The sequence below is a fragment of the Quercus robur genome, chromosome 3 (assembly GCF_932294415.1).
Source record: "Quercus robur chromosome 3, dhQueRobu3.1, whole genome shotgun sequence".
Lineage (NCBI taxonomy): Eukaryota > Viridiplantae > Streptophyta > Magnoliopsida > Fagales > Fagaceae > Quercus > Quercus robur.
Window position 1 is genome coordinate 61704908 of NC_065536.1, and position 135540 is coordinate 61840447.

Here is a 135540-nt window from a genome sequence, read left to right on the forward strand (position 1 = left end):
AAATGTTAAACAGAAACTAAGACCTGCCTGGCTCCTTAGACCACAGGCTTGGGGAAAATTAACCTCGAAGCAGTCTTGTCTAATTATCGACTATCATTTCTTACACATTCATTCATGCTTGCCCACAATTGTGTAAATCTCTAACAACACTGGGTTCTCAACAGTTAGTGGCAGAATAGATATTCATTCATGATGAAAGCAGAAAAAGAAGCAGTGCAACAAAATTTAAAAGAAAATGACATCATTCATTAAAATCCAAAGGCGTTCTTTTACAAACATGAACAGAACAGGATGTAAAGGGTAAAGAAAGTAGATACAAAAAAAAAAAAAAAAAAGTCCTACACTACTTCCCTAAATCTGATCCCTGAGCAGGCCCGAGTTGGTCATCTGCTGGCTGGGACCCCGAAGCAGTCTCCTTAGCCTGTGCAACAACCTCCCTGATTGAAAGGCTATCCTCGGGCAACTTGTCTTTTACGGCCAGCTACGCATCCTCAGCTTCAGGCATAGCAGAGTCTGAGGCTAAAACCTTCTGGGGGAAAGGCTCTTCAGGCGTAGCCACCTCAGGGATCTCACGAATCTCCTCACGAAAAAAGATATTATCAGCTTTCCTAAGGTCGGAATCCGCTGGGACTGCCGCCCGGTCCAAGGCTACACCCCAAGACAGGGTAACGTATTCCCTGCACACAGTAGCTACCTCCTCGGCCAGCCTGACCTTAGTGTCCTTGACCTCGCGATCATAAGAGGCTGCCACTGCTTTCTCAGCCGCCTCCCTAGCCAGACAGGCCTCCCCCTTAACCTTTGCAAGTTCGGCCTTGAGATCTGAAACCGCCTGCTTCTCTATCACGAGATTTTCCTCGGACTGGCGGAGCTGTAAACGCAAATCCTCAGCCTGCTTAGTAGCGTTTTTAAGGCCGGCCTCCGCACTCACCTGGCCCTTCTTTGCCTCCTTTACTTCATGGCTCAGGCTATCGTTTTCCTTCTTGAGGTCGCCAGCAGTCCTCTCGGCAGCGCAGTGGGACTGAGCCTCATTATGAAGGTCCTCACGTGCCTTTTTGGCCCATTCCTCAGCAACGAAGATTTGCTGAGTGACCTGCGCCAGAAAAGTAAAGGCTTAATTAAAGAGAATGATGAATAAGTGGATGCGTAACAAGAGAATGAGATAGTAAAGGTTTTCACTTACCATTGCCATGTCCCTCTTCAGCGATATGAAGAGTTCTGGCTGCCGAGTATCCTAGAGCCCATTCATGTCGCGAGGCAAAAGAAGAGGATGTTGCAGGGCCTCAGCCAAGAATGACGCCTCCCGTCGTTGGGATTCCCACAGGGTTGCATCCCAAGAAATTGGAGCACCATCCAGTTCGAGCCACAGCGACCATATTCGTTGTTCCCTCCGAATAGCCGTCTCGTCTCGGCTATCGATGGACTTGGTCCTCTTCTCTTTGGGCTCCTTGGTCTCTTTGCCTTTCTTCTGAGGCTTGGCTTTTTCTTGGCCAACCTCACCCTCCTCCAACTCCCCCACAGGCCTCTTTCGCCTTAAATTGGGTATAGGCTGCAGCGCCGCATTCGATGTAGGAGGAAGAGGAGGAGGAGGAGGAGGAGGAGCCTTGGTGGTCGGCTGCTCCTTCGGGACATCCTTGGAGGACTGCCCTTTGTTCCTATTGAAGAGGAGGCTCCTGAGACCAGACCTTTGTTTCAGGTCCATTCCTTTTTCTTCAAGCTCTTGGCTGGTATCAATTTGCGCGATTACTGCGCTAAGGTCAGGAGCTGCCGAGGCGCGGTCTAAATCTGAGTCAGAGTCCGAGAGCTCTACTTACCTGGCCGACACCTCTCCCTCCTCGGCGAAATGGAATTGGTCTATCTGCTCTTCCAAAGATGAGTGCGAGGAGTTGGCTTCTTCCGCTGGGGCAACTACAGCAGGAAAGGCACGCTGAGCAGGCAGTTGGACGGGAGGTAAATCTCTCGAAGCAAGAAAACCTGGTACAGAGACGTCGATCCGTGCCAATCGCGGACTACCAGCCCTGATTGCTTGGCCGGGCTCCACTAGAGCACGAGTAAGGGACACGTAGTCTAAAATCAGAGGTGCGGCCCGCAATTGCCCGTCTGCACTCACGTAAATCTCAGACCTTAGAAGGAAATTGAGTGCCTGGACGTTGACCAAACTTAGCCAAGGAGTCGTATGCGCCTTGTCTGCAAAGCCCGAAGAGAGGGTTATGTTAATCCGAGGAGACAAACAAGCAAAGTCAGAATCGAAACAATAAAAAAAAGGGGGGGGAAAGATCGAAACTAAGATCCTTTCCAAGGGATCTAACTCTATGGTGCCCCACCTGGTTTTCCTACCTTGACTGGGCAGTGAATACCGTCGTGCCACTATCCGGAGACGATCAAAAGGTCATCCTTCAAGCCTTTGTTGGACTTGGGAAGGCAGGATATCAACCTTACCTCATCGGACCTAGACTTCAAGTAATATGAGTCGCCGAGGCTATCCAGTTCATATAGATGAACCACGTCATGCCATGTAAGGCCGAGGTTCATCTGATTATTCAGGACCTCTACACACCCCAGGATCCGGAACATATTCGCGACGCATTGGTGAGGGGCCAACCTATGACCACGTAAATAATCCCTAGTTATCCTCCCCATAGGGATGGTCATTCCTCCTTCCACGAAGGCTATCACTGGAATGGCAACCTGCCCCGTTCTTCTCTTGATTAAGACCTCCTCCAGAGAACAATACTCTAGACCTACCTCCGGCGGAATACGGTATTTGGCCCTGAAGCCTTCCATACCGGCCGGGGAATCTACCAATTTGTCAAGCTTACCCATCCCCCTAATCCTAGGTGACGCGAAGACGATTCACTTAAGGAATAACGCCGGAAAAAGGCAATGGAAAAGGAATGCGCACTTACGAGTAAGGAACTTGCAGGAAATCTTCAAGGGGACGACTGCGAAGGCTCGAACGCTTTGAAAAGGAAAGTGCGGGAGTGCTCTGAGTGCTTGGATGCTTGTCCGAAAATGAGAAGGAAATGCCTTTGAAAATCTTATGTATCCGGGAGAAGCTGGACAGACATACTCCCGCCTAGGGAAACGGAAATAGTCCCAACCGTTGATCTAATGTCCAGCCGTCGGATTAAAAGATATATAAAACCGCTAAAAGCAATAATTAGCGCCTCATGGTCATTAAACACCTCTGTCATTAATGAGTCACGTGAGAAGCATACTGCCGCACGGGTGAAGAAGGAATCCACAGTAAATAGTCCTATGAATAATCTCGCCTTTCCTCCTCGGACAAAAAAGAAGGAGCCGGAATTTTGAGGGGCTATTGTAGGGGTAAAATTTACAAGTCAACAGTGGGCTTTGGGCCCCGCGCGGAGTCTAGCCATGACAAAAAGGGAAAACGGAGCCAGAAGATTTCCAGCCCAATCCTGTTGGGCCGGACTTATTTAAAGGGGCGTCCGAGGAGGAGTGCCTCCTCGGACACACCAAATGAGAGTCCAACGTACACCCTGCACACAGTGAGGAACCATCCCAAGCAAGAGGAAAGTGTTAGACGTCCAGGAGGTAACCACAGCTGCCGCATTAAATGCAAGGAAGCTATTTTTCCAGCCACATTAATGTGGAGAAGACAGGTGAATAGTGTTATCTTGGCCAGTGCAACTCACAGAAAGATAAGGTGGATGTCCGATGGGACAGGCACTCAAGTGAAAGTCCAGATGGTTAACAAGTGTAAGGCCCTTATCAATTTAAGGGTGCTATATAAGAGAAGGAAATCCCCATGAAGAGGGGATCGGGGAGTTGAGAAAAAAGAGAGAGAGAGAGAGAGAGAGAAAGAGAGAGGTGAAAGAATTCTGTAGTCTGTAAACAAAGCAAAAGGTGCATTTATACGTCTCCTCGGACCGATATCATATTGAACGTAAATGGAATAGTCTCACGTTCAATATGTTGCATGGCATACATCCAACTGACTTTCACTTCGTCTAGCCCTAGTTCTGTAACCCGCTCTCTACAAATTCATTGTCTGGGGACTTTTGGGCCAGAACCACCTACTTGTTGGGCCTAGGCCCCAAAAACCGCCCCTACAGTATGTATTGGGATCTTACTTGTTTTTTGAGTTTTGACTGGTGGGTAATTAGTGTATTAACTATTAAGTATATATAAGAGTGTTGTTTGGGTGAGACCCTTTTGGTGTAAGAGTCCATTAATGTAAGATTGGTTGGTTAAATTGAAGACATAATTTTGTAAGGGGGAAAAATTAATGAATTTGGATTTTGGATTTTCACTGATTTTTCCTATCTTGTTATGTTGGTGCTTAATTTTTAGTTTTTAGGTTTTTTCTTTGACCTTGCATTGATTGGGATTTTGATTGTGCACTCTTGTTTTGAGCTTGATTGATGAGTAATTAGTGTATTAAGTGTAAGGGGTTTGTTTTGGTGAGACTTTTTCATGTGGGAGTCCATTGCACTTAGGATCTTTTGGGATTCGCTTATTTTGCTGGAACTGAAACTTTTTGCTGAAAATATTGTAGATAAAGGTAAAAGTTAGCTGAAATAGTACAATAAAACTCATGAATGGTATCAAAAAGTGCAGTATGACCCATAAATAGTAGCAAAAATAAACTGAATAGTAAAAAAAACAGACTTTTTAAGTTGGAGCCAAACACACACTTATTAGATAATATCAAATAGGCTTCAATTTGAGGAAGAAGAAAATAGTTCCCACAACTTATAACTTTTTCTTAATTTCTTCCAATATTGTCATCTAAGTTTTTTAATACTCACATTTTGTATGTCATCTTTATAATACATATGTTTTTTTTTTTTTGAGAATTCTAGTAAAATAGTGCCAAACTACTTTACTATTTTTTTAGATAAAGTTAGTCTATATTAAACAATTTTTTATCAAATAAAGTTTGGTCAATTTTAAAAAATTATTCTAATCAAAGTGCACCCTCTAAGTTTGCTTGAAATTCATTTTAATCCTCTAACTTTACTTTCGTTCAATTGAGTCTTCTAAGTTTTAAATTTATTTAATTTAGGCTTTTCAACCAATTTAATTAAAAAAAATTGCTTTAAGTTATGAAATTAACTAATGAAAAAGATTCTTCTCCAAAAAAAAAAAAAAAAAAAAACCTAATGAAAAAGATTTAAAAAAAAATTCTTACATAAATTAATCTATAAAATATTTTTATTAATTTTATAGAAAATTATTTTCTTAATGACAATTTTTTTACAAAATTGAACAGAAAACCTGAATTAAATAAACTTGAAACTTAAAGGACTCAATTGAAGGAAAACCAAATTAGATAACTAAAATGAATTTCAATCAAATTTAGAGATTGCAATTTACATTTTAGCCATAAAAAATTAAAAAATAAATAAATAAATAAAATCAAATTGTATCTAAATTGTGCACACGGATCTCGTCAAACCCCAATAAATTATTTATTTAATAAGGTATTAAATGAATAAATGGTTAGTTATTAATCATATATCTTTATGATCCAATTTAAACTCATCCAGCCCATCAACTTGCCACCCATTGGTCAACCATGTATGACTTTTGGATTTGCCTTAAAGAGCTGCATCATTGGGCTTTAATTTTCAGGTAAATGGGCTTCATTGGAGCTTTCCTTGTTGCTTTTGGACATGAATGCTCGAAAATGTGTGAAAACACAAGAGCTATTTAGACCCCCAAATTAAAGTTACGACTCAATTGATATTACTCTAACTTAATACTAAGTGCGGAATAGAGTAGATGCGAGCGGATAAACAAACAAGCTACTCTAACCCATAAACATTATAACACAGCAGTAAAATGAAAGGTAAAAGAGTAGGGAAGAAGAATGCAAACACAAGATAACACACCGATGTGTTATCGAAGAGGAAACCAAAGAACTCGGCGAAAAACCTCTCCGCCGTCCTCCAAGCGGTAATCAATCCACTAAACAATTAGTTGGGATACATGGGTTAGCAAGAGACCCTCCAAGCCTAATCTACCCAATGTACCTAAGCCCTATAAGCTCCTACTCCAACAAGGCTTCTCAGAACCGTGTCTTGTCTAGCTGCCCGGATCCCGCAACAAGCTCCATGTTGCATCTGCTATCCTTGGCTTCTTCCAATGCTTCCCAGTAGTACCAAAACCTCACTGAACACTCTGAAAGGGTGTGGTAAGTGTTTGGGCTATCAACCTTTCAATGGTATGGAAATGGAGAGGTAGGAGTTTAGAAAAATCCACAAGCAATTGTGTAGAGAAATGTGGGTATAACAATCTCTAACTCTCAAGGTTTGTGGTTAGGGTTTTCTCTCTGAAGCACTCTTCAACTTTTGTGGGTAATATGGGTATATATAGTGCGGGTAAAGAAAGTGTGTATCAGATAGCATAGTCTGACAACACAGAATATTTCGCGAGTGTCTCGCGGGAAGGCTTACCCGCGAGCTACTCGCGAAACACAATTGTCTCCATCTATCCTGACTCTTCGCATTCCAGTTATGTGCAAGGCATATGCATCATTTCGCAAGATGCTTAGTCGCGAGCTACCCGCGAAAACTCTTCTGTCTTCAATTGCTTGAGTCTTCACACACTCTCTCTCTATCACACAACCCTTACAATTAAATCCCACAATAAATACAGGGTACAAAAGATTGAATAAAATTGCAATCAAATTTGGCACGAAATTAAAGCTAACAAAACACATAGTTGTAAATTACAACTTTATAGAACAAATATACCCCCTACAAAACTAGACGTTTTGGCTTCTCTTTTTTTTTTTGGGGTGTGTGGGTCTTTTTTGGATGTTTCTAGTTTTCTTCTTCTTCTTCTTGTTTTTACTCTTTTTTGTGGGTGCTTATATATGTTTCTTTTCTCATCAGTTGTGGTAGGGTTTTTTTTTTTTTTTTTTTTTTTTTTTTATAGAAAACAATTTTGGATTAATTACTTATGCTTTTTTTATTTTATATATTTTTTTCATTTCTTATGTTTTTCTATCCTTCCACTTTTCCATCATTTCCCCATTTTCTATCATCCCAGTTTTCCATTCTCCCAATCAAATGGACCCTTAAAGTGAAGAAGGAAAGGTTCTTACCTTGTAATTAGTTGGTGATGTATATTGGATAAAATACAAAAACAAAACTTATTACCTCAATATTATACCCTATATTTCTCCATAACATTACACCTATATAATCATAAACTTTAAGATAAACTTCAATTAACATCTTAAATTCAAAATTTTCTCTTTGTATTTCTGCATCCCAATTTTGAATCTCCAATTTACCCTAAAAAAAGAAGTTAACTTTTTTGTATATAGAGTAGATTAATATGTTCGGATACTTGCCAATAAGCTCTAATACAAATGACACTTCCTTCTTTTTCTGTAAGAATTAGATAAATAGATGGAAGGTGAGGTCGCGAGTTTAAAATCCCTTAGTACATATATAATTTATTTGTCAAATAGATTATACCTTTGGGTGCCTATGCATTATGAAATCAAATTGTATAACAACTGCTAACGGCAAAGAAATATAAAAGACTAAAGTAAAAGAGTTACGAAGTATCTAATGTTTTGTTTATGAGATAACCAATAGCTATTCACTTCAGTTGGGGAAACGAGAATCAGGTGAGTTTGATGGAACAACTGGTCACTTTCCATTAGGTTGTGCTTGGTTTTAAGTTGATGAAATAAAAATTTTATTGGTTTTGGATTTTGAATTAACACTGATTTTACCCATTTTGTTATATGGATGTTTATTATTTACTTATAAATTGTAATTATTATTATTTGGTTTCTTCTTTTGGGTTTTGGCATGGTATATATTGGGTTCTTACTTGTTTTTTGAGTTTTGACTAGTGGGTATGGTGTATTAAGTGTAAGAGTGATGTTTGGGCGAGACGCACTTGTTGTAAGACTCCATTAATTGACTTGTAAGATTGGTTGGTTAAATTGAAGACTTAATTTTGTAAGGAGAAAAATTAATGAGTCTGGATTTTGGATTTTCACTGATTTTTCTTATCTTGTTAGGTTGGTGCTTGATTTTTAGCTTTTTGTTTTGTTTTGGTTTGGTTTGGTTTTTTTTTTTTTTTTTTTTTTTTTGGCCTTGCATTGATTGGGATTTTGCTTGTACACTCTTGTTTTGAGCTTGATTGATGAGTAATTAGTGTATAAGTGTAAGGGGCTTGTTTTGGTGAGATTTTTTGGTGTGGAGTCCACTGCACTTGTTAGATGATACTCAAATAGACTTCAATTTGAGGAAGAAGAAAGTAGTTCCCACCCCAACTTTTAACTTTTTCTTAACTTCTTTCAATATTGTCATATAAGTTTTTTAATACTCACATTTTGTATGTCATCGTTATAATATTAATATTAATATATATATATATAAATATATATATATATATATATATATATATATTTGTGAGGATTCTAGTAAAATAGTGCCAAACTACTTTACTGTTTCTTTTAGATAAAGTAAGTCTATATTAAACAATTTTTTATCAAACAAAGTTTGGTCAATTTTAAAAAATTATTCTAATCAAACCAGACAAGTTTTTTCTACCAAATCTCTACTGTGACCTTTTATGTTAGAGTTATGTCAGTAACAGTACAAGTTTTACTATACAAACTCATACATCAACTTTTAAACACTGCAAGAAAAAAGATATATTGAAAATTCCTAACTTTATTACAAAAGATTTAGAAACTATTAAGCATTGTTTAATTAAAATCCAACAGTTTGACCCATTCGGTTTGTAATTTTGAATAAAATTACTTTTATAGATTCATTGTAGTACTATTTTATGAATTTGGAGCATAATGAAACAAGAAATTTGATGATGAGGTTGATGTTGATGTTTGACTTTGCAATAAATATAGAGCTTGAAGTTTTGGCTCTTAGTGATATACTAGATTAAAGCAATGGGTGAGATATGTAATATGCATTATGCATCGAATGTAACTTTGGAGTTTGAGATATATATAATTTTAATCCTAGAATTTTAAGAAATATAATGAAATAAAAAAAAATTAACTGACTTGTTTTTAAATTTAATTATACTTAGTAATGTAAGTTAGGAATCTTTTGTTTTAATTTTTATATTTATTTTTTGACTTTTCAAACTTATTTTTTTATATATTTTTAATATTTTTAATTTTTATTTAACCATATGGTTCGACTAGTAACCTAATGACCCAATTTATCCGGGTTTAATAATTATGACCTAAATATAACATATTGTTATTGACTAACCGTCATTTTCACATAGACTCATAACTTTTTCTTCACCACTCATAATCTGTCAAATGAAAAGTCGTAGTATTTTCTATGGTCTTAAATTTTGTGAAATATATAATAATAAAACTAGTTAAAGGCCTGTGCACGGTTTACTTAAAAAGATATATGTAAATATATCAAAAGTTTCAAAACTACATTGATAATTAGTTATTCATATTACAAAACACATTAATATTATGGCATATAATACATGCATACATATATTGAGTCACTTTTTATGAGCAAAAATACAATCAAAGTAAATATTAAATTTATTTTAAATTACTTGAAATTTTTGCTAATAGAATTTTAGAGGAAGTTGAATTTTAAATTTCTTAGAGTTTAGAAAATAGATTGCTATTCATAGTAAATTATTGGTAAAAGAGTTTGATCTACATTAACTATCTACTGTAACTATCTTGATAATTAATGAGAGTGTAAACTATTTTTATGCATTTAGTAGTATGACCTGTCACCAAAACACTTTAATTTTGAAAGGAAAAAATTAAAAAGAAATGGGCATTTTGAGGAGATAAAACATGGCATTTGAGGCTTATGAGCAATATTTTGACTTTCTTGATGCATAACGTAAAAAAAAAATAATAATAATAACTATTAACCTTATCTATAGAGTAAAGTTGCTTGAGATGATTATATATGAGATCTTCAGCTGCGCTATCAGTTTTTGTAACTGAATCCACCCACATTCCACAACAAACTTTATAAAATTATTAACATTTTCATGCGGAATGGGTTCCAACAATATTTTTGACTCCACAACTTGTAATGATCAAATAAGTAAAACCTACAAAAAAAAAAAAAATGCAAAAAAAACAAACGTAATATGACATAAAAAATATAATAAAAAAAAATATAGAAATCAAAACTCAAAAGCCTGCCTAGCCTTTATGCTCCACATGTTTGGTTTCATAGAAGCCTCTTAAAAATAATTTTTCAAATTTAAATATTTATGAACCTCAATAAAACAATAGATGAACTAATGGCCTTTTTGGATGGAGGGGGAGTGGAGGGGAATAGAGTAGAGTTGGCTAAAAATAAGCTAATTTTGTACTAAATCTACTCTACTCCACTTTACTCCCCCTCCCTCCCTCTCAATCCAAACAGACCATAAATGAATGAAAATTACAAAAAATAGGACTTGGAATTAACAAACCTCAGTACAGGCTCAGAAGTCTCACAGCTTTTAATATAAACGTACTCATGGTTTTAGTTGAAAACTTGAAATAGAATTTAATTATTATTTATTAAAAAAAAAAAACCTTAGCTAATTGAGTTTAATTTCAAGCAAACTATCTTCATAAGAGTGTTATTAAAAAGTAAAATAAATGCTAAACTCAAACTCTTAATTCACAGGAAAAAACTTGAAATTCTTAAAACTTGAACTTTTTCAAGTGTGTGGATCAAAAATTTTAAAAGTAGATAAATTAACACTTAAATTAAAATTGATGACAAAAAACGTGTATTGACAAAAAAAAAAGTAGATAATTTTTTTTTGAGAGAGTTTCAACATCTGTTCCTGATAATAAAGAGTTACCATCAGACCAAGACATCAATTAATTTTTGGTGTAAGCGGGTATTGAATCCCAAATCTCTTATTCAACTATCAGAGGCTTTATCAGGTAAACTATAATTCATATAATGATAATGAAGATGAAAAAAAAAAATGGTTGATATCAACAATTTTTTTTTGAGAAACAAACACACACACACACACACACAAGGGAGAGGAAAATGGGTTCTAACATAAAGGCATATCACAACTTCACTCAAAAGCCATGGTAACTTTTAAGGAAGGGTGGGACAAGTTATACTACACACAACACACTCTCTTAAGAAATGTGGAACAATTACCCATTCTTTTTTCAATTAAGCTTTCATGTCTATCCAAAAATTACTACAATAAGTTGTAAACTTACTCCTAGATTTAGTGGACCATGTAAAGGGGTTTATTAGAAATTAGACTTTAGCTTGATATAAAATAAAATAAACAATAAACAAAAATATAGGATATGGGAAGAGATTTAAATTTATAAAATTTTTATAATAGACTTTTAATTGTCGTAGAATTTAAATTTCTAAAATTTAGATGATAAAGTTTTATCTAAATTAAATTATTATTTTATAAATATTATCCTTTAATTTTAAGAAATATATCCTAACAAATAATAAAAAATTAATTTACTAAGCCAAACTTTTATTTTTATTATTTATTTATTTATCAAAAACTCACATTTCATGTCGTATGTTAAATATATTCCTCTATTTTATGGTAAAAATAAAATAAAAATAAAGTGACCGTGAAAAGGGGTTTATTAGAATCGCCTCCTTGTTTGTTTAGCCAATCAGAATCGCCTTGTGAAGTCACTAAGCCAATGAGAAACCACCACGTGTAAATTATATGTAGCTTCGCGCTCCCACTTCTTTCTCTCCTATATTTCAACTCCTTCTTCAGTCTCCATATTATAACAATTTAATGTTTCTAAAAAAAAAAAAAAAAAAATTAAGTAGTTGGGCCAAGAAGGTACCTTGAAAGATACCTGGAAGAGGAGCGCAATTTGCATACCAACTCTAATAATATATGAATTGTTGACTCGTGAATGCCGGAACCCATGTTGTTCCTAAGTATATTCCTCCACCGCGTCTGTATTGTAAATATGCGGATACAAATAATCCAGCCAAAGTAGAAGTCTGTAAATTTCCAATTGCTTCCATGGCCACTCAAACAGCCTCCTCCTCTTCTTCCTCTTCTTGGAAATACGACGTCTTCCTTAGTTTTTGCGGTGTTGACACCCGTAAGAATTTTACAGGCCATCTCTACACTGTTTTGGAACAAAAAGGTATTCTCACCTTCAAGGATGATGAGAAACTTGACCGAGGAAAGTATATTTCTTCAGAACTCTTGAAAGCAATAGAAGAGTCCAAGTATGCAATCATTGTTCTCTCAAAAAATTATGCTTTTTCACGGTGGTGCTTGATTGAACTAGTGAAGATTGTTGAATGCATGAAAGTTTCAAAGTTGACAGTTTTGCCGGTCTTTTACCATGTTGATCCCTCTAATGTACGAAATCAAATGGGTACTTTTGCTCAAGCCTTTGAGAAACATGAAAAAGATTCCAAGGTTAACAAAGATGATATACAAGCATGGAAAGCTGCTTTAAAAGAAGTGGGCAATATCTCTGGATGGCATTTACATGATAGGTAACATTTTTCTTTTGTTCTTTCAATAAGAACATAGATATGTTGGAAACTTGTTCAAATTATTAGCAAGATTGTAATTTTCTAAACTAAACTTTGTCAATTTCCCTGAGGATTAATATGACAAGTTTTACAATAATTTTTCTAGTCCCAGAAAATTTCAGTTTGTTCCCTATATATATATATATATATATATATATATATATATTACGAACTTAGGAAATTACTAGCTCAAATTGGACTTAGGTTGAAGAACCTTTGCAAGGTTTGAGGCATGGTAGCCTATTACTGAATTACGAAGGGTAGAGTGTTAGAACTGATACTTTATAATAAATCAAGAATCATGTAAAATTAAGCTGTGGTCAAATTTCATCAGAGATATAACCAATTGGAAACGATTTTTGAAAGCTGTAACTTTCAGATTTAAAAGGATGTTGCTACGATTTGCAACCTTCCATGACCATGACCACAACACTAATCACTACGACTGATGATGACTACTCTTTCTAGCCTCAATCATTGTTGCACTAATTTGCTTTGATGAGCAGGTTAAAACGTCCTGAATGCGTGGTTAGGCTAGAATCAAAATTATACAGTAAATAGTTCAATTGATTTTGTTTTGCTATATCTTATTTCTTAATTTGAATATGAAGATAAAGAAAAAGGAGTATGAAAATAGAAATCCAAGAAACGTTCAAGGAAGGAATTAATAAATTAGGCACACTCTCAATTAATTGAACTGCTATAGTCATAACAGTGCTGTAGTATACACTTTTCGAATCCCCCCTTTGCTCTTGAATTAAGCTAAGATTGTGCTTATGCTGAATGTTTTTGTCTTCTGCATGTTGCTATCTTTGTCTCATCAAATTTATTGTTCTGCTATCTTCTTTGCAGGGATGAATCAAAAATTATCCAACAAATTTTTGAAAGAATATTTAATGATTTGAATAGTAAATTCTCAAGTACTGTTTCCAAGGACCTTGTTGGAATAGACTCCCGTGTGAATGAAATGTTGGATTTATATTTGGATGAAGGGTTGGGTGGTGTTCGATTTGTAGGAATTTGTGGGATGGGTGGAATGGGTAAAACAACTCTTGCACAAGAAGTTTACCAACGAATTTCTAGTAGCTTTGAAACTAGTAGCTTTATTGCTAATGTAAGGGAAGAAACTAGAAATCAACATCTAGTCTGTTTACAGAAACAACTTCTTTCTAAGATCCTTATAGAAAGCAAAATAAAAATATGGGATTTTCATGAGGGGGTCAATGTTCTAGGGAATAGACTACGTAATAAAAAGGTTCTTATTATTCTTGATGATGTGGACGAAGAGGAGCAACTAGAAGCATTAGCAGGAAACCAAGATTGGTTTGGTTTAGGGAGTAGAATCATAGTAACAAGTAGAGATAGCCATTTGTTGAGAAGACGTGGTGTGAATGATATATATACAATCAAGGGGTTGAATGATGATGATGCCTTACAACTTTTTAGTTGGAGAGCTTTCAAGAAACCCTATCCTGAAGAAAATTATGTGGATTTGTCTAAGGACTTAGTGAATTATGCCAAAGGCCTTCCTTTGGCTCTTAAAGTTTTAGGTTCTTTGTTGTTTGAAAAAACAACAGATGAATGGAAAAGTGCCATATATAAACTAAAAGCAGAACCCAATAAAAAAATTTTGGATATACTTCAAATAAGTTTTGATGGACTGATGGATACCCAAAAAGAATTGTTTTGGATATTGCATGTTTTTTCAAAGGAGAGAATAAATATTGCATAAGAGATGTACTAATAAGTTTTGGTTACTATCCAGACTACAATCTTGGTGTTCTTACGGACAGATCTCTCATAACTATTTATGAAAGTGGAACTTTGTGGATGCATGATTTGCTACAAGAAATGGGTCAAGAAATTGTTCGTCGCGAATCCCCTAAAGTGCCTAGGGGACGTAGTAGATTGTGGCTTTACGAGGATGTCCTTCATATATTGAAGAATAATACTATAAGTTGACTATTCTAGACCTAAACCTAGAGAATTATATATATTCTTAGAAATTATTCCAAGTATTTTCCAATTATTCTGATTTCATTGTTCTTGGTTATTAGGGAATGGAGGTAGTTGAAGGAATAGTGCTTAACACACCTAATCAAAAAGAGGAACACTTGAATTCTAAAGCCTTCTCAAAAATGAAAAAATTGAGATTGCTTAAAGTTAATAATGTGGAACCTCCTAAAGGCCTCCTTAGAGGTAATGTGCAACTTCCACAAGGCCTCAGTCATCTTCCTGATGAGTTACGTGTTATAGAATGGCATGGTTATCCTCTAAATTCCCTACCAACCAATTTCCAACCAAATAAACTTGTTGAACTCAGAATGCATTGTAGCCACATCAAACAACTATGGAAAGGAATTATGGTAAAGATTTTTCACTCTTGCAAATGTGTACTTTCTTCATTTTTATTAAAGCTTGAGTTTATCTAATTATTTATTGGTTTATAACAGAATTTGGATGAGTTAAAGTTCATTGACCTAAGTGACTCTCAAACCTTGATTGAAATCCCGGACCTTAGTGGAGCTCCAAATCTTAAGAAATTGATTCTTCGACGTTGTACAAGACTATATAAGATTCATGCATCTCTTGGAAATCTCAAACGGCTTATTCAATTGGATCTGAATGGTTGCAAATGTCTTGAAAGCCTTCCTCACAAGATCAACTTGGAAGCTCTTGAAATTCTGGATCTTGGTGGTTGTTCAAGACTGAATAAGTTTCCAAAGATTATGGGAAATATGCCACATTTGTTGAAACTTAATTTGAGTGAGACTGCCATTAAAGATCTATCATTTTTAGTGGAACATTCAATTGGCCATATAAAATTGGATCTAAGACACGGCAAGAATCTTTCTAGCCTTCCGGATACTACTTGTAGTTTGTCATCTCTAAAAACTCTCACATTATCTGGCTGCTCAAAACTTTCTGAATTGCCAGAGAACTTGGGAAATATTAAAGGCCTAGAGAAGCTAGATGTGAATAGAACTGCAATAAGAAGGCTACCTTCCTCCATTGTTCTCTTAAAAAATCTTAGAAAACTCTCTCTATCAGGTTGTGAAGGGCTATCATCTAAATCATTGAATAAGCTCCTTAGTTTTCCTTTAATGCAACCAAGAAGAAGTCCAGATTCAATGGGCTTGTTAGTGCATACTTTATCAGGCATACGATCTTTGACTAAACTTGATCTAAGTTATTGCAAGATTAGGGCAATCCCTTATGATATTAGCTGTTTGTCCACTTTAAGAACATTAAATCTGAGGGGAAATAATTTTGATTGCCTTCCTGAAAGTATCATTCAACTATCTAATTTGATCTATCTTTTTATGGGTGGTTGCACGAATCTTAGATTGTTGCCAGAGCTTCCATCAAATATTGAGTATATTGATGCTGAAGGTTGCATCTCTTTGGAAACATTGCCAGCAAGACCAGAAGATAATTTTCTATGTCTCCGTCTTTTCAATTGCGTCAAAATGATTGACAATGAAGGCTACGATAATCTTTTCTTAACAATGCTAAGACATGATTTATTTAAGGTCTCTCTCTTTCTCTCTCTCTCTCTCTCTGTTTGTGTGTGTTCTAATCATCTTGATTTTTTATGTTTTAGAGACCAGATTATGATAGGATTTGTGTCCTTGTTCCTGAAAATAATATTCCAAAATGGTTTAGCCATCAAAGTGAGGGGGCTTCACTGAATCTGCAAGGGCCTTCAGATTTTCTCGGAATCGCTGTGTGCCTTGTTTATGTTCTTCACCAACATCCTTCGGAATTTTTAAAACTTCATAGATGGATTACTTGCCACTTCTATTTCAAAGAATATGAACATTCTCCTGTCAGCTTCATTGGTTTTACTGAAGAATTTGGTAAGATTGATTCATATCATCTTTGGCTGGGATATTTTCCCATAAAGGACTTTGGATTGAAACGGGAAAAGAAATTGATTCAAAGTGATGCTGATGTCAGTCAGATTGAGTTTAGATTTGAATCCGAAGGTCCAGGCTTGGAGGTCGTGAAATGTGGGGTTCATTTGACATACAATGAAGATCTAAACCATACTATGGCTGTGAGTGTGTGCAGCAACTGCAACGTCACTCCATATGAGGCTGATTTTGAAGATTCAGTAAAAGTTACTAAAATGAAGCGAAGCAGTGATAACTATCATCGGGACGAGGCTGGACTTAGTGGAGAAGGTATCCCAAGGTGACTCTGATTGCAAGGAAGAGGAATCTAGTGATATTGGTAGCTCTCATGAATGAATTTTTTGTAAGTCACCATCTTTCAAAACTCGTTTTGGAGCTGAAAATCTATATATATATATATATATATATATTTACAATTCCATGGCATATGCTTGCATTTCTTTAGTATTCATCATTATAAGTTTCTTAGGTTCCAAATTTAACTAGGCATTTTTAACAGGCATTGAGAATTAGTAAATATGATGTTCCCAATCAGTACTGAATGTACCCAGGTTGAAATGAATATGTGTTTTGCCAGCCCAAAGGGTAAATAACTTATTGTTTTGTCATGCATGTGGCCTCCATATCTAATTTTGTTACAAATTTCATTGCAATTCTGAGCTTGTTTTTTTAGATACCACAACAGAAGGTTTAAGCAGAAAACAGGGGAACCAAACTAAGGCTCCATCAAGTGCATACAAAATAACGAAGCTTTCTTAGCCCAATTTTTGACAGTACCCAGGATAATCCTTCAGCCCGCCATGCCATGCCTTCAATTATCACTGATAAGGTGATGTCCGGCACAATGTGCAGACTATTTTACAATTTCATTTGAAATCATTTTTATATATATTAAGATCTACATATAATATTTATTTTGTTATATAATATTTATGTTTGCCCACAATATTGTTGAATATATTGAAACTTGATTTTCTTAATTTATATTTTATTAAAAAAAAATTGTATAATACTATAAGACTATAACATATTATAATATTTACTGTTACAAGTAGATTTTATTTTTTAAATTGATTAAATGATTTTGAAATCTATAAATAAGAATTTAAAGCATAAAATACTTTTATATCCTAAAATTACATAAATTTAAGCAATTTCTCAAACTCTTCCTCAACTACTCTATTCTCATAACTAAATATGGAGACCTCGATCACAAATACACAATTCATTATCTCAATGAAATTAAGAAACATTTAATTTCATCGAGATAATGAATTGTGTATTTGTGATTGAGGTCTCCATATTTAGTTGTGAGAATAGGTCTCCATATTTCTTTTTCTCAATGAAATTAAAGAAATCATTTGTAAGTATCAACATAAGAACATAAATATACAAAGAGAAATTGGCTAAAAACACAACAATTTATCAATATTTAATTGTCTTTAGTTGGGCTTCCGTATATTTTTTTTTTTTTTAAGCAAAAAATACCTTGAAATCATCATCGATTTTTATTTTTATCACTATGGCTCATACAATAGCAGTAAAAAAAACCTACAAAGAAACCTACAAATTATGAGTTCTAACACAAAATAATTTTTAAAAAGTAGCTAACTTCATAAATAATCAATTCACATCTCATGTTTCTTGGTTTCTCACAATTCATTTGCAAGCTTTTCTTTTTTATTTTGTAGGCATATCTAGAAGTGGACAATGTTGCTTATGAAGGCACTCCTTGCCATTATTTGGGAATAAAGAAAAATCAAATGTGATATAATTTGCTAAGAACCTCTTTTACTGTTTTTTTAAGTTGAGGATTCTTTTCATGTTTGCTGCTTTGCTTGATAACATTATTAGGGCATGTTTGATTGGAGTGAACAGTTGGTGGATGGAAAATAAATGAGAGAAAAGTGGGGAGAAAATAGTGGAGTAGCTGTATGATTGGGAGGGGAGGGGAGAAAGAAAACTAGTGAGGCCTGGGTGTTTTCTCCTTGGGCCCACCAAAACTTAGTCTTCCCAATTTGGGGAGATTATAGAGAGAAAACAAGGGCCTTTCCTTGTTGCTTTTGTACAATTATACCCCCAACAAAACTAGTCGTTTGGACCTTTTGGCTTTTTTTTCTTTTTATTTTTTTGGTGTGTGTGGGTCATTTTCTGGATGTTTCCAGTTTTCTTCTTCTTCTTTTTACTCTTTTTTGTGGGTGCTATATATGTTTCTTTTCTCATCAGTTGTGGTATGTTTTTTTTTATTTTTTTATTTTTATAGGAAACAGTTTTGGATTAATTTCTTATGCTTTTTATTTTATTATGTTTTTCTATCCTTTCACTTTTTCATCCTCTCCCCATTTTATATCCTACCACTTTTCCATCCTCCCAATAAGGAAACGTTCTTACTTTGTAATTAGTTGGTGATGTATATTGGATAAAATACAAAAACAAAACTTATTACCTCAATATTATACCCTATATTTCTCCATAACATTTCACCTATATGATCATAAACATTAAGATAAACTTCAATTAACATCTTAAATTCAAGTTTTTCTCTTTGTATTTCTGCATGCCAATTTTGAATCTCCAATTTACCCTAAAAAAAAGAAGTTTACTTTTTTGTATATAAAGCAGATTAATATGTTCGGATGCTTGCCAATAAGCTCCAACTCAAACGACACTTTTTTTGTAAGAATAAGATAAATAGATAGAAGGTGAGGTCCCAAGTCTAAAATACCTTAGTGCATATGTAATTCATTTGTCAAACAGATTATAGCTTTGGGTGCCCATGCATTATGAAGTCTAATTGTTTAACTAATAACAGCAAAGAAATACAAAAGACTAAAGTAGAAGAGTTATGAAGTGTCTTATATTTTGTTTATGACATAACCAATAGCTATTCACTTCAGTTGGCGAAACGAGAAACAGGAATCAGGTGAGATTGATGTAACAACCGGTCACTTTCTATTAGGTTGGGATTGGTTTTAAGTTGATGAAATAAAAATTTTATTGGATTTGGATTTTGAATTAACACTGATTTTGCCCTTTTATTATATGGATGTTTATTATTTACTTATGAATTGTTATTATTATTAATTTTATTAATTTTTTGGTTTCTTCTTTTGGCATGGTATTTATTGGGATCTTACTTGTTTTTTGAGTTTTGACTGGTGGGTATTGTGTATTGAGTGTAAGACCCACTCGGTGTTGCACTTGTAAGATTGGTTGGTTAAATTGAAGACTTAATTTTGTAAGGGGGAAAATTAATGAGTTTGGATTTTGGATTTTCACTGATTTTTCCTATCTTGTTATGTTGATGCTTGATTTTTAGTTTTTTGGTTTTTTTTTTTTTTGGCCTTGCATTGATTGGGATTTTGCTTGTGCACTCTTGTTTTGAGCTTGATTGATGAGTAATTAGTGTATTAAGTGTAAGGGGCTTGTTTTGGTGGGACTTTTTGGTGTGGGAGTCCATTGCACTTGTTAGATGATACTCAAAATAGGGCCATAGGCTTCAATTTGAGGAAGAAGAAAATAGTTCCCACCCCAACTTTTAACTTTTTCTTAACTTCTTCCAATATTGTCATATAAGTTTTTTAATACTCACATTTTGTATGTCATCGTTATTATATATATATATATATATATATATATATATATATTTATATATATTTATATTGTGAGGATTCTAGTAAAATAGTGCCAAACTACTTTACTGTTTTTTATTTATTTAGATAAAGTAAGTCTATATTAAACAATTTTTGATCAAATAAAATTTGGTCAATTTTAAAAAATTATTCTAATCAAACCAGACAAGTTTTTTATACTAAATCTCTACTTTGACCAGGGGCATAGCCAGGAATTCCACATGGGACCCGGATTATACATTCATATGTTAGCCGTTATTTTATAAATATATTATATATATAATTATCAAATTAAAAAATATATATATATAATATTTCTAAACTTAAATGAATATATAAAAATTATTTATTTTGCTATAAAGATGTACAAAATATTTTAATGAAGAATTTAGCATCTCCCATCAAAGTTATGCTTGAAAATGATCTTTCATCGAATAAAATCATCCATTATCATGCATCTCCTTAATCTTTAATAAAATGGTTAAAAAATTAATCTAGAAAAAAAATTATCTTTAGTCTTAATATATGGCTTTCACTTCCTATATTTAACTATTCCTTTAAGCACAATAAAAAAATAAAAAAAAAAAAAAATAAAAAAAAAAGAAAAGAAATTTAGTCTTAATCAACCGTAACAAACAATTGAAAATTTAAGTAGATAAAATATATATTTTTAATACTATGTATAGCATATGTATTTATTAAAATCATTATACGTAACTTGAGAAGATTCTACTGTAAAAGGGAAATTTTAGAAAAATATATATCTTCTCTCTGTAACAAACTCAAATTATCTTCTATGAACAAATCACTATTGGAACAACTTATTTGGCACCAAAATTCAATCCAAAAGAAAACAAATCAATTTAAAAAAAAAAATGATGATGATGAGAGAAAATTATATCCAATTTAAAAGAAAAAAAAATTATGATGATGATGAAGAGAGGTAAAGGGTGAAGTTTAAAGATTAAAAAAAAAAAAAAAAAAAAAAAACTCACTAAAGCCCAGTACATGTTTTCAATGAGTTTCTTTTCTTTGCCCCTCATGATCATGGGTTTTCAATGGGCTATTAAGAAGAAAAACAAAAAAAAGTTTGGTGTTGCATAGTGCACGTTTTCACACTTGCACAAAGTTAGAAAAAAGTTAAAAAGTAAGAAACGGCAAGTGACATTTATGTTGGATTTAAACTATTTAAATATAAAGTTCATACTTTGGAGGGCCACCCAATATATTTTGAAGGGGCCAACTATTAAGTTTTAAGACCCCAACTAATGTTTTAGACCATATTATAGAAATATTTTGAACTTTTTGGGGGGGGGGTCATGGCCTCTCCACCCAACAACGTGCCTCCGCCCCTAACTTTGACCTTTTATGTTAGAGTTATGTCAGTATCGGTACAGGTTTTACTATACAAACTCATGCATCAACTTTTAAACACTAAAATATTGAAAATTCCTAATTTTATTACCAAATATTTAGAAACTATTAAGCATTGTTTAATTAAAATCCAACCGTTTGACCCATTTGGTTTGTAATTTTGAATAAAATTATCTTTATAGATTCATTGTAGTACTATTTTTTGAATTTGGAACGTAATAAAACAAGAAATTTGATAATGAGGTTGATACTTGACTTTTCAATAAAGATAGAGCTTGAAGTTTTGGCTCATATAGTAATATAATAGATTAAAGCAATGGGTGAGATATGTAATATGCATTATGCATAAAATGTAACTTTGGAGTTTGAGATATATATGATGAGTCCACAAAAAAAACATTTAGGTCGTCCATTAATATGGACGACCTTGCATCATTAACAAACCAAAAGATGTAACCACTCAAGCACATTCAACACATTAATGGCGACCATTACTCAACGGTCTTAAACGCTCATCAATACAATAACTGTTACACATGGGCAATAATCACCTCCAATTATGTACAACAGCTATCCAAATCACCTATAAAAGGGTCAATCCATCTCACTTGTGAAGGTACGTCAAAAGCTACTACTAAACACTATCTAAATATGAAAAATATGGGTTCATACTAACTTAAGCATCGGAGGCTCCCCCACCGGGCACAACCCGGTGGTCTATTCGATCTATCTTCCCTTTATCTTGCAGGTCCTATGAGATCGTCTAATGCTTCGGATTGCGCGAGTGACCCAAACTGACGATTTTGGCATCATCAGTTTGGCGCCGTCTGTGGGAAGGCGATTAGTCATCTAGCTCTTCCTATAACAAAGGGTTCACTCGGTTCAATCTAGAGTACCTCATGGGTTGAGACCCAATGATTATCTCTTCACTACATATATATTTCTTGTCCATGAATAAAATCTTTCTAGATTTTTCTTTGAATTCATTGGTTATATATGTATTAATAAATTGTTTATGATGGCAAATGGAATCGGGGCTATGGAATAACAATTTCAGGGAGATTCAATTTTGTAGACTTCGAGTTCGATGGCGAAAATCTCAACAAACCCTCAAATGAAAGGCAATCAAAGAGGCAAGAAATTATGAGTTTGCGGTAAAGTATCTCTTATTTTATTCGATATATTAATACCATATATGAATAAAATTTAATAAGCAAACACCTAAAACTTTTGCTATGGCCTAAATATGTGTATATATAATAATAATAATATAATTGAGGTCATGTGTCAGAATGTTATGCATGACATATAATTTCTTTTGATACATATTTGTATGTATCACAATGAATTTTTTGAGTTGTTATAAAGCCGTATGGATGATCTATTGTTAGTCAAAAAGGTTGCATGAATGATATATACCATGCTATATTGCTATATTATATAAGATGTTGCTTAAAGAGTTTATGTTGGACATAAGGTTTAAGAGTAAATTAGAATCTTTATTTAATTATAATATTTTAAATGGTCAATGGTCACTCAAATGGGAAATTTTGAAATTAATTTAATTTTCATTTGTGGCATAAACCGTTTCACTTTTTAAATTGATTGCAACGTGTTCATTGAGCCTTTATTTGTCAAACATTTTTGAATGTGTATATGCTGGAGTAATTAGTGTTGAATGCCATAATAAATTCTTTAATTGCATGCAAACATTATTTTTACTCTACACCATATGTTAGATGGTCCGGTGATAATTGAAATGTGAATTTTTAATGATAAGGCTCCATCTAACACCTATATATAAAAATATATATGATATACTCAACATTATTAGAGAAAGAATGACTTAAGTCATTCCCATTAAAAAAAAAAAAAGGGTTAAGTCATTTCTCTAAAAACAGTCTTTTCTATGTACTCCTTAGTGAGTATTTATAAACACTATTGTACTTTTAAAATTAAAATTAAAAAAAAAAAAGTGTTTATGTGAAAATTTTAAATCTCATGAATATTTATGAACCCCACCAACTATGGTGTTTCTATATTGAAGAACCTTATATTGAGAAAAGTTCATGTGCCTTTAAATAATTGAGAATTTTATGTGGCACGTTTTTCATTTTAAATTTTCTCAAATAGGGGGTATTGAAATTGAGGAATATGAAGAAAAATAAATGATACCCTAATAATATCTTGGTTGATATTCATGGGTAATAAAGCCACAACATAAGGCCATCTCCCAAATTTATATGTGTATTTATTGGTGGCGAAAGTATAGTAGAAAATGCATAACATGGTTAGAATGCTCTATAGTCAGTTATGAATGAGTTATTAGTCCGTCAGTTGGTTAATGAAACTATGTTTTTCAAGGAACAATTCCGAAAAGATTTAAAAGAAACCTTTAGGAATAAAATGCATGAATGGCATATTCGGCCTTGCACACAGAATAATTTTCAAAGTGAATGCAAGGTGGGACTGAGGTTGAAAGAGCCAAAGAATTATAAAATTTAGTCCTTACAAAATTACCGCAATAGTTAAGCATAAATCATTTTCAAAATATTATGAAATTTTGAATCTTAAAATGTTCCACAATAGAACGAACAAAATTTACTATTCAAACTTTTCCATGTATAAATATAAGTTGCTTTGGCGTTGAGAATGGAGAATTTAAATGGTTCCATCTATACCTAATCATGCCTTCGAGCATTCAAAGGGAAAAATGTGGGACTCTCCCAGTGTCACAATCCACATGTATGATTCAATAAAAGCGGCTATATAGGTACAATGTTTTTATTTTATGCTCGCACTAGTGACATCACCAAAGTAAGTACTTACTCACATATATGATATACGAGCAGAGCTTACTGTCTCTAAATACTAAATAGTATCAAGTTATTTCCACGTGATTCTATTAAACGGAAGGACATGTACTCTATATTAAGCTCATCATTTGAGAACAATTGAGATTATTAATTTGTTAGTATTTTTTGGAGCAAAATGAGTCTAGTAAAGCTTGACAAAATGGATCAACAAAAGGCTCGACATAAAAAAAAATCATCCAGCTGAAAAAAGTTCATGGCATAGGCACAACTGTTGAGAATGTCGTAGAGGTTTTCTTGCCAGGTCAGGTCCCTACTCCTCTCATTTATATTATAGCATTACTTGCTTAGAATAGAGCAAATTATGATTAATATATATATATATATATATATATATATATATAGAGCAAAATCTAAAATTATTTCAAACCACACTATGGGGAAAGATATTATATATTTCACCCTCCTTTTAGCGCCATATTTACGGGTTAGTTATGTGACACTAATTATTGCCCAACCATAGTTGCTATTGTTTAAATAATTTCTATGTTAAGGGCCAAGAGTTAGACAACCATATGCTACATGGTTAAACATTTGTTGATAGATTGCATAGTCAACCAATGAAGGAAACATTTTTCATAAAAAGAAAGCAAAAGAGATGGTAGGCTATTTCTACTATTTCGCTACAAAACGGACTTGGCAACCAATGTGCACGTGTGTGTCATGTCGGCTGCAATATATACAAGAATTTATTCCCTTATTTGTTTGCAATGATTTCCTTTCGTGAATTATATACAGCCATATCACGACCTTCTCTTATCATTTCATAAGGTTGCCATCCCTGTAAATATATAATCGACGAAGGTAAAATGAGACACAAGTTTCTCATAAATGGCCTATATGTCGTTCACTAGTAGCCACCTTGACTTGGGGTGCCAATATAGTTGATTATGGAATTTCATATCTTGAAAATATCATACTTAAGATGATGGTATTTTCCATATTTATCCCCCCAAAATTGAATTGCTATCACCTTGCACTATGAAATAATTTATCCAGTTAATTATCTCTTCATTCTACTCATTTATTTTAAAGAGTAACGGTGTCTTTTTGGGATCACTCTATAATTTTATACATAATTTTCTATCATGAACATATTACCTCATCTCTATCCATACATATTCATAGGCATTGGTGTATAAGTTTCTAAATTTTGTTCTAATACATTAGACATGAAATTTTATGAAGATTTTCCTTTGGGACTAAGATTAAGTCCAAAGGAAGAAAAATACAAGTAAAAACCATGACAGGCCCTTCTTTTGGTCATCATCCAATAGCGAATGTACCTTTCATGTTTGAACGGGGGCAAACCTTCTGGATATATCTACATCTTCAAATAGCTGGAACAAAATATAGCAACGATGGTGCCCAGTTCTTGGGCCTTAAGGTCAGATTTAAAATTTTCTTTTCCTTTTAGCTCTCTAAGTATTTGCAACAACGTTTAAAGTCAAGTTTTAGACATAATGACAAATATCATTATTGCCAAATAAAAACCTAGCTATAAGTTTAAAATAAGATCATAACTGTTTACTATGATAAATATGATGACTGTTTATCATAATGGCAAATGTCATTAAACACACCAAATTCCAACACTCTTTAAAAAGTTTAAATACTTTGCCAAGTGTTATTTAGTTGCAGGAGAATAGGGTAATAGTTATGAAAACGATTGTTGGAAAGGCAAATTGCTTAATTACAAGATTAGTACAAACATGCACAATTGATACAGGCTAGATAATTTCTTGCTAAAGTTAAAAGACTTGACTAGTAATATCTGCTCTAACTAGTGTGACCTATTTTAGACTTTTGATCTCTAGCCGATCAAATGATCTTAAGTCCATCCATTTCTTTTATTATTCTACTATCGCCAAAACCAAGAAAAAAGTAGAAATGATTGAATTGCCTATAGAGCATGTGCTTCATACATAAAACAAGACAATTTTATTTGATCGCATGGCATTAAGTGTGACTTTAATCCTCACTAAGTTTTTATACTCTTACATGAAATGATATTGGTTGGACATAAGTTATATCAATTCACCCAAAATTTTGTATAATATATAAACCTATAAGAGGTTTGCTAGATTACTAGCTTCAGATATGCAAAAAATAGATATTCCAAATTTTCTAAGGGAATGTCATAATTTGACGAAGAAAAACCCTTAAAAAGAAAATAGAGATATAGCCAAAAGTTCTGAAAATTCCATCTACATCACAAATGCCGAGTTTAACTCCTATAAATTATGGAGTTGTACAAATCCAATGAAGAAGAGCTCTATAAGTTCAATGACGAAGATTTCGTCAAGAAGACTACAACAATGAAAAGATCGAGGTACGTACACAATAGTATTGAGATTTAAGATCTTCCATTGAGGTAACTCATTTCCTTCTTTCTTTTTATCCATGAGATCATTTTACTGAAACTAAATAAATATCAAGCTTGCATGATTATTACAAATGTGTATGTAGAACATGTTGAAAATATTGCTATAAAATTGTTACAATTATCACAATTAATATGACTATATTATTAGTAGTATATGTTTCATTATCATGAATTTGAGAAGTTTTATTAAGTTTCCTAAACTTAAATTCTAGATGATCGTGTTCCCAATATGTTCATGAATTTAAGTCTCAATAAATTTCCGCTATCTCCATCAACTCACCAAAATCTTCTTAAATTGCTCTAAAAATCATATACTGTGCAAGCACCTAACAAAGACCAGTTTAAAGAAGCATATAGTCAAATAGCTTCAATTTTTATACTTCTTTATGATTCATATAGAATACACTTTGTCTTGTATAGCATACAATTGCACATTTGTACATCGTCATGCAGCTAGCACTATTGAAGTGACTTAAGCACACAATTAAAGAAGAAGGAACAGGAAATTGCTATTACAAACGGCAATGACCATAGACGTCAAAGCACACCAAAAAAAAAAAAAAGGGTTCCAATCGCGATAGAGCATTCCTCTAGTCGCCAACAAATGAGAATTACACTCTTCATGTTTGAACGGGGGCAACAACATGGCCTAGTTTTTATGCCTTCGAAAAACCGAAGGCAAAAGAGATCTAGGCCTTACACATGAAGTATCATGTTAAGCTTAAGAAAAATCTTGAAAAGAGAGGAGCTTGTCATCTTGAAAAGAGAAGAGTTTGTCAAGAAGATTCCAACAATAAAAAGATCAAGGTATGTGACAAAATAATGTCGTCATTTAAGGTAACACATTTATTTCTGTCTCTTTTATATTCGTCTATAAAAATTTACACCTAGTAAGGTTTCATGCAAACATGTATGCATTACTAGACAGATCACAAAAGAGATAAAACTCTAAGATTACAAGGAAATAAGAAAAATGTCCACCTAGGCTATTGGTAACTTATTATTTATATATGAATTGTTCTAAAATTCTTGTTTAACCAAGCCTTGGCAAGTGCATGTGCTACTTAATGCAGATATCAACATGGCCTCAAGAAGGTCCAAAATGACATAGCGTCAAGGAATCTTTCCAGCAATAAGTGACAAGATTCCTTAAATGGATGTAAGTCACCAAAAAATGGCTAAGTGATAAAATTCCGCCAAGACGGATGTAAATCACTGACAAAGCCTAAGTGACAAGATTCCTTAAGTGGATGTAAATCACCAAAAAATGGCTAAGTGATAAGAGTCTGCCAAGACGGATGTAAATCACTGACGAAGCCTAAGTGGCAAGATTCCTTAGATGGATGTAAGTCACCAAAAAATGGTTAAGTGATAAGATTCCGCCAAGACGGATGTAAATCACTGACGAAGCCTAAGTGACAAGATTCCTTAAGTGGATGTAAGTCACCAAAAAATGGCTAAGTGATAAGAGTCCCCCAAGACAGATGTAAATCACTGACAAAGCCTAAATGACAAGATTCCTTAAATGGATGTAAGTCACCAAAAAATGGCTAAGTGATAAGATTCCGCCAAAAAGGATGTAAATCACTGACAAAGCCTAAGTGACAAAATTCCTTAAATGGATGTAAGTCACCAAAAAGAAAAATGGACAAGATTCCGCTAGATCGATGTAAATCGCTGACAAAGTCTAAATGACAGCTCCGAAACTGGATGTAAGTCACCCAAAAGTGGCTAAGTGACTAAATACCCTTAGACTAGTGTAAGCAAACAAGGATTCTCACACAAACGCAAGAAATCAAGAATGTCAAACACGACAACCAGAAAATGAATAAAAGAAGAAGCATCGATGTGATAAAAAATGGTCGTCCAAAGAAATCACCTTATTCTTCAGCAGTGATAAAAAATGGTCATCCAAAGAAATTAGCTTGCTCTTTAGTAGTGATAAAAAATGATCGTCCAAAGAAATTAGCTCACTTTCAAGATCAAGCTATGATCCCTCGAACGTCCAAAAAGACCTTCAAAAGGTAGATACTAAAAGGTCGTCATAGAAATACTAGCATTCCTGAAGAAGAAAGTAGTTGAAGATAAAGAAGCCTGAATCTAAAAAGGTCAAAAACATTCCCTAAGCCTGACTAGCATAAAGCAAAATCAGACTTGGGAATGGGGGGGAACTGATGAGTCCAAAAAAAAAACATTAAGGTCGTCCATTAATATGGACGACCTTGCATCATTAACAAACCAAAAGATGTAACCACTCAAGCACATTCAACACATTAATGGCGACCATTACTCAACGGTCTTAAACGCTCATCAATACAATAATTGTTACACATGGGCAATAATCACCTCCAATTATGTACGACAGCTATCCAAATCACCTATAAAAGGGTCAATCCATCTCACTTGTGAAGGTACGTCAAAAGCTACTACTAAACACTATCTAAATATGAAAAATATGGGTTCATACTAACTTAAGCATCGGAGGCTCCCCCACCGAGCACAACCCGGTGGTCTATTCGATCTATCTTCCCTTTATCTTGCAGGTCCTATGAGATCGTCTAATGCTTCGGATTGCGCAAGTGACCCAAACTGACGATTTTGGCATCATCAATATATATATAATTTTAAGAAATATAATGATGTACGGCACCGAGCTTCCAAAGCCCATACTGGCCTTGGGCCCAGACCCATCTAGGCCCCGGGCCCAAGCCCATACCGGCCTTGGGCGCAGGCCCAGCAGAAAGTTCCAATTACCTTATGCCCTTCTTGAAACTGCCTTAGAGTAAAAACAAGTTTTGGGTATTGAGTTCCCAGAGTTGACCAGTTAATCTTTCCCGGTAGAGCGTATGAGTCATATCCGGGAAGGTCATGATATGCACGGAAACGTGAGTTGCCGAACATAATCGGTGAAAATGGAACCAAGTTCCAAGATCATAAATGCTGCACCGCCCTTTCACCTAAACAACCACTTTAACCAGATAATACTGGACCTTCAGTAGCACTAACGGTGACTGTAATCATGATCTCCCCACTAACCTTGGCTATAAATAGAAGAAAGTTGGGAGAAGAAGGGGGTTCAGAAAAATTGAGAGAAAACAGTGAAGGAGAGGGTACCAACTGGGTGTTACTTTGAGTCTCTCTGCCGAGAACGACCCATTGTAGGAAATACTTAAGCCCACTACAAATAAATTGTGAGCCCAAGTGACCTAAGGTCCAGAAGTCTTGCACTTGGTTCTTACAAATGAAATAAAAAAAATTAATTGACTTGTTTTTAAAATTTAATTATAATTTGTAAGTTAGGAATCTTTTGTTTTAATTTTTATATTTATTTTATGACTTTTCAAACTTATATTTTTATATTTATTTAATATTTTTAATTTTATATTTAACCATACGGTTCGACCAGTAACCTAATGACCCAACTTATCTGGGTTTAATAATTATGACCTAAATATAGCATAATGTTATTGATTAACCGTCATTTTCATTTGGACTTGTAACTTTTTATTCACTACTCATAATCTGTCACGTGGAAAGTTGTAATATTTTATGTGGTCTTAAATTTTGTGAAATATATAATAATAAAACTAGTTAAAGGCCTGTGCACAGTTTATTTAAAAAGATATATGTAAATAAATCATAAGATTCAAAACTATATTAATAATTAGTAATTCATATTATAAAACACATTAATGTTATGGCATATAATAAATGCATGCATATATTGAGTCACTTTTTATGAGCTAAAATACAACCAAAGCAAATATTAAATTTATTTTAAATTACTTGAAATTTTTTCTAATAGAATTTTAGAGGAAGCTGCATTTTAAATTTCTTAGAGTTTAGAAAATAGATTGCTATTCATAGTAAATTATTGGTAAAACGGTTTATCTACATTAACTATCTTGATAATTAATTAGTGTAAACTATTTTTATGCATTTAGTAGTATGACGTATCACCAAAACACTTTAATTTTGAAAGGAAAAAACTGAAAAGAAATTGGCATTTTGAGGAGATAAAACGTGGCATTTGAAGATTATGAGCATTATTTTGACTTTCTTGATGCATAACGTATAAAAATAATAACAATATACAAGTGTTTACCTTATGTATAGAGTAAAGTTGCTTGAGATAATTATGTATGAGATCTTCACTTTTTTTTTTTTGAGAAAAAAAAAAAAAAAAAAAGGGGGACTTGCGTGTGGCAGTCATTGTCCCACGCCCCATGATACAGTTAGGTAAGCCCATGGGTATCACCAACTCGAACTGGAGCTCAGAAACTCCGAACTCACACACACCCCAGGCTCTATTGGTTTATGGGATTTCTAGAAATTGCAATTATATGAGATCTTCACTTGCGTTATCAATTTTTGTAACCTCATCTAGAGAAATTATACGGTCCACATGGTGGACAAGTGACGTGATCCACCATTCCACTTAAAGACTTAAGACTTACACATGTTTAAAATTGCTGAATTAGAAAAAAAATTTGAACAAAAACTGATTACTGGCTCAATAATTTTAAACAAGTGGTGTGGTCCATCAAAGGACTTTATAATTTCTCTCAAATTCACCTGCATTCCACAACAAGCTCTATAAAATTATTAACATTTTCCGTGCGGAATGGGTTCCAATAATATTTTTGACTCCAAAAAGTTGTAACGATCAAATAAGTAAAACCGACAAAAAATTGCAAAAAAAAAAGCATTATGACATACAATATATATATATATATATATATAGAAATCAAAACTCAAAAGCCTGCCTAGCCTTTATGTTCCACATGTTTGGTTTCATAGAACCCTCTTATAAATAATTTTACAAATTTTTTTGAAAGAGAGTTTCAACCTATGGCATCTGCTCCTGATGATAGCTCTTTATCATCATACCAAAACACCAATCAGTTTTTGGTGTAGGTGGGGGATTGAACCCCAGATTTCTTATACAACTATCAGAGACTTTACCAATTGAGTTAACTAGAACCCACATAATTTTACAAATTTAAATATTTACGAATGAAAATAACAAAAAAATAGGACTTGGAATTAACAAACCTCAGCACAGGCTCGGAAGTGTCACAGCTTACTATAAACGTACTCATGGTTTTAGTTGAAAACTTGAAATTTTTTTTTTTTTTTTTTTTTTTTTTTTTTTTTTTTTTTTTTTTTTTTGTAAATAGCTAATAGAGTTTAACGCCAAGCAAACTATCTTCATAAGAGTGTTATTAAAAAGTAAAATAACACATCAAAAAAAAAAAAAAAAAAAAAAAAAAAGTAAAATAAATTCTAAACTCAAACTCTTAATTCACGGGAAAAAACCTGAAAATCTTAAAACTTGAAAATTTTCAAGTGTGTGGATCAAAATTTTTAAAAGTAGATAAATTAACACTTAAATTAAAATTGATGAAAAAAGAGTGTATTGAAAAAAAAAAATTATAGATAATTCATATAGTGATGAAAAGAAAAAAAAAATTGATATCAACAATTAAGCTTCTGTGTCTATCCAAAAATTAATAAAACAATAGTTTAAAAGTTGTAAACTTTCTCTCGGATTTAGTGGACCGTGTAAAGGGGTTTATTAGAAATTAGACTTTAGCTAGATATAAAATAAAATAAATAAATAAACAAAAATGTGGGACATTGGATGAGATTTAAATTTATAAATGTTTTATAATAGACTTTTAATGGTTGTAAAATTTAAATTTCTAAAACTTAGTGGATAAAGTTTTATCTAAATTAAATTATTATTTTTAAATATTATTCTTTAATTTTAGGAAATATATCGTAATAAATAATGAAAAATTAATTTACTATTTTTTTTAAGAGAGTTTTAACTTACAGTATCTACTCCTGATAATAACTATCATCAAACCAAAATACCAATCAATTTTTATCCTATAGTGTAGGCGAAAATTAAATCACCATTTCTAAGCCTAACTTCTTCTTCTTCTTTTTTTAATTTATTTATCAAAAACTCACGTGTCATATGTGATATGTATATGAAATATATTCCTCTATTTTATGGTTAAAAAAAAATAAAAATACAGCGACCGTGTAAAGGGGTTTATTAGACTTTAGCGAGTCTTCGCTCCAGAACCCAAAGAGAAAGCTCCGCGTTTGTTTAGCCAATCAGAATCGCCGAGTGAAGTCACTAAACCAATGAGAAACCTCCACGTGTAAATTCTACGTAGCTTCGCGCTCCCTCGTCTCTCTCTCCATCTTTTATATCAACTTCTTCTTCAATCTCCCAATTCTTTCTCCACATATACTTCGCATCAAAATTTGTTCCCTCTCACACTCTTTACTTCGCTTCCAATCCTCGCTTTTCTCGATCTTCTAAATTCTCATTCTTGAAAATTATTTGTAAATTCAAAAAAAAAAAAAAAAATCCGCCGGATCTAATTGGTCTCCGGCGACATTAATGGAAGTTCACGGCGACGGACTCCGCCGTGTCTTGGTTTTGGCCTTCTGCGTCGCCGGAATTTGGTCCGCTTATATCTACCAAGGTTTTCTTCAAGAAACTCTGTAAGTTTTCTAAATTTTTTGGAAATTTGCTTATTGAATTATCGAACAAAGAATTATTAGCATTGTTATTGATTCGATCTGTTATGGAAAAGCGGTGCGAGAAGGTGCTGACAGTGTGTGTGTGTGTGTGTGTTTCAGAATTTTCTAGATCATGAGCTGTTTTTATGATTTTTAGGAGTTGAATTTGGTTTCGTTTTTTGAATCTTGTAAAAAATTAATCGGAAAGTTATTAAGATGAGCAATGCTCGGATTTTTAGGTTACTGCATTGTCTATAGGCGATCGGAGTGAAAATGCTGCCTTTTTGTAAAGGCAGTAATTGCTCAATTCGCACTAAATTAGGAGTTTCTATTTGCATCGATTTCTAATTTTGGTTGTTAAAACTTCTAATTTAGATTCATAATCTTGTTGAAGCTAAGGTCACTAGTTCGAATAAAGCATAAGTAGTTTTATCTTTTTCAAGGACAATTAAATTCAATGCAGCTGTGTTTGAATTTTTGGTTTCGAAAAGCTCGGATTGTAGTTTACTACAATAGCAGTGACAAGCTTAGGCTTATCCATTGTAATGGCAGTAATTCCTCAATTTTTACTGAATGAGGAGTTTCTATAGATAGCACTTGTGTGATTTGCAAAATTTTTTGAGTTTTTGGTCCATATGATTATGAACTTGTCTAAGTCTCCTTAAACGAAAATTTCTGTATTACTTTTAATGGCAGTATTTGCATGATTCAAAATTTTCTAATTTTGTGTGTGCACGCGCTCTTATTGCTTGCTACCAATGAAATATGCACCACCTGATCGACTTGTTTTTTCTCATTATATAGGTCGACCAAGAGATTTGGTCCAGATGAGAAGAGGTTCGAACACCTTTCGTTCCTTAACTTGGCACAGAATGTAGTGTGTTTAATCTGGTCATTCATAAGTGAGTTCAACTTCACCCTCATTCTTGCCTTTTCATCCTCTCCTTTGCGAAGATGATGATGGAGATGTGATTCTGATGTTATTGTGTGTAATAAACAGTGATAAAGCTTTGGTCCAGTGGTAGTAATGGTGGCGCTCCTTGGTGGATGTACTGGAGTGCTGGCATTACAAACACGATTGGTCCAGCTATGGGAATCGAAGCACTAAAGTATATCAGCTACCCAGCCCAGGCATGTTTCTACTCTCTCGTTGTTTGTCAGTTTCTCATTTTTGGTGGAAGGTGCAGGGGTGCCAATGAGTTCTAGCTCAAGTGACCCCTTTCCATTGTAAAAATAAAATAAACGGGTTGTATGTTCAAAATGCATTGAGTGCGGATTTAATTTACAAATTGAGAGAGAGAGAGAGAGAGAGTATGGTGATTGGTAGTCTATTCTTTAGATAAGTTTCTCTCTTTGGGTTCTATGAATCTACCAGGGTTTTTTTTTTTTTTTTTTTTAATTCCTCAATAAAAGTGTAAAGTGGTAGACTTTTTCTGCTTCCGTATGTTTTTTGATTGGTAAGATACATGACACATGGTCTTGCACCCAAGACAACAGTCTCCATCTTATGATTGTGGCAAAGGAAGTGCCATTTGAGCTACAAATCATTGGCTTTGTATTACATAGCAGTGGCAATATTTCTTGATTATTGTGATCTTGAAGTACATATGAAAATAACTTGATTGCCATAAATATTGATGTTGTTTTTGCTGATTTCAGGTACTGGCAAAATCCTCAAAAATGATTCCAGGTGAGATATTTACGAGTTTATATGTATTAACCTGAACAAGCATGCTGCGTGTTAATTCTGACTGTAAAATGCATGCTTTTTATTGCTGAAACTGCATTCATATGGCCCTCAAGCATGTCTCTGGCTGACTCAGTTGTAGTCTATAGCCTAGGTGTTGGTTTGAACACTCCAGCCAAACCTTTTTAAAGGCCTTGAATTGTCAAAAGTAGTTCATATAACCCATTCTGTATATTATGGTGCTGAATTCTATGGAATTTCATTACTTATTTAGAAAGATGCAGTCCCCTTCATCAAAACCACTGACCTTAGTTTGTATGTTTGTTTAGTTTGCTCTTCCTTTTCCATTTCATATAAATTAGCAAGAAAAGAAGTTCGTAATGAATTTTGTGCATCTGTTTTTTTAATAGTTTTTCAAAACTGAATGACTGAATGATGCTGTTCTAAGTCTTGCCTAATTTTTTTCCTGACCCTCCCTTCTCCTTGGGGATGATATCAATCAAACTAGTTCAATGAAAAACTATCACAGACAGTATCCAGGCAAGTTGGATAATTGTATATATAAGGTGGTTCCTATTTGTTTTGACATATAGAAGTTATTCGAGCTCTATGTACTTGTTCCAGTGAGGATGAATTTATATGTAGAAATAGGTCAACATTTCCGTGGCAAGTTTTATGAATAACTTACTAATGAGTCATCTTATTTTCATGCAGTAATGCTGATGGGTGCTTTAGTTTATGGTATAAGATACACTGTTCCAGAGTATCTTTGCACTTTCCTTGTTGCTGGAGGGGTATCTACATTTGCCCTCTTAAAGGTGATGATTATATCTATATTAACAACTTTTTTTGTTTTCATTTTGATCCCCATTTTATATTTTTAAGACAAGTTTTTATTATTTTTTTCTAAATAAATGATTTCTTCTGGCAATTTCCATTTCTGATTTTATGTTTGTCTCATCCATAATCCGGTTGATTTCAGACTAGCTCGAAGACTATTGGCAAGCTGGCACAGCCAAATGCACCTTTTGGATATTTGCTATGTTTTCTGAACCTTACATTTGATGGATTTACAAATGCTACTCAGGATTCAATAACCAAAAGGTATGTTAACAAGAAACATTTTCCTTTTACATTCTGTGTTTTTTTTTTTTTTTTTCATGTTAAAATGAATACTGAATTTTTTTTTTTTCCACATTTTCTGGTGTTTGGTATGGTAAAAAATACAAGTTAACAGAAAATGTTTTCTATAGTCATTGGAAAACAAGCCCAATAGAGTGGAAAACATTTGATCGGTGTTGACAGACTATTGACACTTTTTTTTTTTTTTTTTCAAATGCCATTTTTTTTGCTCAAACCAATTGTTTCCTGCTTAATTTTTCTTGTAGATTCCCAATTTGGAGTTTTTTTTTTTCCCATTTTAGGTTCCCAAATGCCCCCCACACACCCCACCCCCCCCCCCCCCCCCAAAAAAAAAAAAAAAAGAAGGAAAATATTTTCCTATTTGAGGTTTTTTTTCAATAATGAAAGTTTTTGTTCATAGATTTATGTGAAATTACAAGAAATATTAATGATATTTTGTGCAAGGCAAGCAACAGAAAATGTTTTTTGGGAAATTTTTTTTTTTCATAAAAAAAAAACATTATTTAACTGAAGAAGCAATTTGTTGTTAATTTACCTTACTGCCAAGGAAGATGTGTTGAATTTGTTGAAAAGACCATAAGTTTCCTCTAGAAAAGTTAGCAGAATGCCTAAAGAGCTACTTACATGTCCATTATTTTTCCTTTTACCTGTAAGAAACAAAATTTGTGTGGGAGCAAGTCAAGCTAAAGCACAATAACATAAACCAATTTCAAAGCATATGAAACAAATCAAGATTGAGTACATTAGAGGCTCATTAACTTGAAGAGCTTGGGTGTACTTTAATATGTTTAAAAATGTCTGTGGCAGCCCTTGCTATTCAAGCTTAAATTAGTTTTCTTTTAGAATGATTGATGACTTGAATCACACAGGCTCTCTCATTTTCGTACCAAACCATCTTGAATTGCATATGTAGTACTCAAAACATATTGGTTTCTCTGGCATAGGTACCCGAAAACAAGTGCCTGGGATATTATGCTAGGAATGAACTTATGGGGTACCATTTACAACATGATCTACATGTTCGGCTGGCCGCATGCTAGCGGATTTGAGGCAGTCCAATTTTGCAAGCAGCATCCAGAGGCAGCATGGGACATATTTCTCTACTGCCTTTGTGGGGCAGTGGGCCAGAATTTCATCTTTCTAACCATAAGTAGATTTGGCTCCCTTGCTAATACCACCATCACCACGACCCGTAAGTTTGTCAGCATCGTGGTTTCTTCACTGCTGAGTGGCAATCCCCTGTCAACAAAGCAATGGGGGTGTGTTGCCATGGTCTTCTCTGGGCTGTCATACCAAATCTACCTCAAGTGGAGGAAGTTGCAGAGAGCCCCAAAGAAGAGAAAGCCCATGTGAAGAGGGAGTGTGTAACAATTTTGAACTTTTTTAACATTCATCCTTTTTCGTTTTCACCATTTTATCCCTTTTATATCATTTATAGTAACTTTAGGGCTCAGTGGATCTAGGTTATACCCATGAAAATCGTGAATGTAATTGTAGATTCCTTATTGAGAAACATTATTTTAAATAGTTCTCATGCCGTTCTATCCTATGCTTAGCATAAATGTTCCATATGTTGTAGTGGATAGTGGAAATAACAAAAAACCAAATGAGTTAGCAAAAGAGAAAATTTTTCTTTAAAAGAAATTTGGAGAATCTCTTCCGATCCATGGGACATCTTATAAAACTATCAGGTTATTCGTTGAGATATACAATTGGTATGCATCTCTTTAAACATAAAACAAAGATGCATGAATACAAAATAATAAGAATCTCCTAGAAACTAAAAAAAAAAAAAAAAACCTATGCCTGTCCTATATTACAAAATGAGTATTTACCTTATTACCACTTATAGAAAAATGTCTAGCTACAAAAAATATTTACATGCTGGCACTTGTTGATTACAATCATATAGCTCATTAAATAGGTCATATGACTAAAAGTGCAAGACGTTACTATAGTAGCATTGAATCAAGGTGAGGGCAGGGTGATTTCTCAAGCACTTTCCCATTGCAGGATTCAAATTTTTGAACTTGGAATCTTCACCCCCAAACCACTTGGAAGTAAGCCCAATGTCAACTAGACAACCACCCTTAGTGGCCCAAATCAAAGAATTTCAAAGAATGTTTAAATTTCGGTACAAAATTTGATATATTTAACGTACACAATTTTTTCAAAAATATATGCAATTATATATATTCAAAGCACACAATTTCAAATAATTTACACAATTTTGTATATTTAAGGTACATAATTTTTCAAATAACATACAAAATTTTGTATATTCAATGTACATAATTTTTTAAAGAATTTACAGAATTCTGTAGATTTGAGGTACACAATTTCTAAGAAAGTAAACAATTATATATATTCAAGGTACATAATTTTCAAAGAATTTACACAATTATGTATATTAAATGTACAAAATTTCAAAGAATGAATATAATGCTATATATTCAATGTACACGATTTTTCAAAGAATATACATAATTTTGTATATTCAATGTACTATATTTTTCTAAGAATGTACAAAATTCTATATATTCCAATTACACAATTTCTCAAATAATATACACAATTTTGTATATTGAATGGACACAATTGTAAAAAATGTACACAATTCTATATTTTCAATATATATATATATATATATATATATATATATATGACACAACCTTGTTATATATAAACTCTTTGTACTACACTATTTTGTGAATACTATACTTTCTTGTTTCAGTACATACTAGCCTAGTTTACCAATGAGGGGAATGCTTGCTGCACAGTGTGTGAGATGCATCACCTTTTCCAGTTCTTTGAGATAGCTAAAGCCGTGTGGTTTGGTAGCAGATGCACTATAAGAATTGAGTTCCTGAGGGCAAACAATGCAGAGCGGCTGATGAAATTCATTATCAACCCCCCAAGCAACTTCTTGTTTGACCAAGAAGACAGGAAAAGCTATATTCTATCTATACAGCGCTTCAATCATGGAGTTTATCTTGAAATGGAGAAACCATGATGTGTTTGAAAGGAAAAGCATTTCCCATGAAGGCCTTCAAGGAGGCTTAAGTAGGATCTTCTTGGAGCATTGGTCTGTGTTGAAGAGCTATCATCAAAGTGATAGAAGCAGGGCTAATAGTCAATGGTGCATGCCTGCTTCAGGTCAGTTTAAACTGAATTGTGATGCAGCTGTTCATTCCAAACATTCAGTCATGGTTGTGGTTGCTAGAGATTGGAGAGTGAACTTGGTGCTTGCCCACACAAAGAAGGTATCACCAATATCCCGGTCCAAGCTGAAGCAAAAGCATTAAGATGGTCTGTGTGTCTGGCATCTAACCAGAATCTGCAGAATGTTGTGATTAGAAGGTGATTCCAAGCGTGCATAAAGGCTATTAATAATGCAGACCCCAAACCCACATGGAGAATCCAAGGCCTCTTACATGGTGTGAAGACCCTATGCAAGTGACCTCCCTCATATTGCCTTCAACCAGGTATTCAAGGAAGCCAATGCAGCAGCTCACTCACTTGCAACCTGGTCATTTAAGAATGCCTTTGTAGGTTTTTTTGATTCCTCATTTGGTCCTCCCATTTTTGCTGATGTAAATTGGAAGGAAGCTGTCTCTTCTTCCCTTCTGTAATCGCTTTTCTGGAATCAAATTTTTCTACTCGTAGAAAATTTCATATCAGCATTGAAGGCACAATATTAGGAACTCCAAACGATTTAAGAAATCACAAATTAGGGACTTCTTCAATTGAGTTAGTATAACTTGAGCATTAGTTAAACATAACTGATAGAGCAAGTATACTCACACTCAGTTGCACACTAAAATATACTCAAACTCAGTTGCACACTACTTTGTGCAAAATTACAAAGTTATTATATTTTATCTTATTTCAAAATTTAAATTGTAGGCAATACAATCTGTATGCTAAATTTTATTTTCTATTGATTCTTGTCTTTGGGTTCAACGATTGAAATCTGTATCAATTAGGCTTATTTTTTAGGGCCACAACGGCTCAAGTTCAAACCAAGACTATTAATGGGATAAGATTATGAGGTGAGGCTTTTGGACCACATGGATAATCCTGAGGAGAATCAACCTGTAAGTTTAGCTAGGCAAAGCATGTGTAAACGCAAGAAGTTTTCTTGTGTTTATTATTTTGCCATTCTAATCACATCTCATTAGGTTTTAAAATAACAGTTGCAAGTGGGCAATAATAAATTTTATCAAGGTACTCCACTTCTTTACATTAAGAAGAAAACCATGTGAAACACAACAATGCAATCAAAAATCAAACAAGCCACCTCCTTGGCTCTTGCCTCTTGCAATGCTTTCCCTGCCATTCCTCTTTGTGCCAATGTCATCTGTAGGTTATCATTTAAACTCATATCTTTCTTTAAACCTCACAAGTAAATCCTATCTACGTTTAAGAAAAGCTTACTAGTTACAACTTACAACTAAAACTAATTTTCCTTCACATAGCAACTCGAGAATGCAGACTTTAAATCTCCTCCAACCAATAGGATTGCAAACATCACCACTCAATTCTTCTTCCGGAACAAATCCAATACCATCCCGGTTAAAAGCACTCTTAAATTGATATGATACTTGACTCGGTAGGACTTTATATTGATGTGGGCAGCCACGGTTGTTGATAACATAAGAGCAGATTGACTGTTTATTTAAAAGTAAACTAGCAACAGAATAAGAACAAAAAATTTAGAAGAAAAACACAATTAGCTAACAATCGATACTGTAATAATAATAAGACAGATAAATTACTTATTAAAAAAATAAGACAGAGATAAATCACTTATCTGCAGGATGGAAAACCCAGCAACAAAACCAATAAACTAAAGCAGCTTCTTAAAGTATGATAGTCAGAACTAGCATTCAGATCATACCTAAGAAACTTCTAGCCTAATAGGAATTGATTTAATCCTTAAAAACTTTGCCCAAATGGAGCTCACACATGAAAATTCTGTGTACTACTAGTGTCACCAAGACTTGTCTGGAGCTTAAATTGACTATCTGAAGCATAAAAACATCAAACTAGAACTTCCAAACAGACTTAGAAAACAGAAAATGTTATTTTATCCCTCAACTGTCACTTAATACTAAATTTTGCCATTTCAATTGCAGGCAACTTGCCAGTGAACACTGGATGTGAGGCAGGACTGGAATTTCTCAAAATCTCTGGTGAGTGCATCTCAATGAAGAGACAAATCAAACTCAACCTCAACTATAGCAATTGTCTGTCATAAAATACATCAGCTCCAAACACTACTCAGTTCCTGAAGGTACCCTCCCCAGAATCCAATCACTGCGACCTCCAAAAAGGGTTTCTATCTATGACTTGTATTTAGGAAAGTTCACTATGTGGACTCAAGCAAGGACAATTCAGAATTTTCAATAGCAAAATGGCTTGGCCCATAATCACTCTATGACCTTCTTGGTGGACTCAAGTGTAACTCCAATCAGTTTGATTAGCTTCAATGAGAGCCAAAGAAGTGATGATTGTGTGTTTTATGTACCGGTGATCGATATTGCCATCATTTGCTCTTATTTCTGGACCGAGGCCAAACTGCAAATTGGGGTTTTGCTCTTAAACTTTTCAAAGTTAAATGCATTTTAACTGAGGAAGTTCTGTATTTCAGTCTAAGAGCAATTCACAGGTTCCACATGATGGAGGCCCTACTCCTAGTGTACTTTAATACCCAAAGCCAATTCAAAAACTAAATGTGGGAATGCCTCCTAAGCTCAACAGTTTTTTAAGGAAAAGAAAAATAAATCAAGCTTAAGTTTCACAGTAAAACAAAAGAGCAATACAATTTGCAGATTACAAGAAAAGAAAAGAAAAAAAATTAAAAATTATACGAATTGTTAACAAAGATATCATCATTGACGAAATAAGAAGGTGAACCCAGTTGCATAATGTAAAAGATTCAATCAAATTTCGAGAGGGTTTGAGTAATTCTTACCTGTTGAGCAAGAAGGGGGGCGATTGGATTTAAAAAAGAAAAAAAATTTGGACCATTTCTCGATTTATGCGTGTCATCCTTGCGCAGGGGCCATGCTAATCTTCTCTGTATCGTTCCAATTTTATCGGATGTCCCCGAAGGGACAAGCTTATCTGCCTCCTTCCTTCTAATAAAGACTTAAAGGTTTGTGTAACTAGACGATGTGGGATTCGTTGGTTCTCAACTAGAAAGGCTCTATTTAGTTAGCTTTTGGGCTTTGGCCTTCCACGCGTCAGTGTCGTTAACTATTTCACTCTTTTATCCTTCTCGCGGATGTTCTGTACTACATCGGATTATTTTATTTTCTACTATTTTAAAAAGATCATGAGCAATGAAAAACAAGTTATCAGGTTAAAGAATATCTCAACAACAACAACCACCACCTGGTACATGCTCTTATTCTCTGCAATCTGATTTGTCAAAGATTTAATTATTTTTATATATTTGATTTCAGTGGTTCTTAATCTAAAGGTGGGAATAGGGTTAGGGTTTTAACAGGGTTAAGTTATGGTTGGTTTGGTCTAAGAGATAAGGAATTGTTGGAACTTTAGTGTTTTAGAGGAAAAATAAATTTATACCCATTTTGTGTTTATATTGCTTGCTTCATATAATTGAAATAAAGAAAAAAAGAAGATGAAAGTGAATATTAGCAAGTGGGTTGGTGAGTAATTTTATGAATTTTCATGTTTTAGAGAAATGATAAGGTACATGGTTTGGTTCGATATTGTTTCCTTTATGTAATGGTGAGTGTAATATGGCTAGGGTTGAGCTTGGTTTAGTTCATGTGAATATAAAGAGAAGAAGATAGAACTTAGAAGTGAGTCAGGATATGGGTTGGTAAGTAACAGGTTAAATCTTCAAGTTGAAGATCAACATCGGGGAATCTATAATTTAGAATATCACATTCTTTGCTTTGGTTCAGGAAATCTTGAAGAGCCTGAAAATTATATTTGATAAATATTAGAGAAGATGTGCATCATATTTAAAGCTTTGCTCTAAGGAGGAAATGTAGGGTACTCAAGTACAAAGCACATACGTGTGGCTTTAAAGTTTAAACAGAAGCAATCAATATTTTTTTATACAGCAAATACTGTGATTTCAACCAACACTCAACAAATATGATGTTCATGATGATGACGATGATATTATTCTCATTTAGACTGGTTTGGGCAATATGAATGAAAAAACTGCATTCATTTAATTGATGCTTGGAATTGAACTAAGTGAATCCTACGTATGCAAACCATATGTACTTTAATATTGGTCCTATCCAACTCAGTGGACCCTTCCTAGAGAAAGACATCGGATGCGATGAAATCGAAGCAAATACAAAATTATCTCTCTTGATTTTTCTTATTCTTTCTTGCAACACTACTTTATATTGATGAATCATTGTGATTTTTAAAACTATATTTTGAGTTCATACGCTTTGGAGTTGTATTTTTTAGTTCCCTATTACAAGTAGTATCTCTCTCTCTCTCTCTTATAGTTTCGGCTTGATTTTTGTTTGAGTTAATACTTAATTATTTTGGAAGTAAGAATTTGAGTTTATATCATAACACAATCTTAGTTATGCTTACAAATCAACATTCAGCCCATTTCGGTCCACTTCATCTATTTGTTCCGGTTCAATCTATTTCAGTTTACTTCGGTCCAATTCGGTCTACTTTGATCCCCTATTTTAAATAGTTCTCATGCCGTTCTATCCTATGCTTAGTATAAATGTTCCATATGCTTTAGTGAATAGTGGAATAACAAAAAACCAAATGAGAGTTAGCAAAAGAGAAGTTTTTTCTTTAAAAGAAATTTGGAGAATCTCTTCCGATCCATTTTGTGACATCTTATAAAACTATCGTGTTTATTCGTTGAGATATACAAATGGTATGCTTCTCTTCAAATAGAAAACAAAGATGCATGAATACAAAAGAATAAAATCTCCTAGAAACTAAAAGGACCAGCGGCGTGTCCTATATTACAAAATGGGTATCTACCATATTTACCATTTACAAATGCCTAACAATATTACAAAAAGGTTTATTTTAACTTTTTTAGTATGTATACTTTCCTGGCAGTAGTTTTGAACAAAGCTACAAAGAATATTTTACATACCGGCACTTTTTGATTATAAGAGTAAAACAAGTTGTATAAAAATAGATTATGTGACTATAAATACATGATGTTATTATAGTAGCATCTTACTCATTAAGTCTAAGCGTGTGCTCTTAGCCTCATGAAGGCACTAGTGGGCATTGAGCCGGGCCGATTAGGGGGGGGTGGGGGGGTGGATAATGGGGTTTCCTAAATGCTTCCCATTGCCGGATTCGGACTTGGGATATCTACCCTTCAAACTACTTGGGAGTAAGTCCAATGACCGCTGGACTACCACCCCAAGTGGCCAGAATCTTCATCTTAATTATCATTAATTTATAGAATTAATGATTAATTTTAATTGTAAATAAAAAAAATAACATAGAGGAAAAACTAAAATCAATTCTTCATTAAAAAAAAAAAAAAAAAAAAAAAGAAGCAAATTAAACCCCATTTGACATTATCATATACATATACGTTTCTCATGGTTAAAACTTAAAACCCTCCAAATGAATCCTAAATCCTTTGTACCCGACTGTTGTTACCAAACTTCACAAAAGAGCAAGCTATGTCCCTTTTAAAGACTGTTTAGTCTGGAAAAATATTTTTGTAAGAGTGGCTTTTAGTCATCATTGTTGTTGGGCGGATATGGAAGCATCTCAAAATTTGTTTCATGTTATGTTTCTAAGTTTATAGAAGAATTGAATGGAATAGAGTGAATTAAGCTATGGGTTTTTTTTTTTTTTTTTTTTTTGAAAGAGTTTACAAAATGAGTAAGGAAATTAAATAAATATAAAATTTTATCATTATATCATTCACTGTTTTTTTGTTGTTTCCTAGATAAAAATAAAATTAACACTCCATTGTCATTTCACAAAAATAAAGGAATGTGCGCTCTTTCCACTCTTAAGAGGAATGTTTAAGATAAAATAATGGATATCTCCTCTTAATCATTCTATTACTCACTAAATTCTCAAATAGGAAATTGAATAGAATATTCTTTAAAAATCTCATTCTTCATTTCCATTTCTTTTCTCCCCTCCCAAACAAGCCATTAGAGGAACTATAAAAGCCATTTCTTTTCTGATGAATAAGCTGCATAAGCAATTTCTAATTTCAAATGACTAAAGAAAACATAGATACCCCCCCCCCCCCCCCCCAAAAAAAAAAAAAAAAAAAAGCTTAATCACGAACTTTGGAGTTTCTCAAAAAGAAGTGTTTATCTTTTTAATTATTGTTATTATTTTTATAATGGTTCAAAATTACTACTCATGGGGAGGTACCACTTGGAGCAATGTTTATATCTTCAAAACCTTGTGCAAAGCAACAAACAATGCAATCAAAGGTCAGACAGACCACTATCTCTTTATATTGGCTCTTGCAGTGCTTCTCCCGCCATTCAAGTTCATATCAATATCTGTAGGTAAGCACTTTAAATTCCACATTTCTCCATCTTCACAAGTAAATTCCATCTGGATTTAAGAAAAGATAACTGCTATGAGCAAATTTTCCTCCACACATCAACTCGAGAATCCAGACTTTGATTCTTTGAATCTCCTCTGACCAGTAACAACTCCCCCCCCCCCCCCCTTTCCCCCGACGATTATAACCACAAACATCACCGGTCAATTCTAGCTCAACAACAAATCCAATACCATTCCTGGTTGGTCATTTAGTGGACATAGCTTCGGGTCCCAACACCTCATAGTGAGAGAGGCTAATTCCACTATCATGTGTGCACCTATGTTGGATACATTCATTGCCAGAAAAGTTGGCCAATGACTCTGTACAGTTTGATGTGGGCTGCAACAGTTGTTGATTACAAAGAGGTTTCCAACTGTTTATGCAAAAGAAAAATGGCAACAAAACAAGGGTAAGAATTACAAAAGAATAACACAATGAGCCAGCAATCAATACTGTAATAATAATAATAAGACAGATTAATCACTAATCTGCAGGATGGAAAACCAAGGAATCTCCTGTCATCTTTCTGCCTTCCTATATGGGGGAAACTATCATAATTTTTTCTTCCTCTTTAAAATGAAAATCAAAATATCAAGTGCTCTGAGAAAATTAGGCACATCACACCTTCGTTAGCATGGTCGACAGACATCACAAACTTTGACAAGCAAATCTACCTCCAAGTTAACCAAACTAAACACAGAGTACTGTATAGCTAAATTTTTTGTTTTATTTATCTATTCACTTGTTACTTAAAAATATATATATATACACACACACACACGTTTTACTTAATCGATCTCCTCAACTTTGTCAATATTACTCTTCAGAAGCTTCTTAAAATGTTTGCACCACCCCAGCTACAAAACCAACTGACCAAAGGAAATGCTTAAAGCATGATAGTCAGAACTAGCATTCATACCTAGGAAACTGCTAGCCTAATAAAGAGTTGATTTAAACCTCAAATCTTTGCCCAAATGGAACTCTCAGTCTCACACACTAAAGATTTTTGTACCACCAGAGTCACCAAGTTATTTCTAGAGCCTAGATTGCCTATCTAAAGCACAATAACACCAAACTAGAACTTCCCAACCAGATGTTTAGAAAACAGAAAAAGGTTACTTAATCGCTTAACTGTCACTTAGTGTGTGTTTGTTTTGAGCTTATAAGCTCAATTTTTAGCTTTTATGTACAACTTTTTAGCTTTTATGCAAACATCACCAATCAATTGTTCCTCTAGAACAAATCCAATACCATCCCAGTAGAAAGCACTCTCGAGTTGATATGATATTTCACTCCGTAGGGTTTGATGTGGGAACTTGATATGAAATTAAAAAAGAGTTTGATGTGGGCAACCATGGTTATTGATAACATAGAGCAGTTTGACTGTTTATGCAAAAGTAAAATTGCAACAGAAGAACAAAAAATATAGAAGAAAAACACAATTAGCTAATAATCAATACTAAAAGAATAATAAGACAGATAATTTACTTATCAAAAAAATAAGACAAATATAAATCACTAATCTGCAGGATGGAAAACCCAGCTACAAAACCAATAAACTAAAGTAACTTCTTAAAGCATGATAATCGGAACTAGCATTCAGATCATACCTTAGAAACTTAATAGGAATTGATTTAATCCTCAAATCTTAGCCCAAATGGAGATCACACATGAAAACTTTGTTTACTACTAGCGTCACCAAGACTTGTCTGGAGCTTAAATTGACTATCTGAAGCATGAAAACACCAAACTAGAATTTCCCAAAACAAACTTTTAGAAAACAGAAAATGTTATTTGATCCCTTAACTGCCACTTAATACTAAATTTTGCCATTTCAATTGCAGGAAACTTGCCAGTGAACACTGGATGTGAGGCAGGACTGGAATTTCTCAAAATCTCAGGTGGGTGCATCTCAATGAAGAGCCAAATCAAACTCAACCTCAACTCTAGCAATTCTCTGTCATAAAATACATAAACTCCAAACACTACTCAATTTCTGAAGGTACCCTCTCCAGAATCCTAATCACTGGGACCTCCAAAAGGGTTTCTATCTATGACTGTGTGGACTCAAGCAAGGACAATTCAGAATTTTCAATAGCAAAATGGCTTAGCCCATAATCACTCTATGACCTTCATGGTGGACTCAAGTGTAACTCAAATCAGTTTTATCAGCTTCAATGAGAGCCAAAGAAGTGATCATGTGTTTTATGTACCGGCAATTGATATTGCCATCATTTGCTCTTATTTCTGGACTGAGGCGAAACTGCAAATTGGGGTTTTGCTCTTAAACTTTTCAAAGTTAAATGCATTTTAACTGAGGAAGTCCTGTATTTCAGTCTAAGAGCAATTCACAGGTTCCACCTGATGAAGGTCCTACTCCTAGTGTACTTTAATATTGTACTAATACCCAAAGCCAATTCAAAAACTAAATGTGGGAATGCCTCCTAAGCTCAACAGTTTTTTAAGGAAAAGAAAAAAAAAAAAAAAATCAAGCTTTAGTTTCAAAGTAAAACAAAAGAGCAATACAATTTGAAGTTTACAAGAAAAAAAAATTAAAATTAAAAATTATACGAATTGTTAACAAAGATATCATCTTTAACGAAATAAGAAGGTGAACCCAGTTTCATAATGTAAAAGATTCAATCAAATTTCAAGAGGGTTTAAGTAATTCTTACCTGTGGAGCAAGAGAGGGGCGATTAGAAAAAAAAATTTGGACCATTTCTCGATTTATGCGTGTCATCCTTGCGCAGGGGCCATGCTAATCTTCTCTGTATCGTTCCAATTTTATCGGATGTCCCCGAAGGGACAAGCTTATCTGCCTCCTTCCTTCTAATAAAGACTTAAAGGTTTGTGTAACTAGACGATGTGGGATTCGTTGGTTCTCAACTAGAAAGGCTCTATTTAGTTAGCTTTTGGGCTTTGGCCTTCCACGCGTCAGTGTCGTAACTATTTCACTCTTTTATCCTTCTCGCGGATGTTCTGTACTACATCGGATTATTTTATTTTCTTCTATTTTAAAAAGATGATGAGCAATGAAAAACAAGTTATCAGGTTAAAGAACCTATTCAGCCAAAAAAAAAAAAAAAAAAAGGTTAAAGAACCTATTGCCACCCAAACTTTGGCCGGTTTAGAGCTATTTCATCAAACTCACTCCGTGACTATTTATATCTCTATTTGTGTGTATCATTTAAATAAACTATATGACTTATTAGAAAAATTATTTTACTAAAACTGTATATGAATGGTATCTTCAATCACCACATAGTAAGTTGGTATCTTTATCCTTCAAACCAATTTAGAGTTAAACTTTTTCCTTTCAACTCTCTTTCATGTATTCACCTCATTTTAATTCGTTATTGCACAAATGAAACTATAACTCTAAGGGCACACTTAATTTCACATGTTAAAGTGGTTGATTGTGAGTTGTAGACACTTTCTGCCTACTTTTATTTATATGGACCTATCACTTTTTGTGGATCACTTCTAGTCCACCATATCAACATCAACATCTATATAATATCTCCAAACTGAAATATAACATTTATTATTACTACGCTCTTGTTAAGTCACATCAACATAGCACTTTGATCTACTTTGGTCCATTTTCGGTCTATTTCGATCCATTTTTGTCCATTCGATCCATTTCAATCTATTTGTTCCACTTCAATCCATTCTGTTTGGTCCAATTTGGTCCAATTCAATCCATTTGGTCCACTTCAGTGTCATTTGGTCCACTTCAATCCATTCGGTGATGCTTTGGGATATAGATTTGTGTGGAAAGAGGAGTTGTTTCATTGAAAGTTATGTCACACTCTCAATATAATTTTAGTAAATTCTTGATAAAATTACATTTTTCTTATATTATTTGTAAGGACACGATTTGTAACGACCCATAATAATATTGGGTTCGCACGTAAAAAGGCTCAAACAATATCATTTGTAGAGCGTGGGTTTGAAAGGCTAGGCCTTAGTCACCAGACGGTGGGTTTTTCGTGGTGTTCATGCATAATTAAATCGTGTTCGCCCTAGGAGTCTTTCTCCTGGAGGCGGGCTAGGAGGCTCTGGTTTTTGGCCATTTTTCCCAGCCTCTTTCCCCGGATTGTTTACTTTTCCTTTTATACTAGCCTGTATCCCTTATCCAACATCCACGTGTGGGGTTCGATTTTTCAAGACTGATACTTGTCCCATCATCCCATACCCAGAGTGGTTGGGGGTGGTTGTAAAAGCTGAAGAGTATGGCTCTGTCAGGTGTAGAGTATTGAATAGCAGTAAGGGCAGCTTTCCCTTTGTCCTTGGTCGTTACACTATCTAGCGTATCCTTCTCTATTGACCTAGATATTTTAGATTTTTTCCCAAACTGTTCCTATACCGTTTTTGCCCTTCCTTCCAGGGAGACCTCGGATATGCCGAGGACAGAATCATCATCGGCTGTGTCTCAAGACTATTTGGACTTTTATTACCTATCCTTAGCTATAACTTTCCTCGGCTCAGGCCTTAGGCCCCAACGTAAAAATGGGTCAGGGCCACAAATTATTGGACCCCACATTATTAAAGCCTTGTAATTATTTTTTAATATTAGTGATAAATTTACTTATATCTGTTCTCTTTAAGCCATTCAAGATGTATAGAAGATGAATCGTTTGTAAGGAGTACTAAAAACAAACTCTAATCACACATTACATTATTTACAAAGTGTTTCACCCTATATAATGATTGAATGTAAAATACATTATGTTTCCTTGGAAAAAAATTACAAAATTTAAAACATTTTCAAATAACAAATATTGATAGCTTAATTTAGAAAATCTAATATATTGTATCAATTAAACTTTGTTAGAAAAGAATCAATTCATTTTAAGAAGGGTTTAAGACTAAGTGTGCATTTGGAATGCACGTTTTTCGTGCGTTTTAGCATTTTGCTGAAAAAATGGTGGGTCCTGTGCATTGTTCACGAGACCCGCAAGTACTTTTTTCAGCAAAAACAACTTTAAAACTAAGTCTTACGATACTATTTACACATTTAAAAATTATTTTGCTACAATGTTTTCAGTTTTCAGCAGTAAGTGGTATCCAAACAAACCTTAACACTTATAAGTTTCTTCTACTATTTTCATTTTTCACTTAACAAAAAGAGATCATCAAATTTCTTCACGCATCACATGGGTCTGCAACTTGTGATATTGTGAAATTAAGTGTTTTTGTAATATTGTTGCAAATAAAAATATAATTACATGAGAATTGGGTGAAATTTTATGTGTTTAATTATATGCTTCACTAGATAGGTTAGTTTTAACTTTTATGGGTCAAGTAGTTGCACCATGTAACTTGAAGTTATTGACATAGGGGTTGCATGTGTAGTAGTTTGAAAACTTAGTGGTGAGCATCTCTAATAGACTCTCTACATTTTTATATTATTTGGAGAGGAAACGATAACTTTTACCTTTTACTTGCTTTTTTCAAATACATTTTTCAACAAATTCTCTACCATTTTTCTATCTCATTTAAGATTATCATTTTAATTCGTTTTTTGTGTATCTGTTTTAACTTTTTCACCGGGAGAGAGAGAGAGAGAGAGAGAGAAGTATTATGGGGTTGATTTTTGTATTCCATTAAATTATTTTGCTAATAAACAATAACACTCTAGACCAAGAGAATGACTTTTCATTAGTAAAATACTTTTTGATCTTTGGGGAGACTGTTGGGACTGTGTTTTAGGTTTTACCCTCTAGAACAGAGAAGATTTTAGTTCTAGCTCATCTACTGGAGATGATCCCTCTTAACTAATAATAATCTCATACAGACTACATAAACAATATGTCCCCATCATGTGGGCTTCTAAATTCACAATTGTATGACATCCATATATTGTGAAAGACATGTTGCATATGTCACAGTATGATAGGCCAAAAACGAATTGACTCCTTGTGATGAATTAATTTATTAATTAACTAAGTTTATTAATTAATCAAATTAACTAAGTTTATTAATTAATCAAATTAACTAAGTTTATTAATTAATCAAATTAACATGCAAAGAGCGTGATAGCACAAACAAATCACCAAACAACTAAATATGCAACGGAAATAAAAAGACACGGTGATTTGTTTAAGAATGGAGAAAACCTAACGCCAAAAACCCCACCGAGTGATTTTCAGGTCACCACTCCTGAAACTTCATTATTATCACAACAAGCGGTTACAAGTAAAGGAATCCCAAGTACCTTACCAACCTACAGTTGAACCCTTACCCCAATACCCAATTGGACTTGTTCTGTAGTGACAGTTCCCCTTTCTAATGCATGGCTCCCAAGTACGTGACTAACCAATTGCACAGATCCCAGTACGCGACTTTAATCACCAACTAAGAAAGTTGTTAGCTGTAAAGTTCTTCAGTTCATCCACACGATGAAGATCAAGAAGATGCTTGGTTACAAAACCCTACAATGCACATACACAACAACTTCTTAAAGAGAAAGAGATGAACTAGGGCAAGAACTTCGTCTCCGGTCACAATTTGCTTGAACAGAATTTGCTCAATACTTGTGCAACTTGTGAACTCTTTGACGGCCCTTAAAATAATCTTTTTATATGTTTAGTGTTAGAAGAAAAGAAGACCTAAACATATAATCACGGATTCCAAGAAATTAGATCAGAATTCTGAATTTCTTAAATCTCGACAGATAAGCTGTCGAGCAGGTGTCAAGCCACAGGCTAAACAGCTTCCTTAAATCTCGATAGATGCAGCTGTTGAGTTTTAATGATTTTACACTTCTTAGCTTGTTTCTTGGACAGACTTGATGACTTCAACACTTGATCTTGAAACTTTGTTTCTTGAAGTATTTGAACACATCCTAGAACTATCCAATTACAAGTAAAGTGCGTTTTGTCAAAGGATTAGCCAATTACATAAAATCATGACATATGTTCTTAACATGTGAACCTCATATGTCCTAACACAATAGATCCCTTATCCCTCTTAACAGCTCATCAATCAAGACTTTCATCATATTCGAGATTTTTTTTACCAACATGGGGTCTCCTAGTCTTTCCTTTTACCCACTATGACTCACATTTCTTGGGTTGCTCTTTACTAGCATATATTAAAGTTTAATACTAACTATGGCTCTTGAGATTATCTGGGATCTGATCAGCTAGGGGTGGTCTCATTCATGATTGTTACAGTAATTAGTTGCAAACTTACTCAATGCATGAGAAAATATAATATAATTTATTTATTAGAATATAATTTAAAATTTGTAGGTTAAATAGTGCATGTATTATTTAGAAGTATTTTATATTTTTATAAGTTTTATGTAATGGAACATATAATGTATTCTACATTCAATAACAATACATGGTGATATATATATAAATGAAAAACATAATTTAATAAAAAAGGTTTAAATTATATAGTCATAATATTGTTTTATATAAATGGAAAAATTGTTATTTAAATAACTTTTTTGAAAAAAAAAATATCATAATCAAATGACTAATTTGAACATATCCAAGAATTTTTTTTTTAAATGTACACTTCCATTCTATGGAATACATGTAACATGTTACATTATGTTTAAAATTATTACGTAAGTTTAGAATTCTAGATTTTTTTTTTTTCTTTTCAAATATAAGTATAATGCCTATATTATTGAAACCTGAATTTTAAGGTAACTTTTTGAATATTTATCATTTTTATTACTTTTTTAGCCCATATCTTTGATTTCAAATGCCTATTTTGTTTATATTTGTAGCCCAAAACTAAAGAGTTTAGCCCAAATAGAATACAATTTTATTATATTCAACCCAAAAATTAAGGGGAGGGGTGGGGGGGGTGGGGGTGGGGTGGAGGGATTTTTGACACCAAAGTTAAAAAGGTGACCTACAAAAAGAATCAATTGAAAACCTAATTAGTCCAAAATGGTCCAAATGAACTGTGTGAAATTTTAAAGTACTCAAAAATGCTCGAATCATACCAAAGTATAGTTTGACAAGAATGAGGTCGAACCCACAAGGACTTGTATGAATGTAGGAAAATTAATTAAACCTTAACCAAATTAATCTTATTGTTATTTAAATAACTTTTTTGGAAAAAAAAATACCATAATCAAATGACTAATTTGAACATATCCAAGAATTTTTTTTTTAAATGTACACTTCCATTCTATGGAATACATGTAACATGTTACATTATGTTTAAAATTATTACGTAAGTTTAGAATTCTAGATTTTTTTTTTCTTTTCAAATAAAAGTATAATGCCTATATTATTGAAACCTGAATTTTAAGGTAACTTTTTGAATATTTATCATTTTTATTACTTTTTTAGCCCATATCTTTGATTTCAAATGCCTATTTTGTTTATATTTTTAGCCCAAAACAAAAGAGTTTAGCCCAAATAGAATACAATTTTATTATATTCAACCCAAAAATTAAGGGGAGGGGGGGGGGGGTGGAGGGATTTTTGACCCCAAAGTTAAAAAGGTGACCTACAAAAAGAATCAATTGAAAACCTAATTAGTCCAAAATGGTCCGAATGAACTGTGTGAAATTTTAAAGTACTCGAAAATGCTCGAATCGTACCAAAGTATAGTTTGACAAAAACGAGGTCGAACCCACAAGGACTTGAATGAATGTAGGAAAATTAATTAAACCTTAACCAAATTAATCTTTCTCAAAAAAAAAAAAAAAAAATCTTAATCTAGTTCAATAAAAATTGATCGTTTTGAAATTAAATAAACTAAATAAGAAATTGATCTAAGCAAAGATATAAAATAAAGCAATGAAGCGATTAAACAATCTAAAGAAATGAATTAAGGTTTTGGAATTTGTCATATTAATTCATATCAACATATATTTATGATCATTAATTTTTCCCAACCATTACATGATAATCTAAAAATCAATCTTGCTATCATGGAAAATATTCTCATTGAAACTTATGTTTAAAAATCTAAAGCATGTTCTTCTTTGCTTTCTTGGTATAAAATCAAATCATCAATTGTATTCATTGACAAACAAATCATAAGAGATATCCAATTTTAAAATCAAAAAATAATAAACCAAGCATTCAATTAATTAAGATAAATCATAAATCATGAGAAAAACATGATTGAATTCATATTTAGAATCCTATCTTAGTTAATTGATATGAAGCAAAAAAGAAAATAAATCATTAAAAAACAAGTATTGTGGGAAAAATTAAATCACATGAATATATATATATATATATATATATATATATATATAAAATAATAGGTGAAGCTGAGAGAAACTCAAATTAGAATTCCAAATTAGAGTTCCAATTTTGTGCCATGTGTTTTAAATTATTTATTCTTAAAGAGTTTTATTTCTTAATTTTAGAATCAAATGTGGGACCACATCATAAATATTCATCAAAGTGAGTTATTAAGTACAAAAACCAAAGAGTCTAGAATAAATGAATCATAAAATAAAAAAATAAAAATAAAAGTTTCACAATAATAATAACTAGTCGCTAACCCGTGCGATACACGGGGAAACTATTAGAAAATAATAAAGCATGCATATATTAAAAGACAATTTAAGTTCATGTGTGCTTGCAAGGGATACGTACCTAAATAGTTCTTGCGGTAGAAATAAAAGCCTTATCTTTGAGATAAAGAACTGATGTAAACAAACTAACCTTACATAAAACAAATAAAAAATAAAAAAATAAAACATAAAACTGATGTCACGGGAAATTCAGCCACATAGTAGTAATATATAAACCTCTTAAAACCTAAACCTAAACCTAAACGTAAGGACTAAATATTTATGCGCCTTCTCTTGCTTTCCTGATGTATTTGGTTAAAAACATAAAACTGATGTCACGGGAAATTCAGCCACATAATAGTAATATATAAATCTCTTAAAACCTAAACCTAAATGTAAGGACTAAATCTATACCGTGAGTTGTAGATCTTGAATGCTATACCGTGCGTTTAGGGCTTCCTACATCTGGAGAGAGAGAGAGTTTGCAGAAACCAAAGAAAATCTCTCTATACCTTAAAAAACACAATATACTAAAATCAAAGAAATAAAATTTTCAGAGGACAAAATATTATAGATAATTTAAAAGAATTTTGATTTAATTCTTGAACACCGCAACTCCATAAAATTCATACTAATAATAATATTTTATGATAGCGCAGTTAGAATTTTGGTTTAATTCTTGAACACTGAATTGGAAATTGATTATATGAGAATTCAATGGTGAACAAAGTACTATGTATTAATTAATATATAAACAAAACTAACCTTACAAAAGCTAAACTTTATAAGCTAAAATCTATACCGTGCATTGTAGATCTTGAATGCTTTAGGGCTTCCTACGTCTGGAGAGAGAGAGTTTGCAGAAACCGTGACTTTATATTTCTTAACTTGAGAGAGGGGTAAGGTTGCTAGGGTTTTGTAGATCTTGAATGCTTTAGGGCTTCCTACGTCTGGAGAAAGAGAGAGTTTGCAGAAACCGTGGTTTTATATTTCTTAACTTGAGAGAGGGTTAATGTTGTTAGGGTTTTGAGGAGTTATAATTTTTATTTATTTATTTATTAATTAAATATTGTGCTGACGTGGAAAATTGTGATGGCAGCAAAGGCTTTGGTTTTATATATATATATATATATATATATATATATATATATATAATTTATTTATTAAATATTGTGCTGACGTGGAAAATTGTGGTGTCAGCAAAGGTTTCGGTTTTATATATATATATATAGATAATAATAAATATGGATAATTTATATTTTATACCTAATAATATCCTTACAATTTTTTTTTTTTTTGAAAATCCTTACAAATTTTTTTAAAGAGTTAACAAAATATAAAAATGACTATCAATAGTATTTCAATTATATATATAGGAATTATATTATGCATCTTATTGTATATCTTTAAGTGCATCCATACAGATGCATGGGGTTACAAGCTAGTAATAATAATAATCCTTAACAAGGTTTCATCCCAACCTTAATTATAAATTTAGCTACTCATAGTAATTGAAATAAAACACAAAAATAAAATACTAAGCATTCAACTAGACAAATAAAATAGAGAAAGAAATGGTCACAATGCTAGGGGAAATTGGGCTTTTGCCCTTAGTTTGCTAAAAATCCAGCAATATGTCCATGTTTTAAAACTATTTAGGTGTTTGTCCCTGTTTTGGAAATTGAGTTCCACGATTTCATGGATGTTGAGTTATGCAAAATTTTTGCCACGGTGGACAATCTAACATGGCTTTTCCCATATAAAAATTCTAGCTCTTAAAATCGAGTTCCATTCAAACTCGCCACCGACTTTTATGTTATAAAAAAAAAAAAAAAAATAGATTTGAAAGTCTAATTGGATATTGCAACCCCAAGGTCCACTCTCTACTTCAGCCGCTTATCTCCCTCTCTGTCTCCTTTAGTCGCGTCAAAACTCTGTTATCTCTAATCTCATCCCTCTGCTATCTCCTCGAAATCCCCAGACTACCGAAATTCCCAGCCCTTTGTTCACTCTCCCTTGCTCAATGTATTTGGCGATATTGTTTTTGTGTGTTCTGCAATATATGTTTGCTGTTTTTGTCTAGGTGTGACTCCTTTTCCCAATTTTTACTCTGAGTTTTCTGGATTGGTTTTGGGTATTTCGCTTTGAATGTTAGGGTTTCGTGGGATTTGTGTATTTGATTCTGGGTTTCATGGTGCTTGGATGATGGTTCCAATGTATTTGATATGGGTTTTCTGTATTTGATTATGGTTCTGACGTAATGGACAATGGATTTGATTATGATGGTTCTGAATAATTTGATAATGCTATTGATTTTGGTGTTTTGGTTCTAAGATCAGATCATAGCATTAGAAAGCCAAAATTGTTTTCTATATATTGTTTTTATTTTGTTTTGTGTGTTCTAGACATGAGATAAAAATCCAGTATAACTCGATACTTATAATATCAAGTTACACATCAAAAATTGCGAACAACTCGGCCTTTTTAATATCGAGTTTTGATTTGAAAATTTTCTAAGGAACTTGATTTACGAAAATCGAGTTACCATTGGATTTTTTTTGGTCCAACATGGCAAAAATAGCATGTAACTCGACAACAGTAAAATTGAGTTCCATGGGAAACTCAATTTTCAAAAAATCGAGTTCCAAAAAAGGAATGCAATGCTTAATAATTTGAAAACAGGGATATTATGCTGGATATTTTAAAAATAAAGGGAAAAATGCCAATTTCTCCCGCAATGCTAAAGAAAAACCATAGAGAAAGCCACATGCGGCCGCCAGCCCTGGTAGTCCTCTTTTATTTTTCTATTTTGCTCTTGTTTATATCTACCCTTAAACGCCGACCTAAAGCCTGAAAGTTTAAACCCGTGGCCCAATTGTCCTATAACAATTCGTAAATGGATTTTCGTGAAACCCTAGAGAACCCAAGTTGACAAGTAAGCAATTAGGACTCAGGCCCATATGCAGTTCTTTATCTCCACGTCAGATTGGCTCTTAGCTCTTACTCCTCTTTAATTTTCTTTCTTTTCTTTTTTCCTTTCTTTGCATTTCATGTCTTTTAGGTCTCTTCTTCTTGATCTTTATTCTTTATTCTTTTCTTTTTCCCTTTTACTTCATACCTTCCAAGTTTCTTCAGGTTGGCTTAGCAATTGACATAGCCGCTACTTTGAGTGTAAAGCCCCTATTACCTATAAGACAAAAATAATATATAATCAATTACAAAATAGCATAAAAATAAGGCTAAATATATAGATATGAGAGTACTTTATTGTCTATATTTCATGCGCATCAAACTGAAGTAGACCAAAGTGGACCAAATGGGCCAAAATGAACTGAATTGACCGAAGTAAACCGAATTGGACTAAAGTGAATTAAAAAGCTATGTTGATGTGGTTCAAAAGGAGTATAATAACAATAAATGTTATGCTTTAACTTTTAGATATTTTATAATCATGGCATCAATATATTTATCCGCAAAACCTCCCCTATAGTATCGTCATCACAATAGAGTTAATTTAGTTATTCATGTAATTTTATTTGATAAAATACTACATGGTACAATGTCATCCCTAAACTTGATTCCTAATTGTTAAGAGTAGTATTCAATTAATTTGTCAAAGCATATGTAAACCTTTGTTTTGAACAAAATGAGTTATCTTCATTCAGTTGCAAGTCATAGTACCCTCAATAAAATAAAATAAAAATTTTAATTTTTAATTTTAGAATTTTTTTATCTAAGATAAAATATTGATAATAATTTTAATGTCATAAATTAAGAATTATTTACATTAAAATAAAATACTAATTATATATTTCATATATAATATAATAAAAAACACATTAAGTATTCAACCAAAAAAATCATGACACTTAATTGCACATGCACCAATTTTTATTTCATTGGCATAAATAAATTATAAATTTTGAAACTCTAACATCAAAATCATGTTTCTTTGATTTTTTATTTTTTATTTTTTTTCACTTACATGTTGGAATCTAAAAAAATATGTACACTCTTATTCCATTTTATTTTTGTTTTTGGTTTCTTAGTAGTTTTTTATTACACACTAGATTTCAAAAAATATTTTGTTGCTCAATTTTTTGTTATGACTATAAAAATATCTATATTTTTTTTATGAAAAAAATATGCACACATGGAATGTCGGAAATTTTTTTTTAATTTATTAAATAAATTTATGTTTAACAATATGTTTATGTTTAAATATAGAAAAATCTATATAGAGGATAAGTCGCTCTAAAGGTACACTTAGTTAAGACTCTCCCCAACCACTCAAATGATAACACAGGTGTTATGCCTTTGGATACTATTCCCTTGAAAATACATGTGATGCACAAATTAATTAAAGTTTTGCAAATAAATCATTGTAAACTGATATTTTTATAGTTTTTTAATAATCTAATTTTATAATTTCGAGTTAATTTTGTTCATAAAAATTCAAACAAACCTAAATTATCCAAATGATCATTTTCATGAGAGTAAATTTGATAAAAACTTCTATTTGCACCTTTGAATAGAACACTGTCATGTTAGGTTTTTCAAATTGGATACCTGCACTATCTTATGCATTCCACTATTTTATTTTATTTATTTTTCTATAGTTTCACTGCTGATTGCTTTCCCTTATTCATTGTAATTGCATTTATTCATCAATATAATATATCCTAAAATGTTATAACATTTTAGGATATATTAACACGGAGTTCTACAACAGTTGGCCTCTATAGTATAAAGGATAGATTTTTGAAAAAAATATGCTTCTTACTGAACCTTAATTCATCAACCAACAATTGAATTATGAGTCAAACTGCCTTGGAAAAAAAATGTTTTAATATTGTTTTTTATTTTATTTTATTCATTTTGCCATTATGGATGATAACATGCTTCAAAGAAAGTTGTCAAAAAAGATCCTACAAGAAGTTCATGCGGTTGATGATGCCTAAGATATGAGTTGTAAACTTATAATACACATGGTAATTATTCCATTTAAACCCAAAACAATATGAATATTTATATAAAAAACATAATAGTTAATTGCACATAAACCAATTGGTACTTGAGCAAATAAAATATAAATTTTGAAACACTAACATCATAATCATGTTGCTCTGACTTTTTTATTTGTTTTTACTTAAATGTTGGAATCATAAAAAATATGTATCCTCTTATTTGCTTTTATTTTGTTTTTTCTTTCTAAGAACTTTTACATTGAATGAATGTAAAAAATTACTTTCATAATAAAGTTTATGTTTAACAACATGTTTAGGTTTAGGTTTAAGAAAATATATGTTAAGGGTATGTTAAGTTTATGTTTAACAACTTATTTAAGAGTCTCCCCTTACAAGTTACAATATAACGACTATGACTCTAGATACTTTTTACTTGAAGTGACGTGCCTTCTACAAATTCAATAAAAATTTGTAAATAATTAATTATAAGTTGATATATTTGTAGTTTTTTAATAATATAATTTTATAGTTTAGTGTTACTTGTAAAAGTTTAATTAATTTTGTTCACATAAAAATCAAGCAACCTTAAATTTATCTAAATTTCTATATAAAATTTATGAGTTGAGGAAAACTACACCACTTAATAACAAAAACTACTATGTCGTCACATTAGGTATAATTTTCCCCCTTTTTTTTTCTAAAATATTGTTGATGTTGAACAATGCGCATGGGGTGTGTTGTAAACCTTGAGTGCTATAGTGCGTTTAGGGCCTTCTAGAGAGAGAGAGAGAGAGAGATTGTAGGAACCGTAGGTTTATTTTTTAAACTTGAGAGAGGGGTAGGGTTGCTAGGATCTTCAAGTGGGAAGAGAGGAGTTATAACGTGAGTCTTTTTTTCTAATTAATTGAATCCAAACATGAGTTTTTTTTTTTTTTTTTTTTTTTTTTTTTTAATACTAATATAAATTAATGAGGTGTAAATTTGTGAGACTTGCAAAACTGATGTGCCAAATTTTTAAAAGGTCAACAAAAAATCAAAAGTTTTAGTTTTATATTATATTATATTTTACACACACATATATATATATATATATATATATTAATAATACAGTATATATTAAAAATAGATAGATTTGTTAGGTGCAATACTAGGAACATAACCTCTTTCTTTTTCACAATTTGCTAATGTAACAAATTATAATTAGGATAACATCAATTTCACATTGGATCACTGCTTCCATCACTTTTATAAAACACCTATCACAATACATCACCTAACTAAGACTTGGGAATGTTGTTCTTAGACATACAATGGGTGGCATAGTTTCTTACATTAGCAATGTGCAGAGCAACGATGCAATCAAACATCAAACAAACACTCTTTCTTTCATGGTGACTCTTGCAATGCTTTTTCTGCCAAACCTCTAAATATCAATGTATCCGCCGGTAATCATTTTAAACTTACGCAATTCTTTAAACCTCACAAGTAACTTCTATCCAAGTTTAAGTAACCCTCCCCCCCCCCCCCCCCCCCCCCCCCCCCCCCCAAAAAAAAAGAAGGAAAAAGAAAAAAAAAATACTAATTATGTATATTTATATGATTTGGCCCAACAAATTTTAAATTTTATATATAGTCAGTTTAATTGTTTTGCAATCCGAAAAATTAATGTAATCCGAGAAATTTTAGTCACAGCTTGAATGAAGCTATTACTATTAACTTATTTTGCTTAAAGAATAAGTTGTACTTTAAAAATTTGAGTCTCAAAAAGCTAACATGAGTCAAATAAACTAGAAAATAAGAGCAACCACACCAGCTCATGGATAGTCTTTTAAAGTACAAAAAGTGCTCAATTTTACACATTTTAACTCAAAAACCCCCCGCATCAGTCTTTGTAAAAAAGTATAAATATGCACAATGGTCTTGCAAATGAACAGTAACCGTGTATATATATACGGTTACTGTTCACCGTGTAAATGATTTTTTTATTCTTTTTTTCTCTCTCCTCTCTTCACCTCACTCTCTTTTCCTTTCTCTCTCTCTCCTCTCACGGTTATTGCTCACAGTGTTAAAAAAATGAATATTTTATTTGAATAAATGTGTATAACAGACAAACTGATGTGAGTGTTTTGTAAAAACAGATGTGTAAAATAAAAAAATAAAAAAGGTTTTAGATATACAAAATGGAAAATTTTTTGCACATACTGATATGGATGCTCTAAGCACATCTAAACAAGCTTACAAATAGTTGTAGTGATGTTTTTGGGTCTTGTATAATTGAACCTCGGTTAGGGGGGGTCTGCAAATGAATGTGTTTGCATTGTTTCGATTTTTTTTCATGTGAAACAAAGCAAGATTTTAATGAACTCCAATGTTCCATTACTAGTTTACCCTCAGTGACAAACCAGTTTAGACTTTAGAAGGCACATAACGAGGGTCAAGGGAGTCATTAAGGTACATTCCCTCTAAAAAGTTTTGACAGCAAATGAGTGCACTCTATTTTGTAGAAAAGAGTTCCCTCCTACTTTTACCAATTTGCTTTTGCTTTCGTCATAATTATACTTTGTCCTTCACCACCATCACCACCATGGTCAATCTTCCATTCTTCTTCCTCAACCTCAAAACCAACGTTTTTTGAACCCCACTTTGCCACAGACTTCCCACAATAGAAAACACAGAGACTAGAGTCCAATGCCACAGCCAGACAAGAATTTAAGGTACACAATACTCCATGTAAGTAAGCATTCCACTTCTCTCTTCAGTTTTGTAGATTTCTTTGATAGGGAAAGAAACAAAACTCTTTGTTCTTTGTTTAGATGAATTGTTTGCCTTGATATGCCATCTGGGTCTTTATAAGAAATGAGAGAAAGGAGATGATAAATGATAATGCTATAAAATGGTTAACTTTAATTATGAGTTCCTATCTCAAAAGATGTGTTACATTTTAAAATTGTAATTGATGCTTATGTGAGTAAGCATGTTTCTTGTGCTTTCTGCTGCAGAAAATTCTCACTTCATAGTTAACAATTTCATGTAGATGTATGATCATGCATTAATTCAAGAGAAGCAAAATAGACAAGAAGAGGTATGTGCACACCAAAACCAGAATACATTTCCAATCCATTCATACTAAGTTTCATTACATCAGAAATCAGGGGGGAAAAAAAAATAAAAAATAAGGGCTTATTCTATACCCTTTGCACGCCCAAAAACAAACAAATAGGAATCCATTTCAACTGGTTAGTCCTCCTTTACTCCTTTTCTTTTTTCTTTTTCCTTTTTTTTTTCATCATCAATCCTAGGTCGGATATAGGCGAGTTGCCGATGTATAATTACACTCTGAATGACTAGGGATTATATAACAGGTTCTGTACAAATGATAAATCAAGACCAAAAACTGGAACACCCAAAACCTTAAAGCTCAAGGAAAAAAACAAAAGGGATGACACACCAAACACACTAGTTTTCATGTAAGTATCTAGGTAGGAACCTTGGTGGGGAACAAAAAATGCAGAACACGTTAAATGTGTAGGAGAATGCCAGAATGCACCATAACATTCTAGATCTGGGGGTCTTGGAATGCAGATCTCGACATGCCTATGTAAAATTTCAGGCCGGAATTGCTGCAATCCCAAGAAACTGAATTCAAACGAGAAGACAAGAACTCAATAATGGATCTGGACCACATAGAATTTCTATTGTGAGGTAAATCAGAAAGGTTGGTTATAGACTCTGGAGGAGGGCTCTTTTGCAGGTTGGTGGTTGAAAAAGATTGGCACTTGGGTTGGGGCAAGGGGACTCCATTCCAAGTGTTTTTAGTAGGAAGCTCCGTTCCTTAAAAAATGCAACAAAGTAAGTGGTAAGTCTTTGATCAAATTCTGACACACACAATACATAGAAGTAAATTATAAGGGCAACACTAATTGATCTTTTCTTTTAGCTTCTCCTGTTCTCCAGCCCCTCATTGTGAAAACAAAGGAAATTATCTATACATGGAAGGGGCATCGCTTGCACTAGAAAATTCATATGACCCATTTATTGAGTTTGATATCTTATCCTTAACTAACATACTAATGTGCAAAGAGTGTTATCCAGGAATAGGGGTGAATTAAGCTTTCAGCTAAATGTAAATAACTGATCATCCTTGCAATTTTAAGTTGTTGCGAAGTAGACTAATTAATTCAAGGCAACATCTACAATCCCACTTGGCCTAACTGAGCCTCTTCAAATATATGCATAACCTAGACAAGATATCACACTAAGATGAAGGCTTCTATAGAAGCAATGATGACTCTTAAGTGCTTGGAGCATTTTGGCAGTTGCTCATATATAAAAACTTAAGTTTCTGCCATGATATTTTTCCTTCAAACTTTTATTTTTTGCTAGGTAAATAAGGGCTGGTGGGTATCAAACCCCAGTGCCCACCACCACAAGAGGGGCCAGAACCACAGGGGTTTCCCTTGAACCCCATTTTTCCTTTTAAACATAATGCTATGCATTTATGCCATCTGTAGTATTTGCTTGATTTGTTGGTAGACAACAGTAAAGTTGAACGTATGAAAAAAAGGTAGAGTCATGGCCACAATAGGATACAGAAATAAAGAAGAAGAGGCATAAAAAGCCCACAAGCTGGCTCTAAGATTTTCTGAAAGGATTATAATAGGAGTAACAGAGTTTGTTTTATTTCAGTGGAGAGTGGAACATCTTACACTCTCTTGCTTTATAATATTGTCATATAACTTCAATTTTCCATCAAATTTTGATGCATCAAATAATTCAAAGCATAATGCAGCACTTAAAATTTTGGTCAAGGTTAAAAATCTAGAGTACTTATTTATGATGTGTCAACAGGATTTATAGTCCTGTATAATTAACAAGCAATCTCAATGTTTTTTCTCTTTTTATTTCTATTTTCTGTTAGGCTCATCTGTGCATTGCCATTGGCTAGATTTTACCAAAATCTTGTATTACACATTTTGGACTTAATAATGTGATATACATCCTGATTCTGCAGCAGCTCTCTGATCATTTAATTACTTTTTTGATAGTTAAAAGTTAAAACAGGGGGAGGGGGCTGGTGGGGTTCAAACCCCATTGCCAAGGCACTACAAGAGGAGCTGGAACTACAGGAGTATCCCTTGAACCCTAGCTATCTGATTAACTTCATTTTAAATAATATGCAATTATTAATCATCAAAGATGCTAAGTAAAGAAAAGCAAGTTGTAACTATTTTAGTTGATTTCATCCAAGTCACTATGATTTCTTAGTTGAGTTCTGTTTTGCATAGATAGTCCTTCCCAATTTTCATGTGCCCACCCCAACCCCGTTTTCCTCTTTTTATGGCCCCAGAAGCAAGGTATTCCATATGCTAAAATGGTAATAACTGCTACTGCTAGACTAGTATTATTGGTTTCATTCTTAATAAATACTGCAACTTCTAATACTATATTTACAGTCCAATATATGGCTTTATCATTAGTAGAGTCAAAAGTTCTACTTGTGCTTGATATTTGTGTTCATAGACTGTAACCATCGTTGCCATCTCTAATTGCACAAAATACCACAACCACCATTCACTTGAAAAAACAACAACAACAAAGCCCTAGTCCCAAAACTATGAGGTCGGTAGTAGATCCTTAACAAACTAATTGGAATCATTCACATGTATTCTTTTTCACTATTCTCTCCTATATAAAATCATACTCTTTGTCACCTCCTTAATTAAGATGTCCTTTATTGATGAACTACATATGCACCCAATAGGTCTTGAATCCACGACCTCACCCAGTCAACTCTCCAGCCCATTATTATGATAGCTCATTGACTACTAGTGTTATTTTAGGTCTTCCTAACTCTTTTTGTTCCCTTTCCTTGACAAAAGATAAACTTAAATTGTTTGGCTTATAATTAGTCTTAAATCCTTATTAATTCTTTATAATGGCTATATAGTGACTATAAACTGCAGCTGATGAGAATCAATAGACTCTTATCTTTCTCCAGCCTTCACTTCTACCTCTACACTACTCAATAAGCCGCAGACCATTACTACTACTGTCAATTTTTCTGCAGTCAGCTTGAAAGTTGACAACCTTGCAAGTTTTACTACTATTACTAAATGAATTATTGAGACTTCTTTCTACTGCTGCTACAAAATGCCATCCCACCAACGGCATTGTATTGTTAGAATCATAGTTTTAGGATAACTTACACTTTCCGAAAATTTGGGGCTAGGAATTCCGGCTGCTAATGATCTGAACACTGGGGTTACTTGAAGAGGGGAACCAAAGTCTGTACTTGATGAGACACAAACAACTCCATCATTGTTTGGTTGTTCATCACAACACATGAAAATCCCTGCAAAAAGATTAGATCTTTTATCATTGATTCTTAGTCAGGTGATGTCCTATATAAAAAGAAAAGAAAGCTTGTACGTCCTTATATTCCATATAAGATTTTATTGCCTTGCTTTGGAGTTGCACCAGAAATAACCCCATTCTCACATTCGCCAACATCCTTTTGCTCTTCAATATGAATTGATTCTGACCCAATTCCAGTATCCTGATGCAGTGAACATATCTCAGCGTGTGCTTGTTCCAGTTTGTTAGCAGCTGAATGCAACAGGAGAGTTGATCCTGTACTGTAGTCAGAGCTACCAGGAGACTTATTGTACAGATCAGGTTGCCTAAACAATATTTATAAACAATTAGATGCTGATACCAAAAAGGGGAAAAATATTAAATTTGAATATTAGTTAAAACAATATGTACTACCTCCAGGATTGTTGGCTTCCCTCATTACAACTTCTTAAGTCATCCACCAAATCTTTGAAATCTTCAAGTTGAAGATCAATATCGAGGAATCTATAATTTAGAATATCACATTCTTTGCTTTGGTTCAGGAAATCTTAAGAGCCTGAAAATTATATTTGATAAATATTAGAGAAGATGTGCATCATATTTAAAGCTTTGCTCTAAGGAGGAAATGTAGGGTACTCAAGTACAAAGCACATACGTGTGGCTTTAAAGTTTAAACAGAAGCAATCAATATTTTTTTATACAGCAAATACTGTGATTTCAACCAACACTCAACAAATATGATGTTCATGATGATGACGATGATATTATTCTCATTTAGACTGGTTTGGGCAATATGAATGAAAAAACTGCATTCATTTAATTGATGCTTGGAATTGAACTAAGTGAATCCTACGTATGCAAACCATATATACTTTAATATTGGTCCTATCCAACTCAGTGGACCCTTCCTAGAGAAAGACATCGGATGCGATGAAATCGAAGCAAATGCAAAATTATCTCTCTTGATTTTTCTTATTCTTTCTTGCAACACTACTTTATATTGATGAATCATTGTGATTTTTAAAACTATATTTTGAGTTTATACACTTTGGAGTTGTATTTTTTAGTTCCCTATTACAAGTAATATCTCTCTCTCTCTTATAGTTTCGGCTTGATTTTTGTTTGAGTTAATACTTAATTATTTTGGAAGTAAGAATTTGAGTTTATATCATAACACAATCTTAGTTATGCTTACAAATCAACATTCAGTCCATTTCGGTCCACTTCATCTATTTGTTCCAGTTCAATCTATTTCAGTTTACTTCGGTCCAATTCGGTCTACTTTGATCCACTTCAGTTCATTTAGGTCCATTCGGTCTACTTTGATCCCCTATTTTAAATAGTTCTCATGCCGTTCTATCCTATGCTTAGTATAAATGTTCCATATGCTTTAGTGAATAGTGGAATAACAAAAAACCAAATGAGAGTTAGCAAAAGAGAAGTTTTTTCTTTAAAAGAAATTTGGAGAATCTCTTCCGATCCATTTTGTGACATCTTATAAAACTATCATGTTTATTCGTTGAGATATACAAATGGTATGCTTCTCTTCAAATAGAAAACAAAGATGCATGAATACAAAAGAATAAAATCTCCTAGAAACTAAAAGGACTAGCGGCGTGTCCTATATTACAAAATGGGTATCTACCATATTTACCATTTACAAATGCCTAACAATATTACAAAAAGGTTTATTTTAACTTTTTTAGTATGTATACTTTCCTGGCAGTAGTTTTGAACTAAGCTACAAAGAATATTTTACATACCGGCACTTTTTGATTATAAGAGTAAAACAAGTTGTATAAAAATAGATTATGTGACTATAAATACATGATGTTATTATAGTAGCATCTTACTCATTAAGTCTAAGTGTGTGCTCTTAGCCAGTTTGCCTCATGAAGGCACTAGTGGGCATTGAGCTGGGCCGATTAGGGGAGAGAGAAAGAAGGGGGGGAGGGGAGGGGATAAGGGGGTTTCCTAAATGCTTCCCATTGCCGGATTCGGACTTGGGATATCTACCCTTCAAACTACTTGGGAGTAAGTCCAATGACCGTTGGACTACCACCCCAAGTGGCCAGAATCTTCATCTTAATTATCATTAATTTATAGAATTAATGATTAATTTTAATTGTAAATAAAAAAAAATAACATAGAGGAAAAACTAAAATAGATTCTTCATTACAAAAAAAAAAAAAAAAAAAAAAAAAAAAAAAAAAAAAAAAAAAAAATAAACCCAAAATTACATTCTTCATTACAAAAAAAAAAAAAAAAAAAAAAAAAAAAAAAAAAAAAAGCAAATTAAACCCCATTTGACATTATCATATACATATACGTTTTTCATGGTTAAAACTTATAACCCTCCAATTGAATCCTAAATCCTTTGTACCCGACTGTTGTTACCAAACTTCACAAAAGAGCAAGCTATGTCCCTTTTAAAGACTGTTTAGTCTGGAAAAATATTTTTGTAAGTGTGGCTATTAGTCATCATTGTTGTTGGGCGGATATGGAAGCATCTCAAAATTTGTTTCATGTTATGTTTCTAAGTTTATAGAAGAATTGAATGGAATAAAATGAATTAAGCTATGGGTTTTTTGTTTTTTTTTGAGAGTTTACAAAATGAGTAAGTAAATTAAATAAATATAAAATTTTATCATTATATCATTCACTGTTTTTTTGTTGTTTCCTAGATAAGGATAAAATTAACACTCCATTGTCATTTCACAAAAATAAAGGAATGTGCGCTCTTTCCACTCTTAAGAGGAATGTTTAAGATAAAATAATGGATATCTCCTCTTAATCATTCTATTACTCACTAAATTCTCAAATAGGAAATTGAATAGAATATTCTTTAAAAATCTCATTCTTCATTTCCATTTCTTTTCTCCCCTCCCAAACAAGCCATTTCTTTTCTGATGAATAAGCTGCATAAGCAATTTCTAATTTCAAATGACTAGAGAAAACATAGATACACCCCCCCCCCCCCCCCCCCCCAAAAAAAAAAAAGCTTAATCACGAACTTTGGAGTTTCTCAAAAAGAAGTGTTTATCTTTTTAATTATTGTTATTATTTTTATAATGGTTCAAAATTACTACTCATGGGGAGGTACCACTTGGAGCAATGTTTATATCTTCAAAACCTTGTGCAAAGCAACAAACAATGCAATCCAATGTCAGACAGACCACTATCTCTTTATATTGGCTCTTGCAGTGCTTCTCCCGCCATTCAAGTTCATATCAATATCTGTAGGTAAGCACTTTAAATTCCGCATTTCTCCAAATTCACAAGTAAATTCCATCTGGATTTAAGAAAAGATAACTGCTATGAACAAATTTTCCTCCACACATCAACTCGAGAATCCAGACTTTGATTCTTTGAATCTCCTCCGACCAGTAATTCTTCACCCCCCCACCCCCCCTCCCCTTCCCCCGACGATTATATCCACAAACATCACCGGTCCATTCTAGCTCAACAACAAATCCAATACCATTCCTGGTTGGTCATTTAGTGGACATAGCTTCGGGTCCCAACACCTCATAGTGAGAGAGGCTAATTCCACTATCATGTGTGCACCTATGTTGGATACATTCATTGCCAGAAAAGTTGGCCAATGACTCTGTACAGTTTGATGTGGGCTGCAACAGTTGTTGATTACAAAGAGGTTTCCAACTGTTTATGCAAAAGAAAAATGGCAACAAAACAAGGGTAAGAATTACAAAAGAATAACACAATGAGCCAGCAATCAATACTGTAATAATAATAATAAGACAGATTAATCACTAATCTGCAGGATGGAAAACCAAGGAATCTCCTGTCATCTTTCTGCCTTCCTATATGGGGGAAACTATCATAATTTTTTCTTCCTCTTTAAAATGAAAATCAAAATATCAAGTGCTCTGAGAAAATTAGGCACATCACACCTTCATTAGCATGGTCGACAGACATCACAAACTTTGACAAGCAAATCTACCTCCAAGTTAACCAAACTAAACACAGAGTACTGTATAGCTAAATTTTTTGTTTTATTTATCTATTTACTTGTTACTTAAAAATATATATATATACACACACACACATTTTACTTAATCGATCTCCTCAACTTTGTCAATATTACTCTTCAGAAGCTTCTTAAAATGTTTGCACCACCCCAGCTACAAAACCAACTGACCAAAGGAAATGCTTAAAGCATGATAGTCAGAACTAGCATTCATACCTAGGAAACTGCTAGCCTAATAAAGAGTTGATTTAAACCTCAAATCTTTGCCCAAATGGAACTCTCAGCCTCACACACTAAAGATTTTTGTACCACCAGAGTCACCAAGTTATTTCTAGAGCCTAGATTGCCTATCTAAAGCACGATAACACTAAACTAGAACTTCCCAACCAGATGTTTAGAAAACAGAAAAAGGTTACTTAATCGCTTAACTGTCACTTAGTGTGTGTTTGTTTTGAGCTTATAAGCTCAACTTTTAGCTTTTATGTACAGCTTTTTAGCTTTTATGCAAACATCACCAATCAATTGTTCCTCTAGAACAAATCCAATACCATCCCAGTAGAAAGCACTCTCAAGTTGATATGATATTTCACTCCGTAGGGTTTGATGTGGGAACTTGATATGAAATTTAAAAAAGAGTTTGATGTGGGCAACCATGGTTATTGATAACATAGAGCAGTTTGACTGTTTATGCAAAAGTAAAATTGCAACAGAAGAACAAAAAATATAGAAGAAAAACACAATTAGCTAATAATCAATACTAAAAGAATAATAAGACAGATAATTTACTTATCAAAAAAACAAGACAAATATAAATCACTAATCTGCAGGATGGAAAACCCAGCTACAAAACCAATAAACTAAAGTAACTTCTTAAAGCATGATAATCGGAACTAGCATTCAGATCATACCTAAGAAACTTAATAGGAATTGATTTAATCCTCAAATCTTAGCCCAAATGGAGATCACACATGAAAACTTTGTGTACTACTAGCGTCACCAAGACTTGTCTGGAGCTTAAATTGACTATCTGAAGCATGAAAACACCAAACTAGAACTTCCCAAAACAGACTTTTAGAAAACAGAAAATGTTATTTGATCCCTTAACTGCCACTTAATACTAAATTTCGCCATTTCAATTGCAGGAAACTTGCCAGTGAACACTGGATGTGAGGCAGGACTGGAATTTCTCAAAATCTCAGGTGAGTGCATCTCAATGAAGAGCCAAATCAAACTCAACCTCAACTCTAGCAATTGTCTGTCATAAAATACATCAATTCCAAACACTACTCAATTTCTGAAGGTACCCTCTCCAGAATCCTAATCACTGCGACCTCCAAAAGGGTTTCTATCTATGACTGTGTGGACTCAAGCAAGGACAATTCAGAATTTTCAATAGGAAAATGGCTTAGCCCATAATCACTCTATGACCTTCATGGTGGACTCAAGTGTAACTCAAATCAGTTTTATCAGCTTCAATGAGAGCCAAAGAAGTGATCATGTGTTCTATACACCGGCAATCGATATTGCCATCATTTGCTCTTATTTCTGGACCGAGGCCAAACTGCAAATTGGGGTTTTGCTCTTAAACTTTTCAAAGTTAAATGCATTTTAACTGAGGAAGTTCTGTATTTCAGTCTAAGAGCAATTCACAGGTTCCACATGATGGAGGCCCTACTCCTAGTGTACTTTAATATTGTACTAATACCCAAAGCCAATTCAAAAACTAAATGTGGGAATGCCTCCTAAGCTCAACAGTATTTTAAGGAAAAGAAAAAAAAAATCAAGCTTTAGTTTCAAAGTAAAACAAAAGAACAATACAATTTGCAGATTACAAGGGAAAAAAAATTAAAATTAAAAATTATACGAAATGTTAACAAAGATATCATCTTTAACGAAATAAGAAGGTGAACCCAGTTTCATAATGTAAAAGATTCAATCAAATTTCAAGAGGGTTTAAGTAATTCTAACCTGTGGAGCAAGAGAGGGGCGATTGGGTTTGAAAGAATAAAAAAAATTTGGACCATTTCTCGATTTATGCGTGTCATCCTTGCGCAGGGGCCATGCTAATCTTCTCTGTATCGTTCCAATTTTATCGGATGTCCCCGAAGGGACAAGCTTACCTGCCTCCTTCCTTCTAATAAAGACTTAAAGGTTTGTGTAACTAGACGATGTGGGATTCGTTGGTTCTCAACTAGAAAGGCTCTATTTTAGTTAGCTTTTGGGCTTTGGCCTTCCACGCGTCAGTGTCGTAACTATTTCGCTCTTTTATCCTTCTCACGGATGTTCTGTACTTCTATTAGGATAATTTTATTTTCATCTATTTTGAAAATCTTGAATCACCGCACGTCTTTGATGTGATAGTTACTCTAAAGTATAAGTATTTTTGAGGTGTAAGGGATAAAGATCAAGGTTTAAGTCTCCAGAAGCGAGCTTCATTTTAGAGTTATTTCCTCTAACTCATTATGTGACTATTTATGTGTCTATTTATGAATTTTATTTAAATAAGTTACATAACTCATTAAAAAAATTATTTTTCTAAAACCGCATATTGATGGTAACTTTAATCATCACATAGTAGGTTGGTATCTTCATTCTTCAAACCAATTTAGAGCTAAACTTTTTCCTTTAAGCTCTCTTTCGTGTATTCACCTCATTTTAATCCGTCACTACACAAATGAAACAATAACTATAGGGGCACGCTCAATTTCATATATTAAAGTGGTTGATTGTGAGTTGTAGACACTTTCTGCCTACTTCTATTTATATGGACCTATCACTTTTTGTAGATCACTTCTAATCCACTATATCAACATTAACATTTATATAATATCTAAAAACTGAAATATAGCATTTATTATTGCTACGGTCTTATTGAGTCACATCAGCATAGCATTTCGATCTACTTCGGTCCACTTTGGTCCATTTCAATCTATTTCGGTCCATTTTGGTCCATTTCAGTCCATTTGGTCCACTTCAGTCCATTCGGTGATGCTTTGGGATAGAGATTTGTGTGGAAAGAGGAGTTGTTTCATTGAAATTTATGTCACACTCTAATTGTAATTTTAGTAAATTCTTGATAAAATTACATTTTTCTTATATTATTAAAGCCTTGTAATTATTTTTTAATATAAGTGATGAATTTACTTATATTTGTTCTCTTTAAGCCATTCAAGATGTATAGAGAATGAATCGTTTGTAAGGAGTATTAGAAAAAAAATCTAATCACACATTACATTATTTACAAAATATCTCACCTTATATAATAATTGAATGTAAAATACATTATATTTCCTTGTAAAAAAAATTACAAAATTTAAAACACTTTCAAATAACAAATATTGATAGCTTAATTTAGAAAATCTAATATATTGTATCAACTATACTTTGTTAGAAAATAATCAATTCATTTTAAGAAGGGTTTGAGACTAACACTTATAAGTTTCATCTACTATTTTCATTTTTCACATAACAAAAATAGATCATCAAATTTCTTCATGCGTCACATGAGTCTATGACTTGTGAAATTGTAAAATTGGATGTGAAATTAAGTGTTTTCATAATATTGTTGCAAATGAAAAGATAATTACATGAGAATTGGGTGAATTTTATGTGTTTATATGCTTTACTGGATAGGTTAGTTTTAACTTTTATGGGTCAAGTAGTTGCACCATGTGTTAACTTAAAGTTATTGACATAGGGGTTGCATGTGTAGTAGTTTGAAAACTTAGTGTTGAGCATCTCTAATAAACTCTCTATATTTTTGTATTGTTTGGAGAGTAAATAGTAACTTTTACCTTTTACTTGCTTTTTTCAAATACATTTTCCTACAAACTCTCTACCATTTTTCTATCTCATTTAAAATCATCAATTTCATTCATTTTTTATGTATTAGTTTTAACTTTTTACCGAGAGAGAGAGAGAGAGAAGTATTATGGGGTTGGTTTTTGTATTCCATTAAATTATTTTGCTAATAAACAATAACACTCTAGACCAAGAGAATGACTTTTCATTAGTAAAACACTTTTTGAGCTTTGGAGAGATGGTTGGGACTGTGTTTTTAGGTTTTACCCTATAGAATAGAAAAGATTTTGGTTTTAGCTCATCTATTGGAGATGCTCCCTCTTAACTAATAATGATCTCATACAGACTATATAAACAATATGTCTCCATTATGTGGGCTCGTAAATTCACAATTGTATGAAATCCATATATTGTGAAAGACATGTTGCATATGTCACAATAGATCCCTTCTTCCTCTTAACAGCTCATCAATCATGACTTTCATCATATTCTAGATTTTTTTACCCAACATGGGGTCTCTTGGTCTTTCCTTTTCACCCACTATGACTCACATTTCTTGGGTTGCTCTTTACTAGCATATGTTAAAGGTTAATATTGACTGTGGCTCTTGAGATTATCTCATTCATGATTGTTATGGTAATTATTCGCAAACTTATGCCATGCGAGAGAAAATGTAATATAATCATTTTATAAGAATGTAATGTAAAATTTGTAGGTTAAATAGTGCATGTGTTATTTAGAAATATTTTCTATTTTTATAAATTTCATTTAATGGAACGTATAATGTATTTTGCATTCAACAACAATACATACATACGCGCACGCATGCACACACACGCACGCACACACACACACATATATGAAAAACGTAATTTAATAAAAATATATAAATTACATAATCATAATATTTTTTTATATAAATGGAAAAAATTTTATTTAATGACTTTTTTATTTATATATACCATAATCAAATGACTAATTTGAACATATCCAAGATTTTTTTTTTTTTTTAAATGTACAATTTCATTCCATGGAATACATGTAACATGTTACATTAAGTTTAAAATTCTTATATAAGTTTAGAATTCTAGCTTTTTGTAAGGTTGAATTTATTCAACCATCTAATTGGCTTTATTCCGTGCCAAATTTGTTTGTAATTCAACATTTAGTAACCCTGTATTTAGGTGGGTTTGTTGTAAGGGTAGTGAGTGAGATAGAGTGAAGATTGCTCAAGAGTGTGCAAGAAAACAGAGACTCGCGGCTGGGACTCGCGGGTGACTCGCGGCTGCAAGCCGCCAGAAGCAGCACACGTGCCAAGCATGCTGGAAGATGAACAGTCATGCTAGCTGGAGCACTACAGGACAAAACAGGACAACTGGCCATACGGTTAACTCGCGACTGGATCTCGCGACTTAGTCAAGCCGCGAGGTCAAGCCGCGAGCCACCCCTGTTTTGTAAAACCTGACGTTTCACATTCCTCTCCCACTCCAATATAAATACCCATTTTACCCACGATTGAAAGGGGGCTTCCAGAGAGAATTTTGAGAGATAAACCCTAAAGAAAAACAAGATTGTTTCACCCACAATCTATACCTTAGAGTCTCTTCAAATTCCTCTACTCTCTTCCTCTCCATTGTCAAATCCTTGAGAGGCATTATACCAAACCTGGTTCTCACCATCATCATCACTGTGAGACAGTTTTTTGGATTTCTGGGAAGCAGTTAGGAAGGAACCAATCTTCATTGGTTGATGCTACGGTCTAGTAGCGAAATCCGGGAAGCTAGAAAAGAAAAAGGTTCGGCGCAACCTCGTTGGAGTAAGAAGCTTGGAGGGCTTAGGTGCACTAGGTAGATTAGGCTTGGAGGGTCTATTACTGTCATTGTATCCCAACTGTATTTTCTAGTGGATTGTTTACCGCTTGGAGGGTGGCGGAGAGGTTTTTCGCCGAGAACTTTGGTTTCCTCTTCGATAACACATCGCGTGTTGTCTTTGTGTTTGCATCTTCCTTCCTCTCTATCTTTGCCTTTTTATTATCTGCTGTGGTTTTATTTTGTTATGGCTTAGATAGTCTTTAACCAATTTCGTATTATAGCATGTGTTAAGTTTCCGCACACTAGTTGTTTGACATATTGCTTGTATTGGTTAAGTTGTAATTTGGGGGTCTAAACGTTCAAAGGTGTTTTGTACACGTTTTTGAACTTTCACTTTTTTTTCTTTTTCGTTTTTTTTTTTCTTTGTAAATATAAGTATAATGCCTATATTATTGAAACCTGAATTTTAAGGTAACCTTTTGAATTTATTGATCGTTTTTATTGCTTTTTTAGTCCATATCTCTAATTTTAAATGCCTTTTTGTTTATATTTTTCACCCAAAACTAAAGAGTTTAACCCAAATGGAACATAATTTTATACTTTTCAACCCAAAAAATAAGGGGATGGGGGAATTTTGAGCCCAAAACTAAAAAGGCAACATACAAAAAGAATTAATTTAAAACCCAATTAGTCCAAAATGGTTTGAATGAATTGAAGTAGACCAAAGTGGACCGAATGGGCCAAAGTGAACCAAATTGACAGAAGTAAACCGAATTGGACTAAAATGGATTAAAATACTATTCTGATGTGGCTCAAAAGGAGTATAGCAACAATAAATATTATGCTTTAGCTTTTAGATATTTTATAATCATGGCATTGATCTATTTATCCACAGAACCTCCCCTATAGTATCGTCATCGCAATAGAGTTAATTTAGGTATTCATGTAATTTTATTTGATAAACTACTACATGGTCCAATGTCATTCCTAAACTTGATTTTAATTGCTAAGAGTAGTATTCAATTAACATGTTGGTGGCAAAAAGGAGAAAACATTTTCAATGTATATGTAAGCCTTTATTTTAAACAAAATGAGTTATCTTCATTCAGTTGCAAGTCATAATTCCCTCAATAAAATTTAATTTTAAAATTTAAAATTTTTTTTAGTTAAGATAAAATATTGATAATAATTTTAATGTCATAAATATTGAGTCAATTTTAAAGGTGGTTTTTTTTTTTTTTTTTTTTTTTTTTGGAGAAACAAACACACACACACATACAAGGGACAAGGAAAGGGGTTCTAACACAAGACACACTACAACTCCACTCAAAAGCCATGGTAACTTTTAAGGGATTGTGGAGCAAGTTATACTACACACAACACACTCTCTTAAGTAATGTGGGACAATTACCCTTTTTTTTTTTTAAGAAACAAACACACCCCTTTCCCTCTCCCTTGTGTGTGTGTGTGTGTGTGTGTGTGTGTGTGTGTTTGTTTCTCAAAAAAAAAGAATGGGTAATTGTCCCACATTACTTAAGAGAGTGTGTTGTGTGTAGTATAACTTGCCCCACCCTTTCTTAAAAGTTACTGTGGCTTTTGAGTGGAGTTGTGATGTGCCTTTGTGTCATTCCTAGCTTGTAAAGTAATGGTATTAAGTAATTTTTATTTTAGGGTTGAATTTTTTATTTTTCAAAATTCTAGTGTTAAATTTGTTACTTTTGAAACCATAGGGTTTAATTTGGACTACCACTAAGCTATAGGTTTAAAGTGAAATTTTCCCATTTATTTTTCGAATAAATTAATTGATTTAGTAATTATTAGGGATTAAGGGCACGTTTGGTACACTATAATGATTATTACGTAGGAATAGGAAGAAGTATTACAAGGAATACATTAAGTTGGAATGTAATAAGTATTACTATTCATTAGTTTGGTGACCATTTAGGAATAGAAACCTCAATATGCATCCACAATTTAGTAGAGTATAAAAAGAATGTGTAATTAAATTATTTTTAAGTCAAATTTCCTAAAATACACTTATTTTAGGGTGTTCAAAATAGAGCTAATAATTAACAACAAGGAAAATTTATTTTCTTTCCTTTTGAAGATATGACAACTAATGGCTTTTTAGGAAATAGTTATTACATAAGGTGAAAGAATAGATATTCAGTACTTTTGATAAGGAATAGTTATTCCTCATTTTGAAGAATAGCTAAACATAAGGAATAACTATTCATTGTAATAAAAATATAACCAAACAACCGAATAGTTATGCCATAGGAATATCTATTACATTACAGTGTTTATTACAGTCTACCAAATGTGCCCTAAGTGTTATAATGCATGCGTAGAGCATTGGATATATATAATTAAAAAATGAGATCTTAAAATAATTAGTTTTATTCTACAAAATTTATTAATAAGACCGATGCTAAGGATAGCACCATAAATGGCTGCCACATTTATGGTTATCGCAATAGTGTTCTTCACCCATTTTCTTTGAGTTACCAACTCAATATTTTGGTCAAAATACACATAAACACTAGAAAAGATAATTGAACCAACTAAAAATTATTTACATTAAAATACAATTATAATTATATATTTTATATATAATATAATGAAAAACACATATTAAGCTTTCAAAGAAAAAATCGTGACACTTAGGGTCCGTTTGGAAATCGCTTATTTTGCTGAAACTAAAAAAATTTTGTTGAAAAAAAAAACAAAAAAAGGAGCAAAAAGCTGACTTCTGGAGCAATGAGACCCACTATAGGAGCAAAAATAAGTTACAAAGTAAAATAAGCTGACTTTTTCTCAAATCCAAAATGCAACCTTAATTGCACATACACCAATTTGTATTTCATTGGCATAAATAAAGTATAAATTTTGAAACACTAACATCATAATCCTAATTCTTTGATTTTTTATTAAAATTTTTTTTTCTTACACGTTGGAATCTAGAAAAATATGTACACTCTTATCCCATTTTATTTTGTTTTTCTGGTTTCTTAGTAGTTTTTTATTTACACACTAGATTTCAAAAAATATTTTGTTTCTCAATTTTTGGCTATGGCTATAAAAATCTCAATATTTTTTGTTTTATGAAAAAAAATATGCACACATAAAATGACCGACAAAAATTATTTAATTTATCAAATAAAGGTATGTTTAACAACATGTTTATGTTTAGGTATAAGAAAATGTTTATAGAGGATAAGTTGCTCTAAAGATACACTCAATTTAGGTTCTCCCCAACTACTCAACTGATAAAATAGGTGTTATGCCTCTAGATACTATTCAATTGATGAAAATAAATGCCATGCACAAATTCATTAAAGTTTTTCTAATAAATAATTGTAAACTAATTTTTTTTTAAAGTTTTTGAATAATCTATGTGAGTACACAACTCGCACCAATCGGTTTTTGTCCGCTTTGGAGAGCCAGTCCCTCACGGTTTTGTCCTCGGCCCCGAGTAGTAGTGGTACACTCATGGTTGCTCCAGAAGCTTATAAACCATGAGTGGGAGGGTTCTCCAACCGATGTGGGACTAAGGGTGTCAAACCTCAAAGAAGGTGAAAATCCCAAAAGACCACACTCGGGGCCGAGGACAAAACCGTGAGGGACTGGCTCCCTAAAGCGGACAAAAACCGATTGGTACGAGTTGTGTACTCACAATCTAATTTTATAGTTTCATGTTACTTGTAAAAATTTAATTAATTTTGTTCAAAAAAATTCAAACAACCCTTAATTATCCAAATGATCATTTTCATGATAGTAAATTTGATAAAAGCTTCTATTTACATCTTTGAACAGAACACTGTCATATTAGGTTTTCAAATTGGATACCCGCACTATCTTATACATTTTACGATTCTATTTTTTCTATAGCTTCACTAGTGATTCTTTCCCCTTGTACATTTCTGTTGCGAATAATACAATAATATATTCTACCATGTTAACACGGAGTCCAACAACAATTGACCTCCATGGTTTAAAGGATAGATTTAATTAACTATCTATTATTTTATTTTCTATTATAAAAACAGTAATCCCAATTATAACATGTATATTTCAAAAATATATATCATATCATATATTTATGAAAAATAGATGTTACTTAATGGAATTATTTTTATCAACCAACAATTGAATTCCGAGTCAAACTACCTTGGAAAAAATGTTTTAATACTGTTTTTATTTTATTTTATCCATTCTATCATTCATATTATGTTTTATTTGGATGATAACATGCTTCAAAGAAAGTTGTCAAAAAAGATCCTACAAGAAGTTCAGGCGGTAGATAATACCTAAGATATGAGTTGTAAACTTGTAATAAACATGGTAATTATTCCATTTAAACCCAAAAAAATATGAATATTTATTTAAACACTTAATTGCACATAAACCAATTGGTATTTGCGCAAATAAAGTATGAATTTTGAAATACTAACATCATAATCATGCTGCTTTGATTTTTCTAATTATTTATTTTTACTTTAATGTTGAAATCATTAAAAATATGTATCCTCCTATCCTCTTTTGTTTTTGTTTTTTGTTTTTTGTTTTTTGTTTTTTGTTTTTTTTTTTTTTTTTTTTTTTTTTGTTTTCTAAGAACTTTTACATTGAATGAATGTAAAAATTATTTTCTTAAAGTTTATGTTTAACAACATGTTTAGGTTTAGGTTTAAGAAAATATATGTTAAGGGTACGTCGCTCTAACGGTACATTTATTTAAGATTCTCCCCTTACAAGTTACAACATAAGGGCTATGATTTTAGATACTCTTTACTTGAAATAACACACCTTCTACAAATTCAATGAAAATTTGTAAATAATTAATTACAAGTTGATATATTTATAGTTTTTTATTAATATAGTTTTATAGTTTAGTGTTACATGTAAAAGTTTAATTAATTTTGTTCACATAAAAATCAAGTAAACCTAAATTTATCTAAATTTCTACATAAAATTTATGAGTTGAGGAGAATTACACCACTTAATAACAAAAATGACGATGTTGTTACATTAGGTATAACTTTTACCCCTTTTGTTCCTAAAATATTGTTAATGTTGTACGTTTCATATGTTAACTTATTTACATTACAATTAGTCTATAATAACATTCAAACTTGCTATATTTAGAATATCAAAAACATAATTATTGAAGGGACACGATTTGAGTCTTAAGCCCAAAAATTAAAAGAATCTAGGTCCAAAGAGTCCAATACAATGAATTTGTAGAGAGTGGGTTGAAAAACTAGGCTCTAATAAGTTAGGTAACGATTATAGTGGGTTCAAATGATAATAAAGTAAAAGTGGACTAGTTGTATCTAATGAAAATCGTCTTCGACACAGTCTGAGGAGATCAGTTCTTGTATATAATTCTTGGAGTTGATTACAAGTATAGTTCTTATTACTACAGTGTTTCTCTGTTAATTCTTTGATCCCCCATCTTTAGGGTCTTCTCTCTATTTTATATCATCTTCCTCCTTTCATCTCTACCCTTCACGTGTAGAGTAGATTGCTGGTGTTGATCCTTGTCCCATCAGCACTTTCTTGAAGTCTCTGGTAGTAGCTGTAAGACTAAAAATTACTGTTCATGTATCACTTCCTCATTAATGCGGCCAAAGAGTTAGTTACAGAACATTCAATGCGATGGTAGCAGCTTTCTCTTAGATATTTCTTAGTCCCATACCTTCTGGATGTGTATCCTTACCAGTAGAATTTCCTAGAATGTCGCCTTGGATGGCGGACCACAGCTTCGGACTTCGGCTTTGACCAGTCAAGGTGGCATCCCTCCTCGAATCACTTTCCTGGACTCTCATGACCATACCTCACCTCTTCATTCACTGACGCGAACTCCTTTAATAGTGTGTCCCCATCCTCGGACCACCTAATGTCCTCGAATTGGACCCCTAACCCAACATATACATAGATACGCATTACTGGGCCTACCACCCCTACAATTATATTACCATATTCTTTATGAATAATATTTATAATTATATTGTGAACTACACACAAAAGAATGAAATAGCAAACACCATAAAAAAAATAATAATAATAATAATAACATGGTTTAGCTAAATCTAAGCCTATGCCAACCAAAATTTATTATTAATAATAGGAATTGCAACCACACATAAACTTTGAGGGAAAAAAAACATAATCTAATCCAAAACCCCAATACACCCAAAGGTTCCCTCACACTATCTCACTAGGAAAAACTAGTCTTTACCTCTCTTACAGAACAAAACTTTGCTACTACCTCTCTCACACATGACTAGGCTACACCACCACTCCTTATGGCGCACCTCCTTACTTATTTTCTTTTCAACCACTTTTAATGCAATTAGTGCACCTCACAATTTTTCTAGCTGATGTGGAATTTCAAAACCAATAAGGAAATTTGAAACTTCTCTATCATGAGTTGGGCCCATGCGTTGCATGCTTTTTTAAAAAAAATTGTAAATTTTTATATTATTGTTGTAATGCATTGACACTCATAAGTATTGTTATTTAAAATATTAGGTAAAAGTAACAATTTAACAACAACATTATCATAATCATGGAAAACATTTGTTATTTTTGCTTCCAATCATTGCTAATCAATAGGATTATCAATGAAATAATGAATAAAATTGTATTTCTATTATTTGAGTGAGCAATATTACATAAAAGGTCCACAAAAGATTATTATATAAAATTTGAGACTAAATATATATATATATATATATATATATATATATATTGTGGGAGCATTTTTGGATTGACAGGCCAATAGCTTGCTTGTAACCATTTTCTCCTCAAGTCCCACATCGAAAGAAACTCCCCCCACTTTCTGCCTTATAAGCTATGAAGTAAGGGAGTTAACAACTGATGGTACACTACTCCCTTGCTTCACAGCTTATAAGGCAGAAAGTGGGGGGAGTGCTTGCTTTTATTGTGGGAGCATTTTTGGATTGACAAGCCAATAGCTTGCTTGTAACCATTTTCTCCTTAGCGTCCCACATCGAAAGAAACTCCCCCCACTTTCTGTCTTATAAGTTGTGAAGTAAGGGAGTAGTGTACCATCAGTTGGTGGGGGGAGTTTCTTTCGATGTGGGACAGTGAGGAGAAAATAGTTACAAGCAAGCTATTGGCTTGTCAATCCAAAAATGCTCCCACATATATCATTTGTTTTTTTTCAGAAATATTCTTAATGTGAAGGAAAGAAAAAGACATGATAGTAAATTTATTTGATAATGAGATACAAATTATGGTGAAAATGAAATATCTAAAAAATATATTTTTTCCTCTAAATGTAGAGTGTTAATTTTTATCATGTATATTAGTAGTGAGTTTCAATAAGAATATATATAATGATAAATAATAATTTTTTAGAAGGTTGTACTTGCATAAAATGAAAAAAAAAATATTCAAAAAATGAAAGGAAAGGATTGTATAATTAAAGGATGAACATAAAAAATTCTACCCAAATATTAGATAAAAGGGGAAATTACAACTTATTCACATGTGGTTTGGCCGAAATTTAAGTTCCCTACTTATGGTTTAAAATTTGACACTTTACTCATTTAAGATTATATCAGTTTGAGTTTCGTAACCTAACTCTATTAAAAACAAGGCTAAACATGTAATTTTACTCCACTTTCATATCTCTCTCCTCCAAAAACACAAAAAACATAAAAACACAATATCAAATAAGATAAAAAAATAATAATAATAATCCAACAGAATACTTGCATTATGGGATTTCAAATCATATATAGGTAGGTGTACATTACACCACTAAAGCATGGGAGGATGCATATGTGGTTGGATTTGGACCTTACACGTGGAGTAGCTGTGAGCAAAGGAAGAGGAAGCGTTGGCTAAAAGATCCTATTCTTGGTCCGTGCCAAAGGCATAACCGCCTTGGGAAGGAAGTAGGATATGCACCTAACATGGTACTCAAGCACTCATAAAAAGGGAGATAGTGACTTTCTAAGGTCAGCAACTATGAGGACACCCCTTATTGGTTGAATGCATGTTGGGCCACTTTAGAGACACGTGTATCATTCACAGTACTCCTAATGTCCCTCTCATTGTCCAGAGCCTGTTTCCCAAGCAGTGGCAAAGTCACCTACCCACAGGCCACAGTGCCACGTTGGTGCATTCTCTCTCCTCCAGTCACCAGATAATATCACAACTGTGAAAAAGTTCAAAATAAGGAAATAATGAATTGACACCTGTCTTTATACTTAGCCATATTCCTCAGATTATAAGAGGAACATGCAGTTGTATTTTTAGGGTAAGAATCCAAGTAGATCTTTAGAGAAGAGAGTAGAAAGTTGATAAGATAGGAAAGTAGAGAACAAGGTCTCTCTTTAAAGAAGAACACCCTTATTGTACAAGAGTTACCTCTTTTCCCCACATAATACAAAGTTGAGCAGAGCAAGAGCATTCCATTCTTGCTCAAATTGTGGTTTTTCATCCTTTTTCTAGGGTTTTCCACGTACATCTTGTCTTTTTACATTCTTGCTATCACTTTAATCTTCTTTAGCTTTTGTCATGTCAAAGTTCGTATCCTTGTCCCTTAGAAGCTTTTTCATGTAGATGTATTATTAGATAACTTATTTTATTCTTCTATATAAGCTCAAATCTAACTTGCACGTACAGTAGGTAACTTAAATTTCGGTCAAATCTTAGGTGGGGAAAGTGTCAAATTTCAAATCACAGGTAGGAAACTTAAATTTTGGTCAAATCACAAGTAGGTAAAGTGTCAAATCCTCTCTCCCTGTGTGTGTGTGTGTAAAAAAAAAAATACTTAGTATTTTCAAAAAAAAAAAAATTCGACCTAACCACATGTGGGTAAGTTGTAATTTGCCCTAAATAAAAATATATATTGATAAAACTATTAGAAAATATTATATACACAATGAATTCGACAATTATGCAAATACGAATAATCATTTGGATCACAATTGGAAAAAAAATTATATGAAATAACAAAGCTAAATATCACACACGAATTGAATCTCTAAACAAACAAACAAAAAAAAAAAAACAAAAAAAAAAAACCCAATAATCAAAACACTAAAAGAAAAATATTCGCATTAACATCAAAATAATAACAATTTTTAATTAATAAAAATATTTAAATTTAAATCAATCTTTCGCTTCACATATAGTTCAATCTTGAATTTCATATACAAAAAGCAACCTATAAAACAGAAGTATTAAAGTAAATCATAGAATAAGGTTAGAGATTAATAGAAAAATGTGTGTGCGCTAAAATAATGATGAAAAGTTAAGGAAGAGGATAAAACATTATACATGTAAATAATTGAAGTTAATGTAATTGTAACTGCTAAAGTAGTGATGTGATATAAAAGCAAAAACACTTCCTATCAGTACCCAAACTAATATATAAAAACATAAATAAATAAATAAATAAACCTGTGTCAAAAAAAGAAATATCAAAAGCTAGAAATCAGGAGAATGTTGTCTATCCTGTCAAAAAGAAGAATATTTTATACATTTTATTGTTACATGTGTATAATTTTAATTTCATGTGTTGAAAAAAGGGGGGAAAAAAACAATAGTGGTTAATAAGCTTTGGTTTTTCCTGATTGTGATTTTTCATTTTTCAATGATGGTGGCTGGAGAATGAGTTGATTTGGTACATAAGAGTAGCATGAATAACTGCTGATGGCAAGTGCCAAAGATAGTGAGTAAATCAAATCAAAGAAGGAGAGAGTATGAACTATTTCATGAAATCAAAGATCTCTTTACAACTCATAAAATATATATATATATATATATATATATATATGTATATATATATAATACTAAAAGCTGAAGCGTAACATTTATTGTTGCTACGCTCACGTTGAGCCACATCAGCAGTCATGTCATTATTTTCTTTTAGTAATATGCTAAATTATTTTATTTCCATTCTTTTTCTATTAGTCTTTTAATGATTCCACAGTTTTCACTTTAGCTTCCATATCACCCCTAACTCCCCCACTCTCCATTCCTTTCAACTTCCCATGTAAGCTCCTTAATGTCTTAGACTCTCCCTCTCCTCTTATCTTGGCTCTTCATCTCCTCATTGAATCTAACCAGTTCATACCTATTCAGTTGCCACCACCATCCCTATAAAATCAAAAAGATGATATATAAACCGTTAGACGCCCTCTATCTCTCTTAACTAGAAGATGAATGGTTTTAAATTTAGCTCCTGCGAAAAAAGAGCTCATTTCAAAGCAATAATCCTATATTCTTGAGTGGGTATATCGCTTTGTTCTTTAAAATCATATGGTATGTCAAGTCTGATTTATATATTAGAGTATTATGTGTTGTTATTTTTTTTTTTTTTTTATGTCTCTTTTACTATGATTTGTTGTCAAGCAAAATGGTTTGCTCCCTATTTCAATGCTAAATGTAATCCCAAGATTTGCAATTCTATGTTTCCACGTGTTTGATAAAATGACTATAAAAAGGATTTTAAAAAAAAAAGAAAAAAAAAAGAAAAAAAAAAAAAAAAGGCCATCTAGAAGAACCAATGTTGAAGAATACTATTATGTTAGTAAACTTCATTCATAAATGGGTTTTCAATGCTATGAAAAATTCCTTAGGTGTGTTTCATTGGATTTATTGTAGCAATGAATATAGTAAAAAGAATATTAGGCAACAATAATTTTGATTCATTATCCTCTTCTCCATTAACATGTTCTAGCAGTTGTTGGTTTTTTCCCCCTTTACCACCTAGATTTCAAAATTTGAAATAAAGAATAAAGATTTGCATAACGATACTTCATATTGGGGTGTGTCACACCAAAAAAATTACAAGGCATATAATATACTTATATTACAAATAATCTTTATTTTCAGTATCCACATCATCTTTGTCAAAACAGAATAAACTATCTAAAAATTTTGTGAATCTAATAATAATAATAATAATAATAATCGAATTTCTATCTAAAACGGTTCACCAAATGTAGAAGTCATCAAACACTATAAGAATGACTCTTTGTTTGCCTAGGTAATACACACATATAAATATATGAGTATTGTAGGGACACGATTTATTTAACGGCCCAAGAATGACGTTGGGCTCGTATGCAAAGGGCCCCAACAATATGATTTGTAGAGAGTGGGCTTGAAAGGCATGACTTTGGGCACAGGTGGACAGTTTAATCGTGGCGTCTATGGAAGTTCTTATATGGGCGGGCTTGGCTAGACTAGCTAAGCCCTCCATTAGTACGGGTTGTATGACTTAAGCCCTTGGACGCTGTCCGAGGAGCCTTATATCCTTCCCTTTCTCCCTTTTACCAGGGGAGGGAGTCCCCCTTTTTCTTCTGGGGGGTTTTTCCTTTTATACTAGTGTTTTCTTCCCCCTTTAGAGTCCACGTGTAAGTTTCACTTTTCTGGGGTGCAGACCTGTCCTGTCAACCCATACCTAGAGTGGTTTGGGGTCGTTGGGAAAGTTAAAGGGTATGGTTTAGAGTATGGACTTGTCAGATACAGGGTTTTGTATTATGATGTTGGCAACTTTTTCCGTTGCCCTGCCCCTACACTCAGTTTGCCCCTTTCTTCAGGCATTTCGTGAGGTGCCGAGCAAGAGGTCGTCCTCGGCAATGGCTCTCCTCGGCTTGGGCCCTGGGCCTAATGTAGAGTGGGCTTGGGCCACGAGTTCTCTGGCCCCACAAGTATGTTTTCTATTTTTTTTAATTACTTTAAATTACAATCAATTGTCTTCTCCTCCATTATACTAGATAAAAGAATTTAGGTTTTAATTTTTTTTTTTTATTACTTAGTATCAATAAATCATAATAATCATTCAAATAATAGTTACATTCTTACTCATCTCGATATATATGAACAAATCAACATACTGTAACATGGAGTCCACAATTATAAGAGTAATTTTCAAGTCTGATTTATATATTAGAGTATTATGTGTTTTAATTTTTTATTTTTATGTCTCTTTTACTATGATTTGTTGTCAAGAAAAATGGTTTGCTCTCTTTTTCTATGCTAAATGTAATCCCAAGATTTGAAATTCTATATTTCCACGTGTTTGCTCTCTATTTTTTTTTTTTTTTTTAAAACAAAAAAAAAAAACAAAGATGGTCATTGTGGGGGTAACAAACCGAGAAGCCTATACCAATATACATGTTGGGCCAAAGACCCAGTCCAAGGAAGAACCCCTCCTCAGCCATGGGAAGAACCTCTCCTCGGCCAGGTATGGCCAAGGACAAAGGGAACGGCCTATCACTAAAAGTGGCACTCCGGGTCACTCCCTGGAATAGGAAAAGTACTAAAATAAAAAAGGACAACGGAAAGAATGGAAATATCTAAGGGAAAGCTGCCATCATTGCACTCAGTGCTCTGTACCTAACATAGCCATGTTTTTTTGCCTTTACAACCACTCCTAACAACTGGGGGGAGGGGCTGATGGGACAAGTATCAATACTACGAATCTAAATCAGGAGGGAGGAAACTAATATAAAAGGGGGTGAAGGGAGGCAAGGAGGAGGACTCTGGAACGCCTATCACTCACCATGCATTAGATAAAGCTCCTCGGATTGTGCCGAGGACCAACTTTCTTAGATAAACTCAGTTCATCTTTGCTTGATTGTCATGAACACCCTATTAACTGTTATCCATGCACTGAGGCCCAGCTCTTCGACCCACTCTCTACAAATTTATTGTACAAGGCTCACAGGTCCAAGATCTCATACATCTTGGGCTTAGGCTGCCAAGCGAGACCCTATAGTCATATAGAAGAACAAATAGGAAAAATAAATGTTGAAGAATACTATTATATTAGTAAACTTCATTCATAAATGAGTTTTCAATACTATGAAAAATTCCTAAGGTGTGTTTCATTGGATTTATTGTAGCAATGAATATAGTAAAAAGAATATTAGGCAACAATAATTTTGATTCATTATCCTCTTCTCCATTAACATGTTCTAGCAGTTAGTTTTTTTTCCCCATACCACCTGGAATTCAGAATTTGAAATAAAGAATAAAGATTTGCATAACGTATACTTCATATTGGGGTGCGTTGCACTAAAAAAATGACAAAGCATATAATATACTTATATTACAAATAATCTTTATTTCCATTATCCACATCATCTTTGTCAAAACAGAATAACCTATCTAAAAATTTTGTGACTCTAACGCATAACATCAAATTCCTATCTAAAACGGTTCACCGAATATAGAAGTCATCAAACACTATAAGAATGACTCTTTGTTTGCCTAGGTAATACAAACGCATGAATATATAAGTATGTTCTCTATTTTTTTAATTACTTTAAATTACAATCAATTGTCTTCTCTCCCATTATATTTGGAAAAAGAATTTAGGTTTTAATTATTTTTTGGCAAAAACCACATTTTCGTCTCTACATTTTCAACCGATTCCCACTTTGGTCTCTATCTTTTATTTTCACCGCTTTTAGTCCCTATTTAGAAAAACGCCATATATTTTAATCCTTTCTGTCAGTGCCCTAACGGCAAAGTCCTAGGTGGCAGACGGAACTATTAAAATAATAATAAAATTCTTTATTTTGGTATTAAAAAATGCCACGTCAGCATCTAAATTAAAAAAAACAAAAAATTTAACTAAATAAAAAAATTAAAAATAGAATTAAAAACCAAAAATCACATGAATTGAGATCTAAGAGTGTCTTGAACAAAAACAACAAGAACACAAACCCCAAAAAAAAAAAAAAAAAAAACATTCTAAACCGAATTCTCCAGCAAAACACTAATCCACATGATTTTCACAAATCAAAATCATAAACCCAATAAACAAACCATTCTCCAACAAACCCATAAACCTATATTTTCTTAGGAAACAAACACAAAATAAACCCAAAAAATTTAGCTTTCTTCCTCACCACCACCAAGAATATCCCTCAAAGACTTGTACACAATCCCCGGCTGCTTCAAGCACCCGAACATGGTGTGACTCTTGCCCGAACCCGTTGGACCATACATCATAATGCTGCATTTTTCTCCTAACTTCACGCTGTGGATTCTTGACTCCACGAACGTCTTGTAGAAGAGATCAAGGTCTTGGTCTTCGGAAAGAGAAACCCCATCTAGGCTAAAGTCCCAATGGCCAAAATCGGCTCGAATGCGAATGGAATGGTTGTTTGAATTAACATTCAAAACCGAAGTGGGTTTTTCTTTCCGATTTGGGTAGTCTCGGATCCGAGTGATTACTTCAGTCGAGTGTTCCTGTGGGTGTGGGGTTTCTTTGGTCGATGTGTTTGGATTCGAAGATGGGTTTGGTTTGTTTGCATTATTGTAATGCAAACGAAGCTTTGATTGCGGTGTTTTGATCTGTGTCAGGTGGGCTTGATTTACTTTTCAAGATGGCGTGGGAGCCATTAGAATGAGAACCAAGAAGAAATTTCAAGATTGAGTTTAAAGAAGACTCCAAGAGAGACAAATAATTCTATTTGTTAGATCTAGGTTTGTGTTCTTGTTGTTCTTGTTCAAGACACACTTAGATCTCAATTCATGTGATTTTTGGTTTTTAATTCTTTTTTTTAAGTTAAAATTAATAAATTTTTTTTTAATATAGATGCTGATGTGGCATTTTTTAATGCCAAAATAAAAATTATTATTATTATTTTAATAGTTTCATTTGCCACCTAGGACTTTGTCGTTAGGGTACTGATGGAAAGGACTAAAATGGATGGCGTTTTTCTAAATAAGGACCAAAAGCGGTGAAAATAAAAGATAGGGACCAAAGTGGGAATCGCCTGAAAATATAGAGACGAAAATGTGATTTTCGCCTTTTTTTTATTATTACTTAGTATCAATAAATCACAATAATCATTCAAATAATTGTTACATTCTTACTCATCTAGATATATATGAACAAATCAACATACCATAACATGGAGTCCACAAGTATAGGAGTAATATTCAATTGCACAAAAATTTACTCTAAGATTTGTCTTCTTTTCATTTCTACTTTTTATTTTTATTTTTTATGTCAATTTAAATTCATTATTTTTGTAAAACCATGTTTACTCTACACTATTTAATTATGAAGTTTCCAGAGTATGTCATATATTTGATGGCTGATTTAAATGATTTCTTGACAAATTGTTTTGAATAATTTAATAAGTTACATTATATATCTTTGGTTATTTTTTTTAGTAATGGTAGTTTATTAACTTATTTGGTAAGAATTTTCTCTTGGCGATTCACAAAATGATTCTTAACGAATTATTATTATAAATTTTTTGCTTTAAAATAGGTTTAACCATAAAATGATCATTAAAAATATTCTCACACATCGTGTGGGTTTGCGGCTAGTAAAAATAAAAATAAATCTCTTTAAAGCTTAAGAAACACAATATACTAAAATTAAAGAGAAAATTTTTTGAGGACAAAATATTATAGATAATTTAAAAGAATTTTGGTCTAAATCTTGAACACCGCAACTCCATAAAATTCACACTAATAATAGTACTTTATGATTGCATAGTTAGAATTTTGGTTTAATTCTTGAACATTGGCTTGGAAATTGATTATATGAGTATTTAGTTCCATGCAATGTGCTATGTATTGATCTATAAACAAAACCAACTTTACAAAAGTTAAACTATATTTCCTTCTTTTTTTTTTCTTTTTTTTTTTTTTCCTTTTCAAGGATCTAATAAGCAAAAGATGAATTGCAAAATACCTACAATGCGCATGAGGTGTGTTGTAAATCTTGAATGCTATAGTGCATTTAGGGATTCCTACATGGAGAGAGAGAGAGAGAGAGTTTGTAGGAACTGTAGATTTATTTTTTAAACCTGAGAAAGGGGTAGAGTTGCTAGGATTTTGAGGTGGGAAGAGAGGAGTTATAACTTATAGCTTATAATGTGTCCTTTTGTTCATCTAATTAATTGAATCCAAGCATGAGTTTTCTTTTTAAAATGCTAAAATAAATTATAATGAGGAGTAAATTTGTGAGACTTGCAAAGCTGATGTGTCAAATTTTTAAAAGGTTAATAAAAATTCAAAGTTTCGATTTTATATTATATATATAAATAATACGGTATATATTAGAAATAGATGGATATTAAAATTAGATAGATTAGTTAGGTGCAATACTAGGAACATAACCTCTTTCTTTTTCACAATTTGCTAATGTAACAAATTGTAATTAGGATAGCATCAATTTCACATTGGTTCACTACTAATATCACTTTTATAAAACACCTATCACAATACATCACCTGAATGTTGTCATTAGAGTCATTAGACATACTATGGGTGGCATAGTTTCTTACATTAGTAATGTGCAAAGCAAAAATGCAATCAAACATCAAACAGACTCTTTTTCTTTCCTGGTGGCTCTTGCAATGCTTTTTCTGCCAGACCTCTTCATATCAATGTATCCGTAGGTAATCATTTTAAACTTACATCTTTAAACTTCACAAGTAACTTCTATCCAAGTTTAAGTTAAGCTTTCTACTCACAAATTTTCCTTTACATATCAACGGGACCCCAAACCCCACCCCCCCACCCCCCCCCCCCCCCCCCCACCCCAAAAAAAAGGAAAAAGAAAAAAAATACTAATTTTATATATTTATATGAAATTTAAGAATTTGGCCCAACAAATTTTAAATTTTATTTATAGTCAGTTTAATTGATTTGCAATCCAAAAAATTAATGTAATCCGAGAGATTTTAGTCTTGGCTTGAATTAAGCTATTTTTGCTTAAAAAATAAGTTGTACTTTAAAATTTTGAATCTCAAAAAGCTTAACATGAGTCAAATAAACTAGAAAATAAGCACATCTAAACAGGCCTACAAATAGTTGTCGTGATGTTTTTGGGTCTTGTATGATTGACCCTCAGGTTGGGGGGTCTACAAGGAAGCTTGTCATTTCTCTTTTTCTTTTTTTTTTCCTCCTCCCCTATGGTTTAGACTTCAGAATGCAAATGAATATGTTTGCATTGTTTCGAGCTTTTTTCATGTGAAACAAAGCAAGATTTTAATGAACTCCAATGTTCCATTACTAGTTTACCCTCAGTGACAAACCAGTTTAGATGGCACATAAAGGGTCAAAAGAGTCATTAAGGTACGTTCCCTCTATAAAGTTTTAACAGCAAATGAGTGCACTTTATTTTGTAGAGAGTTCCCTCCAACTTTTACCAATTTGCTTTTGCTTTCGTCATAATTATATTTAGTCCTCCACCACAATCACCACCATGGTCAATCTTCCATTCTTCTTCCTCAACCTCATCACCAACGTTTTGAACCCCACTTTGCCACAGACTTCCCACAATAGAAACTCAGAGACTGGACTCCAATGCCTCAGCCAGACAAGAAGTTAAGGCACCTTCCATGTAAGTAAGCATTCCGTTTCTCTCTTTAGTTTTGTAGATTTCTTTGATAGGGAAATAAACAAACCTCTTTGTTCTTTGTTTAGATGAATTGTTTGCCTTGGTATGCCATCTGGGTCTTCAAAAGAAATGAGAGAAAGGAGATGATATATGATAATGCTATAAAATGGTTAACTTTAACTATGAGTTCCTATCTCAAAGGTGAGTTACATTTTAAAATTGTAATTGATGCTTATGTGAGTGTGCATGTTTCTTGTGCTTTCTGCTGCAGAAAATTCTCACTTCATAGTTAACAATTTCATGTAGATATATGATCATGCATTAATTCAAGAGAAGCAAAATAGACAAGATGAGGTATGTGCACACCAAAACCAGAATACATTTCCAATCCATTCATACTAAGTTTCATTACATCAGAAATCAGGGGGGAAAAAAATAAAAAATAAGGACTTATTCTATACCCTTTGCACACCCAAAAACAAACAAATAGGAATCCATTTCAGCTGGTTAATCCTCCTTTACTCTTTTTTTTTTTTTTTCTTCTCTTTCCTCTATATCTTTCATCATCAATCCTAGGTCGGATATAGGCGAGTTGCCGATGTATAATTACACTCTGAATGACTAGGGATTATATAACAGGTTCTGTACAAATGATAAATCAAGACCAAAAACTGGAACACCCAAAACCTTAAAGCTCAAGGAAAAAAACCAAAAGGGATGACACACCAAACACACTAGTTTTCATGTAAGTATCTAGGTAGGAACCCCGGTGGGGAACAAAAAAAATGCAGAACACGTTAAATGTGTAGGAGAATGCCAGAATGCACCATAACATTCTAGATCTGGGGGTCTTGGAATGCAGATCTCGACATGCCTATGTAAAATTTCAGGCCGGAATTGCTGCAATCCGAAGAAACTGAATTCAAAGGAGAAGACAGGAACTCAATAATGGATCTGGACCACATAGAATTTCTATTGTGAGGTAAATCAGAAAGGTTGGTTATAGACTCTGGAGGAGGGCTCTTTTGCAGGTTGGTGGTTGTGAAAGATTAGCACTTGGGTTGGGGCAAGGGGACTCCATTCCAAGTGTTTTTAGTAGGAAGCTCCTTTCCTGGAAAAATGCAACAAAGTAAGTGGTAAGTCTTTGATCAAATTCTGACACCAACACAACATACAGAAGTAAATTATAAGGGTAACTCTAATTGATCTTTTCTTTTAGCTTCTCCTGTTCTCCAGCCCCTCATTGTGAAAACAAAGGAAATTATCTATACATGGAAGGGGCATTCCTTGCACTAGAAAATTCATATGACCCATTTATTGAGTTTGATATCTTATCCTTGACTAACATACTAATGTGCAAAGAGTGTTCTCCAGGAATAGGGGTGAATTAAGCTTTCAGCTAAATGTAATCAACTGATCATCCTTGCAATTTTAAGTTGTTGCGAAGTAGACGAATTAATTCAAGGCAACATCTACGATCCCACTTGGCCTAACTGAGCCTCTTCAAATATATGCATGACCTAGACAAGATATCACACTAAGATGAAAGCTTCTATAGAAGCAATGATGACTCTTAAGTACTTGGGGCATTTTGGCAGTTGCTCAGATATAAAAACTTAAGTTTCTGCCATGATATTTTTCCTTTTAAACTTTTTTTTTTTTGCTAGGTAAATAAGGGCTGGTGGGTTTCAAACCCCATTGCCCACCACCACAAGAGGGGCTGGAACCACAGGGGTATCCCTTGAACCCCATTTTTCCTTTTAAACATAATGCTATGCATTTATGCCATCTGTAGTATTTGCTTGATTTGTTGTGAGACAACAGTAAAGTTGAAAATATGAAAAAAAGGTAGAGAGTTATGGCCACAATAGGATACAGAAATATAGAAGAAGAGGCGTAAAAAGCACACAAGCTGGCTCTAAGATTCTCTGAAAGGATTATAATAGGAGTAACAGAGTTTATTTTATTTCAGTGGAGAGTAGAACATCTTACACTCTCTTGCTTTATAATATTGTCATATAACTTAAATTTTCCATCAAATCTTGATGCATAAAATAATTCAAAGCATAATGAAGCACTTAAAATTTTGGTCGAGGTTAAAAATCTAGAGTTCTTATTTATGACGTGTCAACAGGATTTATAGTTGTGCAGGATTTGTAGTCCTGTATAAATAACAAGCAATTTCAATGTTTTTTCTCTTTTTATTTCTATTTTCTGTCAGGCTCATGCTGCTCATCTGTGCATTGCCATTGGCTAGGTTTTACCTAAATTTTGTATTACACATTTTGGACTTGATAATGTGATCTGCAGCAGCTCTCTGATCAACTTTTTTCTTTATTTTTTTGATAGGTAACATATGGGGAGGGGGCTGTTGGGGTTCAAACCCCATTGCCAAGGCACTACAAGAGGTGCTGGAACTACAGGAGTATCCCTTGAACCCTAGCTATCTGATTAACTTCATTTTGAAGAATTTGCAATTATTAATTATCAAAGACGCTAAGTAAAGAAAAGCAAGTTGCAACTATTTTAGTTGATTTCATCCAAGTCACTATGATTTCTTAGTTGAGTTCTGTTTTGCATAGATGGTCCTTCCCAATTTTCATAATCTTTTCTCCAACTTCTCTCATGTGCCCACCCCAACACCCCCCCCCCCCCCCCCAACCCCTTTCTCCTCTTTTTATGGCCCCAGAAGCAAGGTATTCCATATACTAAAATGGTAATAACCGCTACTGCTAGACTAGTATTATTGGTTTCATTCTTAATAATTACTGTGACTTCTAATACCATATTTACTGTCCAATATATGGCTTTATCATTAGTAGACTCAAAAGTTCCACTTGTGCTTGATAGTTTCTGCTCAGAAACTTTAACCATCATCACCATCTCTAATTGCACAAAATACCACAACCACCATTCACCTGACAAAACAACAACAACAACAAAGCCCTAGTCCCAAAACTATGAGGTCGGTAGTAGATCCTTAACAAACTAATTGGAATCATTCACATGTATTCTTTTTCACTATTCTCTCCAATATAAAATCATACTCTTTGTCACCCCCTTAATTAAGATGTTCTTTATTTATGAACTACATACGCACCCAATAGGTCTTGAACCCACGACCTCACCCAGTCAACCCTCTAGCCCATTATTATGATAGCTCATTGGCTACTAGTATTATTTTAGGTCTTCCTAACTCTTTTTGTTCCCTCTCCTTGACAAAACATACACTCAAATTGTTTGGCTTATAATTAGTCTTAAATCCTGACTAATTCTTTATAATGTCTATATAGTGACTATAAACTGCAGCTGATGAGAATCAGTAGACTCTTAGCTTTCTCCAGCCTTCTCTTCTACCCCTACTCCATTCAATAAGCCCCAGACCATTAACTACTGTCAATTTTTCTGCAGTCAACTTGAAAGTTGACAACCTTGCAAGTTTTACAACTATTACTAAATGAATTATTGAGACTTCTTTCTACTGCTGCTATCGAATGCCATACCACCAACGGCATTGTATTGTTAGAATCATAGTTTTAGGATAACTTACACTTTCTGAAAATTTGGGGCTAGGAATTCCTGCTGCTAATGATCTGAACAGTGGGGTTACTTGAAGAGGGGAACCAAAGTCTGTACTTGATGAGACACAAACAACTCCATCATTGTTTGGTTGTTCATCACAACACATGAAAATCCCTGCAAGAAGATTAGATATTTTATCATTAATTTTAACTTAGTCAGGTGATGTCATATATAAAAATAAAAGAAAGCTTGTAGTTCCTTGTATTCCATATAAGATTTTATTACCTTGCTTTGGGGTTGCTCCAGAAATAACCCCATTCTCACATTCGCCAACATCCTTTTGCTCTTCAATATGAATTGATTCTGACCCAGTTCCAATATCCTGATGCAGTGAACATATCTCAGCATGTCCTTGTTCCAGTTTGTTACTGGCTGAATGCAACAGGAGAGTCGATCCTGTACTGTAGTCAGAGCTACCAGGAGACTCATCGTACAGATCAGGTTGCCTAAACAATATTTATAAACACTTAGATGCTGAAACCAAAAGGGGGAAAAATATTAAATTTGAATATTAGTTAAAACCATATGTACTACCTCCAGGATTGATGACTTCCCTCATTACAACTTCTTAAGTCATCTACCAAATCTTTGAAATCTTCAAGTTGAAGATCAATATCAGGGAATCTATAATTTAGAATATCACATTCTTTGCTTCGGTTCAGGAAATCTTGCAGAGCCTGAAATAATATTTGATAAATATTAGAGAAAATGAAAACTCTGACGTGCATCATATTTAAAGCTTAACTCAGAAGGAAATGTAGGGTACTCAAGTACAAAGCACATATGTGTGGCTTTAAAGTTTAAACAGAAGCAATCTATATTTTTTTTATATAGCAAATACTAAGATTTCAACCAAAACTCAACTAATATGATGTTGTTGATGATGATGATGATATTATTCTCATTTAGACTGGTTTGGGCAATATGAATGAAAAAACTGCATTCATTTAATTGATGCTTGGAATTGAACTAGGTGAATCCTACGTATGCAAACCATATGTACTTTCATATTGGTCCTATCCAACTCAGTGGACCATTCCTAGAGAAAAACATTGGATGCGATGAAATCAAAGCAAATGCAAAATTATTTCTAACCTTCCAAGCATTTTCAAGACTTTGGTCTGTGTTCTCTGTATTAACTTTAAGTGCGAGTGAGCTGAGCAATTCCGCTTGTTGCATCAAAGCAGTTATCTTTGGGTCATCTTTTTTGAGAAATGTACCCTGAATCTTATCATTCTGAGCTGCTTCTGCATAAAATGAAGAGTAACATTAATTTCTACAAATAACCAGCAGAAAACAAAATCTTCAGAGTAAAAATTAGACTGCATTGTGTTGGTTACATTGAAAAATGATGTCCTATTCTCAAACTTTTTCTCCTAATGCGCTTCTCAGGTTTTGCCAGAGAAATCTGAAGCACAGGCACTAAACAAAAAATCTGTTTTTTCTATAGGTAAATTACCATCATTGAGGACTTCCTTGGCACTGTTGACTTGATGTTGGGCTGGCAAGTTATTAATATTGTGGAAGTTCTGAACCAAAACAGCAAAAGGAGCTCTTAGCTGCTGATTTATTGTTCCACATGGCTTATGTGATCTGTCTCTTAAGTTGTAACTCTCTGTGAAATCAGAGATGTGGGTCCTCCTGGGATTGGAAAAAGAATGAGTTCTTCTACTTTGTTAAGCACAAATGCTATATTATGTCTACATTCAACTTTTACTGTACCTCATCTTCTTTAAAGGTGCTGCAGTCCCTGAAGTTCTATCTGTATTATATCCATTTTGGGGTACAACCCTTTTGTTATTTGAATTGATGTATGAACTAGCATTCTCTTTTGCTAAGGCTTCATATTTTGCTCTCTTCTTGCACAGTGTAGAGAAACGGTTCTTCACAGCATTATCCGTTCTGCATAGCCACCAAAACGAATAAAACTCAACTGTATATTCATGTTGAAACTTTTTCAAAGAACAGAAGAAGAACTATTATCTACCTGCCTGAAACCACCTTTGCAATTTCTGTCCATCTGTTACCAAACATCTTTTGAGCCTGCAGATCATTGCGAATTATTAGATCACAAGCACATCCAATAATTGGTTAATATTTAGCTAAACTAAAACTGTACTGGATTTTTTTTTTTCATTTTTTTTTTTTTTCCTGCTTAGCTTTTGAAAAGCAGAAAAAAGATAACAAAACTTTTAACTGTACCTAAAGAACAAGTTTTGCTACATCATTAACTCATATAATGCGCTGCTAGTGCTAGCAAAACATGTGATAACCAAACAAATACTAAAACAAAACAACATTTTCTCTTAAACATTATAGTCCTTTAAAAAAAATTAAAAAATTAAAAAGAAAAAGGAAAAAAAAAAAATCCTTTGAACTGCATCAATTACCTCACATAAGAGAAGGTCCTCCTCCGGCGACCATCCGCCTTTCTTGAAATCAGAATTCAAGTATGTATACCACCTGCACCATTGCCAACCATATAAGATTAAAGCTAATAAGCATCAAAACAAACAAACAGGACAAAACAGAGGACCATATCATTGGTTTTTTCTTTTATGAGGAGAGAAGGTGCCAATTGAGCTAGAACTCATTAGCAAACCACCATATATATCATTGTCAATCTAACTAACCTTCTTCTACACTGCCGTGTTGTTTTGTCCTTGAACTTTGATGCAATAATCGCCCAACTACATTCATGGATTACAAACAAATTCATTATTTTTCATCAATTAACAGTGCTTTACTTCATAAACAAAAACGAAAGAGACCCTTTTTCTTTTGTACACACACAAACAAAGAAAGAAATCCATACTTCTCTGTTCCATGAAGACCAATTTGCTCACGGAGTATATCATCCTCCTGCAAATTCAAATACCCTTTTAGTTATATATATCACAAAATGAAACAGAGAATCAAATATTAAAATATATAATAAAATAACAAAAGTGGGTGACACACAGTCACAGACAAACCTCTTGACTCCACGTAACAATGTGACGCTCCTTCTTCTTAGAATCTTCGTTGCTGTTGTTGTTATTAATCTTCTTCTTCTTCATACTCTCTTGCATTGTTTTTACTAGTCACTGTGACTCTCTCTCTCTCTCTCTCTATAACTCACTTTCTCTCTTGGACGCTCTCACTCTTTTTAAGCCAACCCTTTATGGTGTGAGAGTTATATAACATAAAAAAAAAAAAAAAAAAAAACCCAAACCCAAAAAAAAAAAAAAAAAAGCAAAGAAATTTTTTTCAAAAACCCAAAAAGGAACCACACCGTTTCGTTTCTCTTTCTCTCTCTCTTTAATCTTTACAAAGACTATTTGCTTCAAACGGTGTCGTAAGCATAAATACAATCACAAAGCTCAGTCTCTCTCTCTCTATCAGAAAAGCTCCATAAGACTAAAACCAAAAAAATTGCCTTGGATTCTAACTTTTGAGTCCACGCTATTTCCTGGATTCAATCAAAAAAAAACCACGACCACCGAAATCAAAAGACATATATGAAGAGAGAGAGAGTTGAAGCCAAAAATGGCATACTACTAGTTTAGTAGTACTAGTACTTGCGAAAAAGAAAACTCTGTATGTGATTGGATTGGGTTGGATCCACTTAGGAATACACTTTTTTTTTTCTCGAAAACCAAGAAACCGTTTTTCAAACAAGTGTATATATAATGTAGCAGTAAAAGGAAAAAAATGGGGATCTGAAGACAACTTACGATGAGTTGTGTTGTGTTCTGTTTCAGTTGTTGTTGTTGATGATGTTGTCTCTGAGAAAAAAAAACTGTTTGGATTGGGAGATTTTAGAGAGAAAGGTAGAGAGAGAGAGATGGGTATGTGTTTTGTGTATGTATGATGTGAATGATGATCTGTAACTTTTTGAAAACGCACACAACACTTGCAGGGTTTTTGTTTTGTTTTAAATGAGAGAAAAATAAATAAATAAATAATAATTTAAATCAACGGATTCTTTTGCTTAGTGCGCGGGTATGAGGGGAAGTTTGAAAAAAAAAAATAACGCTGAATTCCATGAGATAACATTAATGAATGGGGGAGTGGACTATGCCCACCTTTCTTCACCAAAATTATCACACATGTCTACTTTTTTTTCTTTTTTCGCATTCAATTATCACATATCAGTATTATAATACTAAGGGGATACATATTTTTAATAATTATATATACATGTACAAAAAATTTAACTTTTTTTTTAATGGTTTAGGTGGCAAGATGTGAGAGGTGTTAAAAAACTGGTATTAGCAGTGGGATCATATAAAAGCGATGATACTCTAATAAGTAGTAAAAATCTTTTTATAGTTGAGTGATATAACTCCTCTCCCTTATTAGAATGACATTTTTTTTTATAAAGTTTCAATCTATGATGTCCGTTTATGATTATTGTATTTTTTATCATCAAATTAAGATACCTATCAGTTTTTGGTGTAGGCGGGAGATTGGATCCTAGACTTTTTATTCAAGACCAATAAAAACTTTTCCAATTGAACTAACTGAAACCCACTTATTAGAAAGTCCTTTTCATCCATTATTTTCATCTATTGCTGTACCCGTTGAATAATAATAATAACATCAACTTGTCACATTAGCCGTTAATAATTTTTTATGTTCCTAATAATATTCATATGTTTATATATTTCATGTATGGATTGGTTTGGTTTGGCTTTGTGTACTTTGTCATAGTTTGAATTTTGGTGATTTTTAAGGGTACGTGATGATCTACGTGACCTAACCTTCACAATCACAGCTCAATATATCTATTTCAATTCAATGCTTGTTTTGGTTACTCACTTCACTTGCTTTTCATCTATGTCATCGAATCAATCATGTATTTTAGCAAGTTACACTTTTAATATGCTTGTGGGTGTGTGCTGGCCACCACGCGTCTTGGAGAGAGTGTCAGAGACGCTCTGTTGTGATTGGGAGTGGTGTGTGGGTCAGATTTGGGAACAGCAAAATTTTTGGGTCTGATTGGAGCGTGGTTCCCAATTGATTTCATGTAGAGGTGGGGTAAATCTCTCGTCATGTGAATTTTGTTCACGCTCTAGGCGCTTCATGCCATCCCCCATTGACAAGTTCATAATGTGTGGAGTGGAATTGTGAATGTGAATTCGTAGATTTTGAAAGTTTAAAATTTTTTTTTCTGTTGGCGCAGAGGATATGTTATTGAAATATATTTCAGTTTTGCAGTTGAGCTTGTAGTACAATGAAACCTATCTATTTTCTTTGTCTTTCAAGTATGATTATTATCAATGGCTTCCGTTTGATTAGAATGATGAAAAAGTGAGGAGATATAAAAGTAAATGGATAGAAAATATTTCGATTTCTCCTCATATATGTTTGGTAAAAAGAAGAGAAAATTTGATTTAAATAAATTCATTATTATTCTCTTATCACATTAAAAGAGGATAAAAAATATTGTAATTAAAAGATAAATGTTATGTACACAACATTTTCACAACAAATCCTATGGGGTAGGTTGTTATGGGTTGTTATTGATAGAGTAGAAAAGTAATTTCAATTATAGGTTCAAATCTCTAATTAAAATGGCCAAAATAGTAAATTCCATGTAAACAACATTTTTTCCTCCCAATTTGGAAGGATGGATTTTAATGGGCTCAAGTGGAAAACTAAACCCACATTCTTTTCCATCCTCCCTTATTTCTACAAGGACAAAGCTTGGCATCAAATATGTTTGGAACTTTGGGCTCCAACCACCAATAAGAATATGACATTTGTCTTTGTCATGTGCATTGCACATGACTCACTTTAACACAACCAATCAAGTGACTCATGTGTATTGCACATGTCGAGACACATGTTATCTTCTTATTGGTGGTTAGAGCCGAAGACTCCAAACATGTTTAGAGTCAAATATTTTCCTTTTCGCAGTTCATTTTCCATTTCCACCCAACCATATGGACTAATAAAATTTCAAAACAAATTAATGATAATGGTATAAATTGTCTAAGTAAGACTTAATTATATTTTCAAATAAAACTAGATGTTGAAATCTTTTCAATTTCATTGACCAAGAATTGAAAAAAAAAGGGGGGGGGGTATAAATTTTCAAACTAAGTTTGGATGAACTTTGATGATTTTCTTATTTACTTAAAAAAAAAAAAAAAAAGAAAAAAAAGAAAAAGAAAAGAAGAAGCTTTTCTTGATGTAGGACTTGCCAAAATAAGCCAAAAAGCTAACTAGTTTAGGTTTGTTAATTGCATTATAATTACGTATATACATATGAAAACTAGCTTGTAATTCTCTTGATATGCACGGGTGCATTTAAGAACAAGCATAATTAGATACATATTAAATGTTCATATTTAAGCTTAATGTTATTGATGTTACTTAAAACAATAAACAAAACAAAACAAATTTGTTAACTCTTGAAAAAGTTTGTAGAGACCATTTGGTAGAATATTGAAATTGTTTTTTTTTTCTTTATTTTATTTTAGTTAAAATGAAATTGGAGATAGGTTGTTGACCAAACCTTTTCACCAATAAACTTTAAGAAAGTTCTCATACACACATTCTAGTATGCATAGTTAGTGCCATTAAAATGTGAAATAACAATTAACAACTAAGGGGTGTGGAATGCAGGTAAGGACATGAAAAATCTAGTAAGTGGAAACTCAAAACTTCTTATAGTTGCAGCAATTGGCTATGAGATGATTTGGATGGCTTGAAACAAGATAACTCAAGAGCCTCTATTGTGCAACATTTGGGCAAACACCCAAGTAACCCATCCCCCTCAGCTGACCTAAGGGATAGTGTCTCATCGAAGTTCCCATGAAATGGGGAGCTATACATATTCACAGAGAAAACATTTCATACACTCATATTTCCATTTCAAAAGCTTTAAAACTAATTTGATCTTCGGAACACCTCCAATCAACCCCCTTGGTTAATCAGAATCATAGGAAGTAGATTTAGAGAACTCGATCTCCCAAAAAAATTGTTCCGTAAAAATACTTGGTTTAGTTCCTCCTTCCAAGATTTTTACCCACTCCAAGTGCTATTTTTGGTAGGGTATATTTTTCATAGAAGTATTCAATTATAGAATATCAACCTTCCCTAAGATTATTTTTAAGGAACCATCACCCTCCCCATCTTGGAGAAAGTGTCTAGTAAGCCGAGTGTATACGCCCTTTGTGAGACTGACATGTAGGCCTCACATGTTAGTTTCCCAAAGAACGTATATACCCAGCTCATACAAGATTTCCTCTCTCATCTTGTAGTTGTTAGAGCATCCCCATCAGTATGTGTAAAGTCTTGCAAAATAGAAAAAGTAACTAATTTTACACATTTTGAGCAAAAAAACACCCACATCAATGGGAGTAAAATTGTGCATAAAGGCACAAAAGTTACAGTAACCGTGCAAATATGCACGGTTACTGTAGCTCTGCATTTAATATTTTAAAATTTTCTTATTCACTCCTTTTTTTCTCTCTCTTCTCCATTTGCAAAACTAACGTATTCTCTCCCTTATCATGTTCTTTCTTCTTCTGATACACTCACTCCCATAGACACAGAATAAAAAATCAATTACAAAAAAAAAAAAAAAAATCAACCACAAAATCAACCATTGGAATAGAATCGTTGGATCAGCAATCATGGATTGTGGATTTGGATCGGTGATGTGGATTGGTGTTGATGGAGATCGGTGTTGATAGAAATCAGTGATGGATTGACGGAGATCGGTGTTGATGGAGTGCTTGTGATGGTGCTTCTGGGTTGACGAAGATTGGTGGATTGGAGAGGCGTTCTGGTGTTTGTGATGGTTGTGGTGTTGATGAAGTGCTTGTTCTAGTGCTTCTGGGTTTTGACCGTGAGAGAAAGAAGAAGAAAGAAGAAGAAGAAAAGAAAGAGGAATCGATAGAGATATAAGGAAAAAGAAAGAAGAAAAAGTGTAGGAAAAAGAAACGGTAGATAAAATAATATTAAAAAAAGAATATAAAAATATTATTTATATAAAATATAGTGTATAATAGATGAACTGATGTGAGTGTTTTGTAAAAATGACTATGTAAAATAATAATAAAAAAGTAATTTTTTAATGCAAAATAGATGATAAGATCGGTGGATGCTGTTATAGTAATAATCTTTTTGTCTAGTGTATATATATAGTTTCTCGAGATAGATGTGGCATAGTAACTAGTAAGTACTTACCTAATTTTAAAAGCAACTGACTTAAAGGTCAAAAGTGTAGTGTCTAATCTAATCTGATGAAACTCCAAGAGGTTCAATCAGGGCTTAGAATTTCAAAATTTCACTGTTTCCAAAAGTCAGCCTTATAGGCTAGCTAACCTAATTTTGTTGGTGACAAGAATATGTTGCTCCTGCTTTTTAATATGCATAATGACATGGTGAAGAGAACATGAGAACATGAGAACATTCATGTAAAACGAACTCAATATTTAGGGGACTCAGAGTTGTAAAGAAAATAAAAGTTATTAGGGGTGGCAGAAAAGTCCATGTCCAGCTTTCATCACAGACGAGAATTACCCTTTTTCATATGCTCTACATAGGTTAATCTGTTCTAACATTTGACTAGTAATTCATATCAAATATGAGAAAATTAAATAGGGTAAGCCCCACAGAACTCTCTCAATGAAGTTGACGCAAACCTAACAGTACTAGAACAAATTTAAAAACTTGAATTGTATTTTTAATGAATTAAATTTAAAACATTGTGTGGACCTAAAGCTAGCTGTCCAGAGATAATATTAAAATCTGCAAAAAAAAATAAAAAAAATAAGAAACAGAACTTTCACAATTTTGTCTTAGTATTATACTACTCTTCCTTTTGATCAGGCCAGACATTATACTAATTAATTTGTCACTATAACACTATTTTTTAAGTTAAGTAAAAAGAGAATTACAAAAAACTAGAAGATTAGCCAACTAAACCTAAACCACTTCATAGTTTATAGTGTTCTAAGCCTATCTTAACCTAGCTAGAAGTAGTTCAATAATATAATAGTTCTATACTATATGGTATGTACTATTTTCTCCGACTTTCAGAGTTTCACTCACATTCCTTGACAAAACGGTTTTACCTACCAGTTTGCTAGTTTTGCGACGTGGAAAAGCACCCATTAGCCACGTGGAATTGAAAGAAAAGGAATTGAGAGCAATCTTGTCAGCTCTTTGAATAACGGTGGAGCCCCTTCTAGTGGCAATAAACTACAAGTGGCTGCCTCTTTCATGGGTCTATTTCTCTTGATAGCGAATTCTCCCGCCCAAAAAAAGCCATGGATTCAAGTAACCAAACCTATTTAGCAGTCTTTGTGTGCTATTTCAAAAGAAGAGTAATGACAGAGACATGTTTGTTTTTCATAGTTTGTTGATATAATTGGAGTATATCTAATATGAAGGAATATTTTATTACGTACCAATCATAACAAATAAATCATGTCAACAATTATAAAATTGTGTTTCCTAAGTGTAAAAATATCCCGCCATAGACACTAAAATGATCTCGTTAATTTTGTTAGGGACTAAAACAATCACTTGATCACTTAAAATTTTAAGAATTAAAATTACTCACGGATTAAAGTTTAAGGACCAACAATGTACTTTGATCATGATTGTTCGAACAATGATGCATTAGGAAGCTTGTTTGGAGGCACCTAGGTGGTGGGCTTGATAGAGTTGAAGGACGTATAGCAACCCCGATGGCTCTAAATTCCATCCACCATATTATCAATTGATGGATTTTCAGGATATATTATGAGTAAAAAGTGAAATACCCTAGCCAACTGGTTGATTTAATGATAAGGGCTTGGGCCAACAGGTCTCAGGGCATGGGCTTGAGTTCTTCCACTAGCAGCGTATTGCGGCTCTTTATATTCTACCTGCAAGTTGTTCACCTAGCTCATCAGTGACTGTGACATGGGTTCTTAGCCCACATTATGGTACTATTATGGTCACGCTTAAGTAGAAAAGCCACACTAATCACCTATTCTAACCTTTTTTTTATTTACTACAAAAAAAATAGTCTAACCAAAAGACTAGGAAATCACCTCCTTTATACACACACTAGCAGAGGAGAATATGAATGATATACAAAGGAATGCTTTTTGGAGAGCGATCTGACAAAAAAAAGTTCATGTAATAGGGATATATATAGTAGGTAGAGACTAGGGGTAGCTAGTGAGATGGGGGAATATATGGCTTGTGGAACGGGTCGGTGAGATTTGTCCCACAAGCAGCCATCAACGAGCAAGGCGACCCAGAAAAAGACCGACCTCGTGGAACCCTATGCAAAAGCTAATTTTACTATACCAAAACTTTTGAAAGTTCAAACCCCATGAACCCCTTATTTTCAAAAAGAGAAAGAAAAGAAAAAAAATAAAAACTCCATAGCTCCCTCCTCTTTCTCCTCCTATTATGCCTTAATTTTTTCATTTTCGGCTGCTGATTGAAGATCAACCTTAATCTTTGGTTATCTCTTTTTTTGTCGCTAGCAATTTGTATTATATAGAAGGTTATTTGTAGTACATTCTAAACGCGTTTTCTTTGTCTTTTGACACATTGCACGTGGTAAAATTTTGGCTCTATATATTGTTTTCTTTCGGGTCCCATATAAGGTATCAAAAATGGTTCTATGTATTTAATAGCTTCCAATCCGATAGAGCCATTGTTTTTTTCCCCAAAAATGAACTTGGGGTTTATCCTAGCCTCCTAAATTTTGTACTAAATGTTATCGTTTTTGTTTATGACACACACAGAGAGATAGAGATAGAGATAGAGATACAGAGAGGTAATAATGATTAGGGTAAGTTATATTGGATTTGCATATTGGATTGAATCATTGAAACAATCTTAAGCAACTTGGTAATGAGAAACTTTTCAAAGTTTCTATATAGCCATCCATATTGCCTGATATTATTATGTTACACTGTGTTTTGATTTGAAACTGTCATAATAAAACTTGGCCAAGTGGTGTTTAATATTGTTTCAAAGTTTCAAAGCGTTGCTCATTAAAAAGCAACAAGGGTCCCTTTGCAAAGTAGGCTGATTGATAAATCTTTCAATGCTATGGCCATAGTTATGGACTTTAAGAGAATAATTCAAGTGGCCTAGCTAGTTCTAATAGTATTTCCCCACACCCCACAAGGAAATTAAGAAAAAAAAAAATTAAAAAGAAGTGTGAAGAGGGTGCTCTTTCTATAATGTTCTTCTATGGCGACTACTTTCTTCTTTTTTTAAAACAATTTTTATAACCCATTATTTAATTTTTTGTAACTAGTATTTGGTACTAACCTATCTACTAGTTCTTCACTCAAACACAATGTTCAATTGATAATTAATGATGTGATCTAAGTCATTATGAAATAGATCATCTTATCAAGTCAAGACTTAGTGATTTGAATTAGCTTTTTTCCATTAACTTATTAATTTAGTTATATATAGGAAAAAGTTTTCTTGCATACTTGTATGCAGCAATTACTGCATACAGGATTATGAGGTATAAAAGAAAGTAACATGTGTCTAACAGTTATATGCAATAGAATTAGACATTTGTCCCTTTTTTTTTGCTATCACATAATCCTATATAGAGCAATTGTTGCATACAAGTATGTAACAAAACCTTTCTTTTATTTATATACCATTTTTTAAACTCTCATTTAAAAAAAAAAAAAAAAAGTTTAGTTGTATTTGTGTCAACCTCCAATAAATAAGCAAATAAAATTATTTTTTTAAAAGCTATGCCTACACTAGCCCCATGCAATGCAAAATCCTATTAGATTACACCAGCACTAATGCAAAATTAACTATAATACAAGGTGAATATGATGTTACTATAGTGGAGCTTGGTGGAGAGGCCCAAGTTCCCAAAGAGATTATATTTTGATGAGATGGTGTGGGGCTTATGCATTACTTTTCATAAACCCCTCATCATGGCCAAGCCGAGCGGCCACCCAATCAATTACGGTGCGCCATTTGTCTCCGCTCTCTCTGGCTTTCTTCTTTTCCTTCATGAGAGTGTTAAAAAACAAAATCAAAAAAGAAAAACAAAAACGTGGGCCTTTTTAGAGCTCCTATCTAATAAAAAGTGAAATTATAATGATTCGATACTAAATATTCAATGAGCTTATCATAGCCTCTCTTTGATATTGGTCTAATCAAAAGCTTAGACGTTTTGTCCCTAGGACATTCTATCCCAACTTATTGTGTTTCTTAATCATATATACTATTACTTTCATCATAAATATTACCATGCCACTCTTTGAGGAAAAAAAATTACCAATGCTATTTTCATTGGCTTTCAACATCATCGAAACGTTTTAGTTAGCCTTAAGTGTGAGTTTGGATTAGGGTTTTCCTTTTATTTTTTTTAACTTATTAATTTGTTTATATATAAATTGTTGTTCTTCGAGGAAAATCGGAGGAAGTACTGTATTATATAATCTAGTTTAACCTAAAAAAATTACTTAATTTGGGACTTAACATATTTGCATTTGCACAACATACACTATATATCCATGATCCAATTCACATAATCTAAGATATAAGTATTTTTACCAACTTTTAACAAAATAAGTTTTTGGTAAAAGAAATAATAATAATTATCCAAATGTACAATGGTGCAGGTAAGTTTCGTTGAATATATGGTCGTATCTATCCTAAATATGTTCAAATAAAATACAAGAAAAAGTTCTAATTATAGTATAAGAGAAAGGGTCCATCAACTTAGTCTCTATTCTTGAAGATAAAGGAGAATAAAACGAAACGACAAGAGAAGCAAAAGAAATAATAAAGTAAAGGAAAGAAATTGAAAATAAAGAAAAAGTTAGTCTATAAAAGAGTAACTTTAATCACCGGAATATATCTTCTAAATTCTATAGTTTTTTCAATATGGAATTAATATACAATGCTAATTTTCTAATAATCACTCTTCTCAAAAAAAAAAAAAAAAAAAAAAATCAACTAATCACATGTCTTAAACCAGTCATTTGGAACTAATTATATCTCTTAAACCAGTCATTCGAAATGATTTTATGTTCAAACTCTATGTTTCCTCTTGCTACATTAATCTCATTATTTTCCGGAAAGAAAAGTGATTTGTCTGGGACAACTTTTCTGGTGAACTGCCTTTTCAATAGAATACAATGCAATCCTATTCAATTTTTTTGCTAAGTACATACTAATTGGTCTTGTTGTTTGTGCACTATCTTATTAAATTCCATTCGCTAAGGTTGATTCAATGAGCAATCCTTTCTTTGCTTTCTAAAGGGCCCAGTTTGGGATTTTATTTAGCGCTCCTAGTTACATTGTTTTAAATTAAACTAAAAAATAAATCAAGTTGGACTTTTTTCAAAAAAGAAGACAAGAAGGTCGAAAAAGAAGCCGAAAAAGATAGAGTGTTTTATTTACCCTACAAATAAAGCCTGTTGTAGATCAAAAAATTAACAAAACAAAACAAAAAGTACAAAACCACTTTCTATAAATTTTTCTTACTTTCTTATTTTATAATTTTCAAATTTTATGATTTACCTCATTCTTGAGTTGCCGCCATACATTGGATTGTGCCACTTTCTATTATAGAAAATGTTTGCTCTATAGATTCTCCAGGAAAAAAAAAAAAAAAAGCTCTTTTCTTCTTTCACTTAGCAAAAATATGAGCAAACATAAAAAAGAAAATTTAAAAACTAGAGCTCAAAATAAGTGTATTTTGAGAACATCAAGTATGGTGTTTCTTGAAACTATTATCATTTTTTAGTTTAAAAAAACATTATTATTGACTTTTTTCTATTATCTAAAAAATGTAGTTTTTTAAAACTTTATATATATATATATATATATATATATATATATATTGTGATTACAGAACCAAACATTCCTATAATTTTGTAGCCTTTTTATACTTGAATTGGTCAATTTTAAATGTTGACCATTAATTATATTTGAATGGGTCAATTTTAAATGTTGACCAAAATATTCTAGACTTGGGAGAAAATAAGTTAAATATAACTTACCCTAACATACAAATCTTAGCCTTATTTCTTTTAATTTTTCTTTTTGGTTCTTTTTCTTTTCCTTCTTCCTTTTTCTTTTGTGTGAAATGACAAAGCTTGTTTTTATTCAAGTATAATTTTATGAGTGGCAAAATATTCCTTGACTGATCCCATGTAAAAGAGAAATATAAAGGCCCCACGTGTGGAAAAATACTTGAAGCTTATTTAATAATAATAAAAATTAAATTTCTTATTCCTATATTTAGCTTTTTGTGAATGTTGGGGCTCTCTTGCTTGGGATTCCTACATCCGTGTGGGCACCTCATTTTGGATATGAGAGCCACCTTTTTAAGGGGGCTTGTGGATTTTTACTTCACTCACTTTCTCTTCCCTATCTTTTCTACAAAGCACGCTCTTGTTAAATAAAGGTTTTCAGGAATCCTATGCCCTCTCCTTATATTCCCATAGTTTGGTTCTTATTGCTGTGTCCCTTTTTAGTTTACAAGATTCCTATGTTATTATCATCACTGTTACTAAAAGTTATATCTTTATTTTCATTATTACTCTAAGATATTGAAACCCTCTTTCTACCAAAACTAAATAGCAATCGATCACTGAATGTGGCTTTCTTACTTTCACTTAGAACAGTCAAAGATTACACTTTACTTGTTTTTTTTTTTTTTTTTTTTCATTTTAATATAATAAGATAATAATGGAAACTTATGGCATGGCATCTGTTTTACGATGACATTTTTACTTGTTAAGAGAAAACAGCGATTTTCTTACATTTGATATGGGATATAGTATGTTATCCAGTGTATTGGATTGTGATATTCTTAATGATGTTTTCTGGAAATTCTTTTGAATTAAACATTGTTTAATATGGTGACTGATGATGGTGATGGCTGTGTGAACCACCTTCTAACATTTTTTCAATGCTAAATAAGTACTGGGGCTAATAAATTAAAATTCCAGGCCCCGTAAGGATATTTGTTATCAAGAATAACCAAGAAAGAATGTCTAATCATGTCCTAAAATGGGACACTGATCCACTATTTGAATTTGCCGCGTGTACAGCGAATAGGGTTTTCTGGCCTACTGCAGAATAGTCTAGAGAATGGACAGATAGACCAAAGAGAGTGCATTTAATTAATAAATTTTATTTAAGGTCGAGCCCAGGTACGATAGCAAGTTTCCTTTCATCTAAACCAAATGATGTAGGTTCAAGTCCAAAAATCAACCTCTCTTAAAAAAAAAAAAAAAGAAGATAAAATTGTTTACCAAAATCTTTTTTATAGAGGATTCAGAACCCACAAAAATAAGAGTTTTGTATTCCAGATACGAACTTACCAAACATTTTTCCTAAACCCTACAAAAATAACAGCTCTACTAGGTACACTGAGTGTGGGCTTTTTAACTTAAGGGTTGAAGTATTCGTATCATATCTATACAAAAACCAACATATACTGCAGACTTTGTAGGCCAGCCACCAGGAACTAATCATGCTTTGGTAGAGAGCAAGAATATTATGCAGTGTCAAAATAGTAGAGATTGCATCATTAAACTGTTGCTACTACACTCACTTGAGCACATATATATACTGTTACATTCATAGACAAGTTCATACTGATATATATGGTCCTATATTAGAAAAGGACATACTTCCCATAAGAGGGGTATGGGGGGGGCCTTATAGCTAGCAGAAACTGCAAAGTGGCAAAGGGAGACTCAGAATGAATCACATTCTGTCATAACTAAATGGGTCTTTAGCATCTTTCAATAAAGATGCGTTTATGGAAGAGCTCACCCAACCAGGCCGACCTCTCTCTCTCTCAAATGCCTCGTGACTTGACACCACCTACGTACTACTCTTATTTCTGATATATCCTTCCCCAAAGCCATACTGACTCTTACTTTGCTTTTGCTGAGGAAACCAAATAAGCAAATGACAGAAAAAAAGAGGGAATTACAGCCAGATGGTCAAAAGTCTCAATGAACTAGCAACCCCAGTTTCAATTCCTTTTTATGACTTGTGGTTGGTCCATTTTTTTTTTCTACTTTTCTTTTACTCTGCCCGAGTGTTGTGTAGGGATGATCACTACAATTGATGAGCAAAGCATGAGAGTAACAAGTATGGGACTTGCACATTGTGTCAGTCAAGCAGCTAAGCAATTGTCCTAACCGTTTGATGTACACTTAAAAATTCTTTGCTTTTAAACATCATTATCATTGAGATGATCGATCATAAGGGTCCAAGGTTCCCCCACCATGGAGAGAAAGAAAAGAGGCAAGAATTGTTGTATTTTGTTTCACTTAATTATTTAAGGGCAATATGCACCAAGGTCTTGAATTAATATTGTCACAGCATGATCCTCTCTAGTTCAATGGGATCTATTTAATGTTGTAATTACAAATTTAAAATTATACCTGAGTTACGATACTTAAAACCTTAAATGATATGACATTATATACATTGGCTATTCTGTCACAAATGTTTTAATATTCGACGAATAATTATCGACGAAAGAGACTTGCTATCGAAAAAGTTAGTCTTTCCAACGGCTTTTTGTAGTCGTCGAAAAAGTTTCGTCGCAAATAGCAATTTTTTTTTTGTAGTTGATATCTTTTTCCTAGTCATGAATATTCTACCTAACTGGTTCATCTAGAATTTGAATGACAAACTGATGATGCATACACCTAACCATCTCAAAATTGGTTTATATTAATTTTAAACATATGTAGAATAACTCCATCACATATGCTATTCAAATTAGGGAATCAGCTGGGTTCTGATTTGACGAGGTCTCCCTACAAGTATATTTTTATAATTTATTTTGGAATGATTTTGCATCATTACTACTTTGTATACAGGCTCATTTTCTAGTCCCTACATGCTTGTTAGGCTTATTCATTGTTGCTCATACTAATGTCGTAGTCAAGAGTTGGTATAGAGCCACTTAGCAAAAAAAAAAAAAGATTTGGTATAGAGTCCTGTGCATTCTTGGCTCTAGGCTCCTTTTTTTAGCAATTAACTAATCCTACAGTACTCGGTAGCTGTCAAACATTCTAAGCTCTCAAACAAATTCAGAAACTTCGACGTAAGTCTCCATGAGCTCGAGATATTCATACCTGAAGGCCCACTGTTAATTTGTACATAACTTTACGAGCCAGTTTTTTATTTTTATCGGATAGTGATCATCAATTGGGAGACAATGGAAATTACAATATACAAGATGTGCTGGGTGGGAAACTCATTGATGAGAAAAGTGGTACATAAACAGACAAAGTTGGCCTATGGTCCATTGGTTCTTGGCTCTTTTTAGTAACAAAACTAATAATGCTATGAATGGTACTAAGTAGCTACCAAACATGGTGAGCTCTCAGTCTCACACATTAGAAACTTCAGTAAAGGTTTCCCTGATCATCATATACACCTTCCTCCAAACCCTTTTGATCAGAGGAGAGAGAATAAAACAATATAAATGTGTAGTAACACAAAATTTTTCATAATTTTTTTCATGACTACTACGTGTCTATAGCGATAGATACATAATAAAAGTGACGTTATTCTAATCACAAATAATTTAGCACTATAATTTGGTATGAAAAATTTGGTTCTAAAATTGCTGCAAATGCATGCTATGGTAGGGCTCAAAAGATGAGAATATTAGCTGTGTATTTGATGATTACTCACTTTTGCAGTGAAATCTCATAATCTTGTCAGATTGAATGATATAAAATCCGTTGCGCTCCATACATATAGATGTATATCATTGAATTAACTAGCTAGATGGTTTTGATTCAGCTTTTGAGGGGCTTCTAACTGAGCACTTCATGCCTGTCAAGTAAATGATTTCCTTACAAAGCCCCATGGTCCCCAAGGAGCACTCAGTGACACAGCCAAGGTTGAAGTTGAAAGCTCGTGTAAGTGAATGTACTTTCTCTTCACTGCAAATGGACTTCAATTTGTTTTTTTTTCTAACCAGATTATAATCGCCAAGATGGTTGGAGCACACAGCTGTAGTTTCAAAGACATAAGATTTCCAATAGCTAAGGAACTAATATATTCATAAGAGTGCTAATAGAAAGTGTCTGTATTCACACAATGTCGCCCATTAGTCATTACTCTTAATATTAAAAGAATACTTCCTACTTCCCTTGATGTTGGCAAAATTAAAAATATTCTTGACCCAAAAAAATTCAGGACATTAATATATATATATATATATATGTATGTATGTATCTATGTATACTTCGAAAAATGTCTAAATAAATAGTAAATTGAAATGTGTTTTCAATGTGTTTTTAAAACTAATGAATAGGAAATTCCCTCCTTCTTCTTCTTCTTCTTCTTCTTCTTTTTTTTTTTTTTTTTTTTTTTGTTTTTTTTGTTTTTAATGTCTTCAAATAGAAATATTTCTTTTGAAACTTTCTTCAAAAAATTATTAAGAACACAAAAAAGAAGAAGCAAATTTATGGAAAGATGTTGTAGAACATTGAAGTTTCAAAAAGTAACAAATTAAACTTTGAAGATTCAAAGAGTGCATAATGTATAAATTAAACCATATAGTTTCTCTATGGAAAAAAAAAACTTATAGTTTCAAAAGGAATAAATTAAACCCTTAGCATTCTTTTTCTCAAAAAAAAAAAAAAAAAAAAAAAAAAAAACCTTATATTGCATTCCAAATACAATGTCATACCTCTTAATGCATTGGGGTTTAATTTGTTACCTTTTTAAATCTCAAGTTTAAATTGTTACTTTTTAAAATTAATCTTAGAGTTTACTTTCTTACTTTTGAAAATATATAAGATTCAATATTTTTTACACTCCATAAACTATAGGATTTAAATATATATATATATATATATCTCTATATTCTTTGTGGATGTTTACTAAACCACAACCCTTTGGGGACATTTGGGTGGTGAGTTCAATGAACTTCAAGTAAGTGTTGAAAATCTAGAAATCTCAAATTTTATCCACCACATTATTGATTCATAGGACTTCCGAAATATCTCATGGATAAATAGTCGGATAAAAGGCTAGAGCACCTCCCTTTGACAAATTTTGAATTTGTTTAGCTCAATATATATATATATATATATATATATATTTTGTGAGAAATTTGTTTAGCTCAATATGCAATTTTTATACTCTAAAATGAAATAAAAAATTGCCATAAAGAGCTGATGAAAATGTTATTATCTCTTAAGTAGATATTTTCAACTTTAGTATTATTCAAAATTGACAAATGCCCCTAAAAAATATTACAAAATAGTCATGAGGTAAAATGGGCCAGCAGATTGCCGTCCCGTCCAATCCTAGCCTATCAACATCCAATTTGGGTACCATGTATTTGTTCATAAATGGGCCAATCTTAGGTAAAGTTAAATTGCTACCTTGAAAAGACCATCACTTTTATACACTTACGTGATAGTACCAAAAAAAGAAGAGATCTAATAAGAAGTAAATGTTGGGAAATCTGTAAAATAAAACAAAGCATTAGGTGAAAATTTAATAATTCCTGGGTCACTTTTTATTTTTTTGGGCAATTTTTTTTGCTAAAAAATCTTTGATAAATTTCTATCTTTTTCTCCAACAAGATGACGAATAAATAGTTGCTGGATCAGGAGGTACAGACTGATCCACATCCCAGTGTGTGGGCCATTCTATGAGCCCAAAATGTCAAGGGTGAGCCACACACAAGAGAGTGGGATATATGCATGTGATTAAGATTGACAATTGATTAGATATTCATTGACCCTACAAAATACGAAAGCTTGCAATAAAGACATGCATGGACACCTAAAGGAAAAATTAAACAAATGAGAGAGATAGAAAAGAACCTTTATTTGAGAGGGAAAAATATAAAGACAAAAAAAAATAAAGCTGGAAAAAAAAAAGGGACATTTCTTTATTTATAGGGGAAAAATTAAAAATATGGGGATCACATTAAAGTGATGGAGCTTGATTTTAATGGTGACCAATCCAAATTTTGATAGGATATGTCATATGGGTCAGCAGCTTTTTTATGCTTAAACTGTAAGTAGTACATATATACTTGGAATTGACATTCATGGATTTTGAAAATTTTGTTCTTTTCCATGGAGGATAGATCTCTTTAAATTCAAACCATATACATATATATTAGGACAAAATTTAGTTACAGATCTTAGGTACTATTCCTTAGGTTTCTCTCTTAAAATTCTGCTATATGGCTACTTAATTAAAAATACAATTTCATTCCATAAGAAAAAAGCCACGTAGTTAAATTTTAAAAGAATTCTGCCATATAGCACTTAAGAATTGAGATACTATATCTAAATTTTGTCCTAGATATTAATATATTATGCTTTCAACTAGTAAGTATTATCGAAAGCCAAAAAGAAAATGCACATAAGGGAGGTCCTGCCATTAATTCTTAGGTTAAAATTTTCTTGAAATTAATTGCCAAAATTTTATATAGATAGGATAGAATTTCAATAAGAATATATATATACACACACATATTTACAAAAAAAAAGACTATGATGATTTGCACCTTTTTTTTTTTCTTATTATTATTATTTGATAATTACAATAATGGAGAAAGGGGATTTGAACATTGGTTTTCCTAATAAAAGAGAGCAGACAATGTCACTAAACTATAAGGCTTTTAGCAGTTAGCACATCATTTGTTATCTACTTTCCCCTATTAAATAAAATAGTACGACGCTTTGTACACAAATCTCTTCCCCCGCCCCCCACAAGTAACTGTCTAAATTCCAAGCACTATGGAAGTACGGAGCAAATGCTTTTTTTTCAAATTCAAACATTTGGCATCTTTGAGAAAATATAGTTCGTAACAAAGTGACAAAGTCCTTGGAAGTTTCCTGGTACTCAGGCTTGCTGCCCTTTGAGGTTAAGCAAGCTCATGGGAGTCAATTTATTTAAACATTAAGAAGTTAGACCTTTTCTCAACAAAAAAAAAAAAGTTAGACCTTATCTCTTCTCACAAATATATAAATTTAGATCCATCATCACATTAAAAAAAAAGAACAACAATGAGACAAACTGATACTAGGAAGATTATATACATGCATCAATTGTCAATAGCAGATGAAGCTAACAGACACAGTGAGTATGTTCCATTATTGTCTCAAACTCTGTGCCATATCACCAAGGTCCAGAGCCCATTAAATTTTGAAGGGGCTTGGTGTATTTTTCAAATCCAAATATGAGATTATATAAATATATATATATATATATATATAAATATGAGATTATATAAATATATATATATATATATATATAAAAGTGAAACGTTTGATTTTTTGTTGACCACTTCTTATTGCGACATGTAACTATATAAATTTATATCACGAATTAACGTATACATTTAAAAACATCGAACATTTGTGCCTTTTCATTTTGCCCATTAAGTTTTAGTATCTACTCACCATTTCACATAATCAGATGTATATATTTAAACAAAAAACTGTCATTGAGAAGAAAAACATTGGTAAGGAGTGATTGAAATTACCTTTTTGAAATTGTTTAATTTTTAGAGAGAATAAATTATCTATAATAAAGTTTAGAGAATAAATTATAAATATTCAGTATGATAACCAAAACTTAACATATAATTAGAGAATAAAATTTTGATTATCATAATAATCTCTTTTAAAAAAATGAAGAATTTGAATATTTTATTTAAATAAAAATTGTACATACATATATACATATATATATATATATATATACATATTTATTTATTTATTTATTTATTTTGCTTGAGGGTATAATAAACCACATGCAATTCATTTAAAATTAATGATTTTAAAATAAATGAGTAACTGCCCTAAATGTTAGATTTGTATATTTATAGCCTTCATGTTTAGAAAAACTTTTACTTAAATTTAACTAGACCGAATTGGACTGAAATACTACGTTGATGTGGCTTAACAAAAGTGTAACAATAATAAATGCGATGCTTAAGATTTTAAATATTACAAGTTTAAGATTTATATATATTTTTAATAAATTTGTATTTAGACCGAAGTAGAGCAAACATGTTTTTTTCCCTATATGTAAGTGCACAAATAGACCGAATTGGACCAAATGAAATGAACTGGACCGAATGGATAGAATATGATTGAATGGGAACAAGGTGGACCGAATAGGATTGAAGTGGACCATATCATACCGAAGTGGACCGAATAGAATAGAGTGGACCAATGTGGACTGAAAATGATCGAAGGGGACTGAATAAGAACAAATGGACAGATTAGGATCAAAGTGGACTTAATGGACTAAATAGGATCAAAGTTGACCGAATAGGACCAATTTTGACTGACTGGACCGAAGTGGACAGAATGGCCCGAATAGGACTAATGTGGACCGAATAAGACTGAAATGGACAAAATATGACCAATGTGGACTGACAGGACCGAAATGGACCAAAAAGGATTAAATAGAACCAAAGTGGACAAAGAGGACAAAATAGACCGAGTAGGACTTTTGAATATTTATCATTTTAGGGCTTATATTTCTAATTTCTAATGTCTATTTTTTTTTTTAACTCAAAACTAAAGATTTTAGCTCAAATATAATAAAATTTCATATTTTTCAACTCAAAAATTGAAAACAAAAAAGTATTTTTTAGCTAAACTTGAAAAGAAAACCTACAAAAAGAATCAATGTAAGGCATAATTAGTCCAAAATGAACCGAAGAGGATTGAAATTGATCGAGTGGACCAAATTGAACCAAATAGAAATTGTTTAATTTTTAGGGAGAATAAATTATTTTCAAAAACTTTTAGAAAAAAATTATACATTATATTAAAATTACAAAATAATTATTTATTCAAATGCATCGCGTGGGTCAGCGACTAGTTTGATGTAAAAGCCTTAAAGAGTGCCAAACTTCTGAAGAAGCAAAAGGTTTACATATATATATATAAAGCGCGAATGCTATAGCCCTACAATACTTGCGCTACAATGCTTTGGTTTGTTCAGTCTCCACTATTACTTGCCTTCTTCTTCTTCTTCTTTTTGAACTTGCTTATACAATAATAATAATAAAATATTAACACAACATATTGTCACAATATTTTCACAATTGTTGAGGTGTTAATTTTTTATATGTCAAAATAAAATAATAAAATATCATACTGGAATCAACCACAACTAAAAAATAAAGAGAAGTGTTATATCTATAACATTTTTACAATATTTTCACAACAAATCATAGGTGGTAAGTTGTTATTGGTTTAAGTTAAATTCATAACTTAAATTACTTTTTTGCGTAGTGCTTTGGTTTGTTCAATCCCCACTGTTACTTGCCTTCTTCTTCTTCTTCTTTTTCTTTTTTTTTTCTTTTTTTGAACTTGCTTATATAATAATAATAATAAAATATTAACACAACAAATTGCCGCAATATTTTCACAATTGTTGAGGTGTTACTTTTTATATGTCAAAATAAAATAATAAAATATCATACTGGAACCAACCACAACTAAAAATAAAGAGAATTGTTACAATATTGGAACCAACCAACATTTTTACAATATTTTCACAACAAATCATAGGTGGTAAGTTGTTATTAGTTTCAATTTGAATTCACAACTTAAATTACTTTTTTGCCCACTTAGAACAAACAATAACAATCTACCACTGAGAATTTGTTATGAAAATGTTGTGAATATAGCATTTCTAAAAAATAAAAATATTGTGAAAAAAAAAAAAAAAAAAAAACTACATCCACAACATTTTTATAACAAATCTTACTTGGTAAATTGTTATTTTAATTAAACTGACCAATGAAATTACTTTTTTTTCCCACCAATAACGATTTATAACAACATACTACTTATGATTTATAATGAAAATGTTGTGGAATTTCCACTGTTACACTTGCCTTCTTATTCAATATCTTCTTCTTCTTCTTATTCTTTTTTTTTTTTTTTTTTTTTTTTTTTTAGATGGTAGTAATCCTTGGAAAGTTGGAATGGTGATACAAGGTATTTTATTTTTTACTTAGAGAATATTGATTTTTTAGGTTTAAATATTCGAAACTCATAATTTATCTAATGAAAAATTCGATGATACATGACTTCTGTTATTATTTTTTATTTCTTTTCTTGCCTAAAATGAGTGTTCATTAAAAACTAAGTAAGCTAAACATTACACCTAGACTCATGTAAAATTATAAAGAAGAAAGTATGAATGAAAAAATTTTCATTGTGTATGGTTGAAGGTAATTGACAAAGAGTTTCAATTGTAAAATGAGATATCATTTTGGTGTATATATATATATATATATATAAGGCTGACATCAACCACAACTGAAGATAAATATATTGTGAAAATGTTTTGACATAGGTGTCAGTTGCTTATAAATCAAAATAAAATAAATTATCAGACCAGGATCCACTACAATTGAAAATAAATATATTTTATTGTGAAAAGGTTGTAAAGTTTTGTTTTTATCACAATATTTTCACAACTATTAAGATGTAAGTTCCTTATAGTTAAAGGTCAAAATAAAATAAAATAATAAAATATCAGGCGAGATCCACCACAATAAAAAATAAAGGTATTATGAAAATGTTGTGACATTTTGTTGTGTTACTAAGCTTTTTTTTGGGTTTAGTCCAATGTTGGGAGCCAAAATTCACTGTTTCATGCAAAGTTTTTTTGGGTTGGCTTTTTGTTTGTTTGTTTTATTTCCTACAAGGTTTGAAGTAAAAAACACATAGTTTTACACCCAACGGAAAAAAAAAACAAAAACAAAAATGGGCCCCTTTATTTCATTCTCCCCATAAACTTTGAAACTGGGTAAATAATCCCTTTTAGTGAGTGTGTATTCCCTTTAATAAATAGGTTATAAGAAACTATCATGCCAAATAGATATTCATAGATTAAATAAACTTAGTATTTTGTAAATAAGACAAACATGAGGACATCAACTATGCACTATTTGCTAAAATAGTGCAAATAGTTTTTTAGCAAATAGTGCATAGTTGATCTCTTTTTAGATATGGGAAAACAGTCAAACACTATAGTGTACAGAAGAAACTGAAATTTCAAAACATCAAAGCACCTTTAAGAGCACAATATGCCATGCAATTTCAACAGTCTTTCATGTCACTAATCACCATTTTAGTCTATATCTACCGAGTCCAAGCAAAAGTAACAACACCTGATACCACTATATAATTCTAGGTTTATGTCAACTTACAAACTATGTACCCGGTAAACAAACTTGACATTTCTTTCTATTCCACACTAATTTTACAGTTCCCATCAAATTGAGCTCAATTAATTATAAGCTGCTTCAAGTGAATGCTACAAAATTTATTTGTTCTCACTGACATTTTGACATGTGAAGTTCATATATTGTTTCTCAATCTGAGACTCCAGAAAGTACTTTATCTGGTGGCCTGTCTATTGTTTACTAGTAAAGTAAAACCTGTTTTGTAACAAATTATGCTTTTGCTTTGAATCTCAAAATTTGAGGTGTTCTTTCCCTTAAATGTTTAGCAAGGTCTGAGAGTAAATATCACACCTTTAACTATGGCCGTCCCTGAAATAATCTATTTTACCACATGCCAAATGACCTTGTTGCCCAGTTATACTTCTCCTCATTGTAAAGTTTGAAGTCATGAGGTTCAACCCGCAGCAAGGTGTATGGGAGAATGTGGGAACTAAGGTTCTTTTATCGATTAAAAAAAAGGAAGAAAGAAGAAGTGCCATTCCAGGGGTTTCATATAACTTACAGAAAACCTCAAACCTTTTTAGAAAGATTTTATTTCTCTTTGGTCTAGTGCTCCAATCCACTAGACAGTACACAAAAGCGACAATTGGCCTTTTTTGGACACCTGTCGTGTCTATGTTGCATCCAATGCATCGGAGCACTGGACACTAGCCAAATCCCTCCCCTTAAAGCCTCCACTATTTTTTTTTTTTTTTGCAATACCCAAAAACTAAATAATTCAATAAATTTAGCAACAAAAAACTACAGCTTTTAAATATAAGGCATCTCCACCCTCACACAACGATCGAAACCATGAAACTGACATGATTATAAGAGACAGACACACCTCAACAAATATGCATTCTTCTCAGGGATATACCATTACGAAATTATAGACTCAATTATACAAAAGCCCCTTCCCTCAAACCAAATTTCCATTCCTACAAGTTCTACTTTTATGTTATGCAGAGTTTTTGTTAGAATATTCATGTGTGAATGGCATGATTGGTTAAATAATCAAGTTGTACACTAGATAGCAGTCATAAAAGTAAATGGTTGGAATAATAAGTTGGGACTAAATCAACTAGCTTAAGTTTTTGGATTAAGATGGTGTTCCAACATGTTATGTCAAATCTTCACATAGAGATTACTCAAAGTGTTAACTCTCAGCTCTCACAAACCCAAAATCCCAACATTTTGCAATAAATGTTTTACTCTCAACAAATTTGTTAAACCATAAGTAGGATTTATGCTTCTTTCCCCTGACACAATGGTTGGGCTACACAAAGGTTAGTCTACCCCTCCCTTAAACCCCTAATCCCTATTGTGATGGGATTCAATCCTAGGTATCCAGTGCAATGGTAAAAGACTTCACCAACCAAGCAAACTGGAAGCCGTGAGCAGGTTCTATACAGAATTATTGTAACTCTAGTGTATGTCTCCCTCTAAGTCAGAGTAAATATCTTTTCAAAACGTCTCAGATTTTAAAAGGTAATCGAACTAAGACTGCTAATGCATTGTACGTTAACATCCTATTTTGACTAACCTTACAATGCTATGTGCCAGTTAGGATGTTACTCACAAGAATTAGAGGCACAACCACCAGCTGCTAGGGAATATGATAATGGTTACTCTTCTAGGTATGGAGAAATTTAATAGAATGAATCATTGATAAAAGGAGGTGAAGCAACTCCTATTCTTATATATTGTCTAATATTGTCCACTGTAGGTGCAGTATCAAACTGTGTAAATCTTGCTATTCGACAATCCACTTGCTATTCACTTTGATTGTTAAATGTTAACTGACTTATTTAGAAGTTCAAGGCATACTACCAAAAAGTGAAGTACTTGAAATTCAATTTCCCTTATCACATCCACTTCTTGAATTGGTAGATGTCCCTGACCTTTCTTCAGTTTTGTTCACTGCTATCACATTGACCAAATCTACAAAAACTCATTAAATCCTTCAACTAATAAATTCACACGTTGATCTCACACCCTTTTATACCAAAATATCTACAAATTCAAGATGCACAATGCAGAATATAAAATGCAACCTATTAACAATTGGGAATTCAAAGGTTACAATACATGATGGGCAGGTAGTTCTAGCTTTTGAGTTAACAAGGGAGAAATTTTCCGTAATAGCTCTTACAGTTTCCATTACAATTTACAAGAACTCGAACAAGCTCAAAGAAATCATATATGAATCTATATAACCCTGATATGTTATCATAGTATACCTATTGTCAGATTTCCTTTCAATTAGGGTGAACATGTGTCACCAAAACGCTTCTCGGCCTGCTCATTCTTATCCAAAATGAATGTTAAGCAAATGATGCAAAACTTAGGCCATAATTTTCATTCACCAGCTAGAGAGGCACATGCATCAATTTAATTCACTTTACTAAAAACCTGTCAAAGTCTAACTTATTAGCCTGAAAATGAATCCCAGTAAAAGATATGGAAAAAGTTCATTCAGAATTATAAAGATATTCCATCTTATCAATGACACAAGGAAAACGTTAAGGCTCCAATCAAATTAACTATAAAATGCTTATAAACTGTGTGACAACAAATGTGATTAATGTCACTTCAACAATATAATTACATTTTTTTTGTGATTGATAACACATCAATTTGTTAAAGCATATGGTAAAATTTGCAATATATCCATCATAACTCAAAACACAAAAGGCCAAGGCAAACGAAAAGCAAAAAGCCATGTAATCATTATGAAACAAAAATTATCCCCCAATTATCATAATAACAAGCAGATTGCTATGTTATCCACAAAATTTACATACCTCTAAAGACAAAGGAATCAAACTCTTGCCCACCAACCAATAGACCCATATGCACCAAACCAAACCAAAAACTGTCTAAAACCCTTTAGGCCCTTCTTCCTTCAAAACCTTAGGGTTTTTAGCCATAGAAAGACAATACTTAGCAATCTCTCTAAACTTAGGCACACTCCTAAGGTCAACCTTAGTACCATCCTTGAGAGTAATGATAATGTCACCCCACTCACCAATGAAACGTGGCACAACCTGAACATCCTTGATCACATTGTAGGAGAAATCACTCCTCTCCTGACCCGTCAGTCCTGAAATAACCGTGACCCGCAGGTTGGTGAACCTGTACCTCAAATTGAAGGCCCTTGAAACCGCAGCCAAAGTTAATGGTAGCCAAAACAGAGTGAAACCCAGAAGAAGGTTAGCTAAAAGGTCCCCATAGTGAGCTCCACCATCAAAGAAAATAGTTTCCTTCGTGGGGTTTTTAGAGGTGGTGGTGGTGGTGGTGGTGGTGGTGGTGATGGTAGAGGGCTTGTTGGTTGGGGAAGACACGTGGAGCTTGGTGATTGGTCTGTCATTTTTGAAAGGGAAATTAGGATGGTGTAGTGTGGAGAAGAAGTGGAGCGATTGGTGGTGACTTAGAGTGGTGGTGGTGGTAGTGGTGGTGGGGGAGAGAATTGGAGTGGAAGCCATGGAGGTTTATCTGTTAGAAACTGGAGTTTTGGGTGGTTGGTACTTGGTAGTTGAACTTGATAGTGTTTTTTTTTTTTTTTTTAGTTAATGTTTTTTTGTGAGTTTTCTGAGTTTCTATTGGCTGGAGAGGAAAGGTGGGGCCTACTGAGGAAGCTATTTGTTTATTGGGCAGAATTTTGCCACGTGGCAGCTCAAAAGATCAGCCCAGAGTCCAGTTCAGTATTCAGACCCAGCCCAAGGCTATTGAAAGAGGCCCAAGGTGTTTTAGGCTAAAAAGTGGCTTTGATAGGAAATGTTTTCTAATCATATTTATTCAGTTTTGTGGCCGAAACGTTTTTTATTTTTAGAAACTATGGCCCAAAGTTAGACTATAGAAAAGATGCACAGTTCTAATTTTTTGACCCATATGTTTTGTGGTTAACTCAAATCTAGCTGGGTTTCTCTCTCGCTTGGGACAGGTGTTCTTTGCATCTTTCCCAGCGACTGTAGAACTTTTGTCCCTCCTTTCTAAGGTGGGTTTCTGTTCCTCTCAGTGACAAGTGCACGGAGAGGCTTGTGGGTATTTTTCTTGGGTTACTGGGAAACAATTCCCTCTTTTCTCCTTTTTCTCCATCCCTTTCTGACTTTTCTTTTCTTTTTTGGTTCCTAACCAACAAAATCACGTTATGGAAGATCTCACAAAAACGTGGAGCAAGCTTAAACTGTCAGAATGCGAGGGCTCCAGTGTTAGACTATTAGAAGAGCATGCTGTAACAGAGTGGGTACTGGCAGCCAAGTTTCTAACCAGGCGAGTACTCAACCTTGAGGCTATTGCAAAAACCTTCTCCCCCCTGTGGAGAGCTTCAAAAGGCTTGCAAGTTAGAAGGGAGGACCACATTGTCCTCTTTACATTCAAGGATCAACCCGACATGTTGAAAGTCCTAGCTGGGGAACCTTGGAGCTTTGATAAATATTTGGTGGTTATGTAGAAGTTTGATGGTTCAAAGGACGTGAGAAACATGGGGTTTGAACTTGCCACCTTCTGGATCCAAGTCCATGATCTCCTGCTCAGGTTTAGAAATAGGAGGGTGGCTGAAAAATTATGCGAAGTCTTGGGTACAGTTAATCATGAAGAACAGGAAACAGACATAGTAGGGGAAAGATTTGTGAGGGTAAGGGTTACTCTAAACATTTCCAAACCTCTTTGCAGGGGTAGAGTGATTACTCTAGAGGATGGAAAGGATTTATGGATTCCTTTCAAGTACGAACGACTCCCTAACCTCTGTTACAGATGTGGGTGTCTGTCGCATGATGAACAAAGCTGTGTGTTACGGTCTGCTAGTGAAGGAAACCAGGGAGAGGAAAGCCCTCAGTTTGGTCCCTAGCTAAGAGCGTCTCCGTTTTTGCCATCAAAGAGTAAGCTGGTTACAGTTCCGGGTTTGAAAGAGGAAAGTAAGAAAACCAATCAGCTCCCAAATCCGATACAGAGCAGTAAAGTTCCAGTAATGGTGTTTCGGACTGACAGCCCCTCACCGGCGGTAATCCGTCCCGAAAACCAAGGAAGTTTTTTAAATCCAGAAGTCATGATGGATCCGGTTTTTCAGCTGAAAGTTCCAACGCCCCTAGAAGTGGTTCAGAGTGACATGACTAAGGCAGGTCATGTGCAAGCTAGTGCGTTTGAGCTGGATGTTGTAACGGAAGCGGGAAAAACCTTTAAGGAGACGTTGGAAGATTTGGACAAAGATATTGAAAGGTACGAGCACTCTTCCATCAGTAATTCTGAAGTTCTTACCCCCCTGGGCCCAACCAAGCCCAGCCCAACAAGTGCCACCCCTTCCCTTGTTATTAGTAGCCCATTAGCCAACATTACAAACTTAAGCCCAACCTTGCCTAAGCCAACGTCCACTTCTTCTACTAAATGGACTAGGATCATAAGACAAGTGGGTTCTATTGAGGAGTCTGAGGACCTCAACGTTGCACTGGGAAAAAGAGTGGCTCACCTCCCTCACTGCGACTCAAAACCTTCAAAACGTAGAGCCATGGTTACGTTAGACCAAAAAGAAAACATTTACCCATCGGTGGAGGCTGGTGCCCAGCCCCGCCGAGATCAATGAGTTGCCTATGTTGGAATGTGCGGGGGCTTGGGAACCACCGTACGATTCATGAGCTTGCTAATCTAGTGCGAGCACAAGACCCCTCTGTCCTGTTCCTAGCCGAAACTTGGGCAGACAAAGAAAGGCTAGACAAAGTGTGTGATGACCTTAATTTTGATGAGAAATGGATAGTGGACAGAATTTCTAGAGCTGGAGGTTTGGCTCTTTTTTGGAAAAATTCTGTTAGTATTAAAATAGTTGGTTCCTCCCTTAATTTTATTGATGCAATAGTAAATGATGGTCAGGTGGATGCTTGGAGGTTTACTGGCATCTATGGTTTTCCGGAATCAAGAAGAAAGGTGGAAACATGGCATCTCTTACGTAATCTAAATAATAAGTTCCACCTCCCCTGGGTTTGTGCGGGGGATTTCAATGAGATCCTTAGAGCTCATGAGAAACTCGGTGGGGCTCAACGTAGGGAAGTGGAGCTGGAAGCGTTTCGGGATGTGGTTGATGAACTTGGTTTCATTGACCTTGGTTTCATGGGAAAGAAATTTACTTGGAGAGGAAAAAGGGGTGAGGCAATGATCTTGGAGAGACTAGACCGGGCCTTCGCCACCCCTGCATGGCTGGAAATTTTCCCAGCCACCCGGGTTCAACACTTACACTCCAATGCCTCTGACCATAACCCTATTATCATCAAGCCTGAAGGGATAGTGCATTGCAAAAATAAACCTTTCCGCTTCGAAAGCATGTGGTTGAAGGATGGTGGGTGTAGGAACACAGTAAATGCTGCATGGGGTTTACCATCCCCTGTGTGTGATTTGAACCTTGTTGCTTCAAAAATTAACTTGTGTGGAGTGAAGCTGGTTGAATGGAGCCGGTTTGCCTTTGGGAGTATCAAAAGGCAGCTTACAGAGGCATCAAAATCGCTTGCCCTTGCTGAGGAGGTTGCTGCAAGGGGCGGCTCTTATGACCAGGTCCGAAACATTAAGTTGGTTATCAATGAGCTCCTCGACAAGGAAAGCATGATGTGGATTCAGCGAGCTCGTTCCTTATACCTTCAATCGGGGGATAGCAACACCCGTTTCTTTCATAGCAAGACCTCCCAAAGATACAAGAGAAACTGCATCCAAGGGCTTAAAAATAACCAGGGTTTTTGGTGCACGGCTGAGGACCAACTCCAAGAGATAGCTAGTGCTTTCTATCGAGATCTCTTCACCTCTTGTAGTCCAGAGGAAAACCACCCAATTTTTGACTCTATCCAGCCAGTGATCTCGGCAAACATGAACAAAGACCTTGTTAGGGTCTTCACAAGAGAGGAGGTGGATGCAGCCCTAAAAGATATGGAACCGCTCTCGGCCCCTGGCCCGGATGGTATGACTCCTATTTTCTTCCAATCTTACTGGTCTGTTGTTGGTGATGATGTTACCTCTGCTGTTCTAAATTGTCTTAATAATTGCTCTATGCCTGCTAATATCAATCACACATTTATAACCCTCATCCCTAAAGTTAAGAGCCCTGAATGCATCTCTGAATTTAGGCCTATTAGCTTATGTAATGTGGTTTATAAATTGGTCTCGAAGGTCTTAGCTAATAGACTCCAGGGGTTACTACCTGATATAATCTCTGAAAATCAAAGTGCGTTCCAAGCAGGAAAACTCATTTTTGATAATATTTTGATGGCATATGAAACTCTCCATTATATGAAGCATCAATCTGGAAAATCTGGTTTTTTGGCACTTAAACTGGATATGAGCAAAGCTTATGACAGGGTAGAATGGTCTTTTCTGAAAACATTAATGTTAAAAATGGGCTTTCATGTGAATTGGGTTAACTTGATGATGGTGTGCATTCACAACAGTCTCATACTCTCTCTTAATCAATGGGGAACCTTCTGGAAAAATCACCCCGTCCAGGGGTATCAGACAGGGTGACCCAATCTCCCCCTATTTGTTCCTTCTTTGCTCTGAGGGCCTTCATGCCTTGATTGAGAATGCAGCCCAGGCTGGTCTTATCTGGGGCATATCTATATGTAGAAATGGTCCGCGATTAACACACCTGTTTTTTGCAGACGATAGCCTCATATTCTGCAGGGCTTCAATTCAGGAGTGCATCCACATCCAGTCCATCCTCTCAGAGTACGAGGCAGCCTCGGGGCAAAAGCTAAATCGCAAGAAAACGACCCTCTTCTTCAGCAAAGCAACCCCAGCGAGTACTCAGGAAGACATTATCAACTTACTTAGGGTTCCGAAGGTAAAGCAATACGAGAAATATCTTTGCCTCCCTTCTTTTGTGGGGCGAGGCAAGAGGGCTAGCTTTGCCTTCATCAAGGAAAGAGTTTGGTCTAAGTTGATGGGTTGGAAGGAAAAACTCCTCTCACAGGCCGGGAGAGAGGTTCTCATAAAAGCGGTAATCCAAGCGCTCCCATCCTTTGCCATGAGCTGTTTCAAATTACCTTCGACACTTTGCCACGAAATTGAGGTCATGGTTCGCAAATTCTAGTGGGGGCAGCGTGGCAACCGAAGAAAAGTGCATTGGGTGAAGTGGCATACTTTGTGTCTACCTAAACAGAATGGGGGAATGGGTTTTAAGGAGTTTCAGAAGTTCAATGATGCTCTTCTGGCCAAGCAAGTGTGGCGGCTACTCACTATCCAAGACACATTGTTCTACAGATTTTTCAAGTCAAAATACTTCCCCCAGGGTTCCATATTTGAGGCAAAAAATAACTTGGGCTCATTTGCTTGGAAAAGCATTCTTAGGGGTCGGGACATCATCAGTAGGGGTGCTAAGTGAAGGGTTAGTAATGGTTTGAATATTATGGTTTTCGCGGACCAATGGCTGCCTAACGGAGGCTCGGGTAAAGTCTCCTCTCCTTTTGGAACCCATGACCCTGAATTACGTGTGGCATCCTTAATTGACCACGATTTGCACTGCTGGAAAATTGATTTGATTGATGCTATTTTCTCCCCAGCTGAGGCCAGAGTTATTAAAGCTATCCCGCTGAGTTTTATGGACTCTCCGGATTGGTTATTCTGGCCTTGGTCTCGTAACGGAGTCTACTCGGTTAAATCGGGGTACAAGCTTGCTCGTGACTGGGAGTCTCAAAATCCTCCAGGTGCCCCTGCCCCAGCGGTCTGCAATAGCACTTGGAAAAAAATTTGGAACCTCCACGTTCCAAACAGAATCCATTCCCTCCTCTGGCGTGCCTCCATGGACTCGCTCCCCACTAAGGTGAATTTGACCCGTAGAAAGATGCTGCAAGTAGACACCTGCCCCAACTGTAACCTGGATCCCGAGACATTAGTCCATGCTCTGTGGTCCTGTAAGAAACTTGTCACCGTGTGGCTCCCTAAGTTTGCAAAGCTTAAAGAGCTTTCTGCCTCTCTCTCCAGCTTTGCAGACCTTATGTCCTTAGCATTTCAGGATCATACGTGTGTGGAAGAGTTCGCACACACTATATCCCTGATTTGGATGACTAGAAACAGAGCATTCTTCAATAGTGTCTGCATGCCGCTTGATAAAATCCCAGAGCAGGCCCGTGCCTTGGTGCAGGAATTCCACCATATTCGGCCAACCCATGCAAAAATCCCAAGAACTGCCCGTGCGGTCCGCTGGAAACCGCCACCCCCTGGTTTGGTGAAAATTAACTTCGACGGTGCTATTTTCTCTTCCCATTCCTCAGCTGGTCTTGGCGTGATAATCCATGACCATGCTGGACTGGTCTTGCCTGCCTTGTCACAAAGTATTCCCCTGCCTACTTCGGTGGAGACAGTGGAAGTGATGGCAGCGAGAAGAGCTCTCTTGCTTGCCAAAGAGCTTGGTTTTGAGAGAGTTGTGGTGGAAGGAGACTCGGAAGGGGTCATAAAAGCTATCAAGGAAAAATCTCTTCTCTCTTCTGGCTGGGGTCACCTTCTTAAAGATATCCATGCTCTATCTCTTTCTTTTAGTTGTATTTCTTTCCTTCATGTTAAGCGTTCGGGCAACCGGGCCCGTAGATCTTTTTGTAATCCTTTGCTAGTTTGGATGGAGGAACTTCCCCCAGACTCTGTTGATGTTTACAACCAAGATCTTGGTTTTTTTAATGAATAGCCTCTGCCCTCTTTTGTGGGCTAAACCTCTCAAAAAAAAAAAAAAAAAACTCAAATCTAGCTGCCCTAAGAGATTTTGTGGTTTGGCACTGTTCAGTTTTTTCATGAGAAAACTTAAAGTATGTTCGGTAACTTTTTTTTTTTCTCAGTTTTCTATTTTTGAGAACAATTTTCTATTTTCAAACTCAAAAAACTTGTTTGTTAACTAAAACAAGTAGAAAACAAAAATAGTTTTCAATTCTCAAAATACAAAAGAATTTGAAAAGAGGCTTTTACCTATTTTCTATTCCCAGTGCGCCCTAGTTCAAACCCCATTAGCAACAAAATACAAAATTTCAACAATTTTTTTCCCTCTTTTTCTCTCTCACGTGATGGACTGTTTCTCTGCACTCTACTACGTGGAACTTGACGATCTTAGAGAAAATGACCACCTTTGTTCCTGGTGGTATCAATTTGTTTCAAGGGGGCTTCAATTTCTTGCTGCTGGCATCAAATTGTAAACTTGTTTACCTTCTTGTTCCAAAACAATTGCTACTGATATGTTTGCCTTGCTAGTATTTGCATTTTGGTAAGGCCGTGAATTGGGTTTGCAAATAATTCCTATTACAAAGCTTGCAAATGAAATGACTGTGGCAGATTTGTTTTCCACCGTGCATCTACATGCCAATGATGCCATAATGAGGAATGAGAAACGACTTGCGGTAGTTGGTAGCCTAGCTGTTGAGTGGCTAATGAGGAGTATGGATCTTATTGGAGTCTTTGGAGACAATCATGCAGAGATACTATTGTAGCTTTTTTTTTTTTTTTTTTTTTTTGGAGAAAGTTTCAACCTAGGGCGTCCGCTTCTGATGATGCTCTGTATTATCAGACTAAGACATCAATTGGTTTTTGGTATAGGCGAGGATTAAAACCCAGATCTCTTATTCAACCATCAGAAACTTTACCAGTTGAACTAACTGGAACTCACAGATACTACTGTAACTTGATAAAGAAAAAAGTCATACTATCAAAAATGTGGCAAAAAAATATGAGCAATGAACTTAACAACATGTCTACTCCGTCTATTTGAAGCAACAAATATCTACTCCATCTCTTTGAAGCAGCAACTCCATCTCTTTTAAGAAAAAAAAAAAAATTCAAGCAACAAATATCTACCCCATCTCTTTGAAGCAGCAACTCCGTCTCTTTTAAAAAGAAAAAAATTCAATATTGTTTTTTGTAATTGTCTTTCTTTAATTGCAGTGTTAATATACTATTGTTACTTTTCATTTTAAAAAAAATTTCCAAACCATTATCTTGATTCGTAATTAAGATCCAATCTTTTTTTCTATTACTTGGACTTTCTTTTGTCATCATGATGACGATGATTCACTAGAAAATAATAAATAAAAAGACTTTTGAGTTTTGACTCTTAGAGAGCTTCTTACGGATAGTATTGTCAAGCACAAATTCTTGCATCAATTGGTAGCAAAAGCAAAAGCAAAACATAATAGTATTTATGTTGTTAGATAATGCACTTAGTTTTTTTAATTAATTAATTAAAGTCACCATAGTGGAAGACCACAATCAAGAAAAGAGTCCAATTTCTTTCTTTTTTTAAAAGAAAAGAGTCCAATTCCATTTAGTAGTTAGTCTTCCAATTAACCAATTCTATTTACTTGAACACTAATTCGATAAATCTATTCCCATTTTTATTATTTAAAAAAAATTAGATTTAAAAAAAAAAATATTTTGGGACTAATAAAACACTTCAATTACATCAAAGATAGGAATCTCAAGGTCCACTAATTTGATAAATTTATTCCCTTTTTTATGCTTACGGTTACAAATAAAAGGAATAGTTTAGTAATTATAGTTACACTTAAAATAATAAATTAAACTAGCTATGTAAAAATGTATGGTTTTTAATAAGTATCCATACATAAGCTACTTAGCTACATGAGCTAACAAGACAAGTTCAAGTTTCACATGTCAAAAGGCAAGGTAATCGCCTTGTTCATTTTTTGGCTTGACACGCTAGTAGCATAGATAACTATGTAGTTTGGATAGAGGAAAACCCTATTATAATTGAGTCAGCTTTTATTCAAGATGTAATGTTTTTATCTTTTTCCTAATAAAGTTATGATTTTTTCATTTAAAAAAAAAAATGAAAATAAGCTAGTTTTTCAGTCAAAACAAACCCCAAGTTAACTGGAACTAATACATTCTAAAAAAAAAAAAAATGTAGTTGTGATTAGTTTTTCAGTCAAAACAAACCCCAAGTTAACTGGAACTAATAGATTCTTTTAAAAAAAAAAAAATAGTTGTGATTAGTGGGCCATGTAAACCATGGGCCTGGTAGGCCATGGCCACTGGCATGGGCTGGTAGTTACACTGTCTACACATTGCAACTATCAAAATTTCAACAATTCGCCCCAGGCCTACAGCCTCTTAATGCAGCGTAGTTATGTTAAATCTCTTTTTTATTATTATTACTATTATTATTATTATTATTATTTTCTGAGGGATACCATAGAATTTGAATCCCTGAGTTGGAGGACACAGTCTCTTAACTGAAATTGAGATCTAATTAAATTTCTTTTTCCAAATATATTATTAGATTTGAATCAATGATACATATGATAATTTCTTTTTATCATAAGCCTAAGACAATAATGAATTTCTTTTTTGGTGTAGGTGAAATTTGAACATAAATATCTTATTTAACAAGTAGAGATAACTTATTAGATAGGACATAAAATCACTTCTATTTACAACCTACAACCCTAACTAGGCTTCCCACGTCTAATACAAGTAAAAATGAATATTACTTAGGTAAATTATGTATTTGGCCCTTATCTTTTACACTATATATCAATTTGGTCCCTAATCATTTAATGTCTTGTCAATTTAGTTCATGTCATTATTTCTTGGATAAAAATTACTGACGTGGCAAACAATAAAAAAAAATAGTTTATTGCCACATCAAGAAAACTAATTTTTTAGTTTGGCTGTTAGCCATGTCAAAAATTTTCATTCAAAAAATTACGACAACAACTAAATTGACTCAACACTAAAAGTTTAGAAACCAAATTGACACAATTGAAAAGTTTTGAACCAAATTGAAATATATAGTGTAAAGGATAGGTACCGAATATGCAGTTTATCCATATTACTTTTCACGATCCACTTTATATATTCCACTTACTACAACTTTATATATATGTTACTTTCTTTATAAAATAACTAAAGTTTAGAAAGGAAAAAAAATCACGCATGATATACTACAATTGGTGGAATATAAATAATGTACCACTAGAGTAACAGTTAAACATAAAAAGTAGTTCATAAAAAGGATTTGTCGACAGAGTAGAAAAGGGTGATGAAAAGCATAAGGTGATACTTTATCTTCAAGATATATGGATCCAGCATCACAATCGCTTTTGTCCCAACCATTGTATATTAATGGTCTTGCGTGTCAAAAACTACGCATAAATAGTGAAGTTAGCTATCATTTTCTTGAATCTTGATAAGAGGTCTTTCATGAAAACCTAAAAAATACACTATTCTCGATATGTAGTTGGCCTTGAGGTGTAGGATTTTGGTTCAAAGTTCAAACTTTATATATATGGACATGTCCCAGCTAAGCAAAGATAATAGAAAGTGAGTTAAT

The 135540-nt window shown here is 33.3% G+C and overlaps 5 protein-coding genes, 4 long non-coding RNA genes and 3 other non-coding genes across 20 annotated transcripts; 3 read left to right on the forward strand and 9 right to left on the reverse strand.

Annotated features, from left to right (window-relative positions):
- The first annotated feature begins 11873 nt into the window (after positions 1 to 11873).
- Positions 11874 to 18546, forward strand: LOC126718739 (TMV resistance protein N-like). 6 transcript variants are annotated; one of them, XM_050421069.1, is made up of 5 exons: positions 14250 to 14884; positions 14972 to 16051; positions 16123 to 16778; positions 17109 to 17264; positions 18127 to 18546. In XM_050421069.1, the coding sequence occupies exons 1-3, from the start codon at positions 14579 to 14581 to the stop codon at positions 16717 to 16719; spliced, it is 1983 nt and encodes a 660-aa protein (XP_050277026.1). In that variant the 5' UTR covers positions 14250 to 14578; the 3' UTR covers positions 16720 to 16778; positions 17109 to 17264; positions 18127 to 18546. The 6 variants fall into 6 exon arrangements, with proteins under 6 accessions (XP_050277031.1, XP_050277029.1, XP_050277026.1 ...); XM_050421070.1 differs by having other exon boundaries at positions 17121 to 17264; XM_050421074.1 differs by lacking the exon at positions 14250 to 14884 and adding an exon at positions 11874 to 12479 and having other exon boundaries at positions 15865 to 16051; positions 16123 to 17264.
- Positions 18547 to 21894: 3348 nt separating this feature from the next.
- Positions 21895 to 29308, reverse strand: LOC126718740 (uncharacterized). Its single transcript, XR_007653039.1, has 2 exons — positions 29047 to 29308; positions 21895 to 21992 (listed from the first exon to the last, which is right to left on the reverse strand). It is a non-coding gene; the product is annotated as an uncharacterized LOC126718740 (long non-coding RNA).
- Positions 29309 to 32947: 3639 nt separating this feature from the next.
- Positions 32948 to 37620, forward strand: LOC126718742 (UDP-galactose/UDP-glucose transporter 3). The gene is made up of 7 exons (XM_050421077.1): positions 32948 to 33225; positions 34048 to 34145; positions 34244 to 34374; positions 34903 to 34933; positions 35645 to 35748; positions 35913 to 36034; positions 37018 to 37620. The coding sequence occupies exons 1-7, from the start codon at positions 33122 to 33124 to the stop codon at positions 37424 to 37426; spliced, it is 999 nt and encodes a 332-aa protein (XP_050277034.1). The 5' UTR covers positions 32948 to 33121; the 3' UTR covers positions 37427 to 37620.
- Positions 37621 to 38725: 1105 nt separating this feature from the next.
- Positions 38726 to 72748, reverse strand: LOC126718744 (uncharacterized). 3 transcript variants are annotated; one of them, XR_007653040.1, is made up of 2 exons: positions 72431 to 72748; positions 38726 to 39713 (listed from the first exon to the last, which is right to left on the reverse strand). It is a non-coding gene; the product is annotated as an uncharacterized LOC126718744 (long non-coding RNA). The 3 variants fall into 3 exon arrangements; XR_007653041.1 differs by having other exon boundaries at positions 38726 to 39729; XR_007653042.1 differs by lacking the exon at positions 72431 to 72748 and adding an exon at positions 48317 to 48657.
- LOC126718746 (uncharacterized) lies at positions 40264 to 42338 on the reverse strand. The gene is made up of 2 exons (XR_007653044.1): positions 42051 to 42338; positions 40264 to 40762 (listed from the first exon to the last, which is right to left on the reverse strand). It is a non-coding gene; the product is annotated as an uncharacterized LOC126718746 (long non-coding RNA).
- LOC126720151 (U6 spliceosomal RNA) lies at positions 42092 to 42194 on the reverse strand. Its single transcript, XR_007653305.1, has one exon. It is a non-coding gene; the product is annotated as a U6 spliceosomal RNA (small nuclear RNA).
- On the reverse strand, positions 48347 to 48449 carry LOC126720152 (U6 spliceosomal RNA). The gene has a single exon (XR_007653306.1). It is a non-coding gene; the product is annotated as a U6 spliceosomal RNA (small nuclear RNA).
- On the forward strand, positions 62632 to 97718 carry LOC126718745 (uncharacterized). Its single transcript, XR_007653043.1, has 3 exons — positions 62632 to 62847; positions 65170 to 65878; positions 96547 to 97718. It is a non-coding gene; the product is annotated as an uncharacterized LOC126718745 (long non-coding RNA).
- On the reverse strand, positions 66310 to 66925 carry LOC126718743 (uncharacterized). Its single transcript, XM_050421078.1, has 3 exons — positions 66886 to 66925; positions 66577 to 66797; positions 66310 to 66469 (listed from the first exon to the last, which is right to left on the reverse strand). Exons 1-3 carry the CDS (start codon positions 66908 to 66910, stop codon positions 66380 to 66382), a joined length of 336 nt encoding a protein of 111 aa, XP_050277035.1. The 5' UTR covers positions 66911 to 66925; the 3' UTR covers positions 66310 to 66379.
- LOC126720153 (U6 spliceosomal RNA) lies at positions 72472 to 72574 on the reverse strand. The gene has a single exon (XR_007653307.1). It is a non-coding gene; the product is annotated as a U6 spliceosomal RNA (small nuclear RNA).
- LOC126718741 (transcription factor MYB124-like) lies at positions 92979 to 100908 on the reverse strand. Of its 2 annotated transcripts, none has more exons than XM_050421076.1 (13): positions 100738 to 100908; positions 99997 to 100472; positions 99837 to 99883; positions 99655 to 99711; positions 99412 to 99484; positions 99009 to 99064; positions 98744 to 98923; positions 98481 to 98662; positions 98117 to 98268; positions 97556 to 97698; positions 97247 to 97467; positions 96990 to 97135; positions 92979 to 93557 (listed from the first exon to the last, which is right to left on the reverse strand). In XM_050421076.1, the coding sequence occupies exons 2-13, from the start codon at positions 100090 to 100092 to the stop codon at positions 93522 to 93524; spliced, it is 1389 nt and encodes a 462-aa protein (XP_050277033.1). In that variant the 5' UTR covers positions 100093 to 100472; positions 100738 to 100908; the 3' UTR covers positions 92979 to 93521. The 2 variants fall into 2 exon arrangements, with proteins under 2 accessions (XP_050277033.1, XP_050277032.1); XM_050421075.1 differs by lacking the exon at positions 92979 to 93557 and adding an exon at positions 93799 to 94550 and having other exon boundaries at positions 100738 to 100906.
- Positions 100909 to 124943: 24035 nt separating this feature from the next.
- Positions 124944 to 125788, reverse strand: LOC126718747 (uncharacterized). Its single transcript, XM_050421080.1, has one exon. The coding sequence runs from the start codon at positions 125723 to 125725 to the stop codon at positions 125120 to 125122; it is 606 nt and encodes a 201-aa protein (XP_050277037.1). The 5' UTR covers positions 125726 to 125788; the 3' UTR covers positions 124944 to 125119.
- Between the last annotated feature and the right edge of the window lie 9752 nt (positions 125789 to 135540).

What these genes read in the sequence shown, in the direction of transcription:
- LOC126718739 (XM_050421068.1), top strand. Translation starts at nt 14,579, where the DNA reads ATGGAGGTAGTTGAAGGAATAGTGCTTAACACACCTAATCAAAAAGAG. An exon ending in AACTATGGAAAGGAATTATG is followed by an intron (nt 14,885 to 14,971) that starts GTAAAGATTTTT and finishes GGTTTATAACAG; the next exon opens with AATTTGGATGAGTTAAAGTT. An exon ending in TAAGACATGATTTATTTAAG is followed by an intron (nt 16,052 to 16,122) that starts GTCTCTCTCTTT and finishes TTTATGTTTTAG; the next exon opens with AGACCAGATTATGATAGGAT.
- LOC126718743 (XM_050421078.1), bottom strand. Translation starts at nt 66,910, where the DNA reads ATGAGGGAAGCCAACAATCCTGGAG. An exon ending in GGAAGCCAACAATCCTGGAG is followed by an intron (nt 66,798 to 66,885) that starts GTAGTACATATT and finishes AATATTGTTTAG; the next exon opens with GCAACCTGATCTGTACAATA. An exon ending in TGGTGCAACTCCAAAGCAAG is followed by an intron (nt 66,470 to 66,576) that starts GCAATAAAATCT and finishes ATCTTTTTGCAG; the next exon opens with GGATTTTCATGTGTTGTGAT.
- LOC126718742 (XM_050421077.1), top strand. Translation starts at nt 33,122, where the DNA reads ATGGAAGTTCACGGCGACGGACTCCGCCGTGTCTTGGTTTTGGCCTTC. An exon ending in ATATCAGCTACCCAGCCCAG is followed by an intron (nt 34,375 to 34,902) that starts GCATGTTTCTAC and finishes TGCTGATTTCAG; the next exon opens with GTACTGGCAAAATCCTCAAA. An exon ending in CAGGATTCAATAACCAAAAG is followed by an intron (nt 36,035 to 37,017) that starts GTATGTTAACAA and finishes TCTCTGGCATAG; the next exon opens with GTACCCGAAAACAAGTGCCT.
- LOC126718741 (XM_050421075.1), bottom strand. Translation starts at nt 100,092, where the DNA reads ATGCAAGAGAGTATGAAGAAGAAGAAGATTAATAACAACAACAGCAAC. An exon ending in GGAAGTCATCAATCCTGGAG is followed by an intron (nt 97,468 to 97,555) that starts GTAGTACATATG and finishes AATATTGTTTAG; the next exon opens with GCAACCTGATCTGTACGATG. An exon ending in GCCCCAAATTTTCAGAAAGT is followed by an intron (nt 94,551 to 96,989) that starts GTAAGTTATCCT and finishes GCATTTTTCCAG; the next exon opens with GAAAGGAGCTTCCTACTAAA.
- LOC126718747 (XM_050421080.1), bottom strand. Translation starts at nt 125,725, where the DNA reads ATGGCTTCCACTCCAATTCTCTCCCCCACCACCACTACCACCACCACC.